The 115381-nt window shown below is 43.6% G+C and overlaps 1 protein-coding gene across 1 annotated transcript; it reads left to right on the plus strand.

Annotated features, from left to right (window-relative positions):
• Window positions 1-15685: 15685 nt before the first annotated feature.
• nadsyn1 (NAD synthetase 1) lies at window positions 15686-98844 on the plus strand. Its single transcript, XM_059976044.1, has 21 exons — window positions 15686-16144; window positions 25281-25341; window positions 27004-27120; window positions 29095-29148; window positions 34867-34956; window positions 41027-41078; window positions 42570-42658; window positions 62955-63072; window positions 64811-64942; window positions 65305-65382; window positions 70693-70811; window positions 75361-75409; window positions 82301-82403; window positions 85228-85396; window positions 86921-87056; window positions 88816-88922; window positions 90010-90141; window positions 91252-91321; window positions 95725-95853; window positions 97066-97242; window positions 98628-98844. Exons 1-21 carry the CDS (start codon window positions 16057-16059, stop codon window positions 98649-98651), a joined length of 2094 nt encoding a protein of 697 aa, XP_059832027.1. The 5' UTR covers window positions 15686-16056; the 3' UTR covers window positions 98652-98844.
• Window positions 98845-115381: the final 16537 nt, after the last annotated feature.

The following is a 115381-nucleotide window of genomic DNA, read 5'->3' on the forward strand; positions in this document are numbered from 1 at the left end:
GGGGGAATGAAATAAGAGGTTGGAAGGGTATAGGTAGAAAAGGTAAAAGGCTGAAGAAGAAGGACCCATATAGGAGAGTAGCAATATTCCTTCTAATTTGTAATGACTAGTGTGTGCAAAAAATCTGTACTGTGTAATTTTTATGCCCAGTGACGACATGTGCGCACTGAATTTTTAAGTGGAAGTAAACCTGGAGCTGTTCTAAGGATAATACACTACCAAGTCCTGTACCTTCATTTTTCTGATCTCATGAGCTTTTGGTGTAGCAATTTCTAACTGTTTCATTAATCCATTCCACTTTAAATAAACTAACAGTTCTTTTGCACTTCATACCCTTTGCTTCTTCGGAATTCGACACAGTGAATCAATAATTTCTTCAATAAAAACAGTATAAATAAGCCAGTTCTAGAATCTGCAGACAAATCATTGCAAACTCCATGTTATCAGCAGCGTCCACATCAGAAACCGGAAAAGGAAATGTCATTGTGTATGATCGTGAAATATACTTAGCATGACAATGAGGTAGAGGGTGACAACCTTTTGTGTGCAGTTTAAATTCCTTTGTGTGCTAGTAGCAAAAGATGAGTATGTGCACACACATGTACACCTCAGAGAGAACATCGAAGAGCAGAGTGCATCATAGAAGTAAAGGAACCAGACAGAAGTGATGACAAGTGAGGAGAAGAGAAGGGGTGAGAGGGTAACAGGAAGGGGAATGTAAACAGAGAGAAGAGAAGATTAGGTAAATCGATGTTCATGCCATCGAGTTGGAGGCTACACAAATGAAGGCTGCCCAGAGGACGACAACTCAGCATTTAATACCGTCATCCCCTCAAAACTAATCAATAAGCTCCAAGACCTTGACCTCAATACCTCTTGTACAATTGGATCCTTGACTACCTCACTTGCAAAGCCCAATCAGTTTTTCTTGGTAACATTTCCTCCACGATCTCCATCAGCACAGTGCACAGGTTGTGTGCTTAGCCCCCTGCTCTACCCACTTTACAATTATGACTGTGTGGCTAAGCACAGATCCAGTGAGGGGTGTTTGAGTGGTGCCTATTGTCTTGTTTATTATGAATTAATTGATGTACCGCCCTGCACTGTTTTGTGCACTTTATGTAGTCCTGTGTAGGTCTGTAGTCTAGTGTAGTTTTGTGTTGTTTCATGTAGCACCATGGTCCTGGAGGAATGTTGTTTTGTTTTTACTGTGTACTGTACCAGCAGTTTATGGTTGAAATGACAATAAAAAGCAACTTGACTTGATATTCAAGTTTGCTGATGACACCACTGTCATAGGCTGAATCAAAGGTGGTTATGAATCAGCATATAGGAGGGAGATTGAAAATCTGGCTGAGCGATGCCTTAACAACCACCTCCTACTCAATGTCAGAAAGTCCAAGGAGCTGGTCATTGACTTCAGGAGAAGGAAACCAGAAGTCCATGAGCCAGTGCTCATTGAAGGATCAGAGGTGGAGAGGGTCAGCAACTTCAGAATTTTCAGTATTATTATTTCAAAGGGCCTGTCCTGGGCCCAGTATGTGAGTGCAATTATGATCAAACCACTGCAGTGCCTTCACTTCCTTTGAAGTTCGCTAAGAATTGGCATGATATTTAAAACTTTGACAAACCTCTATAAGTAGGGGAGAGAATATTAACCCGCTGCATCACAGCCTGATATGGAAACACCAATGCCCTTGAATGGAAAATCCTGCAGAAGGTAGGGGATACAACCCAGTCCATCACAGGTAAACCCCTCCCCACCAGGATGGACATTTACACATAATCTGTTGTAGGAAAGCATCATCCATCGTCAGGGACCCCCATCACCCAGTTCATGCTCTCTTCTCACTGCTGCCTTCGGGAAGAAGATCCCGGAGCCTCAGAACACACGTCATGAGGTTCAGGAACAGTTACGAACCCTCAGCCATCAGGCTCTTGAGCCAAAGAGGATAATTTCACTCAGCTTGCCCGATTATTGAAAAATTCCTACAACCAATTGACTCACGTTCAAGATCTCTTCATTTCATATTCTCAATATCTATTGACCATTTATTTATTCGTCTTCTTTCTGTATTTACACTGTCTGTTGTCTTTTGCACATTGATTGAACACCCAAGTTGGTGTGTCCTTTCATTGATCAGAATCAGAACCAGATTCTATTTTAATATCACTGGCCTATGTCATGAAATTTGTTGTTACAGGGCAACAATACATTGCAATACATGATAATAAAAACTGTGAATTACAGTAGAAGTACATATAGATAAATGACAATTAAACTTGAACGTGGTTGCTTTCTTCGGGTCTAACCTATTTTGTCCATCTTTGTCTTACTGCAGTTGGACTATTGGCTGCCAGTGCATCACCTTTCATTTACTATTTCACTGATGCATAGTTATCAGCCCTAATCTGCCCCTCAGGTGTAGAGGGGTATGGGACTGACAGCTCCTGATATCGTTAAACCTGGATGAACACACCTTACATTGACTTTAGTCTCTTACTTCGTCTGATGGTCTTTTGCCAAATGGCCCAGTCGATCCGGTGTCCCCTTCACCATCAGATCCGATGACATGAAAGTGGTGGGAGTTTAATTCGAAGGGGCCGAGGCATGTAAAAAGAATTGGCTGGAATGGAATGGGAAGGTAAAACAGAAATTGAGACTCGGGGGGGGGGGTGCGCTCCCTTTTGACAGCTGGGAAGGGCCTTGTCATCAACCTGTGAGTGTTCTCAGGGCTGTTGTACTTACACCATAAGACCATACTTGGTGCGGTGGTGGCGCCCCCCCCCCCCCCCCCACCGCTCCTCCAGCTTGGGAATCACCCAAGCTCTCTTCGGCTTCACCGGGGGATCCAGGATGGAGCAGGTCAGATGGGTCACTATGCAAAAGTCCCTAGAAAATAGGGGCAATAATGTACCCAATGTCACCTTCACCCTGACGACTGCTTTTGTGTGTGGCTTTATCAGGTTGCGTGTGAAACCTAAAATATGTGAGTGCCAAGTACTACTATGTGTTGAGGTTCCACATCATTTATTCATTCATTCATTCATTTCATTTATCATTGAAGTATACAACCCTGAAATTCTTCTTCTCTGGGTAGCCATGAAACTGAGAAAGAAAAGAAAGGCAGCAATCATCCCCCAACTTCCCCCTTCCTGCACAAAAATACCAGTCAGAAACAGAACAGGCGCCCAAATCCCTCCCTCTGCATTAAAAAAAACAACAAAAACAGAACAGGCATGTTGACACCTACTGGTATTGCAAAAGATGGGTCTGGCCCCATTGCTACACAATGTCCCAAGACCTCGCCAGTCAGATCATTCCTGCATGCCCGGAACATTACTCCCACAGTCCGCAACTCGTGGGATGACTGAAGTGTGAATGATGGTAGCTCACCTCTTTGCACTCTGTGGGTTTGCAAAGAGGGTCTGCAGCAAATGGAAAGGGCCTATGTCACATTTCATCCTGAGCAGCTACGTGGCAGAGGACTCACTGGATCCACGGTCTGTTCCCAGGGACACACGCAGAGACAAACATTAAGTGCCGCTGGCGGATCAGCAACTCAGTGAAAGACGCCCTTCGGTCCGCCGGTAACTTGTTGGTCCACCAGCACATTGAGACGGTGGAACACTGCCCACTGGCACAGCCCAGGCTGGAGGAGTATGTGCTGAGGGAGGGATGCACTGGATCTTGGCAGGGGCTCAGTGGGAAAGGACAACAGCGTAGGTTCTTCTCCTACTGGAGAGGGAGGGGTAAGTTGTGGGGGGTGGGAGGAGGAAGCCCCTCAATTATTGTAGTAGTTAGTATACCACCCCGAGAGTGCCACATGAGTGTGCATGATTGTAATAGGACAGTCTGGAAAGCATTGACAAGGATGTATGTAAAAAATGAAAAGGCTTTGAATAGTTTATTCTTGTTTACATTATGAATAAAGCTGATTTTGTTTAAGAAAACTACAGCCACAAAAAATATTAGCACAGATCCCTGTGCGACATGGCCTGAACATTGATGTTGAACGGGATATTCTGGATTCACATGCAGCAATATCTCTTGCAGCTGCAGGCGATCGCAGTCCAGCTTGTTGTCCAGGGGCTGAACACTAGAGAGCAGTTCCAATAGGAGAGCTGGTCTGCAGGGGCTTCTCCCACCCCAGCACGTTGGCGGAAACTGGAAGACCTGGAGGAAGAACTGCCTCTCCATCCCCCGTGAGGCCTGCGTGGCCGTCTGTGGGAACCTAGCATGGTCTCCGCTGTGTTTTTGCCTCTGGCTGTTTTCCACCCCTCCAACATCCCAAATCAGTAGCTAATTGTCCTGTGTAATTTGTCCTTAGTGTGTAGGTGACCGGCGGAACCTGAGGTGGGATGGGAGTCGGTGGGATTGTGGGCAGAAGACAATGGGTTAGGATAGGATTAGTATAACAATGAGTGCTTGAAATTCCCTCTGGACTCAGTGAGTGGGTATCTTTGACTTTTTGACTTCTGGAATCGATGATAAGAGAGTGCAAAATGAGATGCTCAACGCTGTTCAGATGTTCCATAAGACCATAACAAACAAGAATGAGGCCATTTGTCCATCAAGTCTGCTCCTTCATTTGATCATGACTGATTTATTTTCTCTCTAAAAGCATTCTCATGCCTTCTCCCTGTAACTTTTTACATACAAATACAAATACTTTATTGTCACCGAAAACTTGACACTAGAGCGTACAATCATCACAGTGGTATTTGTTTCTGCACTTCGCGGTCCTTACTAATCAAGAATTTATTGACTTCTGCTTTAAATACACCCAATGACTTTGCCTCCACAACCATCTGTGGCAATCAATTCCTCAGACTCACCATCCTCTGGGTAAAGAAGTTCTTCTTCAGGTCTGTTCTGAAGGATGCCCTTCTGTTGTGAGTTGTGTTCGCTTGTCCCAGACTCTCTATCAAGACCCTTCAATATTTGAACATTGACTTCTCTAACTTCCGTTAATGCCCCTCCTCCCCTTCTTACCCCATCTCTGACACACTTAGCTGTTTGCCTGTTCTCCATCTCCCTCTGGTGCTCCCCCCCCCCCTTCTTTCTCCTGAGGCCTCCCGTCCCATGATCCTTTCCCTTCTCCGGCTCTGTATCAATATCGCCGATCACCTTTCCAGCTCTTAGCTTCATCCCACCCCCTCCGGTCTTCTCCTACCATTTTGCATTTCCCCCTCCCCCCACTACTTTCAAATTTCTTACTATCTTTCCTCTCGGTTAGTACTGACGAAGGGTCTCGGCCCGAAACGTCGACAGCGCTTCTCCCTATCGATGCTGCCTGGCCTGCTGTGTTCCACCAGCATTTTGTGTGTGTGGCTCCTTCAATACTTGGTAAGTTTCAATGAGACCTACAACCCACCCTCATTCTTTTAAATTCCAACAAGTACATGCTCAAAGCCAATCAAATTCTCTTCAGACATTATCATTTCTGAGATCATTCTCATAAACCTCCTCTGGATTCTTTTCAATTCCATCGCATTCTTCTTTAGATATAGGCCCCAATACCTGCACATAGTATGCCAAATGCAATCTAACCAATGCCTAATAAAACCTTAGCATTACATCCTTCTTTTATATTCTAGCCATTTGGAAATTAATGCTAACATTATATTTGCCTCCCTTACTACCAACTCAACCTGCAGATTCATCTTTAGGGAATCCTATATGAGGACTCCCAAGTCCCTTTGAAACTCCGATTTCTGAATTTGCTCCCCGCTTAGAAACTAATTTACAATTTATTCCTTCTACCAAAGTGCATAACCATACACTTCCCTGGACGTATATTTAAGTTTCGGAACTTAAGTGTACAAGATAAGTGCAGCGTCAGTGAGCCTGAGGGAACAGCCTGCAAACGGCCAAGTATCACCTTATGAAATCAGAGTAGCTGTGTTTTAATCTGCCAGCCGCCCTGTCTCCTTTATAAAGTACCCTCACTGACTGAGATTATTGTTCAGCTGATCACGCTAAGTGTCAACTGGAAATAATTAAATCACATTCACAGTTTTCAGCCCAGGGAGACATAATCATGTCTCTAGGGGCTGAAATATTGAGCAAGATGAGGACTGGCAGAATAATTGAGAAGATTTAGTTGATGAAACTCATGTATACCATTATGAAGGTTATGATGTGTGAGCCACTCCTGAAACTGCAAGGGAAACACTTGCTTCATGCTTGTCCTATATTAACAACCTGAGCTGACAAATCCCAATTTAGACAGATCTTGATACCAAGTACAAGTTTATAATCATTCAACTGCAACATGTCTACAGATAAAGATTCAAAGGTTCATTTATTATCAAAGCAGGTATCCATATAATCCCATTATCTCAGCATATTCATAACCATAAATCTTAAAATTTGCTTACGGAGGAGGAAGATCCCAATAAAGCCAGGTATTGGACCTGGTTAATGAAGGTTTGGGCCAGATATAAGTGGTAGGGTTGCGTGACACAGAATCTCACATGATGAGATCAAGAAGCACAAGATGGATGCCTGGGCAGGGCAAAAAGCATTATCAAGGATGCATCTCACCCTAACCATGGACTTTTTACTCTCCTCCCATCCAGTAGGTGCTACAGGAGCCTCCGCTCCCACACCAGCAGGCACAGGAAGAGCTTCTTCCCTGAGGCTGTGACCCTGCTGAACCTCACATCATAGCGCTGAGCAGTATTGCACCCATATTGTACTGACTCAGTACTTTTATATTTGTGTGCTGTAGCGCTTACTTTTTATTTGCAGTTGCATCGTAAGTAACACTACTCTTTGCATTTCTGGTTAGATGCTAACTGCATTTTATTTGGCTTTGTATCTGTAATCGGCACAATGACAATAAAGTTGAAACTAATCTAATGATTTTCCCACCACTTGCATAAACAAAACAGTGACATGCTTTTCATTTTCCCAGTCCACGAAGTGCCAATAAAAAAAAGTCAAGAAGGCAAAAAGGAACCAGAAAGTGAAGCCCAAGCGGGGATCGCAGAAAACAACTCACTGCTAAGTTCAAAGGGTTGAGTGACACTGAATCTCCAATAAATCCTGTTAATTTAACCCATGGGGTCCCCACTCACCTAGATGCAAAGTAAAGATCAGTGTACCCTTAAAGTAGGGAAGTTACATCTTACTGTGAGATGAAGCCTAATAAATGCCAGCGAAGGTGTAGAGGTTGATACAATAGGGTATATTAAGATTCTCTTAGATAGGTACATGGAGCTTAGAAAAATAGAGGGCTATGTGGTAGGGAAATTTTAGGCAGTTTCTAGAGTAGGTTACATAGTTGGCACAACATTGTGGGCCGAAGGGTCTGTAATATGCTGTAGATTTTCTATATTTCTATGTTTTTGTTTCTAACTCAGCCTCAAAACATTCTACTCCCCAAATGGTCAAAATAAAATGAAATAAGTCTAAAATACCTTAACCCTCAAAATGACACGGCTTTCAATATCTTAATCCATGGGGAAAATATGAGCTGGGCTTGATCAACCCTGGCTGGATGGCCTGGGTGAGGCGTCTAGTGTTTAAAGACCCAAAACACCTGAAGGCCTCAGGTTACCTTACTGATGAAGTGTCCCAGTGCACAACAGGTTAATTAAGCCAAGTGGTGTTGATGAAAGTCATGGGCGAGATTGAAGTAGGAGGATCAAGTGCAAGTGAATCCAGCAATGAGATCAAGAAGCACAATAAGGATAATTTTCCCACTGTCCACATAATTACACCACAACCCTGCCGCTAACCCTAAACCTAATAATGGTGCACATACCCCTACAAGCCCTTCGTTACACACCCCAACAAACCTTACAACTAACGCTGGCTGGATTCAGGCTTTGATAATAAATAACCCTTTGAGATAAACGGAACAATGTTCCCCTGTGACCTCTGGGACCAAGGTGCAAAACACAGTACCTGTATCACATGCAACACATAGAATAGAATTAACACATAACAGAAAAACATCTGCAGATGTGCTGTACAAGTTGATATAAAAGTGCATATACTACATATAGTTAAATATAAAGTAAAAAGATCCTCCCCGAACCACCCGGTGCATTGGGCAAGACCCTTGCTATTCCTTTAGCATTTGTCTGTTTTACGAGGTCGAGTTGCTAGCTCAATGCTCAACCCAACACAGGTGAAACTCATACAAGGAGCCGGCCGGATTTGAACCCAGGACCTCTCACTCTGAAGTCACTACGCCACCACTACAGACAGGGTTAAATATACAATAGTACAGTTCTACTGGTGCTGTCATAGTGTGTACAGTACTGGGTGTTCAGAAGTTTCACAGCCTGGGGTCCTTGTTCGTATACTGCCCTACCTTCTGCCTGATGGCAGGTGATCAAAGAGGTTATGGGATGGATGGCAGGTGATCAAAGAGGTTATGGGATGGATGAGAAGGGTCTTTGACAATGCTGACGTCTCTGCCTTATTCATGCCTTATAGTATAACCCACATAGCTGGCACATAAAGGGAAACATCTAACTATAGAAAGGATGCGGAAGCTTTAGAGAAGGTGCAGAGGAGATTTACCAGGACGCTGCCTGGATCTGAGAGCATGTCTTATGAGGACAGGTTGAGCAAGCCAGGGCTTTTCTCTTTGGAGAGAAGGAGGAAGAGAGGTGGCTTAGTAGAGGTGTACAAGATAATAAGAGGCATAGATAGAATGGATAGCCAGAGACATTTTCCCAGGGCAGTTAGCTAAAGTGAGGGGGCATGTCTTTATGGCGTTTGGAAGAAAGATAGAGGGGGATATCAGAGGCAAGTTTTTTTACACAGAGTGGTGAGTGCATGGAACAAGCTACCAGGGTGGTGGTAGAGGCAGAAAAATTAGGGATATTTAAGGGACTCTTAACTCTTCCATGGACGATCCAAATCCCTACTGCAAAAGGAGGAGGTTTGGGCATGGGGCTAATAACCCCATCCCATAAAAACCCAGGGCTACAGAAATGCCAACAGAAGTTCCAAAGACCTCATCCCTAGGAGAGAAAGGATCTTCACATAGAAAACATAAAATGGGATATGCCTGGGGTCAACTTGAAAGACTGGTCCAGGACAGAATACTCTCGGGGGCTGCTGCCGGTGGCTTATGTCCCAGTAGAGGTGATGGGCCTAAAAAGAATGAGACCCTTAGATAAGTACATGGATGAAATTAAAATGGAGGGCTATGTGGGAGGAAAGGGTTAGATTGATCTTATAGTAGGTTAAAGGGTTGGCACAACATCCTGGGATGGAAGGCCTGTACTGTTCTACATTCTATGTATAATGTTGTGGTGGATCCAATCACCACCTTTGCACATGAATCTATAACAACCACTGCATGGATTGAAGTGTAGATTCTGTACTTTTCTCAACACTGCCTGTGGGACATCACAGGTATGATGGAACCCCAGACTACCTGCAGATGACTATTCTGTCTGCATTAGTGTACAACAGAGAAGAAGGACCAAATAAATATCCAGAAACATTTCCCAAGAGATTGTGGAATGGGATATATGGACTAGTACCACATAAGCTGTCCCAAAGTGAATAAACAATGTCAATGGCTCACTCGAATGAGAGTAGATAGAACGCACATGATAGTTATGATCAGGAGGATCTGATTATACCAAACAGGAGTGGCTGGTTATCTGAAATATGACACAGGCTAGGAACAGCAGCTGAGCAAAGGAGCTTAAAGGAAAGGTTTGTGTTCATGTTTTTAATTGGGAACCAGGGGACAACTTAGAAGAGGAGCATGGCTGGGATCTAATGAGAAGACTGTTACTACCCTTTGAAGAAAGACTAATTCCATATTAACTTATTAGATTGATATATTTTTAGACATTTAAAATATTACAGCACTGTACCGGCCTTTTGGTCCATGATGTTGGGCCAACCTTTTAATCAACTGAGGATCAATCTAAACCTTTCCTCCTACATAATTCTCTATCATCCATGTGTCTATCTAAGAGTTTCTGAAATGTCCTGAACGTATCTTCCTCTTCAGCCACCTCTGGAAGGGCATTCCATGCACCCGCACTCTCTGGAAAAGATACTTACCTCTGGCATTCCCCTCATTCTTTTCAGCAATCCCCTTCAAATTTTGCATTTGTATTAGCAAATTTGGAACAGGGGAGGTGAATAGAGCAGAGCTGAAACTTGTGCAAAGACTTTCTGTCATCCCGTTTAGCATCTCAGATTGAATTGGCATGATTTGTTTATCCTGTTTATCTTGCCCCCATTTTCTGGGAAAATTAAAGATCCAGGTCAGAGGTATATATTCACATTACAAATGTAAATTTTGAGATAAATGATATTGTTAATATTTCAAACTTGCAAATTTTGAAGAATCCTTCATAGAAGAGGGGTTAAAAATAAATGATTCATTGAAATCTCTCAGAAAATGTGTCCTTGTCTTATGATAGCTGAAGGATGCTACCATTCAAAGACATCTGTGGTGCACCTGGGGATGCTTGAGTGTGCAAAAGTGAGATTGGTAGCAGGAGAGGCAACACGAGATTTATCACCCAGAAAGGGGTTCAGAAAGTAAGGCAGGGTCAGAGACAAGATTGCACCAACTGCTTCTGCAGTCAGAGGGGTCGATGTGAAGGAGGAGTTACATGAGTGAAAGGCTGGCAAACAGAACACTTTGCTACTGAATTCTCCAAGATCTCCTCTGATCCAAGGTCAGCGCTGTACTCACAGCAAGAGATGTACTCACGTTTCTTCTTCCAAAAGGTTCACAAGCTCTGTGATCCACAACCTTAAAGAAGATGTCGGCTCAGTGGCATGCTCACAGACAGACATTTTGAGGATCTGCTGATACTTCTATGCCAGCCTATATAACAGAAAGACTCCAGAGCCTCCGAGAACTTCCTGTTGTCTATTACGGAGGTGTGAGGCAACAAGCAGGGGAGTCTGGACCAGTCACTGATCCTGAAGGAGTTGACTGGCTCCATCTTTTCTCCTGGAAGTGACAGCTTACCAGCTGAGTCGTACCTGGCTCCGTGAAACTGGGTGGACCTAAACAGTGCTACGTTTCCAGCTGACAGCATGTTGGACTCCATGAGGAAGGGCACCATTAAGCTCATCTACAAATATAAGGGGGTAAGGAATTACATCAGGAATTGGAGACCCACTTCACTGTTGAACGTAGACTATAAAATCTTATCCAAGGCCAACACCAACAGGGTCAAGTCTGATCTGGGATAGGTGATCCACCTGAACCAAAACTGTGTTGTACCTGGCATGAAGACCTTTGACAACCTTGTGTTACTGAGGGATACTATCACTTACATGCAGGACAGGGGCTGGATGCCTGCCTGGTCAGCTTGGACCAGGAGACAGCCGTTGACGGGATATCACACACATACTTGATGGACATACTGTCGAAAAACGGGTTTGGAGAGGGAGTCAGGAGGACATTGTTGCACTACCTGTCCTTCGTGGAAAGATGGAGCGGGTCAGACAGGTCACAAAAATGTACCCAATGTTGCCCTCACCCTGATGACCACCTTTGTGTGTGGCTCTAACAGGCTGTACCACTATGTGCTGAGGTTCTATCTGCCCCCGGGGTTGTGAAGGATGGATTCGGCCCCATTGCCACACAACATCCCAGTCAGCAGGACATTGTTGCTCTGCCTGTCCTTTGTGGACCACTATCCATGGCACCACATATCTATCGGACAGAGACCAGCACTGAACTTGTTACAAGCACTCCAGGAAAAGGATCCGATGGAAACAGTGGGGTAGTTTCCTGAGCAGACCATGTGGCCAAATGACCCATTGACAGGCCTCACGAACAGGCAGCAAGACCTTGCCTGGCTGGCAGTAAGAGCAAACCTCCCCGTCAGATTCTTCTTCAATGCCCAGGGCTTCATTCCCACAGCCCACTGACTGTGGTGGGAAAGAGACCTCTTTGTGGGCTGTGAACTTGCAAAGGTGGTTGTGAAGAAAGATGAAAGGCCTGTGTCACAGTTCATCCTGAGCAGCTTCCGGTCAAGATGGCACCCACATACAACGCTCCTTTGATCAATCTCTTCTGGATAGATCATGAAACCATCTTTATCACTTCTTTTATGTCTTTTATGTTTGTTTCTGGTCTTGAATGAGGTTCTGGGACTGCTGGAACCTGTGTTTTGCTGTTTGGGTGCTTCAGCGCTCTGCATTCTCTGAGAGGATTCTGGGAGTAGGCAGAGGCAGTGTGAGTGAACCTCACAGCGAGAAGCTCACAGTGTGCAGGACAGCACACGAGCCAATATTTCATCCCATTTTGCTGATTATAGCTTCCATTGTTCACCGATTAGAGCTGTGAGGGTGATTGAAAGATCAAGGTGAGTGGTGAAGTTTGGAGATCGTTTGGGTGTTCCGGCACTCTGTGGTCTTTGAGAAGATTCTGAGAGGCAGAGGACGCGTGCACAAACCTCGTAGCAGGCAGACTGTAAGACAGGGTGCAAGCTGATGTTTGGCTTCATTGCGCTGATTGTAGTTCCATAGTTTACCAATTAAAGTGATGAGGGAGACTGATGCACCAAAGCAAGTGCAGAGTGTGAGTGCCGGCTGCTTGCCTTTCGATCAGTTACACTGTACCGGAGAGCCCGCTGCACCTGGAGAATGTTGCCCAGGATTTTCTGCATTTTGGATGTGGACTGAGAGTATAGACTCTTTTTTCTCAATCTTATAGCTTTTACCGTATATTCTGTGTTTTTTCGCCCAATCTTCTCATTTTTTTGTGGGTGGGAGGGGGGTTTGGGGGCTGATGTGCCTGATCTATTTTGTTTGTTTTTTTGAGTGGGAAGAGAGATCCGGGGGACAATGTTCCTGATCTGTTCTGTTTGTTTTTTAGTGCAGGAGGAGGGATTTGGGGTCGATGTGCCTGATCTGATTTGCTTGGTAATTTTTTTTGTGCGGGAGGAGTAATTTGGGGGGCGCGGTTGATGTGCCTGATCTGATTTGCTCGGTAATTTTTGTGCGGGAGGAGTGATTTTGGGGGAGGGTGTCGAAGTGCCTGTTTCATTTTTTGCAGGGAGGTGAGGTTTGGGTTGCCTTTCCTGGTTTCATGGCTACCCAGAGGACTGAAGAATTTCAGAGTTGTATACTTTGATGATAAATGAACCTTTCAGCTGTGTGACAGAGGACTCTCCGACCTTCGGGCTGTTTCGAGAGACACACACGGAGATAAACCTCGGGCACTGCTGACAGATCACCAGCCTGGTGAAAGCTGCTCTTTGCTCTGCCTGAATCTTGTTAGCCTACCGGCTCACCGAGACGTCAGTGGAGGAGTGTTGCTGACTGGCAGGATCGAGGCTGCAGGAGTACGTGCTGACTGACGTACTGAGGCTTGGCACAGCCTCCGAAAGTGCTCGGTGGGGAAGGACCACAGTGTAGGATTCTTCTCCTACAGCAGAGGGAGGGCAGGTTGTGGGAGGAAGCCCCTCATTTATTGTAGTAGTTAGTACATCACCCCAGAGAGCCACATGATTGTCAGCAGTGCTACTGATCTGTATGCATGTAATAGAACAGGACTGAAAGCATTGGCCCTGTATGCAAAGCATGAAAAGGCATTGAACAGTTTGTTCTTGTAAATGAATCTTTATTATGATCAAAGTTTATTTTGTTAATAAAACAAACTGTAGAAACACGTGGTGAGCTTGTACTGAGAAGCTGGTGTCAGACATACCGCTAATTAACAACATAGTGTGAAATGGTTAGTGCAGTGGAGAGGGAGGGGAAGGGGAGAGGGAGGAGAATGGGGTGAGGGAAGGGAAAGGGGAGTTGGAGGGGAAGGGGAGAGGGAAGGGGGAGTTGGAGAGGAAGGAGGAGAGGGAGGGGAAGGGGAGTTGGAGAGGAAGGAGGAGAGGGAGGGGAAGGGGAGAGGGAAGGGAAGGGGGAGTTGGAGAGGAAGGAGGAGAGCGAAGCAAAGGGGGAGTTGGAGGGGAAGGAGGAGTTGGAGAGGAAGGAGGAGAGGGAGGGGAAGGGGGAGTTGGGGAAGGGGGAGTTGGAGAGGGAGGGGAAGGGGAGAGGGAAGAGAATGGGGTGAGGGAAGGGGGAGTTGGAGAGGAAGGAGGAGAGGGGGGAAGGGGGAGTTGGAGGGGAAGGAGGAGAGGGAGGGGAAGGGGGAGTTGGAGAGGAAGGAGGAGAGGGAGGGGAAGGGGGGGTTGGAGGTGGACCGCTGTTGGATGCCTGTTGTTAGAGGCAATGTCTCTTTATGACACTGGGTAGATATCAGTCCCCAGTAAGGCTCATGCTGAAGTTATTTGTGTTAATCTTGCTGCGCAGGCTATTTTACCATCTGCTCTATACACATTATGATATCATTCATTTTTTTTGATTAAAGTTATTGAAAAAGTAATGAGTCAGATGTGAAGAAGCATGAAAGTAGAATGGGAACAATTCTGCCCAAAAACCTGTCATGGAGGTAAAGATCAACACAAAACGAGGGCGAGAATGAGAGAAAACAAAAAAAAGGTCAGGAAAGAGGCCGTTGCTCTTGTCTGCCACAAAAGGCAGGCCTTCCTGGACGCCACCAATTCTAATTTTACTCACCATTCCCACTCCTACCTGTCGATCCATGGCCTTTTCTACTACCACAATGGGGCTACTCTCAGGTTGGAGGAGCAACACCTCATATTCTGTTTAGAGATAGCCTTTTCAGCCTAATGGCATGAGCATTATTTCTCAAGTTTCCAGTTACTTCTCTCTCCTTCCTTCATTTCCCATTCTGATCACACTCTCATCCCTTCCCCTCCTCACCTGCTGATCACTTCCTCCTGTGCCTCCTCTCCTATCAAATTCCTTCTTCTTCAGGCAAGTTACCTCTTCTATCCATCACCTCTCAGCTTCCCATTTCATCCAACCCTCCACCACCCCCTCATCTGATTTCTCCTATCACTTTGCCAGCTTGTACTCCTTCTCCCTCCCCTCAACTCTTCTTATTTTGCCCTTTTCTGACCCCTTCCTTTGCAGAAGTTTGGCCCAAAATATCCTCTGTTTATTCCTCTCGGTAGAAGTTGCCTGACCTTCTGAGACTGTCCAGCATTTCGTGTTTGTTACTCAGGAAACACGTCCATTTGGAAATCAAATTGCAAGAGTTTCGGGAATGCAGGAAGCGTTTCAGAAAAAAATACATTATTGAGAAACGAATTAAGAAAACGGAGCTATATCTTAATCCAGCCAGAATCTATTGGAGCCTGTGGTGAAAATTCACGTTTATTCACGAGCATCCCAAAACCTGTCCTCCTCCAGAAATGCTGTGGGTGATCGTCTCTGTCTCCACTTGTGGTTCATTTTGATCACTGTGAACCTAACTGTGCTACAAACGAGTATGAACATTAACAAAATTTGCTTAAAGATAATCAGCAATTATATAATTTAAATCACTCTTATTTGATTACAGCCGTCTCAGCCAATAGCGGGCTGATGATGTAAGGTGTTTGTCACATGACGTCTGTTCCTCCCCCTATATGCGAATGCACAAATTAGCTATCCAATCACATATCCCCGTGTATTCTGAGACCAATTGGAAAGCAAAGAAAATCCACTTCTATCTGATTGGCTGATATGCAAGAGTCTGTCGAAATTATTAGTTCGTCTGTAACAATTAAACTCGTGTATTAAAAATAATCTAATACTTCCCTCCTACATGAATGGGCTTCTTTTATTTCTGGGGTATTTTCTGAAAAGTTTGAAAAATTCCTGGTCGATGTGCATTTGAACGCAACCATCGTCCGGGGGTAGGGGTAGGGGTAGGTGCGCAAAGTAGCAGCCGGCTTTTGAACGACTATCATCGATTCCACACTATCTGCACTCTGATGGCCACGCAAACCCTTGGCAAGGGAGCATACTTAATAAAAGAGTCATTGTCCAGCGGTTCTGTTTGGAAATGACAGTTCGCGGCTGAAATGCACCGTCCTCTGCTGCGCAAGGGGAAACTGACCCGGAAGGGAACTGCGGCAACACTGTAGTATCTTGCAGCGTGGAGTGTGAGCTAGGAATCAGACTCAGCTCCTGTTATCCATCCCAACAGTAACATCACCAGCATTCACTGTAAGTGCTCTCTTTGTACAATGCTGGGCCGTAAAGTGACATTGGCGACTTGCGCACTGAACCAGTGGGCTTTAGATTTCGAAGGAAATCTCCAAAGAATTTTGAAAAGTAAGTTTTACTGGAAGATTATCGATAACATTGCAAGTAAATACTTCGGAATTGCGTGTTGTTTCCATCGGAACCCTTTTACTCTCTAAACTCAAAACATTTCTATTTTTTTTCAGTTTATGTTGGTTGTTTGGGATTATAATTTATTCTCACTACCCCCAGATTAGCAACCACGCCCTCGCAGAATTCACAAATTGAGACTTTAGCTTTTTGAATTATGGTAGTTCTATTGTGTAGGAATAGCAACATTTATTGGAGGAATATCGATATTTAAAAAAATCAATTCCCGGAATTTCAACGGCTTGCTCCTGGTCCTTCTCCTTCCATTGTTCTGGGCCCAGCACGTAAATGCAATTAAATGTGCAAAGAAATCACAGTAGCACCCCTACTTGATAGAAGTTTGCGTAAATACGACCTCAATGAATGGATCTGATCAGGCAGTGTGTAAAACAAGCTTTTTCACTGTGCCTCCATAGACGTGACGATAATAAACCAATTTACCGAAAGAAGATGGTCTATTTCCCTCCATAGATGTTGCCTGACCCTCTGAGTTCCTCCAGCAGTTTATTCTTTGGCTGGAATACATTTGAACAAGGCCTTGGAGATAGGTAGGTCCGAAAGGTACAGAAGGCCTGAGGTGTGTTGGCAAGCAAGATCCAAAATTGTCTTGGTACTAAGGAGGCAGCAGGTCATGAAGGATGGCCCTTTGTCTGACTGGAAATCTGTAACAGGCCAAATCCTGGCAATTTTGTCTGTATTTGGATTATAATGCAGGTGGTCAGATTGGTAAGTGTGTACATCTCAAGGGGACCTGAATTTGCATACATTGCTTTTTGTGGGCGAATTTGCATGTAGGAGTAACGGTGTAAAAATAAGGGGCCTTGGCTTTATGGCAATGAGGTATTTCATTTCTGAGGGCTTTGCAGTTCTTTTCCTCATAAGGATGGTTGAACCAGCCCCTTTGAATATTTTTAAGGCAGAGATAGATATACATTTGCAAGTAATTCAGTGGATGTGTGTAGCTGTGAATGCTGCTTTGAGGTTAGAATCGGCACAACTAGGACCTTATTAAATTGTGGAGATTGGTAGCTGAGGGCAAAATGATCTACTCTTCCTCACTCATATGCTTGTAAATCCATCATTGAAGAGCCCCACTATCCAGGGATGTGCCCTCTTTGTGTTGTTAGAGACGAGGAAAAGGAATTGGAATCAGGTTTAATATCACCAGGAAGTGTCGTGAAATTTGTTAACTTTGCAGCAGCAGTTCAATGCAATAGATTATAATATAGGAAAAAACTGAATTGGAGTAAGTATATATGCATATTAAATAGTTAAGTTAAAATAAGTAGTGCAAAAACAAATAAATAAATGGTGAGGTGGTGTTCATGGGTTCCAAAGTCCATTCAGAAATCGGATGGCAGAGGGGAAGAAGCTGTTCTTGAATTGCTGAGTGTGTGCCTTCAGGCTTCTGCACCTCCCTCTCAATGGTAACAATGAGAAGAGGGTATGTCTTGGGTGAAGGAGGTCCTTAATAACAAATGTGGCCTTCCTGAGGCACTGCTCCTTGAAGATGCCTTGGATACTATGGAGGCTAGTACCCATGATTGAACTGATTAATTATACAATGTTCTGCAAATAGCTTTGATCCTGTGTAGTTGCCCCCATACTGGGCAGTGATGCAGCCAGTCAGAATGCTTTCCATGGTACGTCTGTAGTTTGGGTGTTGAACCAAATCTCCTCAAACTCTTAGTGAAATATAGCCACTGTCTTGCCTTCTCTATAGCTGCATCAATGTGTTGTAACCAGATTATGTCCTGAGAGAAATTAACACCCTGCAACTTGAAATAGCTTACTCTCTCCATTTATGATCTATCTGAGGATTGGTTTGTGTTCCCTCGTTTTACTCTTTCTGGTCCACAATCCTCTTTTTGGTCTTACAGACGTTGTGTGCAAGGTTGTTGCTAGGACATCAGTTAACTAGCTGGTATATCTTGCTTCTGTGCGTCCTTTTTGTCACCATCCGAGTTTCTACCAACAGTGGTTGTATCGTCTGCAAATAGATGGCAAATTCACATTCCGCGTGTTTTGGGAACAACTTCTTTTACAAATTGCCATCAGGTTTCTGAACAGCCACGAACACTACCTTCTTAATTCTCTTTTGCGCTGTTTTCTCGTAAATTAATTTTTATATCTTTGCTGTTGCAAAACGGCAAATTTCACAACCTGTGAGTGATAATAAACCTGATTCTAGTTTATCTTGTGGCTACCAGTATTACTTCCTTCATTTACATACTGGGGGTATTCTTAATTTATGTAGAATTTCATTTTTCTGCCTAATTATTAGTGTGATATGCTTTCTCTTAACATCACCTCAACGTCATGTTCAGGGCAGACAGTAGAAGTAAGTATTGCAAGCACAATCTTCTCATTTTCAAAATGGTTTAGGACCTTATGGAAGCAGAGAGGTAGTGGGGTATCCTGTACAGAGGGCGCTCTCTTCAATGGGAAAATGAAATGAACTGACATCTGAACTCAATGCATTTAGATTGGGTGTTTGTCTTTGATCTGATTAACAAGACTTGTACATAACTTGTGATTATAGCAGCGTTGATAATTTCTTTTCAGAGAGGGTCATGAAACAACTCTGTAAATATCAGAATTCTAAATTAAAAGCTATTTTCTGGAACATAGTTTGCATAAAGCTGTATGAGATCATAAGACATGAAGTAGAATTAGGCTATTTGGCCCATAGACTGCTCTGCCATGTGATCATGGCTGATTTATTATCCCTCTGAACTCATTCTCTTATCTTCTCATTTGATGTTCTCACCAATCAAGAACCTATTAACCTCCGCTTTAAATGTACCCAATGATTTTGTCTCCATAACTGTCGGTGGTAATAAATTCCTCAGATTCACCACCCTCTGACTAAAGAAATTACTCCTTATCTCTGTTCTAAAGAGACATTCTTGTATTCAAGGGTGTTCCTTCTGGCCCGAGACTCCCCCACTATTGGAATCACCCCCTCAACTTCCATGTTCTCTTTGCTTTCAATGTTCGATAGGTTTCAATGAGATTCCCCCCCCCCCCCCCCATTCTTCTAAGCTCCAGTAAGTACAGCTATTCCCAGGATCATTCTTGTGAAGTTCCTCTGGATACTCTCCATTGCCAACATATTTTTCTTAGATAAGGGGCAAATTTAGCTTAGGTGGTCTGTGTTACATTCAAAGCTGCTCGTGCTCCACTGGCTAAACCTGATCTGTTCCTTTAATTTCCCTTGAATTCGAAGGGTGGCTGGAAGGTTCCTTCAGATCGTTTAGTTAACAAATTGAGCTTCCTATGTTTCTTGAATACGACATATGTTGAATTAACATATCAAATGTCTAATGAAAACTCTGCATGACTAAAGCATGTCAGTCTGGACTTCATGGTTGGGGAGTTGGGAAAGGTGTGCTCTTATCTGGAGCACAGTGGTAAGGCTGGTGAAGTATCTATGTCAACCAGGTTGGTACGGTGGAGAGGTTGGTCAACATCACAGTCAAATCGTGTTCCAGCAATGTCTAACCATTGTTTTAGAGGTCTGAGGGAATAGAAGAAGAAATATCTTTTAAGAACATTTGCTTGCAGAGTTGCTTGCACAGTGGTGAAGATCCCTGCTGCACCTGGTGACCCTGTGATCTCTTGTCTCAGAGGCCAATGTTAGGCTGTCTTTAAAGAGAGTGAACCCTTGCAAGGCGGAATGTCCCGATGGAGTACACGGTAAGGCTCTGAAAACCTGTGCCAACCAACTAGTGAGAAGATTTAGGGACGTTTTCAACCTCTCACTGCTACGGGCAGAAGTTCCCACTTGCTTCAAAAGGCAACAATTATACCAGTGCCTAAGAAGAATAATGTGAGCTGCCTTAATGACTATTGCCCAGTAGCACTCACATCTACAGTGATGAAATGCCTTGAGAGGTTGGTTTATGATTAGACTGAACTCCTGCCTCAGCAAGGACCTGGACCCATTGCAATTTGCCTATTTCCACAATAGGTCAATGGCAGATGCAATCTCAGTGGCTCTCCACGTGGCTTTAGACCACCTGGACCACCTATGTCAGAATGCAGTTCATCGACTATAAACTCAGCATTTAATGCCATCATTCCCATAATCCTGATTGAGAAGTTGCAGAACCTGGGCACTGGTGCACTTCAGGGGTGTGTGCTTAGCCCACTGCTCTACTCTTTATATACTCATGACTGTGTGGCTAGGCATAGCTCAAATACCACCTATAAATTTGCTGACAATACAACCATTGTTGGTAGGATCTCAGGTAGTGTCGAGAGGGCATACAGGAGAGAGATATGCCAAATAGTGGACGTGAGAGTGACCAAGGCCATGTGTGGTGCTGACTGCTGGACGGATCATCGGCTCATAGTGTCCAAGTTTAAACTTCGCATCCTGCCTGTGAGAAGACCCCCAGGTCAGAAGACTGCAAAGAGGCTCAATGTCTCCAAGCTGAAGAGCAGCGTAGTTGCAGAAGAATTTTGTGAAGATCTAGATAGCAGGCTGCTTGACACACCCCAGGATGACCACACCAGCATTGAAGAGCAGTGGATGGCTTTCAGAGATGCGGTCTACTCTACCACTCTCGAACACCTTGGACTAGCAATCCGTAGACATCAAGACTGGTTCGATAAGAACGACGAGGAGATAACTGGCACTGTTGTCAGAGAAACACCAACGGTTCAGAGCGCACCAGAACGATCCCACATCACAAGCAAAGACAAATGCCTTCGCCAGTGCAAGACGGAAAGTGCAGAAGAAACTCCGTGAGATGCAGGATGTCTGGTTCAGCAATAAGGCCGATGAGATTCAGGGCTACGCAGACAGTCACGACACCAAGCGTTTCTATGACGCTTTGAAGGCTATGTATGGACCTCAGTCCTCTGGCTCCTCCCCCCTCCTCAGTGCAGATGGGACTCGGCTGCTGACAGAGAAAAAGCAGAATTTGGAGAGATGGGCTGAACACTTCAACCAGGTCCGCAACCGTCCTGCCGAAATCAATGATGAGGCCATTGCTCGCCTACCTCAGGTGGAGATCAGCCTGGACCTTGACAACCTCCCCACAGAAGAAGTCAGAAAAGCCATTGGGCAACTTTCTTGTGGCAAAGCACCAGGATCAGATGCAATCCCGGCTGAAATCTACAAAGCAGGAGACCCATTCATGATGCAGAAGCTGTCTGAGCTCTTCCAGTCTATGTGGAACGAAGGAAAGGTCCCGCAACAGTTGAAAGATGCCAGTATAGTCCACATCTACAAGAGGAAAGGCAACCGCCAGTCTTGTAACAATCACCGAGGCATCTCCGTCCTGTCCATAGCTGGGAAGATCTTGGCCTGCGTCCTGCTTAATAGCCTTCTCCAACACCTTGAGCAAGGTCTCCTCCCAGAAAGCCAGTGTGGCTTCCGTGCAGAGCGTGGAACTGTCGACATGATATTTGCTGCACGCCAACTCCAGGAAGAATGTCAAGAGCAGCACAGCGACCTCTTTATGACCTTCGTCGATCTGACCAAGTCATTTGATACAGTCAGCAGAGATGGCTTATGGAAGATAATGGAGAAGTTTGACTGCCCTAGCAGGTTCATCACGATTGTTCGGCAGTTCCACGATGGCATGATGGTGACGAGTCAGAAGCCTTCTCAGTGACGAACGGTGTGAAGCAAGGATACGTTCTCGCCCCTACACTCTTTAGCATGGTCTTCTCTGCTATGCTGACTGATGCCTTCTGCGATTGTCAGGATGGTATACACGTCAGATACCGGACTGGCGGTGGGCTATTCAACCTCCGGCATCTACAGGCTGTTACAAAGGCAAAGGAGACCGTCGTCAGAGACCTCTTATTCGCTGATGATTGCGCCCTCAACACCAGCACAGAGCAGAAGATGCAGCGAGAAATGGACTGCCTCTCACGAGCCTGTGACAACTTCGGACTTACAATCAGCAGCAAAAAGACCGAAGTTATGTACCAGCCTGCACCCGGAAAGCTCTACCAGGAACCACACATCACAGTAAAGGGGCAGAAGCTACTGGCAGTCGACAGCTTTACTTATCTGGACAGTACTCGATCACGAGCGATGAACATAGGTGCAGAGATCAGCAACAGAATTGCCAAAGCCAGTGCCGCCTTTGGGAGACTCCGTGAGAATGTATGGGAGCGGAGAGGACTCAGCCTTACCACCAAGCTGAAGGTCTACTGAGCTGGGGTTCTCACCACCCTCCTCTATGCCAGTGAGACCTGGACTGTCTACCACAGACACGCTAAACAGCTCAACCACTTCCACTTGAGCTGCCTTCGCAGACTTCTCCACGTATGATGGCAGGACAAAGTCCCAGACATGGAGGTCCTGGAGCGGGCTAGCACCCACAGCGTCTACACCTTCCTGCAGAAAGCCCAAGCCAGATGGGCTGGCCATGTCGTCAGGATGTCTGTCAGTCGACTACCAAAACAGCTGCTGTATGGAGAGCTGAGCCAGGGCAAGTGCTCATTTGGAGGGCAGAAAAAACGTTTCAAAGCCTGCCTTGAAGTGTCCCTCAAAGACCTCAACATCAATCCCAGCAGCTGGGAATCACTTGCTCTGGACCGCCCAACCTGCTGGAGCAGGACCACTAAAGGAGCATATGCAGCAGAAATCAGAGGCTCAGAGGAAATGCGCTGCGCGCAAGGCTCGAGCTACCTCCACCTTCACTGCAGCACTTACCCTCATGTGTCCCACATGTGGGCGAGCTTTCAGGGCCCGGATTGGTCTCACCAGTCACCTCCAGACCCACAGTCACAAACCCTCCACCTGACAGAAGTCGTGATCGTCTTCGACTCTGAAGGACGAACAACAACAACATGCCAACTAGTGGAATGGTGCTGCAGCAACAACCTGGCACTCCATGTCAGTAAGTCGAAAGAGCTGATTGTGGACTTCAGGAAGGGTAAGATGAAGGAACACATACCAATCTTCATTGGGGGATCACAACTGGAGAGAGTGAGCAGCTTCAAATTCCTGGGTATCAAGATCTCTGAGGATCGAACCTGGTCCAAACATATTGATGCAGTTATAGAGAAGGCAAGCTGTGCCGGAGGGGATGGGCGTCGGCTCGGAGGTTCAACGGACTCGGAGTCCGCTGCGGTCAGGTCGCTTTCGGTGCGTGCTGCGTCTGCGAGGCTGGGTTCGACGGAGCTTTCAGTGTGTGCTGCGTCTGCGAGGCTGGGTTCGACGGAGCTTTCAGTGTGTGCTGCGTCTGCGAGGCTGGGTTCGACGGAGCTTTCAGTGTGTGCTGCGTCTGCGAGGCTGGGTTCGACGGAGCTTTCAGTGTGTGCTGCGTCTGCGAGGCTGGGTTCGACGGAGCTTTCAGTGTGTGCTGCGTCTGCGAGGCTGGGTTCGACGGAGCTTTCAGTGTGTGCTGCGTCTGCGAGGCTGGGTTCGACGGAGCTTTCAGTGTGTGCTGCGTCTGCGAGGCTGGGTTCGACGGAGCTTTCAGTGTGTGCTGCGTCTGCGAGGCTGGGTTCGACGGAGCTTTCAGTGTGTGCTGCGTCTGCGAGGCTGGGTTCGACGGAGCTTTCAGTGTGTGCTGCGTCTGCGAGGCTGGGTTCGACGGAGCTTTCAGTGTGTGCTGCGTCTGCGAGGCTGGGTTCGACGGAGCTTTCAGTGTGTGCTGCGTCTGCGAGGCTGGGTTCGACGGAGCTTTCAGTGTGTGCTGCGTCTGCGAGGCTGAGTCGGGCGGTGCCGTGGAAGTCCATAGCAGGGGTATTCCCTTCTGCCGTCGGCGTGGGATGGCGAGTCTGTCGGGACCCTGGGGTCTTGTGGAAACTGTGTGGTGATTTCTTTTAAACTTCTGGTCCTTTAACATCTTTGGACTATTTTTACTGTGTCCATGGTCTGTTTTTTTTAATCAATTATGCTATTGTTTGCACTGTTGTAACTATATGTTGTAACTATGTGGTATCGTGCAGGTCTTGTAGCTTTAGTTTTTGGTCTTGTTTGTCTGGTGGATTTGGAGCTCCTTTCTGGGGAACGCGCTAAGACGGTAGCGCGATATTAATACGCAGCAGCCTCTCCGGACTCTGGATTGGGGATTGCCAAACGTTACATGGATTTTCTAGTGTAGTCTGTTTTGTCATATGCTTTTGTGATATCATTCTGGGGGAACATTGTCTCATTTTTTTAACTGCATTGCATTTGTGGTTTCTAAATGACAATAAACTGAATCTGAAAACAGCGGCTATACTTTATTAGAAGTTTGAAGAGATTTGGTATGTCAACAAATACACTCAAAAACTTATGTAGATGTACTGTGGAGAGCATTCTGACAGGCTGCATCACTTCCGTGGTGGGGAAGGGTTGCTGCTGCACAGGACCGAAAGAAGCTACAGAGGGTTATAAATTTAGACAGCTCCATCTTGGGTACTAGCCTACAAAGTACCCAGGACATCTTCAAGGAATGGTGTCTCAGAAAGGCACAGTCCATTGTTAAGGTTCTCCAGCACTAGGGCATGCCCTTTTCTTTCTGTTACCATCAAGTCAGAGGTACAGACGCCTGAAGACACACACTCAGCAATTCAGGAACAACTTCTTCCCCTCTACCATCCGATTCCTAAATGGCCATTGAACCCTTGGACATTACCTCACTTTTTTAATATTTCTGTTTTTTGCACGATTTTTAATCTATTCAATATTCATATACTGTATAAAGTATATTGAATGAGATTTATTTATTATAATTTTCTCTTCTGTATTATGTATTGCATTGAACTACTGCTGCTAAGTTAACAAATTTCACGTCTCACGCCCGATTCTGATTCTCTGTTCTCATTTTCCCCTTTTGTGGCAAGGTGCACATCGGAATTTTCCCACTTTCTCTAAGTTCTGATTTTTTTTACAAGTTTGGAGAGGCGAATTCAAATTTTATGGTAGGGGTGTAAAGCCAGACTTTTCTTGGTTTTCTTGTGTAGACAATTCATTTGAGTCTGATTGTCCTCATCACAGTTATCCCCCATCCTTGTTTTTCGTAACTTGCCCAGGTTTGTGTGTTTGATACCTTGTTTATTTAAAATTCTTGTAATAATTATTTTGAATTCTCCAGTACTTCATTTTAAATATCAACAGGCATTGAAATAGCAAAATCAAAAGGAGCAAGATACCGACTTGGACCGGAGCTGGAAATCTGGTAGGTGATGTCAGAAAGAGACTGAAAGGAGGGAATGATGTGACTCCTTTTACTACCTCGGGACCATACAAAAGGCTTTCGGACAGAGAGGTCTTCTGAAGAGAAGCAATTGTTAAGATTATAGTAAAAACCTGGTGGATTACTTGGCAGAGACAAAAGAGCCTGCTGGTGTCCTTGTAACTGACCTTGGATTTCAATAGTTTGTGTAGTACAGCACAAAAATAGGCCTTTTGGCCCATCTCATTCATTCTGACTAAAATGTCCATTGAAGCCAGTTCTGAGTCCCATATTTAGATCGTTGTGCATGGTGACTGAACACTGACTGTGTATAAGAGCTGATTGATTGGTATTGCCAGGAGATCTAGGTGAACATTCAAGATAAGTGAATGTGCATTATGCTCTTTTCTGTCTGGTTGAAGAACGGGTGCAGTGGTACAGCTGGGAGAGCTGCTATCTCACAATCCGGCAACACTGGTTCAGAACTGACCTTTGGTGCTGCCTGTGTGGTGTTTGCATGGTCTTCCTGTGATTGTGAGGGGTTCCTGGAGGGTCTGGTTTCCCCCGTGTCCCAAAGGTGTGCAGGTTGGAAGTTTAAACAACCTACAGGCAAATTGTCCCTTTTGTGTACGAGTTGCACACAAGATTAAGTGGAGATTTGATAGAGCTAGACAAAACTGAGGGGTATAGGTGGGGTAAATGCGAGCAGACTTTTTCCACTGAGGTTGAGTGGGACTACAAATAGAGGTTAGGGGTGAAAGGTGAAAAGTTTAAGGGGAACATGAGGGGAAACTTCACTCATGGATTGTCAGAGTGTGGAATGAGCTGCCAGAAGGAGTGATGTATGCACACTCGACCAACATTTAAGAGAAACTTGGATAGGTACACGGATGGGAGGGGTATGGGGGGGAATATGGTCTAGGTGCAGGGCGATGTGATTAGGCAGTTTAAATGGTTTGGTGTGGACTAGATGGGCTGAAGGGGCTGTTTTATGCTGTACTTTCCTATAACTGAGTGTATGTGAATGGGCATGTTTGGTAAATCCAAATGGGATTATTATAAATGGGTTCTTGATGATTGGCACACTTAGAGGGTTGTGGGGCCACTGTAAGATATGACCCTGACTGTGAAAATATCCGTACAGTTTGCCCTTTCATCATGTCTCTTGCATTGCGAATATATAGGAGGGAATCTCATGGCGAGTTTCTCGTTTCTGGTCATGTTTATTTGTTGCTATTTTGGCGATTTTGAACAGTGTAGCCTGCAGACAATGAACGACAGAGTGCTAGATTGAACTGAACTGAACTGAATGCTCCTGGACTCTTTTGACTAATTTTTTTTGTTTGTTTTATGTTCTGTCTTTGTTGCATGATGATTTTTTTTTCTCTTTTTGCCATTGGTGCGATTTGTGTTTTCTTGCGTGTGGGGAGGGGTTTAGACAATAGACAGTAGGTGCAGGAGTCGGCCATTCAGCCCTTAGTCGAACCTTTTATACTGCACATGTACTTTGAAAATAAAATGTACTTTGAATTGTAAAGTTAAATGGCAGCTATGAAAACAATGCCTTTAAAATAGCTTTAGAAGATAGATTGATGGCTCTTATTTAGTAGATCTTGTGTCTGTATCATTTTTGTAATGAGTCATTCTATGTCGTCTTCTCTTCAGTGGGTATGGCTGTGGCGATCACTATCTGGAGTCAGATACTGTGCTGCATTCCTTCCAGATGCTGGCAAAGCTCTTGGTTTCTCCAGTTACTGAAGACATTATATGCGATGTAGGCATGTAAGTAGATGAAATGCCAAAATTTTAATTTGAATTTTTAATTTAAATTAATCGTATTATTTTACAACTGATAATTTAGATGACTGAAGTAGTTACCGGTACCAAACATTTAAGGTTATTTTTACACAGGCACTAGACCACAATAGATTAATGCCTATACTGAAACAATACAAAATAGAATTTATAAATAAACACAGAGTCTTCACTAAAATATCTTTTTTCTTAAATAAAAAGGCTAACTATGACCAGTGCAAGGGGGAAAAACTTGGTAGACTTTGACTTGTTGAGCCTCCATGATAAAATCACCAAACTTATGATGGTAGGGTGTAAATCCTGCTCCAAGGTGCAGATAGCAGGAGAAACTTAAAAAGTAATGTTGATGTTATTTGGTTTGCTGATTTGAAGTCTTTTGTATACAATGCATTAGCTAACACTCAGTGGCCTCTTAGTGCTTAACTGCTCATTAGTGCAAACATCTACTCGGCCAATCATGTGGCAGCAACTGAGTGTATAAAAGCATGCAGGCATGGTCAAGAGGTTCAATTGTTGTTCAAACCAAACATCAGAATGGGGAAGAAATGTGATTTAAAGTGTTTTAAGCTTTGGAATTAATGTTGGTGCCAGACAGGGTGGCTTGTGCATCTCAGACGCTGCTGATTCTTTGGGATTTCCGCACACATCTATCTTTAGAATTTACAGAGAATCATGCGGGGAAAAAAAAATCCAGTGAGAGGTGGTTCTGTGGGAGAAAATGCCTTGTTAATGGGAGTGGTCAGAGGAATGATCAGACTGGTTTAAGCTGAAAGGCGAAAATAATTCAAATAGCCACATGTCACAACAGTGGTTTGCTGAAGAGCATCTCTGAATGCACAACATCTTGAACCTTGAAGTGGATGGACTACAGCAGCAGAAGGCCACGAGCATAAGCTCAGTGACCACTTTATTACATACAGGAGGTAAAAGATCTTTTAACTGAAAGAAAACCCAAAAGGTCTTCAAATTTGTTAAATTCCTGAAGATATTGTTCAAAATGAGAAGGGTAGCTTGTACAATGAGTGGGGGCTGAATTTAGGGCTGTGACTGATACTTCAGTCCATGAGGTAAATTTTTACGACAATTCAATTAAAAAACACCTGAATAGTAAAGTTAGAGAAGAGCGTTCCAGAGTTCACAGGTGCAATGGTTAGGGTTCTACCAGCAATGAAGGGAAGAATTGGATCATTAAAGAGTTGAAGTAGAACATGAGATTTAGTATGTAGATGTCAGATTTGATGGCAGTAGGTGGTTTGGAGTGTAATTTGGTTATCAGAACAGGACTTGGTGCTTGGATTTAGCCTGAAAGAGAAGGAAATTGAGTTGTTCGGACATTTGAGCAGGAACTGTGTGATCTTGGAATGTCGTGTGAAAAAGAGAGGGTACGTTGACTCAGGTCAGTGAGATGAACTTGGAGATGTTTCTTTGCTCAGGGAGATGCATAGTCTTTGTGGAAAGAAGCAATAATTCTCTGTTTTAACAGCAATGGTATCATTCTTTTCCTTGGTAAATGCAACAGGTAGACTCTGTAAGGATAGTGAATGTAATAACTCCGTCACGTGGATTGGGAAGTCAAGGATTGAATTACCCGTCTATCAATATTAAAATACACTTTCAATGATAATGGAATAAAAATAAAAGAAAATTCTGGAAATATCCATAGGCAGCATCTATAAAAACAAAGTTAATGGTTTGGGCCAAGAATCTCTTGTTCTAACTTTCAGACAGTTCAGTTATTTCATGGCTAGTTAGGGTTACTGACCCGAGCTCCGAATTGTGGGTTTCAAAGCCTTGCCTCTGTGTGCTAGACCCTAAACTTGGGCACCTTACTGCCTTCCCTCTGAGTGATTTAAAAATAAATAATTAGTTAAAAGATTGGTTGAATAAGCCAAGATTCTTTCATAATTGCCTTTATCTCTCCATATTTGTCTTATATTTCAGGCCAGTGATGCATAAAAATGCTCTCTTCAATTGCAGGGTGATCTTTCTCAATGGGTAAGTTTGATCTGTGCTATTCCCTCTGCTGAGTGTTTGAGTCAGGTCTTCTAATGCTTTTGCTGAGCTTGTGAGCATCGTACAAAATGTCTCGATTTCAACCTGTAACACCAGCTCTGCTCGGAGCATGCTCTCTGTCTATTGCACATCTTCATAGGTCTTGATTCGGTTGACTACAATGTGGAGCTGTGCTGTGTTTATCATACTCAACCAAATATATTCATATAAAAAGGGACAATTCCATCAGTTTTTATGTCATGACTATTTTTAAAAAGTTGATACTTTATACAAATCAATGAGTTGTGATTTACCCAGACATGGTGTGTTGCTGAGCACGACTTTCATTTCGAGTTGGCAGTGTGTGGGAAAACTCTTGGAAAAAGGATGAAACGGTCCAAACTACTAGTACTTGAGAAGCTTATTTAACATCATACTGGGACCTGATTGATGTCAATGTACTGTTAGATGCATGGTTTCCTTTATCAAATCCCATTGGAATACCTTTTGTTTTTCACCCCCTAGTTCCCTAAACATCTGCAGTCTGAACTTCTGCAGGTCATTTCGGTAGGCTGTGGCATGTATGTGCAGAGCAAGAGCTACATTGGAGTCAGTTTGATTAAACGTTTTTACTGAGTTGTGTAAGTAACAGTGCATGCTGGGTAACTTGCTGTGTGGGAGTGATGAACCGGGCCCACTAACATAAAAACATGAGAACTGGAAAGCCCATGCCCAAAAGAGCAGGAGGCCCAGTCGATTCACCATATGATCAGACGGCTGTATGCGCACTCACCACATTCGATCTGATACAGTACATTCCTCCCCTCCTATCGATGGGAACTGCAGAGGGCCCGGATAAGCGAGGTTATCCGAGAAAAGTCATGAAATATTTATCTTGGCACCAGTCAACTTGTTGGTGCACCCTTGTGGGCCTCTGGAGGGGAGAGCTTCTCTCTCTGTGCCTTCCTGGTCAGCTGACATTGAGGGCATTAAGCTCTGATTCTCCTCTTGATGAATCATCCATTGGTTCATCTGCTGGGACGCTGGCCTCTTCAGCGGAAGATGCCCTATAGTTTCCCTGAGTCTCCCGTAAGTTCGCTGACTTGTATCATTTAAATGTTGCCTAACAATTTGTCCGTCTGTGAGCTCAGCTCTGTAATATGACAGGGATGATGTCTGCCAACAGCCAGTAGCCTGTTTACTTCCTGTGAGATGTGTGCGTATACTTTGTCCCTGGCACCTGTTATGTACTCGTGACACATGACAGTGGTACCCTTGTCACGTGACTGGGGTTGAAGCTATACTGGACTTGAGGTAATGGTCTTGTGATGGTGGAGTGATGTCATTTTCCCGCCAGTAGAGATCATGTGACAGTTTTTTTTTCAGGTTATAAAAGGAGGAGGGGCAGTTCGTGGCTGGATTTGCCAAGTTGACTTCATGCCACTGCGTGATTTAATGTGATGACGCAGTTTAGTTGAAAGATGAAGTTTTATCTAATGCCTAAAGTTTAAAAGGTCATTGCCAGCAGGTTCTTTACAATTCTGCTAGTTTGAGAATCAGTGGAGAGTGAAGATCGGAGTTCAGGAGTTGAAGATCGAGGAGAATTGACTTCTACGGTGAAACGGGTTCGACCTTTGTTTGATCCTTATTCGGAAGGATTTCGTTGACTATTCTTGTGTTAATCCCTGGGAATACCAGAAAGGATTGAGGATAGTGTGGAAGGAAAGGTCAGTGCCTTTAAGCCGTTCTGTTTCGTAAAATTCTTCGTGGGAAAAGTTCGACGTCGGGGATCGAAGCAAAGCGATGTGAAAGAGAATTTAAATCATCTTATAAAGTCTCTCCTTTTTAAATGGACTGTGAGCATATCGAACTTTTGGCAATACCACTTTAAAGAACTGTTTTTGCAATATCGCTTTAAGAACTGTTTGAGCTGCCGCACAGCAGTTAATTTCCGGTTACATTAGTGTTTGTTTACTTTTGGGGGGTTTGTTTTCTGTGTTTAATAAATGTGTTGTTTGTTATAAAAAAAACCCTTGCCGCTGATATATTTATTGTTGCCTGAATTCGTAACACACCAAACATTCGCCTGCTGTGCACATCATATTTTGGTTTCAAAGCTCCCAAACGGCTGGCTGTAGGAGATTTGCTCTCTGTAGGCAATCAAGTTCTCTGCCTTTGGGCCCAACGCATACGACACTGGGCAGGCCTTGTAAATCGTCAGCTGACAGTTCTCCTTAAACTTGAACTTGGCTGCTGGACCATGGTATTGACCTGAGTTGTCAGCTTGGAAAACCCACTGGTGCTTTTGTAATAGATGAGGGTTCCACCCAATACCATTGATGCAGGACATCACCAAAGTCGTCATCTTGATCCAATTTTTGCCCGGCAAATTAGACAGTGGGTCTCCTCTGACCATATGCATGGTTAAGTGAAACAGGTCCCCCTGGTGAACGACTTCTGCCACAAAGACAACACACATCTCAGTATCAGAATCAGGTTTAATGTCATCAACATACGTAGTGAAATTTGTTAACTTAGCAGCTGCACTATAATGCAATACATGACAAATATAGAAAAAAATAAATGAATTACAGAAAGTATATGCATATTAAATAGTTAAATTTAAAAATAGCAGTGCAAAAACCAGAAATAATGAGGGAAAAAAAGGCTATCCTCACTATCTGCAGTGTAGCTGCAGAACACTGAATTTGGCAGTCATAATTTGGAATCTGTTCTGAGGATGAACTCGTGTCCAGTTCAAACTTCATGGGCTGGTTGTTTACTGTGAGTGTAACCAAATAAGGTGGCTCATATCATGAGTTTGGAAAATAATGCCCTCTTCTTTGCTCTGACATTGCATAGACTTGATGGTTGAATTATGCTGTTTTCTCATGATGAGTTGTTTAGCAAAGGGCGCCTTCTCGGGGTAGCCTGCCTTCTGACAGAACCAGCAGACTGTCTTTTGATGTTTACAGTTGGAGCATTGGTCATGATTTTCCCCACAGCAATGTTATCTTTGTGGAGGCTGCAGGCTGCAGGTGGTATCTGCATGTGAATATTGACTCTTTCAGGAGGGGAGGGAAAAACCTCTCTTGACTGCCTCCTGGTGGCGATCTGTGGAGCATGTTTTGTTCCAGGATGAATTATGCTTTATAGACCTTGGGCTCCAACAATCAAAGTGTGGGTAAGCATTGCTGCTTCAAATTTGCTGGGGGGAATATCTTTGTACTTGCATTCCAGCACTGGTAGGGTCAGTCTTGTCTTCTCCAGTCGATCATCTTCATTCTCATTGGGGATCTGCTGTAGCTGTGGGAACCTGAAGCTTGCCATAAAGACATAATGCTGCGTCCCTCAAAATTTGTCCAAAGCCTAACACACGTCTGGCAGTCCAAATTGGTTAAAAGGTGCAGAGCATTGAAGTATTTATTCCCAAGCGGCTTGAGTTAAATTGCTTTCGCCAGCTTTGCTGCTGGTGTTAAAACTGGTAAGAGTGCGTTGTCTTCCATTGCAGCCAGGTTCTGGCGGTCAGCTCCTGCCACCTAAGAACGCTTGGAGTAGAGTGGCAAACTAAAGGAGATCTGCAGATGCTGGAAGTTCAAGCAACACACACAAAATGCTGGTGGAACTCAGCAGGCCAGGCAGCATCTGTAGGAAGAAGTACAGTCGACATTTCGGGCCGAGACCCTTCACCAAGACTAACTGAAAGAAGAGATAGTAAGAGATTGGAAAGTGGGAGGGGGAGATCTGAAATGATGGGAGAAGACAGGAGGGGGAGGGGTGAAGCTAAGAGCTGGAAAGTTGATTGGCGAAAGTGATACAGAGCTGGAGAAGAGGGTGGATCATGGGATGAGAGGCCGAGGGAGAAAGAAAGGGGGAGGGGAGCACCAGAGGGAGATGGAAAGCAGGCAAGGAGTAATTGTGAGAGGGGCAGAGAGAGAAAAAGGAGAGAAAAGAAAAAAAAAAGGGTGGAAATAATAAATAAGGGATGGGGTAAGAAGGGGAGGAGGAGCATTAACACAAGTTAGAGAAATCAATGTTCATGCCATCAGGTTGGAGGATACCCAGACGGAATATAAGGTGTTGTTCCTCCAACCTGAGTGTGGCTTCATCTTGACAGTAGAGGAGGCCATCGACAGACATATCAGAATGGGAATGGGACGTGGAATTAAAATGTGTGGCCACTGGGAGATCCTGCTTTCTCTGGCGGACGGAGCGTAGGTGTTCAGTGAAACGGTCTCCCAGTCTGCGTCGGGTCTCACCAATATACAGAAGGTTGCACTGGGAACACCGGACACAGTATATCACACCAGCCAGCTCACAGGTGAAGAGTGGCCGTTCTCTGTTTTGACCCTTTTTGCCAGAATACTATGTTTGCATGGAGCAGTAACGACAGGAGTCGTTTGATCAAACGTTTTTACACACTTTGTTTGTAACGGTACAGTGTGGGAGTGACGAACCGGGCCCACTGAGACAAGAAAAAATGCGCACTTGAAAGCCCGTGCCCAGAAGAGAGTGTCTCCTGTGAGTAGGAGACCTCGCCACGCTCTCAGAATCGATCGGATGCAGTATAATTTACTTGCCGCAATACCCAAATCTGTGATCAACGCCACTTTGAAGATCAGGGGCACAAGGGGTGCATGAATGGTATTGATTTAATGTTTTTTGTCACCTCTCTCAGCACTGAGCTTGGAAGTATATTGCTGTTTCTGTATCATTACTAGTACTGCCAATTTCAAGATAATTCAGGATGGTTGGTCAATATCGCTTTGCTAACGATATCCAGGTTTCAACATTGAATAAGGAAAGCTTTGGTTGTGACTTTAGTTATGCCAGCACTGTAGCATAGTGGTTAGTGCAATTACTTTAAGACCCAGTGATCACTGATAAGGGTTGGATACCCGCTGCTGTCTGTAATGAGTTTGTACATTATCCTCGTGGCCGCGTGGATTTCCTCCTGATGCTCTGGTTTCCTCCGTCATTCCAAGAACGTATGGTTTGGGTTACTGTGAGCTTGCTATGTTGGCGCCAGAAGTGTGGCGGCTACCCAGCACAGTCCTCGATGATTCGATGCAAACTGCGCATTTCATGCTACGTTTTGATGTACAGGTGACAAAGTTTCTTTGAACCTTTATATTAAAATGGATCTGGAATGAATCTTCTCTGAGATCAGGCCGAGGGTGCAGACGTGAGCTTGTCAGTGTGGTAGAGAAGTGGTTAACACGATGCTTTACAGTACAGGTGGCCCGGTTCCTTTCCCGTCGCTGTTTGTAAGGAGTTTGTGCGTTCTCCCTGTGACCATGTGGGTTTCCTCCAGGTGTTCTGGTTTCCTCCCGTGACGTAACACTTGGTAGTTGGTGACCTTTGTAAATTGTCCCGTGATTAGGCTAGGGTTAAATCGGGAGATTGTTGGCTGGCACATCTCGAAGGGCCGGAAAAGCCTATTCTGCGGTGTATCTTGGTAGTGAAATGGCATCAGAGTTGGGAGGGAGGACTGAAAATGTGACATCATACATTTAGACAGTACATGGTTTCTAGAATTCTGGTTAATTATTCTTGTTTATTCTGGAAACTTGCATGATATTTAGAACATTTGCGTCTTGGGTGTAAAATACTCAAGATCTGTTGTTGGGAATGCTTTTACTGGTGAGTTTATGTGTTTTTTTTCCCCCCTAATCGTAAAGAAAATCCGTTTAAAAAAAAAATTGTTCTTTCATATTACAGAAAAATATTGTTAATTAGACCAAAGCTGCTGATGGCAAATGGAGGGAACTACAGGGAATTACGCTGGTTCTTGCCATGGAACAAACCAAGGTAAGGCAAAGATTTGATGCACTGACTTGTTCCGAAACCAGTAATCGGAGGCCTGGAGTGTTTTGCAGGAGACAAGTTCAGATCTGTCCATGGCAATCTGGCTACGTCAAGTGTTCCACTCTTGTGAACTGTTAATAACCTGGATAGTTTGCAAGTCGGAAAGATAGCCACAAGCCATGTCCCTATATGTTAGTAGATGCCTGCAACTATGCGGTAACTGACAAATCCGTATTACCAGTCTCCAAAATGCTTTTTCATCCGTACAGGCTATTTATAAATCAGGCACCCATGAGCTGTAATAAGGTGGGGAAGGATCTGTAATGAATAATGTCTTGGTAATGGTACCATGAACCCACTCAATTGTCATTAGAAAAAACATTTGGTCTTTTGTGTATTTCAGGGAAGGAAATTTTTGTCACCCTTTACGAGATCTGGTGTTTCAGATTCCAGAAGCCCCAATGACTGGCTTCCTTACTGAAATTCTAGCCTATTAGACTTTTGTTTGAGGACATCTAGGATTGAGCAGGGTCTGTGAGCTTAGCCCGTGATGTCAATGTTGCTATCAATGAATAACTGAAAAAAGAAAAGTTGATGTTTTTCTGATCAATGATTAAACAGTTTATATGGATGGCATGCAATGTGTGAGTGGCTGTCAATCTTGACCGACACTTTATAACTCAGCCAGTTGTGCTCAGTTTTTGAGTTAATGAATATGGAACTTTCAAAGCAGTGCAAGACAAAGTGTCTGGATAAGCAAGCTCATTTACTTTAATCCTTCTGCCTAAAAGTCTTCCAAATTGGAGATCTGTATTTCGGTGCATTATCCAGGGGATCACATGCCATTTTCTCCCACCAGCCACAATGTCGTAACATGTAACTTTTTATTTCTTGAACCTTTTATGTTGTCATTTTCTCTAGTTTATTTGGCCACTGGAGAAAGACCCACCAAATCATTGATGCAAATACCTAATCAGCCAATCATGTGGCATCAACTTGATACATGTGTGGTGAACTATGTGCCTGTCGGGACATGCCCCTGCTGACTGCTCCTGTGGCTCCTCCCACAGGCCCCTGTATAAAGGAGATCTGCGGCCTGACGCTCGGCCTCAGTCTCCAAGACATTGTATGATAGACACTCACTCCTGGTTCCTTCTTCCAGTCAATAAAAGCCAATATCTCGCCTTACGTCTCAGTGTGAGTTATTGATGGTGCATCAACATGCAGATGTGTTCAAGAGATTCATTTGTTGTCCAGACCAGTTATCAGAATTTGGAAGAAATGTGATCTAAGTGACTTTGACTTTGGAATGATTGTTTTTTGCCAGACGGGGTGGTTTGAGTATCTCAGGAACTGCTGAGCTCCTGGGATTTTCACACATGACAGTCTCAAGAGTACAAAGAATGATGGAAAAACTCAAAACATCCAGTGAGCGGTAGTTCTGTAGATGAAAGTTCCTCGTTAACGAGAGAGGTCAGAGGAGAATGGCAAGGGTTGCTTCAAGCTGACAGGAAAGCAACAGTATTTCAAGTAACCATGCGTTACAACGGTGGTGTGCAAAAGAGCATCTCTGAATGTATAACATGTTGAACCTTGAAATGGGTGGGATACAGCAGCAGACCACGAACGTGCACTCAATGGACACTTTATTAGGTGCAGGAGATGACTAATAAAGTGGCCACTGTGTGCATGTTAGGATCTGTGGGTGGGTGACAGGTATTCTGAATGATATTTGTTCACTATTCCAGTCGGAAAATGCCATGTGTTCAAACTTCTAGCAAATACCAATCATTGATAAACTCGCCCCAACCATTTTACCTGTTTGGAGGAATAAGTCAACCTACAATCGGGTGTTACCTTTGGCATGTTAAGTCAAACATTAAACTTGTTTTGCAATCCATAGTTGCTTCACTATCTTCCCAAGTGCATGAGAGATGAAAGTCTATAGAGTATAGAAAGGGATGAGAGTGAAACAATGTGGAAAAATGTTTGATTAAGATCAAGAAAGAGTCTATACAGACCAAACACTTTATGGTTGGGTGGACAAGGTTCTTAATACATGAACCAGTTTTGCCATTCTCCTCTTGAGGACAATGCAGCCTTTATCATGAAGGGACGTCAGAAGTGATGAGTGGGATTAAGATGGTGAGGTAGTTTAGTGCTGGGGTACCCAACCTGCTTCATGCCAGGAATCAATACCATTTAGAAAGGTTGGAAACCCCTGGTTTAGTACGTTGCTTTAGTTAATTCTATTCTGGAGAAGAAGAAATAGCAAAGACTCTAACCATTGACTTCCAAATTCTCCATTGTTTTAAGCAAAGTACATGAGGACTGGTGAGCTTGTAATGTTATATTATTGCTGAAGAGTAAAGACTATTGAGAAAATTATCGTAATGGTTCTGAGGGACACAATTAATCATCAGTTAGGAACCAGTCAGCAATTAGTCATGAAAAGCTGGCTAATATTAAAAATTAGAGATTAGCTTTATTTGTCCATAAGACAGGAGCAAACTTAGGCCATTCTGCCCATCAAGTGACTCCCTTACTAATCGAGAATCATATCAACCTCTGCTTTAAATATACCCAATGACTTGGCCTCCACAGCTGCCGGTGACAATGATTTCCAGATTCACCACCCTTTGGCTAAAGAAATTCCTCCTCATCTCTGTTCTAAAGGGGCATCCTTGTATTCTGAGGTTCTACCCTCTGGACTTTGACCTCCCCCCCCCCCCCCCACCACAGGAAACATTTTCTGCACGTCCACTCCATCTGGGCTTTTTCAATTTTTTGTATGTTCTATGTACAATTACCTATGTACATTGAAACATACGGTGAAATCAGAATCAGACTTTAATCGCCAAGTACCTGTGCACATACAAGGAATTTACTTCCGGCAGATGTTGTCTCTCTGCTCATAATAATAATAATAATAATAATAATGATAAATATAAATGAAAATATAGATTATACATACAGGTAGTGCAATCCAAGTAATAGTTAGCCGACAGTTAACCGGCAGTTAACTGTTCAGCCAAGTGACCGCAGTAGGGAAAAAACTTCTCCAGTGCCAATTAGTCTTAGTCTGGAGGGATCTGAAGCACCTACCAGACAGAAGCAGTTCAAACAGTCCATGCGCAGGATGGAAGGAGTCCTTTATGATGTTCCCCGCCCTCTTCTTCAACCTGGAAGAGTACAGGTCCACAATAGAGGGCAGGGAGGCTCCAATGATGCGCTCGGCAGTCCTCACTGTGCGCTGTAGTCTGGTTCTATCCTGCTTGGTGGCGGCTCCAAACCACACAGTGATGGAGGTGCACAGGACAGACTCAATGACTGCAGTGTAGAACTGCGGCAGCAATTCCTGAGGCAGACCATATTTCCTCAAGAGCCACAGGAAGTACATCTGCTGCTGGGCCTTCTTCAGGATGGAGCTGATGTTCTGCTCCCATTCAGATCCTGAGAGATGGTGGTTTCCAGGAACCTGAAGTTCTCCACGGTGGACACAGGGCTGCCGAGGACTGTGAGGGTGGACATAACGGGGGGATGTCTCCTGAAATCCACTATCATCTCCTTCGTCTTGAGCGTGTTCAGCTCCAGATTGTTCCGACTGCACCAGAGCGCCAGTTGGTCCACCTGCTGTCGATATGCAGACTCATCACTGTTCTGGATGAGTCCGATGACGGTGGTGTCGTCTGCAAACTTCAAAAGCTTCACATAGGGGTTGGAGGAGGTGCAGTCATTGGTGTAGAGGGAGAACAGCAGTGGAGAGAGTTGTTTGTATCAAATCAAAACGGCCTGGGTTGTATCTAACCAATTTGACTATGTTTTTAGAAAAAGCACCAAGAAGGGCAGTGGAATTTGCAGCTTCTTTGGAATTTTTGCATGGCTGTTTGCTATGAGGAAAAACCCTGAGGGGAATTTGACCAAGTGAATGCAAAGTATTATGTCCACATGTGCGTTAGAGTTTGAAGACATTTGTAGTGGAGTTTTTCACATCCCAGTATTGTTTCTTTGGCTTTGTCATAAATATTTGTGGTACCTTGCCTTTAGAATACTACTTCCTCTTTGGGATATACGTAATCTGCGCCTTCCGAATTGCTTCCTGAAATTCCAGCCATTGCTGCTTTGCCAACATCCTTGCCAGTGTTCTTTTCCAATCAATTCTGGCCTCTGTAATTCCCTTTACTCCACTGTAATACTGGTGCATCTGACTTTAGCTTCTCCTTCTCAAATTTCAGGGTGAATTTGATCATATTATGATCACTTGCCCCTAACGGTTCTTTTACTTTAAGCTCTCTAATCGATTTTGCACACCACCCATTCCAGAATAGCTGAACCCCTAGTGGACTCCATCATAAGCTGGTCTAAAAAGCCACCTTGCAGGCACTCTAGAAATTCCCCCTCCTGTAATCCAGCTCCAACCTGATTTTCCCAATCTACCTGCATATTGAAATCCTCCGTGACTATTGTAACATTGTCCATTTGGCATGCATTTTCTATCTCCCGTTGTAATTTGTAGACCACATCCTTACTATTGTTTGGGGGTCTTTTTACCCTTGCAGTTCCTTAACTCTATCCACAATAATTCAGCACCATATGACCCTGTCTCATCTCTTTCTAATGATTTCATTTCATTTTTTAGCAACAGAGCAATGCCACCCCCTCTGTCTTCCTGCCTGAACTTTCGATACAATGTTTGTCTCTGGATATTAAGCTCCCAGTTATAATCCTCTTTCAGCCATGATTCAGTGATGCCTACAACATCTTACCTGCCAATTTTAACTGTGCTACAAGTTCATCTACGTTATTCCATATACTGCACACATTCAGATATAACACTTTCTTCCTGTATGCCCCCTTTTCAATTTTGTCAACCTTTTACATTGCAATTAATCCTGTTGACTGCAATCTTGCCCAATCATCAGCCTCTTCTTGATAGGAGTTACACCACATTGTCCCTGTTTGTAAGGACAACTACTGTACCCCATCCTCAGCTCTGTCACTCTGGCTCCCATCTCCCTGCCAAATTGGTTGAAATCCTCCCGAACAAATCTGCCTGCAAGGATGTTGGACCAGTTCGGGTTCAGGTGTAACCCATCTCTTTGGTACGGGTTGTACCTTCGCCAGAAGAGATTCCAATCATCCATAAATCTGAAACATAGTTTTAAGAAATATGTTGATTGACAAACTGCAGTACAGGCAGTCCCCGAGTTGCAAAAGTCCGACTTACGAACAACTCGTACTTATGAATGCAGGGAGGAAATGCTGTCCGCCATTTTAAGTCGGATCATGACACTGTCCGCCATTTTAAGTCGGATCATGACACTGTCTGCCATTTTAAGTTGGATCACGATGCCGTCCACCATTTAAGTTGTTGCCGTTAACACTGTTGAGTGTGTAACTTTGTATTTGGCTTGAATATTTCTTAGCAAGATTCACCCTGACAGCACCCCCCCCCCCCCCCGGCAACCCTTTCCCAGTCAGCACCACCCCTACTTGTCACATTTAACCTGTCTCAGTGCGGGTGGAATTTAGGACCCGAGAGAGCAGAGGCCTTGCTGCCCGCGGCTGCTGCTGAATCTGCAGTTTTCCGTTCCCTTGACGGAAAACGATTGCGATTGAAAATAAAGTAGAAATAATAAAGCGATCGGAAAGAGGTGAAATGCCATCGGTCATTGGAAAAGCTTTAGGCTACGGGCGGTCAATGATCAGAACAATTTTAAAGGATACAGGTAAAGGATAACGTGAGAATAATGGAGCATGTGAATGGCCCTGCCCGATGAAAGCTACAATTATTACTAAGCAATGCAGTGGTTTAATTATTGGAATACATACATTTCTTAAGTGTTTTATATGCGTAGAAAGGTAAAATATATACTAAGACAAATGTTTGACTAACTGACGTTAAATAATACCAGATGTACCTGTTCCGACTTGCGTACAAATCCGACTTAAAGACGGACTCAGGAAGGGAACTCATTCGTAACCCGGGGACAGACGATAAATGACTTTAAAATGTTTAAAATCTATGTGGAAGAACATAAATAATTTGGTGTTTATTCCTTTCTATTCTTAGGGTAGTAGAAGAGTATTTTCTTCCAGAAATAATCCAATCTGTGACAGGACAGGTGAGCTGAACAGCTGTTGGTTACTGTTTTGCATATTGTTATGGCCTGGAATTGGTTTTGAATTCCAGTTGCTTGTTATTCTCATATCTGGCCCTTGACTTTGTAAAATCTCTTCCACTGGGTGTTTGTGCAAACCCATAATTGAAAAGGCTTGCATCTTCAACAGAGCCTCTTGGATTGAAAGCATTTACCCTGCTCTTGTACAGTTTTGTGCAAAAATCTTCAGCACAAATATATCGCTGGGGTGCCCAAGACTTTTGCATAGTACTGTTGTGATTTTATGTGTTGCACTGTGCTGCTGCAGCAAAAACACTAATTTCATGACGTGTGAGTGATGATAAACCCGATTCTGATTATGGGTCTCAGTTGTGGACTGAAGGTGGGAAGGGGACAGGGAGAGGAGAATCATGGTTGGGAAAGGAGGAGGGAGTGGGAAAGGATCAGAGACATTCTGTAATGATCAAATAAACCAATTGTTTGGAATCAAATGACCTTGCCTGGTGTCTCAGGACTGGGTGTGACCGCACCCGCACCACCCCTTGCCCCTGGCACTCCTCCTCTGCCATCTGTCGTACACCAATTCACCCTTGCCATTCCCAACATCCTTTGCTCTTGTCAGGTTTACAATCTCCGCTCCACCTTGACATATACAAAGTCTCAGGCATCCTAGCTATATATATATATTTTTGTAGTGTTATATGTGATCTCATAGACATAAAATTACTACAGTACTGTGAAGTCTTCGGCACCCTATCTCTGTGAATGTACTTAAGACTTTTTCACAGTTCTGTATTCTGTTTTCTATTATCAATGCTTGCAATCTAGCACTTTTTTTCAAAATAATACCTGAATTACTTTTTTTCTGTTGTTCTTTTGATTGCTTTCCTATAATGAAGTGACCAGATTTGAAAACAATATTCCAAGTGCCCACTAACCATGGTTTTAAAGAACTGCAACATTAGCTTGCGCACTTGAACTTAAACCCTGATAAATGAAGGCCAACGCAACACGTGCCTTCCTAACAGTCGCATCAACTTTGAGGGATCTCTGGGTGTGGGCTCCTCGCTCTCTCTGTTCCTCCATGCTACGATGAATCCTGCCATGAACCGTGTATTCTGCCTTCGAATTTGACCTTTCAAAGTGAATTACTTAACGCTTTCCCCGCTCGGACTCTATTTGCTATTTCTCGGCAGCTGTGCATCTTGTAAGTTGTTTGGAGTTCACAGGAATGACCAGAGGTTTAAGAGGATGGATCAGCACCACCTTTCCGAGGTGTGGTGGTCTGCGCTGGGTGCTGGCCTTCCTAGCGACACCCGTCCCCACAGAGTCTGAGCAAGTAAAAGAAACCAGTTCTGCGCAGGTCCAGCAACAAAATGGTTTCGATTCCTGAGCTTATCTTGTTCTCAAATGCATACACTTCTTGAGAATTAAGTGTATTGGAGAGAAAAATGAAAGTAGAAGGCAATAACAAAATGCATCCTCTTCTTTAAGGAAACAGTCCCGTTTGGCGAAGCTGTGTTGGCAACAAAGGACACCTGTCTTGGAAGTGAAATATGTGAGGAACTTTGGGCTGCCAATAGGTATAAACCTTTCCTTTTGCTCTGTATCTTTCATGATCTCAGCATTTGCTTTGTAGCCTGCAGGCCTTTTTTTTCAAAGTGTCACCAAAGTCAAAGTTTTTGGAAATGCAACAGTAGTGTGGTGCACAGTAATCTCCCATTAAATGGCAGTGTTCACAGAATATTGGAACAGAGAACAGTAAAATACAGGGAAGATGTCTGTTCTGAACATGATGCTAAATTATATTTGTCCCTTCTGTCAGCACATGTTCCATGGTTTCAAAGGTACATTTAATGTCAGAGAAATGTATACAATATACATCCTGAAATTTTTTTTCTTCACAACCATCCATGTAAACAGAGTGCCCCCAAAGAATGAATGACAGTAAGAACCCCAACCCCCCCAGTTCCCCCCTCCCACGTGTAAACGGCAGCAAAGCAACAACCTCCCCTCCCCCACCAGCAAAAGAAAAGCATCGGCACCCCCCACCGAGCATTCAAGATTCAAAAACTTTATTGTCATTCCAACCGTACATCAGCTCTGCAGGGCAGAATGAGACAGCGTTTCCCAGGGCAAGTGCAATCATAACATAACAAATGCAACACTAAGTAATAAACACAACAATAAATAGTAAAACACAACAGCCACATGTCGGTTAAAATCAAGTGTCCAGTGCAAGTTAAAAGAGTCCAAAGCAGAGTAGAGCAGCTATTTAGCAGTCTGTCTGCCTGTGGGATAGTAGCCTTATGGTTTTTGTTCTGATGCTTCTGTAACGTTTGCCTAATGGCAGAAGAACAAACAGTTCATGGAGAGGGTGTGAAGCGTCTTTAATGATGTACCGTGTCTTCTGGAGGCATCGACTCTGAAAGAGGTCTTGGACAGAAGTTAGGGAGACTCCAGTAACCTTCTCTGCTCCCCTAACCACTCTCAAGCATGCAGCAAAGCATCAGCAAAGACACAGACTTGCAGTACCACAAAGACTACTCGTTTACCCGGTATTCGACACACCACAGGCTCTCACTCTCCCTAATAAGGGAAAAAGAGATGTCCCTCTTCCACAGTGAGAGCGGAGACGTTACAAACAACTCGCTGGTTTACAATGTTAAAAGTCCGTTGCGTTGCTTTTCCCGAGCTCTGTGCCCAAAGAACTCGGGTCTCTGGGCACACAGCCAGCTTGCTGCTTCTGATCTTCCGTCTCCCACGACACACCTGCTGACACACACTGAAGTCCTGCACGTCCTGCTGATTCATGTCTATCTAAAATCACCTTGAAGCTACTTGGATTTCTGCCTCCACCACCACCTCTCGCAGTATGTTCCAGTCACTTGCTCCTCTTTAGGGAAAAAAAGATATAGACCCACACATCCCTTTGAAATATTTCCTTTCTTTCATCTTAAAATTATGCCCACTAATACTTAACATTTCCACCCTTGGGAAAAGATTCTGACTACCTGCCTTATGCACATATTTCATAACTGAACTGAAGTAAACTGAACATTCCTAGACTGGCTCAATGACTTTGTGGTTTGATGTTTTGTAATCTGTGTATTTCCACTCGTTTTCTTTTTTCACTGTGTGTGTGTAAGTTCCTCTTTTTCTTTTGTGCATTGGGTGTTTGATGCGCTCTGTGAACAGTTTCCATGGTGTTTCTTTTTTGTTTGTAGCTGTCTGAGAAGACAAATCTCAGGGTTGTATACTGCATACATACTTTGATAATAAATGTACTTTATCTTTAAATAATCTTATAAACTTCTGTAAGGTTTCCCCTCAACCCCTGACGCTCCAAAGTAAACATTTTAAGGTCCTTCAACCTCCCCTTACTGCTAATACTCTGATCATTACCATATAAACTGTTTTTAATGTTTGAATAAATAGAAGTCTGGAATAACTGCGGTTAATTTCTTTGTTATTTAATCTTTGGTGAAAACCTGAGTGTTGTCATATCTTACCTGAGGCTGCGATCAATTTTCTTAAACAGTAGTGACTGATGAAAGGCTTCTTTGATGTGTTGAAAATGGTAAGAAGCCTTGTAAGGAACTTTGGCTCTTTGTTCATAAGATGGACCACAGTACACACGACAATTGAGACCTCTCAATATGAAGGCCATCATATAATTTGCTTCCCTAATTATCTGTCACACCTGATTAAGGACACCTCAATGTCTTGTTGAACTTCCACTTTTCCCAATCTATCACTGAACTAATCTGCTTTCCTGCTAATCTGCTACCAAAAGGGACAATCTCAGAGTTATCCTGTTACACTGCATCTCATCCCTCGATCAGCTTGTCCAAATCAACTTTTCTGCATCTCCTTAAAATTTGCTCTCTTACCCAGCTTTGTGTGTCCACACACATGAATATAGCATGTTGTATGACATGACTAAAGTACAGAAAATGTTGAAGGTATAAAACTTGATGTTGCAGTATTCTGCCAACGATGTTGTGCCGATCTTTTGACCTACTCTAAGATCAATCTAACCCTTCTCTTCCAGATAGCCCCCCATGTTTCTATCAGCCATGTGCCTATCTAAAAATTCCTTAAATACCTCTAATATACCTGCCTCTACCATCTTTACACTCTGTGTAAAGAACTTGCCTCTGACATCACACCCTCCTCCATACTTTCCTCCGATCATCTTAAAATTATTCTGTCTTGTATCGGCCATATCCACCTTGGGAAGAAAAGTCTATGGATATCCTCTCTCTGTATGCGTCTTATCATCTTATACACCTCTATCAAGTCAGCTGTCATGTTCCTTTTGCTCCAACGAGGAAACACCCAAAAGCTTGCTCAACCGATCTTCATGAGACATGTCCGGGCAGCATTCAGGCGTCTACATTCTTCCTATAACGAGACGAACAGAACTGAACACAGCATTCCAAGTGTGATTCAGCCAGTTTTACTGAGCTGCAACATTAACTCGTGGCTCTTGAATCCCTCAACTAATGAAGCCCAACTTGATGGATGCTGCCTTTTGAAGGCATTCCTTTTTGAAGATATCCTCAGTGCTGGGGGAAGCTGGTACCCATAACGAAGCTGGCTGAGTTTGCAACTCTTTGCAAATTTTTCCAATCACCCCACCCACCCCCATACCAGACGGTGATGCAACCAATTAAGAGTGCTCTCTGTAGTGTATCTGTAGAAACTTCTGAGTGTCTTTGGTGACATGCCAATTCTCCTCAAACCCCTAATGAAATATAGCTACTGGCATGCCTTCTTTGTAATTGCAGGAACTTGAGACTGCTCACCCTATCCACTGCTGATCCTTCGATAAGGACTGGTGTGTGTTCCCTTGCCTTCCCCTTCCTGAAGTCTCCAATCAATTCCTTGCTCTTACTGATGTTGAGTGCAAGGTTGTCGTTGTGACACCACTCCAACAGCTGATAAATCTCACTCCTGGATTCCTCTTCGTTACCATCTGAAATTCTGCCAACAATAGTTGTGTCGTCAGCAAATTTATTGATGGCGTCTGAGCTGTGCCTAGCCACACTATCGTGGGCGTAGAGAGTGTAGGGCAGTGGGACCTAAACAAAACCTGCCCAAAAGTCCATTTACACAGGTACTCCCAAATCTTTTCTCCTAGTTGCATCCTGAAAAGAAGAAAGTTCCAGTGGATTTGTCAAGCATACATTCCTTTGAGTCCATTTTGGCTTTTCTCAATCCTCCAACTTCCCTGCTATTCTATCTTTTATAGCAGACTGAAATATACACTCAGGGGGCAATTTATTGGGTACTTAAGCCACCTTGTCTGGCACCAACACTTAGATCACATTTCTTCCTCATCCTGATGTTTGGTCTGAACAACAACTGAACCTCTTGACCATGTCTGCATGCTTTTATGCATTAAGTTGCTACAATATGATTAATTGGTTAGATGTTTGCATTAATGAGCAGACGTACCTAATAAAGTGGCCACTGAGTGTAAACAAAATCTGCAGATGCTGGAAATCAAAGTAATGCACACAAAATGCCAGAGCTGCCTGGCTGACTGAATTCCTCCAGCATTTTTAGTGGGTTGCTTTGGATTTCAGGTATCTGCGGAATTTCTCATGTTTATTATTCTGGTGACGAGAGGGCGTACGGGAATGAGATATGCCAACTAGTGGAATGGTGCCGCAGCAACAACCTGGCACTCAACGTCAGTAAGATGAAAGAGCTGATTGTGGACTTCAGGAAGGGTAAGATGAAGGAACACATACCAATCCTTACAGAGGGATCAGAAGTGGAGAGAGTGAGCAGCTTCAAGTTCCTAGGTGTCAAGATCTCTGAGGATGTAACCTGGTCCCAATGTATCAATGCAGTTCTAAGGAAGGCAAGACAGCAGGTATACTTCATTAGGAGTTTGAAGGGATTTGGCATGTCAACAAATACATTCAAGCTTCTATAGATGTACTGTGGAGAGCATTCTGACAGGCTGCATCACTGTCTGGTATGGGGGTGGGGGGGGGGGCCTACAGCACAGGACCTAAAGAAGCTGCAGAGGGTCGTAAATTTAGTCAGCGCCATCTTGGGCACTAGCCTACAAAGTGCCCAGGATATCTTCAGGGAGCGGTGTCTCAGAAAGGCAGCAACCATTATTAAGACCCTCCAGCACCCAGGGCATGCTCTTTTCTCACTGTTACCATCAGGTAGGAGATACAGAAGCCTGAAGGCACACACTCAGCGATTCAGGAACAGCTTCTTCCCCTCTGCCATCTGATTCCTAAATGGACATTGAACCCTTGAACACTACCTCACTTTTATTAATATAATGTATTTGTTTTTTTTGCACGATTTTTAATTTATTCAATATACGTTTACTGTAATTGATTTACTTATTATTGTAATTTTTATGTATTGCTTTGAACTGCTGCTGCTAAGTTAACAAATTTCACGTCACGTGCTGGTGATAATAAACCTGATTCTGATTTTACCCTCTACTTTTTGCTGCAGAAAGAGGAGATGGTTTCTGTTTCCTCAGCTCCTTATGTAGACTGGGTAATAAATAGAAAATTTGGTTGAGGATAATGACAAACTACATCCATATTTTTGATTTCACTTCCAAGGTGTTCAGAAGTTAATAATAGATGTTTAAAACTATTCAGTCCATCTTTATAGGGTCATAAAAAATGTTGATGATCCCTCAATGAAGCATCTAATTACTTGTAGATATTCTGTGTATACTTGCCTTAAACATTCTATGTAGGCATTTTCCCCAAGAGTTGATCGTTCTGTTACGTACCCCGTAACTGGGTCACTTACCAGCAAAGATAGAGAGGTCCGTTGAAGTCTGATGGTACTATTTTTAACAGTATTTATTGATACAAGTACACAAAAAATAATATCAATGCAAACATACAGATAATATACGTCGTCAATACTAAATCTAAAAGTGCGGGTATAATAATACTCAATAAGAAATAGCTCTATCGTTGTCTCGGGGATAACATATTGTCCGATGGAAATATAAAAGTCACTTTAGTTAATTCAAGCTGTAGGCTGCAGCCTTCTTTGGTTGGAGAGAAAGACAGAGGTTTAACTTGCCCATTCCTTTTATGATGTCAATCCTTCGGGAGTCGTTGGGGGACTGGTTTCCCCTTTGTGGTTAGCTAAAGCCGTGCTTCCGTGACAAGACCCACCAATTCCGAGACAAATGGAAAGGGACGCACGTGGGCTATTGCCACTGGCTTCGCTATTTCGCTGTTACAGGAGTTCTAGCGTTTCTTCTGGTGCATCTAAGGGGCTGTTCCCACAGACCCTCTTTTATCCTGACTCACAGGGTCTCAGATGCCAATCAGGTTGGGATGATGCAATCCCTCCACAAACCCCATCCTCAGTTCATTGCCTGGGGGCTTCGATGCATCGTACAGGATTCAATACACAATTCCGTCTCCAAGAGACAATAGCCGGTATCAACGGTCCTGCCTTTCAGAGGCCAGGACACATTCCAAACTCTTTGTGGATTCTGCATGTCTTTCTCTCATTTCCTGGGTCTCCTGAACTGACTTAATAGTGATCTTGTGATTCTCAAAAAGGAGGGGGCTACGTTGTACTCTTCAGCCGCTCAGAGTTGTGGCGCATTCATAACAGTTCTGCCTGAAGAAAAAGTCAAAGGAAATTTATTTTCAAAGTATTTATACACTCTGGCCATTTTAGTAGATACCTCCTGTACCTAGTAAAGTGGCCACTGATTGTATGTCTGTGGTCTTCTGCTGCTGTAGCCCATCCACTTCAAGGTTTGATGTATTGTGTGTTCAGAGATGCTCTTCTGCACACCAATATTGTAATGCATGGTTATTTAAGTTACTGTCACTTTCCTATTAGCTTGAACCAGTATGACCATTCTTCTCTGACCTCTCATTAACGAGGAATTTTCACCCCCCACAACTGCTGGTCACTGATTTATTTTTTTGTTTTCTTTTAAACTGTTCTCTGTAAACTCTAGAGAATGTTACACATGAAAATCCCAGGAGATCACCAGTTTCTGAGATACTCAAACCACCCCATCTGGCACCAACCACCATTCCATGGTCAAAGTCACCTGGATCACATTTCTTCCCCATTCTGACCTTGGGTTTGAATAACAATTGAATTTCTTGACCATCTCTGCATGCTTTTATATATTGAGTTGCTGCCGCATGATTGGCTGATTAGATATTTCCATTAATGAGCAGGTGTACCTAATAAAGTGAGTGTATCTGAGTTATGGTAAATTGGATAACCAGGTTTTGACTGACTAGCTGGTGTCCCTGTACTCATCTTTGTATCTCATTATTCACTGCCTGCCATTTGAAAAGGAATCCGTGTATTCCTGCTCTTTGTCTCCTGGTAGCCAAATAATTCTCTGTTTGTATTTATCAGCTTATCACTCCTCCAATCCAATTAATTTTAATTCTAAATGCTCGAGCAAATACAGATCTGGGATATGCCACTACAAGAAAAAAGGGCTTGACATTCCAAAACCAAATTCTGACCTATATGTTGGTGCCTGTGTTGGTCAGCACCAAAGATGTTGTATCCTTCTCTCACTGTCTACAAATACGCAGGCCAGGGCACTATGATATGGAGAATAAGCTGTTGCCCATGCAGTGGACTCCCCCTCTCCACACAGCTGATGAAACCAAAGGAATGGCAGAGTCCGATACCGTTTGGCACCAGTGGCCTCTCAGGAGTTGTCATTCAGCATTGAATTAATCGTAGGACTGCTTTAGGGACTCCAGCTCTGGATTTTTCCTCAGTGTTTACTCCCAAAGTCGTCCCCATGAATGGTATAGCCACAAGGTGGTAGAGGTTTGAGGTCAGAGTTTATCTTCTAGGTGAGCTGCCAACCACGGCTGATGCCCCCCCCCCCCCCAATCTCCCTGGAACGACTGGTTTTAAGGTCTCAGTCATTGGTCTGTGAACCCTCCTCCTGTCAGTAGGTACTCCTGTTAGTAGATAAGCCACCCGTGAGCTGGACTTGTCAGAGGTTATTTGAGATGCACTCCATTGGGAGCATTTTATAGGTAGTGGGGCTCGTCACTCCTAACCCCACCCGGCTATGACAATGTTGGATCAGCACTTGGGTTAACGTGCACATAATTTTTCTGTCATGTCAGGCTTCACTGCATTGAATTCCAATGATTAATATTGATTTAACAGATTGCATTGTGTGCCAAATGTACTGCTGGTGTCTGTTTAAATAATTCAAACATTATGCCCAGGATTGCTGACTGTTCTGGAGTGAATGACCTTCGATGAAGAACATCCTTTTGTGTACTGACAAACATTTTGATTTTAATCTTTTTTTGTCATGGGGTGTGTGCCCTTGTTATTGGTGTAGACAAATGAAGTGTTGCAAACAGCTGCAATTAATTTCTGACAATTTTAAATTCTATTAACCATTTTGTATCCTTTTTAAAACAGTATATATCAGTGGCTTTAGAAGGAGTTTTTCAGGAGGATTCTTGTGCTAAGAGCTATAATTGAGCGGATTTGAAATTGAACTACTGCAGGAGCATTTCCTTATTTATTATTCAATGGATGTAATTGGGTTTAAAAGTTATTAATATTTCAGTTCAAGGAGCAAACAGGCTGACAGGCTAGATCAGCAGAAGAAAGGATTTGGAGAAATTCTGTTAGTGAGCACTTTGAAGTTGTTCTGAGATTATAAAAAATAGTGATTCACGAGGTATTGCTGAAGTAAATCCATAACAGTTGCTGTCTTCTCCATCAGGATGAGGGTACAGGAGCCTTAGGTCCCACACCACCAGGTTCAACCATCAGGCTCTTGAACCAGTGTGGATAACTTAATTCACCCCCAACACCAAACTGATTCCACAACTTATGGACTCACTTTCAAGGACTCTCCACTTCATGTTCTCAATAGTTAAAATATATTTATTCATATTACTGCCTTTTGCACATTGGTTGTTTATGTACAGTTTTTAATTGATTCTGTTGTGTTTCGCGGTATAATTACTGTGAGTGCCCATTAGAAAATGGATCTCGTGGTGGTATATGGTGATGTATACTGTTTGTACTTTGATCATAAACTTTGAACTTTTCCAAAAGGTTGATCATTGATATCTGTGGCACACCTCTGGGTTGAGGTACTTCTTGGGATAAGAGATTCTGTTGCAAGCTAAAGGTAGAGGAATATTGAGATGGTTGTGAGTAATTTAAATTTTCTAGTGACCCTCGGACTGGGCTGTAATGAGCAGAATTGTTGGAGATGACTCCTGGAAGCATTGGATATGAGAGAACGTGCCAGGAAAACAACTCACCAGCTCAAACGCTGAATTGGTATTGCTGTACTGCGTGGTCAGTCGGAGATCAACTGTTTTCAGGTATAACCTGACCATAGAGTCTAAGTTGTACAGAACAGATATCGACCCTTCAGCCCACCACATCTAAGCTGACCCCTTTTATTCATCTGCAGTGATCTCATTGGCCCACAATAGGATTGTGTCCTTCTGTGTCATATCCCTTTACCTCAGTGACTGTATCTGATTCCAATGCCGCCTCTGGCAGTGTGTTCTACATGCTGTCACGCTCTGTGTAGAAGAAAGACTTGTCTGCGACCATAAACCTATTGCTTTTAATCCCTATCATGGGAAAAGATTCTGATTATTGTGCCTCTTAAAGTTTTATCCCCCTCAGTGTTCTTCACTCCAGGGGTTAAATAAAAACATCTTAACTAAAATCCTTCAATACAGTGTTACGTATTCCTGTAACTGGGTCACTTACCAGCAAAGATAGAGAGGTCCGTTGAAGTCTGATGGTACTATTTTTAAACGTATTTATTGATAAAGGGGCACAAAAATAAGATTAATGCAAACATACAGATAATATACGTCATCAATACTAAATCTAAAGCGCAGGTATGATCATAACCAATAAAACGTAACTCTATCGTTGTCTAGGGGATAGTGTATTGTCCGATGGAAATATATAAAAGTCATTAGCTCGTTCAGGCTGCAGCGTTTTGGGTTTAAGAGAGGGAGGCGTTTAAACTTGCCCAAGTCTTTTATGATGCCAATCCGTTGAGTCAGGGGAGCGGGTTTCCCCGTTGTTAGCTAAAAAGCTGTTTTCCGTGGTTTCAGCCACCAATTCCAGCCACGGAATTGAACGCACATGGCTTGGTTTCCGATGACCGTCTGCTGTTACGTGGTCGCTTAACGTTTCTTCTGGTGCGTCTGAGGGGTTGTTCCTACAGCCCTTCTTTTATTCTGACTCGCCGGGTCGTAGATGTCAATCAGGTTGGGGGTGATGCACTCTCTCCCTCAACCAGCCCACTTTGCCCGAGGGCATTCACGTAGCAGAGCATCTCAATCCACAAATCTGTCTCCCAAGAGACAATGGCCATGTCCCGTAGCTTTACATAGCTATGGGGGGGGAGAAACGTGACATCCTGCACGTCTCCCCCTCGTCTTGGGCCCCCCTTTTGACTCAACCCAACAGTGATCTGGCGATTCTCACAAAGGAGGGGACTACGGACGTAACAACAGGCTAAGTCCTTGTGAATCTCCTTTGCGTTCTGTCCTTGCTTTAGTGGTAGGCAGGTGAGGGAGAGGGGGGCCAAAGTGGGCAATGGAAGAATTCTTATTCAGTCCTTTACTTTTTCCACCTGTCTCACTTTGTACCCAGTCCCCCACCCACCTGGTCTCCACCTGTCACCTCCCAGCTTGTGCTCCTTCCTCTCCCCTCACCTTCTTCCCCCTTCCTTTCCAGTCCAGTTTGTGTGTGTGTTCCCTCATTATTTTGGTTTTTTTTTGCAGTATTTTTAAATTTCAGCATAATAATATTTTTATGTATTGCATCATACTGCTTCTGCAAAACAACAAACTTCATGGCATACGTTTGTCAAAATAAATCAGATTTTCAGTTGGTGAGTAACAGATCTAGTGGACATTGTGTACCCGGGTTTTCAAAGATTTGATGCAATATTGCACAAATCTTTGCCAAGTGGGCTCCTGACTGGTTGAGTAGGTTGTGGGAGGCTTTGGTTTAGATTTGGGCACAGTGTGTTTGCCCCAGTTCAAAGCTTTCACCTAACCTTGGTGGAAAAAGCCCACTTGAATTTACCCTATCTATAACCATCATAATTTTGTATACCTGTATGACATCTCCTCATTCTCCTGAGCTCCAGGGAGTAAGGTCCTAACCTTTTTAACCTTATAACTCAGGTCCTCAAGTCCCAGCAACATCCTTGTAAATATTCTCTGCACTCTTTCAATCTTTTTGATACGTTTCCTCATCGGTAGGTGACCGGAATTGCACACAATATTCCAAATTTGGCTTCAGCAACATCATGTACATCTTCAATATGACATCCCTTCTGTCAAAAGGTATATGCTCAAGTTAGTCAGAATATTAAAATAAACGATGAGGCATTTAACTTCAGATCTGATGAAGTTTTCACTGACCTGAAATATCAACAATATTTCCCTCTTTGATGGGTATTATTTGGCTTGCTAACTTACTAGTCACTGGCAACCAACTGGAAAAGGCCCCCTTTATTCCCACTCGACTCCTGCCAGTTGGCCAATCTTCTGTCCATGCGAGTATCTTCCTTGTAATACCAAGGGCGCTTATCTTGTTAAGTATCCCTATCCCCAAACTTCCTGCTTTTGTAGCTGGGCATGGGACTGTCCACGGCGGAGTTCTGTCTTGCTGAGTGCTTCTGATTTTTTTCTGTTTTTGTGACATATCTTAAACATTTTAATAGAGATTGACCGGTCCCCATTCTCCTCCGGTTGTGTCAGACTACAACTAGAGGTCATAGGTTAAGGGTGAAAGGTGAAATATTCAAGGGGAGACTTCCTCACTCAAGGTGTGGTGCAAGTGTGGAATGAGCTGCCAGTGGAAATGCTAGATGTGGATTCAATTGTAACTGTGGAATTCGTTGCTACAGGCAGCTGTGGAGGACAAGTATTTTTGTACACTTAAGGCAGAGGTTCATAAGTTCCTGATTGGTCAGGGCGTGAAGGGATACGTGGGGACGGCAGGAGTTATGGACTGAGAGGGAAACTCATGATGAACTGGCGGAGCAGACTCGAAGGGCCAAATGGCCTAAATCTGCTCCTGTATCTTACGGTAACATTTAAAAGACGGTTGGATGGACGCATGGATGAGACGGGTATGGAGGACTGGGTGCAGGTAGGTGGGACTAGGCTGGAAACCAGTCAGGTACAGACTAGATGGAGTGAAGGGCCTTTTTTGTGCTCTAGTACTCTGATTCTGTAAAGCTGAATAAGATGAGGAACTGTTGTGGACTTGGTGCTGGGTGTGGCAGGAGTTCAGGTTTGCTGCTTTGACATGATCTGCTCAAGGATAAGTTATGTAGCTGAGGAAATGCCATGAAGCATCACAGAAAATGATGCTGTGCAGCCATTCCAGCTCTCCTCTGTCACTTCCTTTAACTCTGTGCTGAGGAGATGGGTCCTTCCTGTTTACTTAAGCTCCTGAACTTTATAAACCTTAGAGATGTCGAACACGACAGTAGAGAAACAGGCCCTTCAGCCCATCTAGTCTGTGCTGAAATATTATTCTGCCTAGTCCCCTCAACCTGCACCGGGACCGTAGCCATCCATACTCCTCCCATCCATGTATCTATCCAAATTTCTCTTAAATGTTAAAATTAAACCTGCATCCACCATTTCTGCTGTTATCTGTTTCCACACACTCAGTGAAGAATATCCCCCTCAAACCTTTTACCATAACCGACGACCTCTAGTTCTAGTATCACCCAACCTCCGTGGAAATCTTTAAAACTTTATTGAAGTCCTCCTTCAGCCTCCTCCTTTCTAAAAAAGATTATCAGCCGATTGGCATATGTTGAAAGATTGGAATGACTGGGCTTGTATACACTGGAATTTAGAAGGATGAGAGGGGATCTGATTGAAACATATAAGATTATTAAGGGATTGGACACGCTAGAGGCAGGGAGCACATTCCCAATGTTGGGGGAGTCCAGAACCAGAGGCCACAGTTTACCAATAAGGGGTAGGCCATTTAGAACGGAGTTGAGGAAGAACTTTTCCACCCAGAGAGTTGTGGATCTGTGGAATGCTCTGCCTCGGAAGGCATGGAGGCCAATTCTCTGGATGCTTCCAAGAAAGAGATAGATAGAGCTCTTAAAGATAGCGGAGTGAAGGGATATGGGGAGAAGGCAGGAACGGGGTACTGATTGTGGATGATCAGCCATGATCACAGTGAATGGCGGTGCTGGCTAGAAGGGCCGAATGGCCTACTCCTGCACCTACTGTCTGTAATCCTTCTGCAAGGTACCTGTTTACTGCTGATTTATGCGCTTGGGGGGAATTAGCTTTAATTGCTGATCTGCCAGTATCAGTGATCTGGCTGAACCTGCCCCAAAACCTGTGGTGAAAACAATGACAACAATGACACGTTCTGTGACATAATGTGCCTCTGGAGGGTGGAACAAGCTCTGCCCAGTGAGTTGGAAATGTTTTTATATCTGGCAATTAAAGCTTATAAAAATACTTAAATATTAGATCTATTTTTTTAAAAAAGCACTTAAAATACTTAAACATGAAAAATTCTGTGGATGCTGGAAATCCAAACTAACACACAAAATGCTAGAGGAACTCAGCAGTTCAGGCAGCACCTATGGAAATAAATAAAGAGTCAATGTTTCAGGCAGAGACCTTCCTTCAGACCTGAATAAGGGTCTTGGCCTGAAATGTTGACTGTTTATTAATTCCCCTGGATTCTGCCTGGCCTGCTTGGTTCCTCCGGTATTTTGTGTGTGTTGCTTAAAATACTTATTTTGTTAAAAAATGCCATGTGAATTTGGGGACCTAAGTAAATGCAAATTAACCAAGATTACCCTTGAGATCATTGTAATACAGATTACATAAGGATGGATTCCCCAGTGTACGTGGTGGAGAATTGCCCCAGGTTCAAAGTGAGCTCTTTGACCCCTTTCTTGACATCTCACGGTCTGACGTGGTAGCTTGTGTCAAGGCAAGATGCAACTAGTTGGAACCAATGAAGCAGCTCGACATAAAAGCAATACACTTCACCCAAGTCCCTACTTTGAGTTGCTGCTGTTATACTTGACTTGAATATTTGAATTACTCAAAAGAGAAAAAGGAGTTTGCTTCCTATTTTAATGCTCGTCTGTGAGAATGAAACCTATACGGTCTGACTCAGGTTGTAAACCCTTATAAACAATAAAAAGAGAGACATGTTGAGCCAAATTGTGCCTTCAGCATCTCTGCCTGTAGTGAAATTTAGTACATCCCTTGAGATACCTTTTGCAGTATGGTCATTAAGGAGTCAGGGGTTAACCTCCATTCTGGATGTTGTATCTAATGCACTGTCAGGATGAGTTCCGATGCTAATTAGTAAGATAACTTGACCACGAAATCGCTCCCAGCTTTCTGTCGCTGTCAGCCAATGAGGTGGAATGGAATGTATGACTCACACCGTTCCATTATTTATTATCCAGCTAAACATGATCTACACAAGGAGGTGAGGAGATAGAACAAGTTCTCCAACTAAAAATGGTCATTGCTGCAGCAGAAGAAAAGCATTAAGGGGAAGATAGTTGCTTTTGTGTTATTGAATCAGTTTAAGTCACTCAGGGCAGTGTGATCACCAAGCCCAGCTGACAGAGGAAAGCTCCAGATGTCCACCTTTTAATGCTGTTGCTTATCACTGCATGCAGCTTTAAGAGAACCAGTAATAAATATTACGAAGCAACTGGATTAAAATGGTTTTTCAGATGGTTCTGTTCTTTAGGAACGGAGATTCAGTTGCCTGTGCAAGCTACATGTCACTACGGTCCCATAGCGATTGGGTTGACTCTTGTCCTTAAATATCATTCCAAGTGGCCAAGCAAGACATTCAAGGATAGTAGAGGGGTGATTGAGAAGTTCGTGGCCTAAGGTAGAAGGAGTCAATTTTAGAAAACTTAGCACATTTATTTTTCAGCATCGTCCCCTCCTACATTTACACACTTAGTCCAGCGGTCGTGGAGCATACGGATCTTGGACCTCCAGAAAGTGCCCACAGCAGGGGTGATTGATACGTTTGTGGTCTAAGGTAGAAGGAGATGAGTTATACAGCTCTCGTTACATGCACATGCAGTTCAACTCTTTGAGTGATTATGCAGAAAGTTTGAAGTTAATAACTCATCTCCTTCTACCTTAGGCCCCAAACTCATCAATCACCCCTGCTGTGGACCACTTTTGGAGGTCCAAGACACCGACTTCTACAAAGGAGGGATCCGTATGCTCCATGAGTGCTGGACTAAGTGTGTAAATGTAGGAAAAATAAATGTGCTAGGTTTTCTAAAATTGACTCCTCCTACCTTAGGCCACAAACATCAATCACCCCTCATAGAGGGGCAGACATTTGATACCCATAAGGAGCAGAATTAGGCCATTCAGGTCATCTCTCCATTATGGCTGATTTATTTCTCTCTCAGTCCCATTTCCCTACCTTCTCCAATAGCCTCTGACTATTAGCCTGTGACTAATCAAGAACCTATCAACCTCTGCTTTAAATATATTCTGTTACTGTCCTCCGCAGCTGTCTGTAGCAATAAATTCCATTCACTTCCCGCTGCCTAAAGGAATTCCTCCTTGCCTCTGTTCTAAATAAATGTCCCTCTATACTGAGGCTGTGCCCTCTGGTCCTATACTTGCCCGCTATAGGAAACATGCTCCCTACATCCACTCTGTCTAGGCCTTTCAATATTCAATAGGTTAATGGGATTTCTCGCCTCTCCCATCACCATTCTTCTAAACTCAATCAAGAGTAAGCCCAGAGCCATTAAACAATCCTTGTATATTAACACTTTCTTTCCCAGAATCATTCTCATGAACCTCCTCTGGATCCTCTCCAATGCCAGCACATCTATTTTGTGCTCTGACCAATGCCTTATGACTCCTTAGCGTCACAACCTTGCTGTTGTATTCTAGTCCTCTTGAAATGAGTGCTTACCACTGCCTCATCCTGCAAGTTAACCTTTCAGAAATCCTGCAGAAGGACTTACAAGTTCCTTTGTACCTCAGATTTTTGAATTTTCTCCCCATTTAGAGAGTAGTCCACTCCTTTATTCCTTCTTTATTCCTTCTTGCCCATTCTGGCCAAGTCCTTCTGTAAATTTCCCTGCTTCCTCAATGCTACCTGCCCCTCCACCCATCTTTGTATAGTCTACAACTTGGCTACAAAGCCATCAATTCTGTCATCCAAATCCTTGACATATAAAATGAAAAGGAACAGTCCCAACACCAACCCGTGCAGTTGAACTCAGCAAATCGGGCAGCATCCGTTGAAATGAGCAGTCAACGTTTCGGGCCGAGACCCTTTGTCAGGACGGCAGTCAATGGATGCTGCCCGACCTGCTGAGTTCATCCAGCTTTTGTACGTGTTGATTTGACCACGGCATCTGCAGTGTACTTTGTGTTTACCAACTCGTGCAGAACACCTCTAGTCACTGGCAGCCAACTAGAAGAGGTCCCCTTTATTCCCACTCTTTGTCTCCTGCCAGTCAGCCAATCTTCTATCCAATTTTCCAGTTCTCCAAAACCATTCCAGAACCTAGTGATTCTTGAAAGGTCACTACTAATGCCTCCACAATATGTTCAACTACTTCTTTCAGCACCCTGGGGTGTAATCCATCTAGTCCAGGGGTCAGCAACCTTTACCACTGAAAGAGCCACTTGGACCCGTTTCCCACAGAAAAGAAAACACTGGGAGCCGCAAAACCCGTTTGACATTTAAAATGAAATAACACTGCATACAACGTTTTGTTTTGCCTTTATGCTATGTATAAACAAACTATAATGTGTTGCATTTATGAAATTGATGAACTCCTGCAGAGAAAACGAAATTACATTTCTGCATGCAACAAAAACATTTTGACCTCCGAAAAAAAGACGTTGGGTTGAAGGTTACTTTTAAGTAAAATACTCAACGTCTATTTGAGTCCTTCTTGTATTTATGAAAAACGCCAAACTTAAATTTGCCGCCAGCAGCAAACCAAAAATAACGTCAGCCAGCTGTCAACCTGAAAAATAAAAGGACTATTTCACTGAACAATGAAAACATATGAATATACGTAAAATAATAGGCAATTAAAATATTTATCATCCTTGTTCAGGTTGACTCACACCTGACAATGCAGTCGTATTCAGTAGGGATGGATCGATGCTTAGGGGAGTGACCGGGAAGGATAATGTGTTTTTTTCCTCTCTGAACTCACAGAAGCGTTTCCCAAACGATGTTTGCATTGCGATGATTGCAGAATGTAAATACTCCGAATTTATCATGTCGTGACCTTGTTTGAACTCTCTCAAATTGGGGAAGTGAGACAATGTGCCTTTCTGTAAATCTCTGGCAAGCACTGTCAACTTGCGCTCGAATGCCAAAACATCCTCCAACATGTGCAGGGCTGTACGTCCTTACCCCGTTGAAGAGCTGTGTTCAGCGTGTTCAGGTGCGCTGTCATGTCTACCATGAAGTGTAACTTTTCCAGCCACTCTGGCTGTTCCAGCTCAGGAAAGGTGAGCCCTTTGCTGCCCAGGAAAGTTTTCACTTCTTCCAGACACGCGACAAAGCATTTCAGCACCTCCCCTCTGGACAGCCAGCGATAAAAACACGTTGTAGCGGTGTGCTATACGCAGTCAGTAAACTGCAGTCAAAGATAGCTTTATTCGAACTAAACAGCCTTGCTTTTAAGCCTCCCTCAACCCGCCCCCCCATGGGCGCGGATGCTGCAAAAGACACGTACTCACAAACTCCCGTAGGCTATCTCCCTTAGCCTGAACGCTGGCTAATTGTGAGCCGGTTCGGATGTGTCAGGAAATGGGTCACCACAACGTCTTATTTAGATTGTACAAGATCACCATAATCTTCAAATTTAGATTTACATTTCAAAAACTAACAAACTAACATAAAATACATTTTAATTAAATACTGACCATGTAGCGGTGTACTACACGCAGCGCTAAAATTACGACACGGAGTCGGTAACTGCAGTCGAAGGAAAAAACTTTATTCGAAATCTTCAGCCTCACTTTTAAGCCTCCCTCAACCTGCCCCCCATGGCGCAGAGGCTCCAAAGCTCTGTGCTCGCAAACCCCCGTAGGCTATCTAATTGTGAGTCGGTTCGGATGTGCCAGGAAAAGGGTCGCCACAACCAATTATTTCCCAAAGCAACAGGGAGCCGCAGCACAGACGTAAAAGAGCCACATGTGGCTCCGGAGCCGCGGGTTGCCGACCCCCGATCTAGTCCTTTCAGCTTCCCAAGCAACTTAGAAATAGCAACTATACTCACTTCTGCTCTCTGACACTTTCAAATTCCCGTCATACTGCTAGTGTCTTCCACAGTGAAGACGGATGCCTCTCTTGTGTCATTTTCTAGCAGTCTGACATCCATTCTTGCCTCTCTTTTATTCTATATATCTAAAAAAATTCTTTTGTATCCTCTTTTATATTATTGGCTAGCTTACCTTCATATTTCATTTTTCTCTCTTTAATGCTTTTTTAGTTGCCTTCTGTTGATTTTTAAAAGCTTCCCAATCCTCTACTTCCCAGTAATTTTTTTTTGCTTGATTATATGACCTCGCTTTGGCTTTTATGCTGTTTTTGATTTTCCTTGTCAGCCATGATTGCCTCATCCTCCTTTTAGAATACTTATTCATCTCTGGCATGTATCTGTCTTGCGCCCTCTGAATTGCCCCCCAGAAACTCCAGCCATTGCTGTTTTGCCAACATCCTTGCTAGTGTCCCCTTCCAGTGAACTATGGCCAGTTCCTCTCTTGTACCTCTGTAGTTCCCTTTACTCCATCATAATACTGATCCATCTGATCTTCTCTTCTCCCTCTGGAACTGCAGAATGAATTCTGCATCCTAAGGGTTCTTTTACCTTAAACTCCCAAATCAAATTTGTTTCATTCCACAACACCCAGTTCAGAAGTGCCTTTCCCCTTGTTAACCACAAGCTCCTTTGAAAAACCATCTTGTGGTATTCCACAAATTTTCTCTCTCGTTTTCCAGTATCAACTTGATTTTCCAATCTGCCTGCATATTGAAATCACTCATGACAATCCACAGCATTGTCCTTTTAACATACCTTTCCTATCTCATAATTTTTATCCCACATCCTGGCTACTGTTCAGAGGCCTATATGTAACTCAGATCAGAATTTTTTTTTTACCCTTGCAGTTTCTTAACCCCATTGTACTTCTGATCCAATGTCAACACTTTCTAAGGATTTGACTTAATTTTTCATCAACAGAGCTTTCCCATCTCCTTCACTTACCTGCCTGTCTTTTCAATACAGTATGTATCTTTGGATGTTAAGCTCTTAATTGTGATCTTCTTTCAGCCACAACTCAGTGATGCCCACAGCGTTGTACCTGCCAAGCTCTAACTGTGCTTCAAGAGCATCTACCTTATTCCATATACTACATAAATTTCAAAAATAACACATTCAGTCCTGGATTCATATCGCTGCTGCATGCCTCTCCTCCGCCTTCTCTTCTGAGCCAGAGTTGGTGCCAGAGACCTGTTCACTGCAGCTTCTCCCCGGTAGTTTGTCTTCCCTAAAAGTATCCAAAGCTTTATACATTATTGAGGGGAATGGCCATAGGGGTATTCTGCACTGGCTAGCATTTCCCTTCCTTCTCCTGACAGTCACCCAGTTACCTGCCTCCTGCATCCCAGGGTTGACTTATCTCCCTGTAATTCCTATCCATCATGTCCTCATTCTTCCGAATGAGCCAAAGATTATCGAGTTGTATCCGGTTCCTGGACACAGTCTCTGTGGAGCTGCAGCTGAATGCACGTGGTGCAGATGTAGTTATCAGGGAGGCTGGACGTCTCCCAGAATTCCCACATCTCACACAAAGAACATAAAAGTAACGTTCTCACACATTCTCAGTGCACTAGCTATGTAGACAAAGAGGAAAAAAATACTTACAGAACCTTGCTTAGAACATCTGCCTGTGCTCCTGCATTGGAACAATGTCTCTCACTCATACTTCAAATTATTGCTCATTCCTGACAAGACTTGTTCTTTTCAAGGTGAAGGTGTCTCTGTACAGAGAAAACTCACAAGCCTAGGTATAACTTGAAAACCTGATTCACAGTATATCCTGATTTGGGAGCAGCTTCTTCCCCTCTGCCATCTGAATTCTGAATGCATATTGAGCCCAATGAACACTACCTCACAAATAAGAGAAAATCTGAAGAAGCTGGAAACCCAAGCAGCACACACAAAATACTGGAGGAACTCAGCAGGCCAGGCGGCATCTTTGGAAAAGGGTACAGTCTACGTTCTGGGCTGAAACCCTTCAATCCCGCTGAAGGATTTTTGCCCAAAACATTGACTGTATTCTTTTACTAGATGTTGCCTGGCCTGCTGAGTTCCTCCGGCATTTTGTGTGTGAACACTACCTCAGTACTTCTTTTGCACTACTTTGTTATTTTAACTTTTTAATATATATCTCTAAGTAACTTACTGCAGTTCACAGTTTTTATTATGTATTGCAATGTACTGCTGTTGGCTAACAACAGATTTCATGACTTCTGCTGGTGATATTAAACCTGTTACTGATTCTGAAATTGGTTGCACAGTTACTAAGATGGTTTTGTGTAATAACCCCTACCAGCGTACATGAAGGGTAAGTGCTTGCTTGGACATTACAGAAAGCTTTCCTGCTCCTTTGTTACACTGCCGTGAAATATTTCCACCTGTAAGGGCAAAAAAAAAGGATGTTATCTAAAATATGGTTGTATATGTAAACGAAAATAAAGTCTTCTTTGCCAGTTGCAACAGAAGTTTATGAAGCTTTCCTTGTTCTTTTCCCTTCCCAGTCCTCACATTACCATGGCGATGGATGGGGTGGAGATATTTACCAATTCTTCAGCGAGCCACCATGTTCTTCGTAAAACTTACTTGAGGACCGATCTTGTAAAGTCAGCTACCGCAAAGGTAAAACTGTGGGTAAAGAGGTATTTCCAAATGCCAATGGACTTTCAGCTGTACTATAAGAATTGCTTAAGGAAATATTTTAAATAGATTGCTCTGAGCAAATTTATTTGTTTATCATGTTGCTAGCCAGGTATCATACCACATCATAGTTTAAATTAAAGTTCATAGCTAAACTGTAATGTCACAGGAGTCATGATCTGGTGTGTGGCTTAATATCAGAGGAGATGAGTTTATAGCTTGAGCAACACACATAAAATGGTGAAGGAGCTCTGCAGGTCAGGCAGCATCTATGGAGAGGAATAACGAGTTGACATTTCGGGCTGAAACCATTCGATAGGACTGGAAAGGACTAAAAATGATTGGAAAAGGGAACTTAAGCTTACTTTACCTATCGAAAAATGGGAAAAAAATTCTTCAATTAGTTAACACATCCTCTATATGTGCTAAGCATTCATTGATACAGTTCAAAGTAGTGCACAGGGCCCATATGTCTAAGGATAAATTAGCTTGCTATTATTCTCATACAAGTCCAGTGTGTGATAGATGTCACTCTGAGACAGCCTCTTTAACCCATATGTATTGGTCATGTTCCTCTTTGAAAAAATATTGGGAAGATATCTTTGACATTATTTCAACTGTTTTGAATATTGATTTACAACTTCATCCTATTACTGCAATTTTTGGTTTAACCAATGATAGAACCACATCACTTGGCCTCTTCAGTGCATCAGATGATTGCATTTCTTACATTAATGGCAAAAAGATCTACTTTGCTGAATTGGAAAGAGATTAATCCTCCCACCACATTTAATTGGTTCTCTCAACCTATGTCATGTTTAAACTTAGCAAAAAATCAGAAGTGTTATATACGATCCATCCATTAAATTTGAAAAGACTTGGAGGCCTTTTATTCAACACTTTCATATGATGTGATCTGACCTTTTTCCAAACCTGTTCTCTTGTGTTGATATATGCAGGGAGGTTCGGAGTTGATGACACTCATGGTCCTTTCTTTTTTTTTGATGTTACAAACTGCCCATGTTTTTTTTTCTTTTTGGTTAGTATTATTTAGATCAGTTTTTTTTGGGAGGTATTTTTTTTCTTTTTGGATATGTTAATCCTTTCTCTTTATATATTCTACATTTGTACTTGAGCAATTTTGGGAGATTTATTACCTTTGTATTAACTGAATATATAGTTTATATATGTTAATCATTAGCAATGTAATCGCAATAATTGTGTAGCAATACTATATCTACTATTTTGATATTAATAAAAAGATTGGAAAAGAAAGATGGAAGAAGTCAGAATAAGAAGATGGGGGTGAGGGGAAGGAGTGCAAGCTACCAGGTGAAGCCGGGTGAGGGGGAAGGTAAATGGGTGGGAGAGGGAGGATGAGGTGAGAAGCTGGGAGGTGGTTGGTGGAAAAGGTAAAGGAATGAAGAAGAATCTGATAGGAGAGTGGACCATTGTAGAAAAGGTGGAAGGAACAGCACCAGAGGGAGGTGATAGGCAGGTGAGGAAGAGAGAAAAGGGTGGGGGGGTGGGGGGGGAGAGAGACAGAATGGGAATGGAAAAGGAGAAGGGGGAGGGGAGAGAAATGACCGGAAGTTGGAGAAATCGATGTTCATGCTACCCAGGTGGAACGCGAAGTGTTGCTTCTCCAATCTGAGAGTGGCCTCATAGCGACAGCAGAGGAGGCCATGTTCTGACTAATTTTCCTCTTCCATCCCTTCAGAATGGAGGAATATACCTCCTGGCTAACCAGAAAGGCTGTGACGGTGATCGCCTGTATTACGATGGCTGTGCTATGATTGGTGTAAATGGGCATATTGTGGCTCAAGGAACACAGTTTTCATTGGATGATGTGGTAAGCTATGAATAATGAAAAGACGCCTGGGGCTGACTCTTAGCACCACCTCTGAATATTCAAAAAGTACAAAGTTAGTTTCTTCAGAATTGGACATCAGTTGGAATCCATCCATCTCAATGAGGAGGAATTTCTTTGGCCACAGGGTGGTGAATCTGCAGAGTGGCTGTAGGGGCTAAGTCATTGGGTAATGAGGTTGATAGATTCTTGATTATTAGGAAGGAAAAGGTTACGGGGAGAAAGCAGGAGAATGGGATTAAGAGGGAAAATAAATCAGCCATGGCTCAATGGGTCAAATGACCCAGTTCTGCTCCTGTTGCTTATGGACCTTTCTCCAGAATTTTTTCTTCTTCTTTCTTTAGGAAATTCTAACAACCACTCAGGACTTGGAAGATGTAAGAACCTATCGCGTAGACAAGAGCAGCCAAAAATTAAAAATGGTTTGTAAATGAGTTTACCTCTGTGTTGAATTGTTTTAAAACTGTTTCCTTTTAGCAGGCTCGCTTGTCTCAGGATGTCCCAATACACATTAGGGTCAATGACTGTGGCTACGTTTGGATTGAATAAAATGCTGAGGTCATTTTGGCTGCTACAAGAGCCTGTACACAGCAAAAGTTCACAGTATGTTTATTATCTATCCTTAAAATTTGTCTCCTTACAGGCAGCCACAAAACAAAGAAACCCAGTAGAATCCATTAAATGAAAGAAGACCCTGAAATGCCTCTGAGAGAATGAGGCTGGGGAAAGAGCTACAGGGCACAAGAAAATCGTGGAGGAGTCAAACAGATATTTTCCAGTCTTTGCAGTAGAAGATAGCATGAAAATCCCATTATTATTGAATAACTCTGGGGAGGAATTAAATTGCACAAGTATCACTTCAGAAATACAATTGGACAAGATCATGGGGCTGAAGGATGATAAATTCCCTGGCCTGGACAGCTTGTGTCCTCGGAGCCTAAGCAAAGTGATTATTTTGTGGATGAATTAATTACAATCTTACAAACATCCTTAGATTCTGGACAAATACAAGAGAAATAGGAAAGGTGCCAATGCAATATGCCTATTTAAAAAGGGAAGGAGACAAAAAGCTGGCAACTATAGACCAATTAGGTAAGATTTGATGTAGAAAAAATGTAAGAACACTTACAAAGTCATAATCAAGTGAAGTCGTTAACCTCATTAGAGGAAAACCATTTCAGACAAATTTATTGGAGTTCTTTTAAGGACTCAACAAATATGGACATGATGGAATTAATTATATTTGGACTTCCAGAAGCACTTGACAAGGTGCCTCACAAATTCTCATGAACCTCATGGTCTTGGAAATTGAACTCAGAATTTTTTTTGTGACTTAGAAGACCAGCTTTTAATATGAAAAGAAAGCAAAGGTTAGTTAAAGGCCGGTGAATTCAGAATTGAGCAAAGGAAAATGAAGTAATGGTAAAGAGAGAAAATAAATACAAAGGCAGATTAGCAAGTAATATAATAATAAATAATTGGCAAAAATAGAGGACTAACTAACTGGCAGGAAGCATCGAGTAGGGACCAGGAAATCATTTTCCATTCAGCAGCTGGTGACCATGTGGCTAAGTGCTGGAATCACAAATGATTACAACATTAGTGACTTGGAGGTACGAACTAAAGAAGAAGCCAAATTTGTAAATGTCACAAAAGATGATGTAAAGATCAGCTGAGAGGAGAGTACAGAAGTTTACAAGAGATATTGATGGGTTAATAGAGCTACTGTCTCATGGGAGAGACCTGGGTCCAATCTTCTCTGTATGTTGAGTTTGCTCGTTTTCCATGTGACCACATGGAATTTGTCCGGCTGCCCCAGTTTTCTTCCACATGTCGAAGCTCTGCAGTTTGCTAGGTTAATTTGCCATTGAAAGTTGCACGAAATGTACAGGTGGGTGGTAGGTTATGCAGGAAATCAATGAGAATATGAGGGTATAAATCATGGGATTAACATAAGATTAGCAAAAACAGATGGGTAAGGGCCGACTCAGTGGGTTGAAGGGTCTGTTCCTGTATCCTTCCCCTTGCCTCCTCCACATCTCCCCCTCGACCCCCTCTTATCCTCCCACCCTCCTTCTCTTCTTACCCTGATTCCACTATCAGCCTTTATCACCAAGGCAAACTGATCTGATCTCTTAAAGATGCTGAATTAGCAATAGTTTGAATGAGAATGGTCACCCTCAGTTCTCCTTATCAGTGTTCCTCGTGCCCGAGTATGATCTCTGTCCTTCCTGACCGTTAACCAGTTCTCCATTTATGCCCATTACTTATTATGATTATCTCCTCTCGTTACCATTTGACTCGCTAAACATTTTTTTTGTGAAGAGTGAAACAAGGTAGATATTGAACTGAAAGTGTAAAGAGGTGTTTGTATGAATTCTAAGATTCATTTCTGATATTGTATTTCATTGGATAATGGAACTGAATTCCAGAAATGGCCTTGGATGAATATCTGTCTGAATTGTGAATTCACCTTAAGCAGCAAAGGATGGAATTCAGTGCTGTTCTCTATAATCAACATTAACAGGACTCCACGGTAGGCGATGTTGGATCAAGATAACTATATAAAACAGATTGGATTTGTTTGGCAGCTCATAGTAGGAAACAGGAAATAGTAAATTGATAGAAGTGAGTAGTAATTCTTGGCTCTGTAGCACAGCAGAGAGAGAGAGGGAGATGGGGCGAGGGCTGTGTATGTGTGATAAAGGTGACTCCTACTGGGTTGGTTCCAGGTAGTGAAAGTCTGTAACAGGCTCAGCCGTCCTAAGTCACAAACTAGGTATGGGTGAACTCTAGTAAACTCGTGCCTGGAGGACTGGCTTAGCAACAACTTCATAAGACTCCAGGACAGAAGTGTGCCATTATACATGTATGGTAATGGCAGAACTGTAAACGGCTTGTGTAGAACATAGGTTTGTTTATTCACATATTTAGATACAGTGTGGAGGAGGCCCTTCTGGCCCTTTGAGCCACACAGCCCCTCGGCCCCCGATTTAACCCCAGCCTAATCACAGGACAATTCACACAGCCCCTCGGCCCCCGATTTAACCCCAGCCTAATCACAGGACAATTCACACAGCCCCTCGGCCCCCGATTTAACCCCAGCCTAATCACAGGACAATTCACACAGCCCCTCGGCCCCCGATTTAACCCCAGCCTAATCACAGGACAATTCACACCGCCCCTCGGCCCCCGATTTAACCCCAGCCTAATCACAGGACAATTCACACCGCCCCTCGGCCCCCGATTTAACCCCAGCCTAATCACAGGACAATTCACACCGCCCCTCGGCCCCCGATTTAACCCCAGCCTAATCACAGGACAATTCACACAGCCCCTCGGCCCCCGATTTAACCCCAGCCTTATCACAGGACAATTCACACAGCCCCTCGGCCCCCGATTTAACCCCAGCCTAATCACAGGACAATTCACACAGCCCCTCGGCCACCGATTTAACCCCAGCCTAATCACAGGACAATTCACACCGCCCCTCGGCCCTTGATTTAACCCCAGCCTAATCACAGGACAATTCACACAGCCCCTCGGCCCCCGATTTAACCCCAGCCTAATCACAGGACAATTCACACAGCCCCTCGGCCCCCGATTTAACCCCAGCCTAATCACAGGACAATTCACACAGCCCCTCGGCCCCCGATTTAACCCCAGCCTAATCACAGGACAATTCACACCGCCCCTCGGCCCCCGATTTAACCCCAGCCTAATCACAGGACAATTCACACAGCCCCTCAGCCCCCGATTTAACCCCAGCCTAATCACAGGACAATTCACACCGCCCCTCGGCCCCCGATTTAACCCCAGCCTAATCACAGGACAATTCACACAGCCCCTCGGCCCCCGATTTAACCCCAGCCTAATCACAGGACAATTCACACCGCCCCTCGGCCCCCGATTTAACCCCAGCCTAATCACAGGACAATTCACACCGCCCCTCGGCCCCCGATTTAACCCCAGCCTAATCACAGGACAATTCACACCGCCCCTCGGCCCCCGATTTAACCCCAGCCTAATCACAGGACAATTCACACAGCCCCTCGGCCCCCGATTTAACCCCAGCCTTATCACAGGACAATTCACACAGCCCCTCGGCCCCCGATTTAACCCCAGCCTAATCACAGGACAATTCACACAGCCCCTCGGCCCCCGATTTAACCCCAGCCTAATCACAGGACAATTCACATCGCCCCTCGGCCCCCGATTTAACCCCAGCCTAATCACAGGACAATTCACACAGCCCCTCGGCCCTTGATTTAACCCCAGCCTAATCACAGGACAATTCACACAGCCCCTCGGCCCCCGATTTAACCCCAGCCTAATCACAGGACAATTCACACCGCCCCTCGGCCCCCGATTTAACCCCAGCCTAATCACAGGACAATTCACACAGCCCCTCGGCCCCCGATTTAACCCCAGCCTAATCACAGGACAATTCACCCCGCCCCTCGGCCCCCGATTTAACCCCAGCCTAATCACAGGACAATTCACACAGCCCCTCGGCCCCCGATTTAACCCCAGCCTAATCACAGGACAATTCACACCGCCCCTCGGCCCCCGATTTAACCCCAGCCTAATCACAGGACAATTCACACAGCCCCTCGGCCCCCGATTTAACCCCAGCCTTATCAAAGGACAATTCACACCACCCCTTGACCCCCGATTTAACCCCAGCCTAATCAAAGGACAATTTACACTGCCCCTCGGCCCCCGATTTAACCCCAGCCTTATCAAAGGACAATTCACACCACCCCTTGACCCCCGATTTAACCCCAGCCTAATCAAAGGACAATTTACACTGCCCCTCGGCCCCCGATTTAACCCCAGCCTTATCAAAGGACAATTCACACCACCCCTTGACCCCCGATTTAACCCCAGCCTTATCAAAGGACAATTCACACCGCCCCTTGACCCCCGATTTAACCCCAGCCTAATCACAGGACAATTCACACTACCCCTTGACTCCTGATTTAACCCCCCAGCCCAGTTACTGGACAATTCACAATGACCAATTAATCTAGCAGCTGTTATGTCTTTGTACTGTAGAAGCAAACCAGAGAACCCAGAGGAAACCGCCCCCAGTCACGGGAGAGAACAGACGGACTCTTTACAGACAGCGGCGGGAATTGAACCCGGGAACTGTACTGTGTGTATACACGGTGCATGTGGGGTAAAGATAGTGAGGGTAAATTAGAGTAAGATATAGTAGAGTTGGTGCGATCACTCGAGTCAGTTACGATGTTCTTAGGGTTGTCTTGATAGATCCTCAAGTGGCTGCGGAAGCCGATCTGGGATCCACACAATCTGCTGTAACATGGACAAGAGTAAGAAGTTGGGTCTTTTGGTTGTTGAGTTTCTCCTTTTGCTGCTGTCGCTTGAGAAATGTAATATAGAAATACTGAAAACTTTGGATCAGGGAGCATTTGGACCAGGCCGGGTGACTCCCCTGTTGATGTCAGCTTGTAATAAAGGGAAAGTTCGTTTTGAAGTTGAACCCCAGACTCCGTGAGAGTTCTTTGTCAACTGGATACACAGTTCTGTTGAAATTAATGTGCTTGATTCTTGAGCGTGTTAAATGAGAAATTCCATCTGTCTCATCACTGGCTCTTCTCGTGGGAGTTTTGTCTCATTTTACTGGCAGCTGTCCTGCTTGTATCTTCACTTGCACGTTTTTCTGAATCTCAGAATTAAACCAGTCCTGTGAATTGTATTCCAAACAGGCAAATGAAGTATATCCTCGAGTGAATGTCAGCTTCACACTGTCCTCGGCTGATGATGTCTACCTGCCCTCAGTTCAGCCGATTCAGATCCGATACCATACTCCTGAGGAAGAAATCAGGTGCATTTCAGCTTTCCAATTTTGACTTTACAGAAGTGAACTATGGTAACTTGTACAGCTAATATTTCCCTCAAAGGAAATACTCATGGTCACAGCTGTGGGTTGAGAGGGGTAAGAAATCGGCCATGCTGGAATGGCGAGGCAGACTCGATTGGCTGAATTCTGCTCCTACATCTTACGGTTTGCGGAGAAAAAGCATTGGGGTAGGGTGGCAGTTGGGACACTGTGGAGATCTTGCAGCTTGCAGATAGTGGGTGACACTCCGCTAGATTGGATTGGGCTGAACGATACTGAGTATGCCTGGACTTTTGAAGCCCTGACGAAGGGTCTCGGCCTGAAACGTCGACAGCGCTTCTCTCTGTAGATGCTGCCTGGCCTGCTGCGTTCCACCAGCATTTTGTGTACATTGTTGTTTGAATTCCCAGCATCTGCAGATTTCCTTGTGTTTTCACTTTTGTGTTTTTTTTTGCCATTTGTGTGATTTTTTTTTGCACATGGGGGGGGTTGATGTTTTTCTTTGAATAGTTACAATAGTTGTATTTGTTCTTCAGCTGTGTGCGGGAGGACGATCCTCAGGGTTGTGTACTGAATGCATACTTTAACAGTAGATGTACTCTGAATCTTTGAGATACGGAAAGCACAGTAATCTGATTGTTGGATTCTTTGATTCCATAAAGATATGTGGAATTTCTGTTTTGTGAAAGTGGCAATAACTTTAAAAAAAATTATGTCTACAACTTGGACTCTGGAGCATGCAATAGCTAATCTTTCTCAGACTTCATATAAACACAGGGCCCAACCAAAGTATGAAATGAGAGAGAATTTGGTTCTTTTCTTGAATTGTAATGTGTAGAACATGTCCAGAATTCATGGGAAAAGGAGGAAGCTTCTCAAACCTGTCTTGCCATTTACCACATCCCCTTTTACACTCCCAATTATAAAGGCTGAAAGTTTCAAAGCAGAACTACTATTCAATAAACTCTTTTGCATAATTAAAGGTTTTGGATTTCTATTCTGACTGCTGCCGTTACTAAACCTCAAGGGGTTAAAAATTCACAAACGTTGGCAAGTTGTCAAAATTGCAGATGAACACATCGCCTCCCAACCAGGAGGGTAGTGTAGTGGTTAGAATGACGATTTACGGTACAGGCGATCCGGGTTAATTTCCTAATGCTGCCCGTAAGAGTTTGTATGTTCACCCCCTGATTAAGTGGGTTTCCTCCGGGTGCTCCAGTTCCCTCCCACAGTCCAAAGGCTGAAGCAGTTGATAGGTTAATTGGTCATTGTAAATTGTCCCATGATTAGGCTGGGATTAAATTGGAGGGTTGCTGTTTGGTGTGCCTTGAAGGGCTGAAAGGGCCTATTCCACACTGTATCTCACTCAATCAATCAGTAAATAAATAGAATATTATTGCTGTGAGACATCTTTACTCCTGTGACCTCTTGTGTTTATGAATTGGAGATTGACACTTGGATGTGTGAGTTGTTTAGAGGGAGAGAGAAATCCACAGGATTTAAACTTTATAATTGTGAAGATACATTCAGAGCCCCTTTATAAGACCAAAAAGGATTGGGAAAGAGAGCTTAACCTTACTATTCCTAGTGAGAATTGGGATAGAATTCTTCAATTAGTTAATACATCATCGATATGTGCCTAACATTCATTAATACAATTTAAGGTCGTACATAGGGCCCATATATCTAAGGATAAATTAGCTCATTTTTACTCGTTTATAAATCCTATTTGTGATGGATGTCAATCGGAAATCTCGTCTTTAACATATGTTTTGGTCATGTCCGCTTTTGGAAAAATATTGGAAAGATATTTTTGATATTATTTCTGCGGTTTTGAATATTGATTTACAACCTCATCGTATTACCGCAATTTTTGGTTTACCAATGATGGACCCACTGCATTTATCTTCTTCTGCCCGTCGAATGATTGCATTTCTAACTCTGATGGCTAGAAGATCTATATTGTTGAATTGGAAGGAAATTAACCCTCCCACTGTATTTAATTGGTTCTCTCAAACTATGTTATGTTTAAATTTAGAAAAAATTAGAAGTGGTGTTTTTGATACTTCTATTAAATTTGAAAAGATATGGAGACCATTTATTCAACATTTTCATATGATGTAATATGACCCCGTTCCAAGTTCATTTGACTTTACAGCTTTTAGCTTATGTATGTTGAGAGGACAGGAAGTGATGGTATTGATGATTATTTATTCTTGTGAGATATTATAAACAGCCCTTTTTTTTCTCCCAATGTTTCTTTTTTCTTTTTTTTTGTTTCTTTTTTCTTCTTTATTAGGCATTAGATTAGTAGATTAGTTAATTTTGCATTATATATTTTTTTTCTTTTTTCTGTTTTTTTTATATCATATATTATGAAATATCTAGACTTACCATGTTCATACATATACTGTATGATTTATGTCTTGGTAAACCCATTTATACTGTAACTATTGTTTATGTCTTTTTTCATCTGTAATGGAATTTGTATGTTTTGTAATTTTTTTTATTAATATATCGTTTGTATTTTGTCCACATTATTATTAATAATAATAAAAAGATTGAGAAAGAAAGGATTTAGAGGAGCCAATTTGTAGAGAGATCTCAGACTATTGTAAGAAACTCAAGTTCAAGTTTAATTGTCATTCAACCATACATGAATACAGTCAAATGAAATAGCGTTATTCTGGTCCCAAGGTGCAAAACATAGCACCAACAGTCACACACAGCTCAAGGTACATATAGCACATACGATAGCAAGTGCTTATATCAGTAGAGTACAGTCACACAAACAAAATAGCCCACAACCTGGAGTCTATGAATGTTGCAGCAGTCTGCAATTGAACACGATATGGCTTGTCTTCTGCTGAGTGAACACTGGCAGAAGACCAGCAGACTTCAGCTGGGACTTCAGCCAACTCTGATGCCACTCTCTCGACTGCAGCTTGAGTTGTCAGAATAGGTGATTTTAGCTTTACACGTATTGACTGGGATTTCCATATGGTAAAAAGGCTGGATGGGAAAGAGTTTGTCAAATGTCTTCAGGAAAGTTTCCTCAATCTGTACATAGAAGTCCCAATGAGAGAGAGTGGGATACTCGATCTCCTATTGGGGAATGAGACAGAGCAGGTGACAGAAGTTTGTGAAGGGGAAAACTTTGCATCTCGTGATCATAATTTTATTAGTTTCAAGGTAATTACGGAAAAGGATAGGTCTGGTCCTCTGGTAGAGATTCTAAGTTGAAGAAAGGCCAATTTTGATGATATCACAAAGGACCTGGCAAGTGTGGATTGGGACAGGTTGTTTTCTGGAAAAGGTGTACTTGCTAAGTGGGATGCCTTCAGAAGAGAAATTTTGAGAGTACGAAGTTTCTGCGTTCCTGGCAGGAAAAAAATGGGAGGATAACAGGTTTAGAGAACCTTGGTTTTTGAGAGATATTGAGGCGCTGTTTAGGAAAAAGGAGGAGTTGCATAATAGGTAGAGGCAGGAAGGGGCAAATGAGGTACTTAAGCAGTGTAAGAAATGCAAGAGAACACTGAGGAAGGAAATCAGGAGGGCTGAAAGAAGACATGAGGTTACTCTAGCAGACAAGGTGAAGGAGAATCACAACGGCTTCTATAGATATTTTAAGAGCAAAAGGATAGCAAAGGACAAAATTGAACCTCTGGGAGATCGGAGTGGTAATCTATCCCTGGAGCCAAAAGAGATGGGGAGATCTTAAATGAATCTTTTGCATCACTATTTACTCAGAATCGAACCTGAAAAACAAACGCACACGCACACGCACGCGCACGCGCACGCGCACACACACACACACACACACACACACACACACACACACACACACACACACACACACACACACACACACACACACACACACACACACACACACACACACACACACACACACACACACACACACACACACACACACACACACACACACACACACACACGCACAATGCTGGAGGAACTCAGCTGGATTGGTAGCCCACGTCCTAATGAAGGGTCTTGGCCCAAAATATTGACTTTCTCTCCTGAGACACTGCCTGACCTGCTGAGTTCCTACAGCATTTTGTAGGTGCTACTCTGAATATGCAGCATTTGCGGTGTGTGTGATGACAGAGGAAAGTGATTTTCCGTTTTACAGTGCCTGGGAAGTGGAATGCCTTGCCAGTGTGGGAAGGCAGGCACATTCACTGCTCAGTGGTAGCATTCATGAGGGAGTTAATGAATACCTGTAAGGAAAGAACTTGAATTGCTGAGAGGAGAGAAGCTAACTTGATTGTCCCCATATAGAGCCAATGGGCATATGATGAGCCAAATAACCTTTATTCACGCTATAATCATTCAGTAATTATGGGGTTAGTATTGAAAAGTGGCAGTGATATAAAACATCTGCAAGGATTTTGTTGAATAGCAGAGTGGGCTTACGATACAAATGGCCCACCCCTGATTCATCTGTTCTTTTATTTGTGAAGAAGAAACACGTGATTTATTGTTCTTTGACATTTATTCCTGTTTTCTTTAGCCTTGGACCTGCCTGTTGGCTGTGGGATTATCTCCGACGTAGCTCACAGGTAAGTCAATGTCAGAACCAAGGTGAGGTATCAGGTATGAATGGAGGCATTTTCAACCAAATTGGCAGGAGACTTGGCATTGAACAACTCGCTTAATCTCGCTGTAAGTTGAAGAGGGATTTTGTAAAAGGGTCACATTATGTACTGAAGACTGGCAACTTGGGATTCCTTGTAGCTTCCTGTGACAAAAACATGATAAATTGGATTATGCCGTGATTTGGCACTCATCCCCCATTTGAGTGACTGCATTGTGCTGGTGGTCATTGATATGGCTGACTGGCCATTTCCTTGTGTGAGAGAGAGGGAGAGTTAACTCTTTGAGTTACTTTGAGAGGTTATTTCAGTGTGTGTGTGTTTCAGAGGAGTTTAGGCTGAAGTGAGTGTGAGGTATTACTGCCAAAGATGAAACCATGGAAATTAGATTTAATCCTCTTGCATGGCAATTTTAAAATTTGGTTACCAGTTGGATTTTTAAGTATTCCAAGGCTTGCAGATGCTGGAAATCTAAACAAGTGTGTTGTACTTGTTTGGATTTTCAGCATCAGGTTTTCTCTTGTTTGTGATTGGGCTACTACACTGCAAAGTCTCTTCCAGGGATGCCTTCCCTGAAGAAGCTTAAATATTTTAGTTACATGTCAGCTTTAATGACAACTGATCATTTTGTTTCCCATCATTTTTCATATTTTCGTATTGATAGGGGATGTTGGCCCATCAAATTTATGCTGACTCTAATCCCATCACTCATTTACTTGTTTTGATAAAACAGGAGCAGAATTAGGCCATTCGGCCTGTCGAGTCTGCTGCACCATTCCATCATGGCTGATTTATTCTCCCTCTCAGGCCCATTCCCCTGCCTTCTCCCTATAACCTTTGATGCCCTGACCAATCAAGAACCTATCACCCTCCATTACAAGAGCAAACGACGTAGGAGAGGAATGAGCCCATCAATTTAGGCCACTCAGCCCATCACCCTGGACATAGCCTCTTCTCATTACTACCATCAGGAGAGAGATACAGGAGCCTGAAGGCGTACACTCAACGATTCAGGAATAGCTTCTTCTCTGCCATCAGATTTCTGAATGGACGTTGAACCTGTGGACACTACCTCACCACTTTTTTTTTGTTCTTTTTGCACAAATTTAACTTTTTAAATGTAACCCCCGGGTTGCCTCAGGCTCGCTCAGCTTATTCTCGTCTAGGGGGAGCAGCCTTCGGCCCCGCCAAACTGGGTAATCAGCTGGTGTGGATGCTGTGTGATGTCCCCGCCTCGCCTGAAATAAACAGACAGTACACCATATGCGATTAACTGAGTACAATTTATAAAGGTTACTATAAGTGATTAATAACGATATAGTATATAAGAGAAAAAAATAAAGAAAAGGCGCCAAACTTATCAAAGTCCAAACCACTTCGTGCACAACCGTTGGAGCTCAATTACTGAAGTCTTCTGGCCACCATCCGATCCCCTCCGAACTCCTCGACTCGCAGCTCAGGACCCTCCGAAGTGGTCAACCAAGCACTTCTAGCTTCATCCCCCCTCCTCGGAGTACCTCCGGGCCTCGGACCCCCGCTTGGGGTCCGTTCCTCACCCAGCTCACAGCATTGCATCCTCTCTCTTGAACCCCTCACGCCGATCTGCCCAAAAGCCCGTCAACAAAAGTTTACAGACTCAGAAGAAAGAACATTAATCCCTATTTGGTTTACAAAGGAATACCATTCTCGTTATCAGTAAATTTTAACAAACAAGCTTCCAGCACTCTCTCGCAACAAAGAAACATTCCTGCTTTTAACAAAACAAAGAAACCCTTTTCCAACAGTAACAAAGAAAAAAGAAGAAACCCCCTTTACATAAATATATATAATTAACAAATTTCACAACACATGTGGGTGATATTAAACCTGATTCTGATCAATTCTCTCTCATTTGTCTGACCTTAATTCCTCACCCAAGAACTTAAGGAATAACCAGTTGACCTACTAGCCCACGTGCCTTTGGGGTTTGGGAGGAAACAGAGCATTCAGGGAATACTTGTATGGTTACAGGAAAAGTGTGCAGACCCCGCATAGACTGCAGCAGAAGTTACGATTAAACCCTCCCGAGAGCTACTGGCACTCACTGGGGCACAATGCGTGCCCGATTACTGTTGTAATATGAGCCAGTGATGCCTCTGTGCACAGCAAATTTCCCCATCGAGCAACATGATAACTTCCCGATAATTCCACATGTTTGGATCACACACAGGCCCACAAAAATACCATGAGATGATGACCACACTTCCAAACAATCTGGCCATTTGGTCCTTCATGTATATCCTGCCCCTTTTGTGGAAGTATTCCTTTTCCCACATTAGTGTCGCCCATTACCTCCACTCAGAACTGGAGCAGATGCACGTCCTCCCTGACCCCGAGGGATGATCGGAAGGAAAAGATGAAGATGAAGTGCGGAGGAGCTTTACAAAGATGTGGCCTGGATTGGGGAGCATGCCTTATGAGAATAGGTTGAGAGGTTGAGTGAACTTGGCGGAGGATGAGAGGTGACCTGATCAAGATGTACAAGATAATGAGAGGCATTGATCGTGTGGATAGTCAGAGGCTTTTTCCCGGGGCTGAAATGGCTAGCACGAGAGGGCACAGTTTTAAGATGCTTGGAAGCAGGTACAGAGGAGATGTCAGGGGTAAGTTTTTTTTTTAAACGCAGCAAGTGATGAGTGCGTGGAAAGGGCTGCCGGTGATGGTGGAGGCATATATGATAGTGTCTTTTAAGAGACTCCTGGATAGGAACATGGAGCTTAGAAGAATAGAGGGCTATGGGTAACCCTGGTAATGTCGAAAGTAAGGACATGTTCAGCACAGCATTGTGGGCTGAAGGGCCTGTATTGTGCTGTCGGTTTTCTATGTTTCCTGATGTTCAGGATGTATTTATTCTCTACTATAAGCTAGGAAGTTTTTAACATAAAAATCTGTTTGCAAATAAAACAGCTTCAGAAATGGAGAGCATAAATTTACATTAGGCTCTTTTTAGTGGGTGCAGAATAAATGCACAAGTTTAAACATACTCCTAACATGTTTGCTAACTGTGGGAATAGTGAGAAGCAATTTTTTTGCTCTTACTCCCTGCATGCCCTGTTAATGTGCAAACATTTTCGTATTTTTTAGACAGAGCACACTAATGTGACAGCCACTGATAGCCCTGTCCTGAAGAATTGAGACTGTGGAGTTCAGAGCTGTGCCCAGCAACACACACAAAATGCTGGTGGAACGCAGCAGGTCAGGCAGCATCTATAGGGAGAAGCGCTGTCGATGCTGCCTGACCTGCTGCGTTCCACCAGCACCTTGAGTGTGTTGCTTGAATTTCCAGCATCTGCAGATCTCCTCGTGTTATGACAATTCCAGTACCACGTTCAGTATTTTCCCACTCTGACCGTTCACAAAGTGTGTAGTTGAACATGTTGCCTCTTGTTACGGAGCACCTGTGAAAGTGTTTAGGTTTTAGCTGATATGTTACAGGTTTTCGGGAGTGGATCAGCACTTTCCAACCTCTGGGCATACTCCATTGATTATAGTTGTGGATTGCTTGATATGCAAATGATACACCAATGTATGTTTTGATATGCAGTATTGTCCAGAAGTCTTGGACATCTATATACTGTAGCTAGGGTGCCTAAGACTTTTGCACAGTACTGTACACGTGTTAAGTAAATTTGAATCTTGAATCTGGAGTTTAATACAGACAAGTGCGAGGTTTTGCACTTTGGTAGGACCAGTCTGGGTAGGTCTTACACTGTTAATGCTAGGACACTGAGGAATGTGGTATCAAAAACGGATCTGGAATTACGGGTCCATAATCTGTTGAAAGTGGCATCACAGGTAGATAGGGTCGTGAAGAAAGCATTGGCCTTCGTAAATCAGTATTGAGTACAGGTGATGGGATATTTTGTTGAAGTTGCATAAGATGATGGTGAGGCCTAATTTGGAATATTGTGTGCAGTTTTGGTCACCTGTCTACAGGAAAGATGTAAACAAGGTTGACAGAGAACAGAGAACATTTGGAAGAATCTGACTGGAGGGTCTGAGTTATAAGGAAAGATTGAATAGGTTAAGATGTTATTCCATAGAATGTAGAAGATTGAGGGGAGATTTGATAGAGGTATACCAAATTCTGAGGGTACAGATAGGGTAAATGCAAGTGAGCTTTTTCCACTGAGGTAGGGTGGGACTCCAACTAGAGGTTATGGGTTCAGGGTGGAAGGTGAAAAGTTTAAGTGGAACATGAGGGGGAACTTCTTCACTTAGAGGGTTGTGAGAGTGTGGAGTGAGCTGCCAGCAAAAGTGGTGCATGCAAGTTTGATTTCAATGTTTAAGAGAAGTTTTGATAGGTACATTGATGGTAGGGGTATGGTCTCAATGCAGGTTGATGGGAGTAGGCAATTTGAATGGTTTCAGCATAGACTAAATGGGCTGAAGGGCCTATTTCTGTACTGTTCTCTGTGACTGAGCTTTGTATTAGCTCAGCAGTATTAAGAGTTATTTGGTAACTGGAAAGATATAATATATAGAACTATGCAAAAGTCTTGGGTACCCTAACTATATATATGTGCCTAAGATTTTTGCACAGTACTTTAGATGTGATAAATAAATTTGAATCTTGATCCTCCATTGGGAGTGTGTTCCTGTTTTTTCCATCAGGATAGAACGACTGGGTGTGTGAGCTGATGTGATTTAATTCCTTGGTGCGGTGTTTGGATGTGAATATTTAATACCACAGCGCCTCCTTGTGTTGCGTGTGTTTAATTGCACCCTGAGATTTTCAAATGTTAGTTTATGCGCATCATATGCTTTATGAAGCTTCTCTGAGAGGATCTTTGTTGTAAAATACCCCCTCTACACTCAGTGGCCACTTTATTAGGTACAGGAGATGCCTAATAAAGGGGCCACTGAGTGTGTGTTTGTGGTCTTCTGCTGTAACTTCAAGGTTTGACATGTGCGTTCAGACATATTCTTCTGCACATCACTGTTGTAAAGTGTAGTTCAGAATCAGGTTTAATATCACTGGCATGTAACGTCATATTTGTTGTTTTGCAGCAGTACATGGCAATGCATAACACTAAAAATATAAATTACAGAAAGAAATATATATAAAATTAAATTCAATAAGTAGCCCAAAATATAGTGAGGTAATGTACATGGGTTCATGGTCTGGTCAGAGGGGAAGAATCTGTTGAGTGTGTGTCTTCAGGCCCCTGTACCACCAGCTTGTTGGTAGCAATGAGAAGTGGGCACGTCCCAGATGATGGGTGTCCTTAATGATGGATGCCGCATTTTTGAGGTGTCCTGGATGCTGGAGAGGCAAGCATCCATGACGGATCTGGCTGAGTTACAACTTTCTGCAGCTTTTTCCAATTCTATGCAGAAGCTGCTCCAAACCAGACGGTGATACATCCAGTTAGAACGCTCTCCATAGTACATTTGTAGAAATTTGTGAGAGACTTTGATGACAAACCTAGTCTCCCCAAACTCCTAATGAAATATACCCACTATTGTGCCTTCTTTGTAATTGCATCTTTATGTTGAGCTGAGAGATGTTGACATCCAGGAACTTGAAACCACTCATCCTTTCCAATGTTGAATCCCCGACTTCCATTTCCACAATCAACTCTTTGGCCTTACTGATATTGATCTCAACCAGTGATTATCTGAGTTGCATTCGCCTTCCTATCAGCTTGAACCAATCTGGCCATTCTCCTCTGACATCTCTCATTAACAAGGTGTTCTCACTCAGAGAACTGTCACTCACTGAATGATTTTTTTGTCTTTTGCACCAGTCTCTGTAACTCTAGAGATTGTTGTGCGTGAAAATCCCAGGAGATCAGCAGTCTCTGAGATTCTCAAACCACCTCATCAGGCACCGACCATCATTCCACAGTGAAAGTCACATTTCTTCCCCACGCTGATGTTTGGTCTGGAGACCAACAACTGAATCTCTTGACCATGTCTACATGTTTTTTTATGTATTGAATTGTTGACACATGATCGGCTGATTAGATAATTGCATTAATGAGCAGGTGTATCAAATAAAGTGGCCACTTTGTGTAGAATTCCTCATTGAAAGCTGCAGATGATGGAAATATGAAATAAAAACAGTGTGTGCTAGAAATGAGAAGCAGTGTGGTGGGGGGGCAGCTTCTGAGGAAGATTCTAGATTGTCACAGACACATTGACTGTGGTTGCATCTCCATACACTTCTTCATTAATGAACAGTTTCGGCAAGCTCCTTTGCTCTGACCCCATGAAAGATAAGGTTTCCCGGTGGCCACCCATTTCAATTTGACTTCCCATTCCCATTCTGACATGTCGGCCCATGGCCTCCAATGTGCAAAAGAAACTGTGCAAATACAAAAACACGAATAAATAAATAACAGACAACATAAGTTGTAGAGTTGTTGAAAGTTCAGTGCATAGCTGAATGAAGTTATCCATGTCAGTTCAGGAGTCTCATGGTTGAAGTAAAACTTCCTGAACCTGATGAAGTGGGACCTAGGGCCCTGGTATCTCCTTCCCAATAGCAGCAGTGGGAAGAGAGGATGGTCTGGCTGGCAGGGTCCTTGATAATGGATGCTGCTTTCTTGCGGCAGTGCTTCTTGTAGATGCGCTCGATGGTGGGGAGGGCTTTATCCATGATGAACTGGGCTTAATCCACCCCCTTTGTGTAGACTTTTAGGCACTGGTGTTTCCACAACAGGCATGATACAACCAGTCAGGATACTCTCCACTATATATCCGTCCTTGCACTAGTGAACCGGCAGGAAGGAAATGTGTGGGAGATGTTCTGGGTTTAGCAGGCTCCTTGCTTGTCATTTCTGCCATTTCACCCTGTTCTTTCTGTGTCCACAGGCTGGTTTTTTTCTACCTCTCAGTGGGGGCATTGATAGTTCGGCCTCAGCCTGCATTGTCTATTCCATGTGTTGTCAAGTGTGCTCTGCTGTGTCAAATGGAAGTAAGTGCAGATCCATTTTGTCTCATTTACACTCCTAATCCCATTTCTCTTAAGAACGAGGTAGAGGTTGTCCATACTGTTGTCAAATCTTCCCCGTCATTTAGTAATATTGCAGCTGATACTGTGCGTGAACCTGACTCTCCCATTCAATCTGGTCTGTTTGGGTTCAAGTGTGCAAAGACTTTGACCCTTGGTGCCTGTCCTTGCTTAGTAACAACCAGTGGTTGCATTAATGCTGTTGTCCCTGGTGGCACACCGGGCCGGTTCTTTAGCATTTTGTTTGTTCTTTGAGGCTGAGTTTCTAGCTCGACTCTCAACGCAGCACAGGCGGAAAGCGTGCAGGGAACCGGCCAGACTTGAACCTGGGACCACTGGCCTCGAAGTGTGGTGCAGATGCCACTGCACCACTGGCCAGCTCATGTTACATTATGGGATGTTTTCATGTTTATGTTTGGCATTGGGGTAGCTTGTGTTTCAGACCAAATTGCAACTAACTTGGCAGTGATGCTGAGTAAATTCTCATGGTTCCCAACATTTAGAGATCTACTCGGGTAGATCCAAACCCCAACCATCGTCAACATAAACCTGGTCTTGAGCCTCAGGGTTCAGTTTTGTTGCCTCATCTGATTAATCGTGAATAATTAATCTGCAAAAGGCGTTTGGCTGGCTTGATACCAAAACACCATGCATTGATGGTTTGGGGTGACCTGGCAAAACCAATGCAAAATGTTTAATCAGATTATCCGCCGAGTTGACACGATCCCGACGTATTTCATCAGGTCCCACTGGACTCTGGATGGGTAGCCAACTTAATTCTCCTCACAGAGGGAAGTGAATTGAGTTGTTCCAGCCATTCCCCAAATCTCAGAGCAACACAGACAAAATGCTGGAGGAACTCAGCAGGCCAGGCAGCATCTGAGGAAAAGAGTAAACGTTCAATGTTTCGTGCCGAGACCCTTCTTCAGTCCTGAGGAAGGCTCGCGACCCGAAACGTCAACCGTTCACTCTTTTCCGTAGATGCTGCCTGGCCTGCTGAGTCCCTCCAGTGTTTTGTGTGTGTTGCTTTCGATCTCCAGCATCTGCAGATTTTCTCGTGTTTGTGCCCCAAATCTCAGACATGGGTAGTGTAGCCATTAGCACGATGCTATTACAGCCCGGGGTGTTCTGGAGTTCAGAGTTCAATTCCGGTGTCCTCTGTAAGGAGTTTGTACGTTCTCCCCGTGACTGCATGGGTTTCCTCCAGGTGCTCCGGTTTCCTCCCAAAGTCCAAAGACGTACTGGTTAGTAGGTTAGTTGGTCATTGTAAATTGTCTTATGATTAGGTTGGTGTTAACTAGTTGGGTTGCTGGGCAGTGTGGCTCATTGGGCTGAAGGGCTGTATCTCTAAACAAATAAATAAAACATCCATCTGCTGACTAGTGCTGGCAGGTTGTGATAGAGTCTTGTTGCCAAGGTTCAAGTGTGAGGTGGACTCATTGGAGTTGTACCCAATACATTACTTGTCTCTCCTGCCTAGTTTGCTGTGGTATCCAAAGTTTATTTTTAAATATTAAAAGGAAAAAAATAACTAGAAATGGTGGGATGTTGCCGGAAAGGCTAATGTCCTTGAAATGAAAGGCTTTTCAGCATTTCAACGTCATCCACATAATAGAAACACGTTCAGCCATTTTGATTTGCAGAAGGGGATTGTTGAACAACTTGGATTTGTATGAAGGTACTTACTTTCGTAGCCACTATGATGCTTTGCTGCACACTTGAGTGCTTGGTGGGGTGTGCTGATGAGGAGGGGGTCATTGCTACTGCTTATGCATGGGAGGGGGAGTTGGGGGGGCTTTGGGGTTCTACCATTTAACTAACCATCATTCATTCTTTGGGGCATTCCTCTGTTTCAAAGAAAAAGAATTTCAGGATGTATATTGTATACATTTCTCTGACATTAAATGTACCTATTGCAATCTATACCAATTGAAATTATTACCACTACTCAGGGTACACTCTAGATATTTTAAATTAGTTTGTTAAATGTAAATCCCTCTTCTGACATGGTGTGCTTTGAACTCTCATGTTTAGATTATTAGTCCAAGATGATTAACAATAAGCAACATAGCAATTTTGCTTTTAAGTGGAAATATTTAGAGTAAGCAATTTAACATATTTCACCAGGTTTTGGATCAAAATACTGCTTATTGCAAACTATCAAAGTCCATTTGTCACCATATACAACCCTGAGATTCATTCTCTTTGGACGTGCTCAGCAAATCTATAGAATAGTAACTACAAGAAGATCAATGAAAGATCAGTAAGAGTACAGAAGATGACAAACTGCAAATGCAATATTAATAAATAGCAATAAATAGACAACATGAGATAATGAGATGAAGAGTCCTTGAAAGCGAGATCATTGGTTATGTGAACATTTCAATGATGGGCAAGTGAAGTTGTGTAGTTAGCCCATTTTATTCAAGAGCCTGATGGTTGAGGGGTAGTAACTGTTCTTGAGCCTGGTGGTGCGGGTCCTGAGGAACTTGTACCATCTACCTGATGACAGCAGTGAGAAGAGACTATGACCTGGGTGGTGGGGATCTCTGATGATGGATGCTGCTTTTCTACGACAGTGTTTCATGTGGATGGGCTGAATGGTCGAGAGGGCTTTACCCATGTGGTACTGGGCTGAATACACTACTCTCTGTAGGATTTTCCATTCAAAGACATTGGTGTTTCCATACCAGGCTGTGATGCAGTCAGTCAGTGTACTCTCTGCAATACATCTATAGAAATCATTATCTGTGAATTAGCTCTGAAAGTTACTGTAATGTCCTTTCAGATCAGCAGGTGCTGGAAGATGCCCGGAGAATTGTCAATGATCCTAATTACACACCCAAAGACCCTCGGGAATTCTGTCGACACATCTTTACCACTTGCTACATGGCCAGCGAGAACTCGTCTCAAGATACCTGTAACCGGGCCAAGGAGGTAGCTGAGCAAATAGGCAGGTGAGGCATGAGTGAAAACACTGAGTGTGCAGAATTGGTTTACTCACTTGTCCAACGTTCTGAACCTTGAACAATGATTTATAATGCTGAAAGCTAATGAGCTAGTGTTTTTAAGGCTTGTGGAGTTCTGCCTGCAGTGCAGAATCTGTTTCAAAGGCAAAACATTGATTAATTTTATTTTGTATAAACATTTTTCATTATCTTTCAAGGAACTTTCTTACCTATGATTTTTGGCCCGCCTTTCGGTATTTTCATTTCAAAAGCAAAGTTCTGTCTTTCAGCTTGACATTCTGTTCTACTTAATCTAGTAGGAGCACTTATCTGCATTTCTGAAGCCTATCATACACCTGAACATATATAAGTAGAGCAGATATAATGAGATATCGTTCATGGGTTCACTGTCTATTCAGAAATCTGATGGCAGAGGGGAAGAAGCTTTTTCTAAAATGTTGAGTGTGTGTCTTCAGGCTCCTGTACTTCCTCTCTGATGGTAGCAAGAAGCAAGCAGGTCTTGTAGAAATACCACAGCACATGGTAACCATGTAGGTAGTACAGCTGTATCACAGCTCCCATGACCCAAGTTTATCTCTGACCTCTTGTGCTGTCCGTGTGGAGTTTGCATGCTTTCCCTGTGGATGTGCACCCTAGTTTCCCCTCTCATCCCAATAAGCCATTGGTTGTTGGTTAATTGTCCGTGGGGTGGGTGGGACAGGAGAATCGGGGGGGGGGGCGGGGGGTTATTAATCGGGAGTGTTGATTTCCAGGAAATATGGGAGACTGGGTTTGAACATGTTGCTCTGAGCCGGCCGAATGAGCTCCTACGTGTAAGAAAATATAAAATATGAAGAGATTGCATGGCAGTCATTAGCATAGGTACATAAACATGTAGCTTTGAGAGGACGTTTGTTGTAAAATTCTACTCTACACTCAGTGGCCACGGTATTTGGTACTTCCTGTACCTAATAAAGAGACAACAGAACGTATGATAATGGTCTTATGCTACTGTAGCTCATTCACACCAAGATTTGAGGTGTTGTGTGTTCAGAGATGCTCTTCTGCACACCTCTATTGTAACGCATGATTAGTTGAGTTGCTGTCCCCTTCCTTTCAGTTTCACCCAGTCTGGCCATTCTGCTCTGACTTCTCTCATTAGCAAGGTATTGTCACCCATAGAACTGCAGCTCAGTGGATTTTTTGGTGTTTTTTGCACCATAAACTCTAGAGACTATTGTTTGTGGAAATCCCAGGAGATCAGCAGTTTCTGAGATACTCAAACCACCCCGTCTGGCACCAACAATCATTCTATGGTCAAAGTCACCTAGGTCACATCTCTTCACCATTATGTTTGATCTGAACAATAACTGAACCTCTGGACCACGTCTGCATTCTTTTATACATTGAGTTGTTGCCAAATGATTGACTGATTAGATATTTGCATTAATGAGCAGGTGTACCTAAGAAAGTGGCCATTGGGTGTATGTTAGTTTGCATTTAACCTCCATACTCTTTATGGTTTTATTGCAGTCATCATATAAACCTGAACATCGACCCTGCTGTGAAGGCTGTGATTATGATTTTCAAGCTGGTGACTGGCAAATTACCACAATTTACTGTGCATGGTGGTTGTCGTCGGGAGAACATAGCTCTTCAGAATTTGCAGGTACAGATAACTAATTGTTTTTTTGCCAATGTCAAGTGCATGGTGTGCATGATAGATGAAGATGGGACATAATATACTCCTGTTTCTAGTTACTGTTATGTGTGTGTGGAGTAAGAACAGCACTGGTGTAGTAGGACTAAATGTTTTTAATCAGTCTTGTCAGCCACAGGACACGTGGGGGCGACTTGCAGTGCAGGATCGATGAACTGAGATAAAATGCAAGTGCACATAAAAAACAAACTAAAGTGCATTAATAATATTAGGAGGTACAGAACTTGTCAACCTCGTTGTTAAGTATGCTCATTGACTTGGCTTCCATATCTCTCTGTAGCAATCAATTCCACAAATTCACCACTCTCTATCTGAATAAATTCCTCCTCATCTCTGTTCTAATGAGATGTCCTTGTATTCTGAGACCATGCCTCTGGTCCTAGACTCTCTCCACTATTGGAATCATCTTCTCCATGTCTAAGCCTTTCAATATTCAATGGGTTTCAACAAGATACCCCCCTTTCATTTATCTAGATTTCAGCGAATATAGGCCTAGAGTCATCAAACACTCCTCATGTGATAATTCCTTCCCCTAGTTAATGAATACCTGGTAACTTTTATTTGGTTCTTCAGCAACCTGTCCTGGATTGTGACCTCTCCCCTCAGAGGTTTTGTAGAACTATCGTAATACATGCAGCAGAAGGCATCCAAGATTGCCTTTTTAAAGTAGTTAATATTTCCAAGGCATCCTCTTGGCAAACCAACTTGTTAAAAATGCATGTGATTATTTTGCAGAAGTTTAGATAAATGTTCGATTCCAATATTCACTCACAGAACATCTTAGTCCTTGGGCCTGGTCTTAGACCAGATGTTTTGAATTTACTTTATGAGTTCCTTTTTGCCGCGCCTCTCTGTGCAGATTCTCGATTTGCTGAAACACAAGGAGGTTTCTTTTCAGTGCACTAACCTCATATGAGAATACAAAACTTTCAGACATATGCAGCTGAGGTGCCCAAGACCTCTGCACAGCACTGTATTAATTTTAAGTATTGCATTGTACTGCTGGAAAAATAAATCATGACATGCTGGTGGTGAAGACCCTGATTCTGATTCGGGTCTCTACTGCAGACTGAGAGTGGGAAGGGGTCAGGGAGAGGGGAATCATAGTTGGGAAAAGGGAAGGTGGGGGGGGGGCGGTGTTAGTGAAAAACACCAAAGAGACTTTCTGTAGTGATCAATAGACCAATTGTTTGGAATCAGATTATTTTTCCTGGAGTCACAAGGCTGTGTGTGTCTGCCCCCTCGCCACTTCCTGCCCTTGGGATTCCTTCTCTGCCACCTGTCCTACCCCCCTTCCACAGTGCTCCACCCTTCCCATTCCCAACATCCTTTCCTCCTTCAAACCCACTCACCACTCCATGTTGACAAATATAGTAATGTGCCACTGACTTGGGAAATCTAGCTATATACTGTATATGTGCCCAAGTCTTTTGCACTGTACTGTACTTTTGAGTTATTCCTGTAACTTCTGCCTTGGCAGTGGAAACATGTTTGATTAATGTGTTTCTAATGGTATTATGCCCACTGCGGTAGCTTTATTGTTGTAACATTGTTCCCAGTCCTGTTATCAGGAGGAAACAGTCATTATAATTAATAGCATTCCTTAATGCAAAATTTGCTGCTTTGGTTTGAAATCCTAGATGCGGTACTTGGTAAGAGTCTTTTGTGAAGGTATGAACATGATAGAATAACCTTTTGTGCATTTAAGGCTAGAATCCGAATGGTCCTTGCCTATCTCTTTGCTCAGTTGAGCTTATGGACTCTTGGGAAACCTGGAGGATTGTTGGTTCTGGGATCCGCCAACGTGGATGAGAGGTGAGATTAGAGCCGATGGAAATCGCATCTGACCAGGCATCCTCTGTGGAGGAATAAACTGTAAAGTATAGGAGCATCCAGCTCATCGAGTCTGCTCCATCATTCAGTCATGGCTCATTCTTACTTTACCAAACCCGTTCTTCCGTCTTTATCCCGTAGCCCTTAACTACTCCCCAGGTCAGCCCTCTGCCACACCGGTGGAAGATGGAATGCTTAATATTCAGTGGGTCAAGCAGAAGCTGTGAAATCAATTATATGATGAGAGTTTTTTAACCTGAGGCATTCACTTTGTTTCTCCCTCTGACGTGCTGAGAATCTCTTGAACCTCCTGCTTCTGTTTCTGAGATTCGGCTTCGCTGGTCTTTTGTTCTGCCTTTCCCAGTGGATGAGGGATGAGCTTTTCCTGCCCGGTTTGAAAAGTACTGTATTTCGTTGGACTGCTTGACTGTGAGACAAATGACTAAAAGAAGTTCCATACTGGGTGCCCTCCCAAACTTGGTCCTGGTGCAGGGTTTCGACTCCTAGCACTGATAGTTCCTCCTCCTGACCCACTGAGTCCGTCCAGCAGTCCTATTCTCATGCTGCTGTGTTGTCTCTGACGGTTAATGCACATCGTGCTCGTGGGTTTAATTATCAAAGCTGCAGCAACAATGCATGCTTCCTTTTCGACCGATCCAGTTCCGCTCCAGGAGAGATGCATTTCTTGCAGCATTCGGGGGGGGGGGGGACAAGGGGTAGATGGTCATATGAGTAGCCAGTGCATATCATAAGTCCTGCAAACACTGATGCCAGGCAGGCAATCTCTGAAGAGTATTAATAACGGCTTGTATCACCCGTCTTGTGAAGACACTGCCCAGAAGAAGGCAATGGTAAACCACTTCGGCAGTGCATGATCACCTGCGTCAAATAACGTGGCATTAACAAATGAATGAAAGAATGGAATTGGTGTTCCAGTCCATGTGAAAACATGCCTTCTTGGTGCAGCCTTGAAATTAGCCAATCATGGATATGAAATGGAGTGCAAAATTAGGGGGGTGGTGTTGAACAGTAATTGGTTCCCTAGCCTTACCACGCTGATCTTTCACAGTCTCAGAGGATACCTGACCAAGTACGACTGCTCCAGTGCAGACATCAATCCAATTGGCGGCATTAGTAAGACGGATCTCAGAAACTTCATCCAGTACTGTATTGAAAACTTCCAGATCACAGCTCTCCGAAAGTAAGTGTGTAGTTTTATCTTTTATTTTAATTTGGTATCCAAAATGCAATTTGAGCTTCCTTTGGGTTCAATGGGGAGCAAATTCAGAAGCCAGAAGTGCAAAGAAACATGGGGCCGCTTCTGCAAGATTCCCTGAAGGTTAACTTTTAGGTTGGGTTGGTGGTGAAGAAAGGAAATTCAACGTTCACAGTAATTTTGAGAGGACTAGAGGACAAGGATGTAATGCCGAGTCTTTATAATGCATTGATCAGACTACACTTGGGAGTATTGTGAGCAGTTTTGGGCCTCTGATGTAACAAAGGATGAGAAAGCATTGGAGATGTTCCAGAGGAGGTTCATGAGAATGATCCTGGGAATGAAAAGGTTAACGTATGAGGAGCATTTGATGGCTCTGGGCCTGTACTCATTGTAGTTTAGAGGAATGAGAGGTGGATCTAATTGAAACCTATCAAATATTGAAAGGCCTAGGTAGAGTGGATGTGGAGAGGATGTTCCTATAGTGGGGGAGTTTAGGACTAGAGGGCACACTCGGAATACAAGGGTGTCCCTTTCGAACAAAGATGAGGAGAAATTTCTTTAGCCAGAGGGTGGTGAATCTGTGGAATTCATTGGCACAAACAGCTGTGCAGGTCAAGTCATTGAGCATATTTAACATGGAGATCGATAAGTTCAAGATTGATAAGGGCCTCAAAGATTACGGGGAGAAGGCAGGAGAATGGGGTTGAGGGAGATGGTTAATCAGCCATGATTAAATGGCGGAATAATCTCAATGGGCTGAACATTCTAATTCTGCTCCTTTGTTTTATGGTCTTAAGCTTGGAGATACTGTCAGTGTGTGGGTGGGCAGAAGGGAGGAACGGGGCTTGTTTACCTGTTGTTTTGTCATTTTTTGTCTCTGTGTTCTGCCGAGCATTATGGGCAAACTATGTTGGTGTCAGAAAGTGTGATATTTAGGGCTGCCCCCAGCAAAGCCCTAAGTTGTGTTGGTTGTTAACACAAGCAATGCATTTCACTGCTTTATTTTCGATGTACAGATGACAAATAAATCTGAATACTTTGAGCCTTTCATTGTCTGCTTGTGTTGAGGTTTATGGTGTTGTTCTGTTACAGTATTATGTCTGCGCCACCAACAGCTGAACTGGAGCCACTGGCAGAGGGCCAGATAGCACAGACGGACGAGGTACTTATTTATCTACCTCAGTGTAACTTCTGTTTGTCTACAATATGCATTGGTACTTGCCGTTTTAAATAGAAGGCTCAGCATTGAAAATATTAGGCCAGATGTTATTAAGCATAACGGAAATTTAGATGTATGGAACAGTATAGCTGAGGAGGTCAAGTTTTTACAAGTGCCATACAACTACTCTTTGCCTGTGTCCTTTATACTTCTTGCCTTTAACACGAACATCTGTATTTGGCCAGTTTCCTGTGAAGACAAGTATTCAGTCTGGTTTCAGTGGCTATTTATCTTCATACAAGGATTCCTGGAAACTCTTCAAAGGGTTCCCAATTCTGCACGTACTCAAAGTTCCACGTCAGTATTCTCATCACCTGATTCATCGGTCATTGCACTGAATCGGAAGCAATTTCTTTACTTAACAAAACACCACATAATTTTGAGTAAATGATTTGATCTTCTCGTAAATCTCACTTCCATTTTATGGACATCTTTATTGCCTTTCTATCATTCTGGTAAACGTGTTCCTCCATTTCATTCAGATATTCTTCCTGAAATGTGATGCCCAGAGATAGTGTTTTGTAAGAGTTCAGTTATAACTTCCTTGCTTTTCATCTAACGTCTTTATTAATCTTGGCCTAGTTTCTGTAGACCTTTATAATAGCCTTCGTTATACCGTATATTCTGGAGTATAAGCTGACCCAGAGTATAAGCCGACCCCCCATTTACAAGGTTAAAAAAATGAATTTTTCATGCTACCTTTGTATAAGCCAACCCCTTTTGTAGAGGTTTCTGATTTAACCAGAAAAGATCACAAGATCTCACATGCCGGTACTCTGCTTTGCCAGATCCGGACCCTGGAAATTTTGTGAATCAGTACCTGCTAAGAAAACAGGCCTACATATTGTAGAGCGTTATAGGCGAATTCTTAATAAATAAATCAGGGAGAGAAATTTTGGATTAGATTTCCAATGGAATAGAATCCTCTGTAATTTAACCCCTGTGAAACCATTTAGCGCCCATCATAATCTCGTTAAAACGTAAAACATAACACGGGATGGCGGGATCAGAATGCGTACTCAGTATTGAGTTTGCGACCACCGTGTACAAAAGATTAAGATAAATGTGATACGATGCTGGCTTCAAGCTGAAGGTTGTTGATTTTGCTAAAGGAACAAATAATTCTGCAGCTGCTATGAAGTTTAGTGTAAACGAGAGAGAGTGAGAGAGTGGAGGAAGGCAGAGAGCACGCTGAGGGAAATGCCAAAGACAAAATGTGCAAACCGCAGGAAAACATGCCAGTGGCCAGAACTGGAAGAAAAAGTTTTAGAGTGGGTGAATCACCAGCGATTGTCAGGATACATCGTTACCAGAGAAATGATTTGAGTTCAAGCGTTGAAATGGGATGAAAAACACCATGCGGCCAGCCAAAATTTCCAAGCTACGCAAATTCGGTGCACCCGATTTATGAATAGACGTGACCTTGTGTTGAGACAAAAAACAATGATTGCACAGAAAATTCCTGCGGGGTGCTGTTTACGTTTAAGAACGCTACTGGATGGATGAAGCGGGTTGCTTGAAGTGGGTTAAAGAGGTGTGGTGTTGATGTCCCGAAGGTGTCAGGAAGGAAAAGCCGCTACTTGTCTGGGACTTGTTCAAAGTGCACTTGTCAGGTGAGACAAAAGCAGCATTGAAAGCTGAAAATACAGAAATTGCAGTCATCCCCGGTGGTTTGATGTCCGTGCTCCAGCCACTAGATGCGAGTTTAAACAAACCAAAGAATTCATGCGTCGACAGTGGAACCAATTTGACTCAAAAACAGGCAATAAATACGATGTATTCCGTGTATTCGTTTTTCCCAGGTTGGCACCCTCTGTATAAGCCGACCCGCTAATTTTAGGACCAAAATTTAGGGCAAATTCTCGGCTTATACACTGGAATTTACAGTATGCTCTGTGTAGGTTCACCCCGGGCATTAAATTTAACAAGTGATCACACTTAACTCCTTGACTGCTTTGATGTGGTGTAATATTCGGTGTGCACAGTTTTATACGTGGGAAAAGCAGAGAGCTCTGAAGACACGTCAGGTTCCTACGGCTGCACCCTGTGATGCAGACGTAAAACATTGAACAGTGCAGCACAGGAACAGACCCTTTTGCCAAATGATGTTGTACCAAATGAATTAAGCTAGTAATTAAATACCGAACTGAGGTGATCCCTTTTTTGCTTGAGGTATCTCTTAGAGAGGCTCGTGGATATACATTCTCTGTTCATCCATGTGCCTTTCTAAAAAGCTCTAAATGTCTCTATCATATCTGTCTCCACCATCGAGTCAGTTTATTGTCATTTAACAATATACATATATCATGTCAAGTGAGACATTCCTCCAAACCAGGCTGTAAAGCGCAGTAGTACACATAACACGTACATCTCATAAAGGTAAGGATAACATCTACAGATGAATCACACATAAATAACAAACTAAAGTGCTTGAATTAAATTCTGTAAGGAATGGAACAGGTTAACCAGTGACACTTAGAAGGCCTGAGGGTAGAAACAGTTTCCTATTCTAACTCTTCTTATTTTTATGCATCGGAGTCTCCTATCTGATGGTGGAAAGTCAAAGATGATGATGGATGGGTGGGATCCTTAATAATACTAAGGGCTCTGTGTATGCAGTGCTCTTGATAAATCTCCCCAGTGGATGGTAGGGAGACCCCTATGGTCCTGTCAGCTATTCGCATAGACCTTTGTACTACCCCTGGCAGTTCATTTCAGCCACCCACCACTCTCTTTTTAAAAAAAAAATACTTTCCCCCCCAACCTCATGTGAACTCTTCTTTCCCCACCGTTAAATTAAAGGTTCATTTTATTGTTAAGGTATGCACGTGCAATACAGCTCTGATAGTTGTCTTCTCCAGATAGCCATGAGATATAGGAAATCCACAGGAACTGCTGAAAGAAAAGACAGAACTCCCCCACCCCGCATGAAAAAGAAAAGAAACCAAACACGCAAACCCTGAAAAGCACCTCCCTTGCAGAGAAAAAAAATGACAATAACACCAGATCCCCCTCACTCGCAGAGTCCTCTATTATTAAAATGCATACCCTCTCATGTTAGACATTTCAACTCTTGGAAAAGGGTACAAGCAGATTGTTCTATCTGTGCTTCCCATAATCACAAGCTTCTGTCAGGTCTCCTGTTAGCCTCTGCCTATCCAGAGAAAACAATCCAAGTTTGTCCAACCTCTCCTTATAGGACATGCCTTCTAATTCCTTGTAAACCCGTTCTGCATGCTCGCCAAAGCCTGCACGTCTATAATGTGACCAGAAACGAATCCAGGTAAGCCTAACCAGAGTCTGACCCTGGTGAAGTACATCCTGCAGCGAGATCACACCAGTCAGCATATACTGTTACATGTTTTGAATATATTTTTACTTTTTTTTTCCCCTTTGGCATGTTAGATAGAGCTCTTAAAGATAGCAGAGTCAAGGGATATGGGGAGAAGGCAGGAACGGGGTACTGATTGTGGATGATCAGCCACGAACACATTGAATGGCGGTGCTGGCTCGAAGGGCCGAATGGCCTACTCCTGCACCTATTGTCCATACTGTAATGTGTTTGCAAGAGTGAAGTTCCACCTGGTGGACGGTACAGTCCGTTTTTTTACAGTTTACAGTGTATACTGTGCAGGAAATACAACCTTAAAATTCCTCCCCATTATAGGCAGCCACAAAACAAAGAAACCCGATAGAACTCATTAAAAAAGATCGTCAAACAACCAATGTGCAAAAATAAAATACAAACAATAAAAAGTAAGCAAGTAATTCAGAACAAAAGTTAACTAAAGTAAGTCTATATCCACGAATTCAGTCATCACTGTAGCCGGTCCAGGAGCCTGTGAGTTGCAGGCCACGGCCTCAGTTCAGTGCTGAAATGAGCAAATCTTGCCGAGCAGCAGGCTGAACACCAGCCCTTTCCTCGTCTCTGGGCCCATCGCCGTGACTCTTTCAATCTGGACCAGCACTTGTTGCTCGTTTTCAGACCTGGGCCCTGCCACTTCGATACTCTCTCGGTCCTGGGCTCTGCTGCCTCAATTTGGCTCGTACGCACCGCCCCAGTACTGTCCTGCACCTTTGAGACTTCCGTTCACACCACAAAAATGCCAGGTTTTACTGGTGGATCAAAACCTCATCTCAGAAGGGAAAGTTACAAGCTATTGATTGCAGTGATCATTGTTGAGAAAAAGTGTGATTAATAGAGTAGGTAGTAGATTTATTTGCTGCCTGTAAGTCATCAGTGTGTTTCACCAGTGCCATCTTAAACCAATGTCAACAGTCATTATGTAGACAGTGATTTCCATTCCAGCATAAAGCAAATGTTTCAATCCATCACTTCCACGTAGGCCGATATGGGAATGACGTACGGGGAACTCTCAGTGTTCGGGAAACTAAGGAAAATTGCGAAGTGTGGCCCTTACAGCATGTTCTGCAAGCTGATACACATATGGAAAACCATCTGTACCCCTCGGCAGGTGAGCCTAACGTTGCAGTAATTTCACAAAGTTTCAAGTACCAAGTAAGTACACGGAAAATGTTATTTTAAAATTGAGAGAAGAAATTCCACTAAAACCTTCGGGATATATTTGTTAGTACTGTTTAGTATTAGAACTGAACGGTGTGAGAAGACATTGGCGACCAATGTTTAGATTCAGTTTCAGATTTAGATACAAGATACATATATGTTCTTCTCATTACTACCATCAAAGAGAGGAGGTACGAAAGGCCCACAGTCAGTGTTCTAGGAGCAGCTTCTTCTCCTCTACCATCAGATTTCTGAATGGTCCGTGAACACCACATCGCTATTCCTCGTTGGCAATACTTTTTTAATTGTAACTTTTAATAGTTTATGTCTGCACTGCTCTGTTGCCACAAAACAAATTTCATAGCTTACATCAGTGATAATAAACCCAATTCTGTTAAAATCACTAGGTTTGCCAAACTTGTGTTGTTATTTTTCACAGAATGTCCAGAATTTTTCAAAAAGGGATGTATAAATGTATCTTTTTAGGCTTGCTTCAGTCTACTGTGTAATTTAGTGCAGAAAAGTTGATTGTGAACCAAAGTAGTTGTGTTAGCAGAGGACTTGATCCGAAGCAAACACATTTCTTGAGGAGAGGTGCTCAGTAATTAAATTACTGAGCTGAATGTGGGAACAGATGTAGGGCATTCACTCTCTTGAGTCACTTAATGACCAAGGTGGGTTTGTAATTAATGTTATATTCCTTCCTTTCATTCATATCCTTTCTTGTTTTAGGTTAACTAAGATCTTACTAATCTCATAATGTAAAATTAGCAATTATTACCTTCAAGTTGTACAGGCTGGTGGCATAGTGGCATCAGCACTGGATTTCTGGGCGAGATTGAATCCTGATCTCCCGAGTTCGATTCCGGCTGGCTCCCTTACACGCTTTCCATCCGTGCCTGGGTTGAGTGTTGAGCTGGCACAGTTTTTTCCCGTAGGGGGAAAAAACCTGGAGAGGGATGGGCTGTGCCAGGTTTCAGATGCCCAAGACACGCCGTACGATGAGCAATCACCAGAAAGTTCGGTGTAAAAAGCTTGTCATGACGGCGCCCCAACGGCTCCACCAGGAGTTAAGGGCGCACGCACACCTTCAAGTTGGAACATGAAAGAGCATTTGAGTCATGGCTTTTGAAGTAAATTTGAAATGTTAATTTGTCTCAAGGTGGCTGAGAAGGTGAAACATTTCTTCCGCATGTATTCTATTAACCGGCACAAAATGACCACGCTGACACCTTCATACCATGCCGAAGACTATAATCCTGATGATAATCGCTTTGACCTCCGACCATTCCTGTACAATAGCAGCTGGTCTTGGCAGTTCAAGTGTATAGATAACCAGGTAAGGCTTTCGGATAAAGCTGGCCCTGGAGCCTACTTGGGTGTTCAAGTTAACTTGTATTAACCAATGGTAACATAACTGAAGGGGCTGGGTGTAATTGGACTGAGGGAAGGTGGGAATTTCTTCCGAGAATATTTTAAAGATATGGCTTGCTGCGTTTACTGGTGAGGCAAAAGCAAAGTGCTGCAGATGCTGGAAAACCAAAATTAAGAACAAAAATGCCAGAAATCTTCAGCAAGTCAGACAGCATTTGCGAAGAGACAAACAAGCAGTATTTCACTTGATGACTTGGTTTCTGACTCCACAGAAACTGCTTTATAGTATTTCTGACATTTTCTATTATTATTACCAACTGTGTTGAGAGCGGAGGAATTTCAGCTGAGGGTGGAGTAGGCGAGATGATGAGATTATAATTAATGTGGAGATTGATGAATATTTGAAAGATTGAGGAATTGAAGGTTATGGGGAACGATTGAGACCAGCATAGACTAGCCATGATCACATTGAATGACAGGGCAGGCTTGAGAAGCAGAGTGGCCGACTCTTCCTATTTTTTTTGTGTTCTGCAGAACAGATACAGTCAAAGTCAAGTTTATTTTCATGTGTGCAAGTACATGTTTGACAGGTGCATTGACTTGAAGCAGCATCACTGGCGCATGGATTCATATAAGCCACAGGCACGAGAAAAAAAAACAAATTTAGCACAAATTAAACATGCACGTCGTTCTGTATTTGTTTTGTTTTGCTCTCGTACAGCGGAGACCACGTTGAATATAATGCACAAAACGGAAAGGAAATCAAGTGAATTGCTGCCTCAACTTGTATCTGTTTGTGTCTCTGGGTGGTGGGAGGCAGGATGAGTTACGGAGGCCGTTCTGGAGCTCAGGGTCTTTGCAGGCAAGTTGACTGGTTAACTTTAAGGATGGCCAAGAGATGAGAATTGGAGGCTTGCCGATCTGTTAAAAGTCAGAGGAGATTACAGAGATGAGGAGTTTTGATACGAAAGAGAAATTTAATGAGGATTACAAATGAGGTTGTCGCTCATTGGGGCTCAGTTGATCAGTAATGGTGGGTGATATGGGACAATGCAGATTGGGGCACAGCCACTAGAGATTTTGACACCCTCTGCTTTAAAGTGCTTGCATTCTCTACACAAAAGCACCTACAGACTTAAGCATCTAAATTTGGTCTACTCACCAATACTTGAAGAAAATTCCTCCTTAATCTTGCTTCACTTGAAGCTGCAGCATGGAAGAGAAATGAAGTTTGTTGCTGATACATCCAAGGTCTTTTTAAACAGGATCTTTTGTAGAAATTAATTTTAATATGAGTCATATATTCAATAATTGCTATTTCTAATGTCATTTATTCTTTTCTTTTTTAAGGTCACAAAACTGGAAAGTACTTAAGGAAAGAGTGTTTATGCTGTTTGCAATGAGCTCAGCTGAATGCTGCTACCTCAGTTGCCCATCATGTATTGATATGATGAAATTCAATCGCCTGCCATGTATTCAGAGAATCAAGCTACGGAATTTGTTTTCTAATGTCCAGTCCAAAAATCATGATTGGTTCTAATTAAAATGTTATCTTATTGTGTAATAACAGTTTTCCTGCACTATAATAGTACCAACAAGTATTTAATTTGGACTTTTAACATAGCAATATCTCCCAAATTGGTGGAGCTCAGATCAAACAGAAAAATTGACCTCAAGCCAAACAAACACTGAGTGGTTAAGCAGAAGTCTTGGTAGTAGCGAGTCCCTCCCAAGCTGATGCTGGTGATATACAGTAACATTTTGCGGGCAACTAACCAACCTATTCTGCTAAATATACTTTTTTTGGACTACGATCACTGCAATCTGCAGCCTGTAATTTCCCTTGGGGAGCTGTGCTTTCGACCCGTCCGAGCGATCTGGCGCTTTTGGGGTATCCTGAAGGATGCGGCAAACTGGAGTCTCAAGAATGCAGTTACGGCTGCGTCGGCCGATTCCGGAGCAGACTTCCGGCCGGATTGAAACTCGGGTCAGAATGAGGAGGTGGGGCCTGGGCTCGAGAGAGAAGAACAAACCGACGTTAAGCCAATTAACCACTGGTATTTGGCTCACTGCTCTTGTGTAAGCCAGGACCCCTCACCTGAGGCCGGCCTGTCTGCTTGTGTCTGACCCGTCTCCCTTCCCCCTCACTTGCAGGAGTCTCGACCGGCTGCACCCACCTGAGCAGTGGGTTGTCCCTGTGGCTGTGGACTCACTTTCGTGGTCTCAGTGATTTGCCTTCTGGGTATTGTTTGTTCATTTCTTACTGTTTGCACAATTTGTTCTTTTCTTTTGCACGTTGGATGTTTGATGGATTTTAGTGGATTCCATTGTGTTTCTTCTGCTTCTCCTGCAAGAAGATGAACCCCAAGGTTTTATATTCAGAGTGCATTCATTTTCAAAGTATGTATGCAGAGTAAGACTCTCCCCACAGGCAGCCTCAAAATAAACATCATGTTCAATAAAACATTGAACACTCAATACATAAAAAAGGAACTAATTGTGTAAATATCAAAAGGCGAGCGAACAACACACAGGATATCAGACATCTAATCAGTCCAGCAGTGTTCAGCACACACTGCGCTGCCCAGGGCAGGCTGTAGGGCTGTTCCTCGCCAAAGCATCCCTGTCCACGTTGATCTCCCGCTCAAAAACAGCAAAAAGAAAGGGTAACCAGAATCCAGAAACACATGCAACATTCAAAGTCCATTTATTATTTAAGAATTCATGCAGTTTACAATCCTGAGATTCGCCTTCTCGTGGACTGCCATGAAACAAAGAGAATCCTGGAACCCGTTCAAGGAAAAACATCGAGCCCCACCCCACCCCCATTTTTGTGTTGCCGTTTTTTTGTGCGAGGGAGGCGGGTTTGATGGTTTTTCTTTGTTTTGTGGCTATTTGGAGAAGGCAAATCTCAGAGTGCGATTACAAATGAAGCTTTGAACCTTGGTTGGATGACTCTTTGTCTGGTACCTCCTCCTTGACTTTGCTGCAATGGTTGACCCTACCTGGAGCTGAGCATCAGACAACATCGTTCTCAGTATCTCAGAACTCACAAGCCTCTCCACAAGGTGATGATCCTATGCTGTACTGTGTGTTCCATGGCACCCAATAAAATTGAAATCAACTGGAATTGAGAGGAAACTCTCCACGGGTTGATGTATTATCTAACTCAAAGGAAGATGGCTGAGATTGCTTGAGACCAGTTTTATCATCTCCAGAATATTGCCGTAGGAGTTCCTTGTGGCAGTCTTCATGGCTTACAAGCTGTTACATCAGTAACACGTCCTCCATTGTAAAGTCAGAAGTGGCCATGATCCCCCTTGATGGCAGAAGTCCAGTTACAGCTACTGAGATAACGTAGCAGTCCATTCCTGTTTGCAGCAAGACAGAAGACAACGTTCAGCTGAAGGCTAATGAGAGGCAGGTAACAGTTGTGCTACTCAAGTGTCTGGGCTGTCTGATTGATCCAATCATTCCCATCAGGGATGCAGGAGATAATAGGAGGCATTGACAGAGTGGACAACCAGTGCCTTTTCTTCAGGGTGGAAATACATAATATCGGAGGGAACAAATTTAAGATGATTGCAGGAAGGTATGAGGGGATGTAAGAGTTGGGTGTATTGTATGGAGTGGAATGTGTGTGGAACATGCTGCCTTCGGGTGGTGCTAGAGGCAGATACATTAGGGACATTTAAGTGGCAGCACAGGAGCCTAGTGGTTAGTGTAGTGCCATTACAGCACCAGCAATCTAAGTTCAATTCCCGCCACTGCCTGTAAGGAGCTTGTACGTTCTCCGGGTGGTCCTTTCTTTTTCCATATTCCAAACAAATATGGGTTAGTAGGTTCATTGGGCACAGGGGTATAATTGGATGGCACAGGCTTCCTGTTACTGAAAACTAAATGGGCACATGGATGAAAGAACAATGGAGGGCCATGTGGGAAGGAAGGGTTAGACTGAACGTGGAGAGGGTTAAAGGCTTGGTGCAACATCATGGGCTGAAGGTACTGTACTGTTACATGTTCTTTCCTCTCCATTCCCTCCCACTTTACCCCTGTAAAGTATTCCTTCCCACCTGCCCAAGTACACTCAGTGGTCACTTTACTAGAAACCCCACCTCTACCTAATAAAGTATGTTTCTGGTTTTTTGCTGCTGTTGCCCATCCACTTCAAGGTTTGAAATGTGTATCCAGAGATGCATTTCCGTACACCACTGTTGTAACGTTATTTATTTGAGTTACTGGCGCCTTCTATCAGCTTTAACAAGTCTAGCCATTCTTCTCTGACCTCGCTCATTGTTTGCCCACAGAACTGCAGCTCACTGGATTAATTTTTTTTTCCGCACCGTTCTCTTGTTAACTCTTAACTTGTGCATAAAAATCCCAGGAGATCAACAGATTCTGAGATACTCAGACTACCCTGTCTGGCACCAACAGTCACAGTCACTTAGATGACATTTCTGCCCCATTCTGATGTTTGGTCTGAACAACAACTGAACCTCTTGACCATGTCTGCATGCTTGTATGCATTGAGTTGCTGCCACGTGATTGGCTGATTAGAAAAGGAGCAAGTGTACCTCCCATGATTACCCTGCCATCTTAACTACAATCGGACCTTTCCACCAACCAACTAGCACAGCTTTGGAAGATGGGTGGAACCGTGGTGACAGGGAGAATGTGCAAACTGCACCATCTGTACCCAAAATCAGGATCCAACCCTTGTGCAAAAGCAGCACTACTCCTAAGTAGCAAATAATATTCCGGACACAAACAACAACATTGAATTAAAGGAAGAAAAGAACTGGGGAAACACAAGGCAATAGAAAGCTATTGGGTTGCTCAAATCTGTGGAGTGATTCACTGAGATTACTGCCCATCTTCATTTCGCTGCCTTCTCCATAACTCCTAAACATTTTTTGCAAACATTTTTTTTACCTCACTTTTCCAAAATATTCTGGTTCCACTTTTGTGAAAGATACAGAGATTGAGATTGTCTTGCATAAAGAATACAAGACAACTTGGCATACTTGTCATAAATACTTCGAAATATCAAAACACACAAAATGCTGGAGGACCTCAGCAGGCCAGGCAGCGTGTATGGAAGAGACTACAGTCGACGTGTCGGGCCGACACCGCTCGGCAGTACAGTATTCTTATCCATAGATGCTGTCTGGCCTGCTGCGTTCATTCAGCATTTTCTGCGTGTGGCTTGGATTTCCAGCATCCACAGATTTTCTCCCGTTTGAAATAGCGAAACTTAACAGTTTTCTGCAGATGTGCTATGCAGAGCCTTTGAGCTGGCTACGTTCTGTCTGGAATGTTGTGGGGAGGGGGGGGGGGCAACTGCACGGGATCTAAATAAGCTGCAGGATTGTAAACTGGCCAACTCAATCATTGACAGTAACCTCTGTAGTATCCAGGACATCTTTAAGGAGTGATGCCATCGTCACCAAAGATCCCCATCACCCATGCCTTGTTCTCAGTGATGCTATCAGGATCCTGAAGGCACACGCTCAATGAATCAGGAACAGCTTCTTCCCCTCTCCCATTCGATTTCTGAAAGGACACCAGCTCATGACTTTTTTTATTTACATTTTTGCACTTTTTATTTAACTAATTCACTGTTTTTATTATGTATTGCAATGTACTGCTGCCGCGTAACAACAAATTTCGTGACATGTACCAGTGATTGGAAACCTGATTCTGATAGTGGCATGTGTCATTTGCATTATCGGCCAACACAGTCCAAGGATTGTGCCCACAGGCATCGCCGGGCTTTCGGCAACAGCAGAGTGTTTTGTCTTGTAACTTCAAAACTTACCTAATTGAAAGGAAAACAAAACGCCTCGGAGCCGGGAACAACGTATTTTAGTTCCACTTTTAAGTGAGGCGCGCACACATGACATACAGCGTGATGACGCATACGTGGACGTATATTTACATACAGCACGAATCATTAAACAACGTATTTACAATATTACGGAAACATTAAATTTACAGCGGATAGCATAACCACAACTGACTAACTTAAGGCTTTTGAAATGTGAGAGGATCACCTGGAGGTAGCCTGTGCAAAGTCCCTAAGGACAGCAGCGGGATTTGAACCCTGACCGTGATTGCCGTCGCTGTAATTGTCTTCCATTCTGGTCACCTCATTATAGGAAGGATGTGGAAGCTATGGTGAGGGTGCCGAGGAGATTTACCAGGTTTGGAGAACAAGTCGTATGAAGCAAGGTTGGCAGAGCTGGGACTTTTCTCTTTGGAGTGTAGAAGGATGAGAGGGGACTTGATAGAGGTCTACAAGATTATGAGAGGCATAGATAAGGGTGGATAGTCAGTACCTGTTTCCCAGGGCACCAATAGCAAACACCAGAGGGCATATGTACAAAATTAAGGGAGGGAAGTTTAGGGGAGACATCAGGGGTAAGTTTTTTTACACAGAGGGTTGTGAATGCCTGGAATGACTTGCCACGGACGGTGGTGGAGGCTAAAATATTAGAGCCTCTTGAACAGGCACATGCATGAAAGAAAAAGTAGAGGGTTATGGGGTAGTGTGGGTTTAGTACTTTTTAAAAGGATTATATGGGTCGGTACAACACGGAGGGCTGAAGGGCCTGTACTGTGTTCTATGGTAAAGGGTAATTGTGCTACTGTGTCACCCACGGTTCTGTCCACGTACAGAGAAAATGTTTCTCTTTGCCTTATCAATTCTTAATAGCCCCGAACAAGTCACTTAAAATACACATTCGAGGGATTCAACATAAGTTATGTAATCTATTACTTACACTTGGATAGGGTCCAGAACTATTCTGGACGCTGTCCAAGGATTTTATTGGAGGGGCGCAGGTTTCCTTCCTTTGTGCTTATGAAGCACACCCTCTCTAACTAAAGCACGACTCCCTCCCTGTTCACTCCTTCCCCAACCACCGAGCCCTGTTTACGAGCGTGTTGGAGAATATGTCTCCATTCTGCACACATACAAGTGCGCCTGTGCACTGGCCTCGGGCTGTTGCAAAGGGTCAGGATCCCAACCCCCGGACAGTTCCTCAGGAAGAAATTCCCAGCACGAAGGCGTGGCGCCGAGGCTCTGGCAAGCGGAGTGCATTGTCAGCTCTGGGCCATGGGAAAGAGCGCCGCAGCTGGTGTGGGACTGTCAACCAAATGAGACGCAGGGGTGACTGGAATTTTAGAACAATTGTGAGCAAGGGAAACGTGACATATCTAAAACGGGGTTCTGTATTATTCTTTTGGTCATTGTTTAAGGAATATGTCCGAAGGACCAATACACAAAAGTATTTTGAACAAGAATAGTGCCTTATCATTTTAAATTATTTCTGCAATGAAACATGCGAAAAGGCACGATACAGAGTAGATGTTAAACTGTGTATAAGTGTATAACAATGTTTGCATAAATGTATTTTACTGTCAATATATAAAAGTTCCTAAACTCTGTAGATCTACTGTGCTCATCTTTTTCCAGTTGAAATCACGGTTGACCTATTGCCAGAATGGATATTGTCATACAGTATTGAAAGGTACCTGCCACGGTTTGACTCACTCATTTGGGCTATTTTAGCTGCGCCGGCCATTCTGTTCTCGAAAGCTAGAAGTGAACAACAGGGTGTGGGGGTGGGTGGCAGAAAAGCGGTAATGGGGGGAGTGTGCAGGCGCGGTCGCCAGTTGGTTACACAGACTTCCCAGCTCTCCCAACTCTGCTCCTCTCGATCCTCGATATTGGGCTCAAGGAAGGGTTGGTGAGGAAGGAAGGAAACACACGTGGAATTGCCCCATCTCCACCCGACAGAAGTTCTCAAAGCCCCACTGCAGCCAGCAAATCCGGCCACATCCATGCCGCTGGTCTCCCGAATGCTTGTTCACATATACAGGGTGTCAAGTAAATCGGGTGTTCGGAATCTCGGAAGAACCATAGAACATTACAGCACAGAAACAGGCCTTTTGGCCCTTCTTGGCTGTGCCGAACTACTTTTCTGCCCAGTCCCACTGACCTGCACCTGGCCCATATCCCACCATTCACCTCTCATCCATATATCTGTCCAAGTTTTTCTTAAATGTTAAAAGTGAGTCGCATTTACCACTTCATCTGGCAGCTCATTTCACACTCCCACCACTCTCTGTGTGAAGAAGCCCCCCCTAATGTTCCCTTTAAACTTTTCCCCCTTCACCCTTAACCCATGTCCTCTTTTTTTTTCTCCCTTGGCCTCAGTGGAAAAAGCCTGCTTGCAATCACTCTATCTATACTCATCATAATTTTATACACCTCTATCAAATCTCCCCTCATTCTTCTACACTCCAGGGAATAAAGTCCAAACCTATTCAACCTTTCTCTGTAACTCAGTTTCTCAAGTCCCGGCAACATCCTTGTAAACCTTCTCTGCACTCTTTCAACCTTATTAATATCCTTCCTGTAATTTCTGACCAAAACTGCATTATGTCTCTTTTCTGTACCAGCTAATCTTCCTGCAATGTTATTGTTTTCGCATACTTGATTCCCTTATGGTCATGCCTCTTCAACTCCCCTTCCCATTCCCGATGTAACCTGCTTATCCTCCACCTTGGTGCGGACACATGCAAACTGGAAGAGCAACCCCTCATATTCTACTTGGGTAGCCTACAATGCAATGGTACAAACCATTGAGTTGGAGGCTTGAGACCCGGAAAAGGCCTTGAACGTAGACTAGAGAAGCTTGGAACTTGGACTTGAATGTTCCAGTTTCAGACCCCTGTGCTCACAGTCCACCTAAGTTCTCACGAGGAAATCTGCAGATGCTGGAAATTCAAACAACACACACAAAATGCTGGTGGAACACAGCAGGCCAGGCAGCTTCTATAGGGAGAAGCACTGTCGATGTTTTGGGCTGAGACCCTTTGTCAGGACCCTCCCTATAGATGCTGCTTGGCCTGCTGTGTTCCACCAGCATTTTGTGTGTGCCACTTAAATTCTCTCTCATTCTGTTGCCATATGCCCACCACCCACACACCTATCCATCTTTTACCTATCCCCTTCTACATCTGGTTCCAGGTGCTTACAATCACTCCCTTATCCAGTTCCTCCCATCACCTTACAACCTCTGTCTCTGCCTTCCCTCTCCCCTGCCTCCACCTGCCCTTTTCCCACCATCCCCTGCCTACAAACTAGCCCTCCACCTCTCCCATTTAGATCCATCTATCTATTATTCCCCACCTCACCAGTTTCTCCTATCACCTACCAGCCTATTACACAACCCCTTCCCCTCATCCCTCTTCCCTCTGTGCTCTCAGTTCTAATGTAGGGTTATGACATGAAACTTCACCTCTACAGATGTTACTTAATCTACTAAATTCCTCCAGCAGGTTGTCCATTGTTCCACATTCCAATGTCTTCAGTTCCTTGTATCTTCCGCAAACTTAACCATATGTCACTCTGTAATTCACTCTAGGTCATACGAGGGGTGATTGATAAACTCGTCGCCCAAGGTAGAAGGAGATGAGTAGGTCACAAACGTATCAATCACCCCATATGAGTTATTAACTTCAAACTTTCTGCATAATCACTCAAAGAACTGAACTGCATGTGCATGTAACAAGAGCTGTATAACTCATCTCCTTCTATCTTAGGCCACAAACTTATCAATCACCCCTGCTGTGGACACTTTCTGGAGGTCCAAGATCCTTATGCTCCACAACTGCTGGACTAAGTGTGTAAATGTAGGAGGGGTCTATGTTGAAAAATAAATGTGCTTGGTTTTCTAAAATTGACTCCTACTTTAGACCACGAAGTTATCAATCACCCCTCATAAAACTGTGCAGAGAATATTCAAGGCTCCATTGTAGAAAACAATCAGACATTACTTTCTTCCAGTATGGCTATTTAAATAATTATGTTCATTTTAATTAGTTAATTCAAGTTCAAGTTTAATTGTCATTCGTTCATAAGTGAATACCCATGAATACAGCCAAACGAAACAGCATTACACCAGGGCCAAGGTGCAAAACACAGTACCAACAGCTATATACAGCACAAGGCACATATAGTACATAAGATAGCGAGCACATTCTGTATGAGATATCTGTAAAATACAGTCACTCAAAAAGTCCAAGACCTTGAGTCCATGAATGTTGCAGCAGTCTGCAGTTGAATGCAATACACTCGTCTTCTGCAGAGCGGACACCAGGGGGCAGCACTGACCCTACCTTAGATACCGCGTCACTTAGCTCCCGGCACTCCGGCGGAGACCTCCGACTCGACGCCTCTCTCCTGGGCGGCTGTAAACAGTAATATTATTCTTCAATTCCTTTGCTTTAAACTGGAATGGAACTTTATCAAGTGGGTTCTGGTTGTCTTTGAATGAATAAGTATTTTTTTGCACCCGTAGACCACCTGTATCTTTTAATTTTTCATGTTTTCTGACTAATAAAACAGAAATGCTGTGGAAAGACTCAGCTCGTTAGGCTGCACCTGTGGAGAGAGGGGATAACCTAGTATGCTGGTTTTCTCTCTATCCCTGGGGATAACTACCACTTTGCTCCTACCATAGTTTGCTTTAGAGCCTATTTCCTACTGACTACACATAGAAATGTTCTGGCCAGGTGAGAAATGGAATCAATGGTTCCGCTGCAACGTGTTTGACATAATTGCATTGCCAATCAAGCTTAACGGAGATAGATTTTTATGCACAGACTGCTTACCAAACATTGCATTTCTTGAAGAAATTATCTTTTATTAGGACATGATGTTCTTTTCTATAGACGCTGAGCAAATTGGCTTAGTTAAATAGATGACTGTGAGTCATTTACCCCACCCATTCCCTCACCTGAACCACGGTTTACTCTTGCCCACACTGCACACGAATATGTGGAACCTGGATCCACCAACAGACAACAACATACTCGGATTAAGTGTCAGCACTATCCCACCCATTCCCCAACTCAATGGCTAACATAATTTTTGTCAAGACATCCTGTTTTTCCTCTGCTGTTACGAAATTAAAAATCAAATGACAAAGTGTTACAACGTCATGAAGAGCACATGTATTTTTTTTCCACATCAATGCCATTGGAATGCTCCCAGCAATGGTGTGTTTGAATAATGGCGACTGTAAAAGTGAACTGGAGGATTTATTTGGATACTGTTTGAGTGATATAAACCACGGGCGTATTTGTGTGTGTCTGACTATCTCCTTAATTTATGTAAATGGGTCACCTACTGTACATTTGCATTTCCCTCCAAAGATGTCGCAACGGTGTAGTCGTGTTTTTCAATGTCAACCATGGCCGGGCGGACAGCATGCTGACTGAGGTAGAAGGTTCCAAGTTCACTTCACAGCAATGGAGGTGATTGTCGGATATGCCCCCTTCCAGGTGGGAGGTTGGCCAGCCGGTGGCCCGGTGGCATCAGCACCGGAGTTCGAGGCCAGGCTCGAATCCGGCTGGCTGGTCGCGTGTCCAACCAGCAAAGCAGACGCGATGCTAATGAGGCTGCAAGGTTTCCGCTTGCCGCGGGAAGAAATCACAGGCGAAACGTTAAATGAGATCACCCCCTTCCCCCCACTTCTATCACAGTTGGTCTTTTAAAGGATAACAGATTATTTCAGGTGTCAATGGGCAATATTTTCCCCTCAATAAATCCTATTCATGCTTTATGCTCGAGAGAGTTTGCTGTATGGCGGAAATCACTTGCTTTATTTCCTACGTTACTGTAGAAAGCGGGAATGGAGGGGATGGTCAAACGGAAAACTGTAATATTTTGATTTTCTCTTAATAGAAGTGATAATGATAGCGGCTACTTTACACTGGTTATTTATTTTGTATTGTATTGATTTCATGTCTTGGAGCTATGCAGTATATATCAGAATCAGGTTTATCATCAATCACATTTGTCATGAAATGTGTCTTTTTTGCGGTAGCAGTTTCGTGCAATACATAAAATTACTACAGTACCGTGCAAAAGTCTGAGACACATCTATCTAACTTGGGCCGAGAGGGGGCAGGGAGAGGGAAGGGAGCGGGAGGCATCAGAGAGACATTCTGTAATGATCAATAAAGCAGTTGATTGGAATCCAATGATCTTGCCTGGTGTCTCCGAGGCTGGGTGTGTCTGCACCCGCGCTACTCTACACCCAGCCCATTCTTTAGCTGCCACCTGTCCCACACCCTCGCCATTCTCAACATCCTTTGCTTCCACGAGGAAACCTGCAGATGCTGGAACTTCAAACAACACACACAAAATGCTGGTGGAACACAGCAGCATTTTGTGTGTGTTGTCCTTTGCTTCCACCTGATTTACAAACTCGCTCTCCGCTCAAAGCCATAGGCACCCTTGCTATACACATCTGTTGAGGACTTTTGCACAGTACTGTACTTCTGCAAAACTACAACTTTCATGTCAAATGTCAGTGATAAAAATTCTGATTTGAATTCCAGGACCGTGCCTTTTATTGGCGTAGAGTGAGTTCTTGTAGAAGAAGTGCGAACACTCGAGTTGAGTACGTTGCTGTCCTCAAGTGTCGTCTCTTGGAGGGTTTTCTGGTGGTGTCGTGGTTTCTCGTGCCCCACAAATGAATAGGAGATGCAGAAGATTCTTCAAGAAGAGTTAAAATTTATTTTGCAAATCAAAGCTGAGACAGTCATTGAGCTAGTCGCTGATTGCCCACTGATCCTTGTACATAGCATTTTTTATAGCGATCTCCTGGTTTAGTTGCATTAGCATATCCAATCGGTCTACAGTTGCGTATCACACGTACATCCGCCACTATTGTTTCTACCCATTGACTTAATCATGTTCTAATCTACATCTCTTAGCTTCCTCTTATTAACACAACATTGTCTTCTACATTCTTAGGATTTCATTCTCCTACTAAATTGGGTACATGCATAGCAAATAGCAAACTCAGATTTTCTAATCTACATCTCTTAGCTTCCTCTTATCAACACATTGTCTTCTACATTCTTAGGATTTCATTCTCTAGCAAATAGCAAGTTGCAACTTTTATACTCCAATATATCCCCCCTTTGAGACCCAGAGGGTCTCACACAGAGAAAAGACTGAGAGTCTGCGCACAAACGCCCTAATAAACTCAAGCATTTATTCCCAAATCTTGGGTTAAACTATAATTTCCTGTGCCAAGACCTCAAAGTATTCTCTCCCTGTTACCCTGGGCCGCTGAGCCAAAAACCCTCTGTACCTGAGACAGGGAAAAAGAGTCAGAAGCCCTTACAATCTACTCCCACACTGTCGTTTTGCTCTTGTCCATCCTGCAGGTGTTGTAGGCTGTAACGATACATTTTCGGTGTTTCGTTCTCCACTAAGCTTGCTTCAGTAATTGCCACGAGCATCGGAAATTGTTTGGTTGCAGCACGCACTACAAGAGATTTGAGACAAGGAAGAAAACAGCACAGCACAAGCGCACAGCTCAACAACATAATACTGACAGTTATTGCTATTTTAGTCAGCCATGCTCCCCATCCTCCGAGTGTACTTTCCAACCAGTCAAAGAAGTGATGTTCAAATCCTGCATTCTGTTTGACCTCCGTCTGCAGATTCTTTAATTTATTCATTGCTCTGGTGAAAGACCCTTCTGGGCTAGTGTTATTTGGTATAAAAGTACAGCACTTCTCTCCAAACATCACACAAACTCCTCCTTTTTCTGCCAACAGCCAGTCCAATGCTTTCAGGGTTCCATTAATTCTCTCTACCATGCCCTGTGACTGAGGGTGGTATACACATCTAAATCTTTGCTTTATCCTCAGTGCCTGTAGTACCAGTTTGACCACTTTCTGGATAAAAGCCAAACCATTGTCTGAGCTAACTTCTGTAGGTATTCCAAACCTTGGGATCACTTCATTTGTCAGAAATTTTACCACTGTCTTTGCCCCTTGATCTCTTGAAGGTACCGCCTCCATCCATCTGCTAAATCGATCAATTACTACCAGCATGTATCTTTTCCCTCTCACTGTCTTTATCATGTCTACGTAATCTGTCACTAGATGTTTAGATGGTCCTTCAGGTACAGGAATGTGACCTATTGTAATTCCCTTTCGAACAGAATAGTCCACTGAAGCCTGTAAATAAGGTGACCAAAAACCATCCTTCTTTATTTTCTTTATCACTTCCCCCCTTGCACAATGGTCCATCCCATGCGCTTCTGAAATCAGAAACGTCAGGAGAGGGGTGGGCGCTACCAACAAACAATCTTCTGTGCTCCACAAGCCTTCCGGGTTCTGCTTGGCCCCCCTTTTTCTCCACATTGTCTGTTCTGCGAAAGTTGCCTTACCTTGTATTTCAATTAGGTCCTCTACCTCAGGTTCTGGAGTTAGGCTTACCTGGGGGGCAATGACAGCTGATGTACACCCAGACGCTTTTCTGGCTGCCCTGTCTGCAGTTTGATTTCCCTTTGTTATTACATCATTTCCCTTTTTATGTGCCTGGCATTTTACTATAGCCAATGCCTTAGGTTTCATTATGGCCTTTATTAAGTCTAGAATTTGCTGACAATGTTGTATGGGATCTCCATTACTTTTTTTAAAACCTCTCTGAACACTGCCCCGAACAAATGGCATACTCCATGGGCATATGCCGAATCAGTATAAATGTTACTTTCTCACCTTCCATCATTTCACACGCAGCTGTCAGGGCTTTGATTTCCGCTAGTTGGGCGGAACACGGTTGGGGACAGGACTCCATCCTAATAATCTTATAGCTTGACTGATCCTGCTGCACTACTGAGAACCCTGCATGATTTCCATCATAGTCCCTATAACAAGAGCCATCTACGAACATAACCTTTTTATCTGTGAAATCACTGAAAAGTAACTTGCTTCTGGTGGAACATTAGTCAAAAGCATGTGTGGGTTGGGGACTACCGCTGGCCAGTCCTTTACCACATCATTTACTACTCGCAAATCATGCAGCAATCTCCACTTAGATTTATCTGCTTTTAAGACTGGCAGCAACGGGGTATTGCATGGACTGTTTGTTCTTTTAAACACTCCTATTTCAAGCAACCCCAGCACTGTCGATGCTATTCCCTCTTCTGCTTCTTGTCTTAGAGGGTATTATGGTCTCCTAGGTGGAAATGCTCCCTTTTTCAGCCTTATTTCCAGCGGACTAGCTGTTTTTATTTTCCCTACATCCGTGTCATGCTGTGACCACAGAATAGATGGCAACTCATCTAACCTTCTATCTTTCTGCTGGCCTCTTTCCTTTCCCAGCAAGGGCAGGTGTGGTTGGGGAGTTATTTCAACCTCTCTCACTGTCCCTACCATATCTACACTTAACATTTTAATGCAATTGTTGTCTTCTGATATCCACACCTCTGGCATGATTTTCATCCACACTGTTACAGTTTGAGCACTCTTAACTAAGGGTCCCAAGTCTTTAGACTGATATCCCTTGTTTACCAACAATGTTATGTGGGGCGCAGCCTCCGGTATCCTGTACCATTTTTTTTAAAAAGGTGTTCCACTTAACTTGTAAAGCTGCCCCTTGCTTTCCAATTATCACAGCCTCCCCTTCCAGGTGCTGTTGAGTACATATCTCCAGGTGCCATCTCTCCTCTAACTCTCTGTTCTGAGTCTCGTCAAAAATCACTGTACAATGTAGCTCAGATTTGGGCGTACAGCCCTGGGTAATATAGCCTGCAAGCCCTTTTTCCATTTTTCCCAGGTTTCCTGAATCTGATCTGCGATGTCTCCTATCCAAAAGACATTAGCCTTCTTGTCTTCTCGCACTATCAATTGAGCCCCTGCTCTTTCCACACTCAGCCCATTTCTGGTGCATTCTAATTTTAATTCCAGTTTCAATAAGGCATCTCTGCCTAACAAATTAATCGGAGTTCCTTTAAATACTAGCACCGGCAAAACAATTCCTTTATTTCCCATTCTCAACCACACTGGAGCTGTGCACTGTGTCAACTGTGTTTTCCCCCGAGAACCCTACCATCTTAATAAACTTTCCTGACATGGGAAGGTGAAGGGCATACTGTGGCTGTACACAAGTGTACGTGGCTCCAGTATCTATCATCATTGGTGTCAGTTGCCCTTCTAACATAACCTGAACAATGGGTTCCTCGTCTGCCTCCCTTGTTATCATTGGGTAATGTCCCTTTTCGAGTTCTTGGGGCACCCCTAATACCTCGCATAGGGGTTCACAGGTCTGCTTGGGCCTGTGGGGGCTGGTCCTTGGCTAAACTTTAGTTCCCTTCTTATTGGTTCCTGCTGGTGTGTGTCAGGCCATGGTGTAAACAGACAATCTCTTCTCATGTGACCTGGCTGATTACAATCCCAGCCCAACCTCTCTACCTCTCTTTCCCCCGTTTCCTCACTGGTCCCCTCTGCCCATAGCTCCTCTGTCCCCCTCCTTGGGACTTCCAGTCCTGTCTGGGCTGTTTGAATTTAGTCTGTTCCTGATAGGGCATTTGTGGGAATGCTCCTCCAAAGACGTTGATTATTGGCATGGGGTTTTCCGGCCCTTGTCTTACAGTATGATCGGTTCCTCCATATAGTGGTGCTTCATCCAGTTCGATAGCTGTACTCGGACCGCTGGTTGCTGGCAGCATCTTTTTGCTTTTCTCTTTTTCCTTCTTTTTGAGCTCTTCGAGCTGCATTTGTATTAACTTTCTTTGCACCTCTTCCTGCTGCTCAGCCAACCTTTGTTTGTCTTTCCGGTATTTCTCAACCACATGGACTACGTGGTCTCTAAATTCTTGTGGGGTCATTGACGTCAGCCCAACCACTTCCTCCAGTTTGGATTTTACTTGTGGAGGCATTGCATCCAAAATGCTATGTCGGAACAGTGAGGTCATAAATAAGCTATTCTCCATCTCTTGCTCAGTCTCCACCTTTTCAACTGGTTTTCTACTTAAGCTGCTGGGTTTTCAGTGTCTCCCAGTGGATCCCCTTTTAAGGCTTTGGGGTCCACTTTGGGTGGATAAAGCTTCCTGAGGGCCTGCCATACCCTCTGCCTCACTCTGTCAAACCCGTCTCCATCAGTTCTCGGGTCGTTCGAGTTTACTATGCCAGCCATTTCCATTAGTTCATTAAATTTGGAGGTTCCCATCAACCTTATCAATAGTGCCTTCAAATCTCCCATAGCCAATAATCATCCCGCCATTTCTTCTTCAAAGGCTCTAATTCATTTCCCTGCTCCTTCATGTAGATTGGGCAGAGTGTTTTTCAGCCCTTCTAGGTCCTGGGACCCCCAAGGGATATACTGCACTTGTCCTGATCCTTTTACTAACAACGGCATCATTCTTCCTCCTTCTTCCCAACTGCCCTGGCTCTCCTCCTCACCTGACTCCCCATCTGTCTCAGGGTATGTCTTTACTGCCTCCCACACAAATGTCTCCAGGGTCCTCTTCTTCCCTCGATCTCCTTGTGGAGTCCTTCCTTTCTGTCTTGATTCAATACTTGGTTGGCCCCTGGAGTATTTTTCGCATCTCTTCTGGCAACCCCCTCTCAGTAACTTATCTGGCTCTCTCTCTACTTCCACAAGTTGCTCCCCTACCGCCTCCTTCTGTTCTTCTAGGCTTCTGCCTCCTACCTCTTCCCAACAAATTCTCACATCCTCTCTCTCTCTCTCTCTCCACTTAACTCGTGCTCCTCCAATGAGTCACCTCCTTTTCTAGTCTGTTTATTTCTATAGTATAACCGATACTCCTCATATTCCTTTTCCTCTCTCAAGTATTTCATCCGTTCAATCCCTTCTTCCATTTCTCTCTGTGCCTGTTCCACCTTTATCCTTTCTGCCTGTATCTCCGTCCATATCGCTGCTTTTTCCTTCTCATATTGTTTTTTTTCCTCCTCATTATCCCAAACTTGTACTTCTCCCTGCATGTTTACTGTTCCTGTCAGCAGGGGGCACTGCTTAGGGGTTCCTTCCTCATTATAGGGAGGGGGCTTTTCTGTTTCTGTCACATCCAGGTACGGAGCTGAAGCCAGCTTCTCACCGTACCCTCCTCTCTCTCTAACAGGCTGTTTCTCCAGCACCTTAGCGTCTTCCTCGCTTGTAATCAATATTCTACCTGTCCTCCTCAGCCTTTCTCCCTCCGTTCTGAAGAGTTTTAGCACTTCCATTTCTCGTTCTCTTTTTTGCCCTCTTTTCTTAGATTTAT

Source organism: Hypanus sabinus, chromosome 7 (assembly GCF_030144855.1).
Source record: "Hypanus sabinus isolate sHypSab1 chromosome 7, sHypSab1.hap1, whole genome shotgun sequence".
NCBI lineage: Eukaryota > Metazoa > Chordata > Chondrichthyes > Myliobatiformes > Dasyatidae > Hypanus > Hypanus sabinus.

What these genes read in the sequence shown, in the direction of transcription:
- nadsyn1 (XM_059976044.1), top strand. Translation starts at nt 16,057, where the DNA reads ATGCTGGGCCGTAAAGTGACATTGGCGACTTGCGCACTGAACCAGTGG. An exon ending in TCCGCCAACGTGGATGAGAG is followed by an intron (nt 88,923 to 90,009) that starts GTGAGATTAGAG and finishes GATCTTTCACAG; the next exon opens with TCTCAGAGGATACCTGACCA. An exon ending in CAGATCACAGCTCTCCGAAA is followed by an intron (nt 90,142 to 91,251) that starts GTAAGTGTGTAG and finishes GTTCTGTTACAG; the next exon opens with TATTATGTCTGCGCCACCAA.